The sequence below is a fragment of the Leuresthes tenuis genome, unplaced genomic scaffold, assembly GCF_036924035.1.
Source record: "Leuresthes tenuis unplaced genomic scaffold, fLeuTen1.0.hap1 SCAF_23, whole genome shotgun sequence".
Taxonomy (NCBI): Eukaryota; Metazoa; Chordata; class Actinopteri; order Atheriniformes; family Atherinopsidae; genus Leuresthes; species Leuresthes tenuis.
The window spans coordinates 9,578,199-9,714,822 of NW_027325377.1; the positions used below are offsets into that span (position 1 = coordinate 9,578,199).

The window sequence follows — 136,624 nt, forward strand, 5'->3', positions numbered from 1 at the left end:
CTGGCATCATGACGTTGCCCCCACTTCCTCCTCTCAACTGCAGGCCGGTTGTGGTAGATAGCCACCCTTCCTGAGTATGTTTACACCTCTTAATTTATTTTGTATACATATGTATTGTATATGTTATACCTTTATATTGCACCTTTCTATATAATTTAATTGTCAGTATTATTGTTGATAGTAATTTATTTGGTAAAAATCCTATCAAAGTAAAGTTTTACTTATGCTTGCTGTAGACGCTTTTATTCCGAAAGTGTCTGTCCCGGAAGTCCTTGACATAGCTAGCTGCAGATAGCACTTGTTTGGGATTCAACAGCCTAGAATTAAGTCTCAAATGACATAATTTACATTGCACCGTGCTTGACAGCTTCACGTTACTATTGGTTCCAGTCTCCGGCTCCAGTCTCATCCTTTTTTGCTTTTGACAGTTGTTCTTTGCGCCCAGTGTTTCGTGTCTTTCGTGTGTTGACTGGGAGGATGGTTTTGTCAACATCACAACAAGTCGCCCTGGCTTTTACGGGCGTACTTTTCACGTTTGTCGTCCTGCCGAGGTTGTTCGGCGTTGGCGGTGGGGCTGCGGTGAAGGAAACTAAATTCGACCAACGTTACAACAGGAGAGGTAGGACATATCTCTGTCATGTGTTATCACATAATGGTACCCGAGCGCCTGTTCTGTGCGTGGCCCCAAGCAATGTGTCATTTACCTCGAACTCATAGCCCCGTGTTACATTAACTATCACGAGGAATACGTGGTTGGTTTACCAAATAAAAAAATCCTTAAGGAGAACAACACAATCCAATTGCGGTCAGGATGGGCAAGATTGATATTTAATGCCCATTTTTAAAGGCACAGGCCAATCTAAAACGCGAGCATCACGGTACAGTTAAGATTCAGCATGATCAGAATCTAAGTTTAGGCTAATTGTATGAGGGTGATCTTTGCTGGTTCGGAATAACTACTTTGACGATTCAATCTCTTGTGTTTTACAATAAAAGGTCCATGTGGTCCTTTTGCATGCACAGTTTGGTTGAAAACATCTTTGCCATGAATATTATTGGAGTTGGGGTCTTTTCTTACTGCAAGAGACTTCTAATTCTGAGGAATTTATGCATATCTCTTCTGAGGACTATCCATAAGTCGTTGGTGATGTTTAGGTAAGGGGACAATGAGGGCTACACCATATGCATCATAGATTTGGGATCTGTTTAGGATCATTATCCTGTACAAAATACAACAAATATCATCTCAAGGCAACTCAAAGATACATTCAATCTCAAGCCATTTGCAATCCTATTCATTGTAAGCCAATCATAATCCAATAGAAAGTTGTATTTATTTTGGAATTTCTCTTTTAGGCAACTGCATATTTGAGAGGTCCCTGTCAGGCTCACATAAGCTTCTGAGCCGAAGTTTCTTGGCACACTTTACGCCTGTTAATACCAATCTATAGTGTTTTGAACACAGCCCATTTCCTGCTGAACATGTGTGGCTCTTTATAGTTTCAGTTTATGATCCTCTAATGGCTACTTCCAGCCTGCTAATACACTTAGCAAAGCTTGTGTCATGACACCAACCCATTAAGTTTAGTGGATCTTTAGTGCATCTTTCCTGTTATCATCACAAATCCTCCTGAGCTTTGCAGATTGTAAATGGGTAGCGATGGTGTTGTGTGTGGTGTTATGTCTCCTATCCTCTTTAGCCTATTTCATGATGTTGTAGGTCCAGGCCCGGGCGCAGCAAAAGGTCAGCCCATCAATGTGAACGCCCCCGGCTCGCATCAGACCCCTGAGAACATCCAGCAGATGAAGAAACGCATGGAACAGGAGCTGAAGAGTGACAAATACAAATCCAACAGCAACAAGGGCTATGTGTTCACCCTGATGCCTCTGTACGCCATCGGAGTGGGAGTGTTTGCAGCTTATAAGTTTTTGAAGGTTACCACATATACATGCAACATCAAGCTACTCGAACAAAATCTAGGTCTGACACTCTGCAAAAAAAAAAAAAATGTGTTGGTTTTATTTCTTTAATTTTGCAGATCAAGTCTTCAGATGACAAGGCACAAAAGGACAAATTTGCAAAAGGGGCCAAGAAATCTGCGGAGGCAGGTGTGTGTCAGATGCTTTGAGGCATGTATTTGCGTGTCTGGCATTTGCTGACAACTGTGAGTAATTCATATGTCGGCAATATATTGGTGTGTTTGCTTTTGTGCAGAGAACCAGTTAAACGAGTTAGAACAAAGGCTGGCACAGACAGAAAGGATGCTCAACTCCATCCTCACCCAGCTGGACCCACTTACTAATTGGTTAGTTGTTGACTCAAGTCAGTTTGCATGCAATGTGTTCCCCAGTCACCACAACTCCTATTCATACTTTGTGTGCACAGTTTTGGGTCTGAAACATGATCCTCAGCCGACTGTTTCTCTACAAACAGACACAATGTCACCGTCACGCTATTCTGATGCTTTGTTCCTGGTTCCTACTCTCGAAGGAAGGTTCGGTGGGTGCAGGGAGAGACGCTCAACAATTCTTTTTTACTCGGAAATGAGAAGGAACAGTGTAACATTTTGTTAATGCATTTATGAATTTTCTTGTTTTTTTTTCCTGTCCTTGTCTCTGCAGTGTAAAGTCAGTGGCCCAGGAGCAAAAGAACGAGATCATGTCCCAGCTCCAGACCATCCGGTACCTGATGAAGAAGAGAGGAATGGACTGTCCGCCCCTGAACGTCAATGGTGGGTTGATGGGACAGTCTGTTACTGTGGTCAGCTGATCCTGTTTGCTTCTCAAACTGGACTTTGGGACGCAGATTGTTACATGTCAGCTATCAAGTTGAACATGGGTTATCCAGGTCATCGCAGACCTTGAGTGCTGAAATTTGTATCACAGGCTGGAAAATAAGATGCTAATTCAGTCGGTCTTGATGCTACAGTCGTAGCTACATGTTTTGTCGGAATGAACCACAGTTTTTGACTTAAGCTCGAGCTGCTTTGACATGTTCCTCTGAATCTGTTTTGCATTTAATTTGACACATCTGAATATGGTTGAAGTCAGGTTTGCAAATCAATCGGGATACAAATTTACAGCTGTGTGCATTTCGGTGTGATAACCAGAGGCTGTTTGATTAAAACCACGTTGACGCAGAAACAACCACAGGAAAAAAGTGGGATATGTATGAAGAGAAAGAAAGCCTGAAATGTCAAACAAAAGGGAATATACTTATACAATAAAAAACTTGAGTAAAACAACTTCCATTCCAGGCTGTTATCATTAGAATTAAAACGTAATTTCCTGTCTTTCAGAGGCTTCATGTGAGCGTAACCTGGATGACCTCATTGAGTCCCTTGGCGCTAGTGACACTTTGGCAGCAGCGGACAAGCAGCCCTCTTCAGAGACGGCGAACGCAGCTGAAACAGTTTATGAAAGGCTTTCAGATGACGACGATGACGCTGCAACAGAAGGTGAAAAAATGAAGGAGCTCCGACCAGAAGAATCCGATGGGGAAGCCGCAGTAGAAGGAGAGGATGTAGAGGCAGATGACGAAGAAGAAGGGTTGGAGCATCCTGAGCTCATGGCGTCTTTAGAAGACTTGTGTAAGACAAACATTGAGGAAATTGGTGCAGAGGAGCCTGCAACCAGCCTCAGGCGGCGCAACAGGCCTGAATGACCTCACCGCAAGACTTCCTCACTGTACAGAAATGTGACAGATTATTATTATTTATTTTTTGAAAGGCTTCCATTCCATAAAGCGGTCTGCATATTCATTAAAAACATGTAATGCATTCATTGGGACAAGAAAGTCATCAAACAGGAAATACAATGGCTCTATTTTTGTGTTCCAGTCACAAAGACCAGCATGAGATGCACTAGGTCAGTGATGGCGATGGCAAAGTCCTTCACACAATTTTGCTAAGTCTACTGTGTAGAGAAAGGTTGTTGAAGTGGACGCCATTTAAATTTGACAGAAAGTCAGGTTTGTGGAAACGTGCAAACAGGTGACAGTGAAAATAACTAAACCAGTAAGACGATGCTCCACCTAAAGCCACCGCTAAATCACATCGGTGCACTCTACATACGAGGCCAAGACTTTACAATGACAGAGAAACCCAGTTGGTACCCTCGAGTAAGCACTTGGCGACAGTAGGGAGGAAAAACTCCCTTTTAACAGGAGGAAACCTCCAGCAGAACCAGAAACAGTTTTGATGTCGTTGACAAGAATACAGTTTTCTCTGATTGTCACGACAAAGTCCATCAATCCTACAACTTACTTAAAAGAAGATAATAATCTAACCATAGTCACTGTTTACAGCTAAAATCCTTCATGGGAATATGTATAGATTTATAAATATAATATAGCTTACATTTTGTTGTTACTTGGTGTTTTAGGCACACTGCCATACTGCAAAACTGGTTCTAAAGACACTGATATTTCTGTCAGTAGTTACTCCTCACTGGTCAGAATAGCCAGTCTTGTGCTGAACACAGACTGCAGAAAGAATCATTGTTTCGACATTTGAACACCAGCCCCCTTGTCTTCCGTATTGTCAAGTATCTTTTGCACATACAGAAAAAACAAAAGCAAAACGATCTGAGGTGGACAAACCAAATGGATGCTCCAAGTTGATCTAAATCCCAGTCGAGCGCCACTCGCTGAAAGTCTTTGTGTGGACATGAAAAATAGAGCCAACTCACTCCTCAGCTGTGGGGTCATTTCAAAACACTAACGTCCATCTTTAAAACTTTTACTGATTTTCTTGTCATTAGTTTCACTTTGCACCTGCTTGAATGCCGACTGCCGAGGCTCTAATGATCACAACACGATTTCTGCGACAGGACATAAGCTTGAGTAAACTGGGCTGCTACTGCATTTAAGGCCTGCACCATCATGTGCTTCCACCCACAGTTTGCTTTTGGAGTAGCAAGAATCCATCTGGCGTCAGGAAGGATTAGTCAGAGAAAATTGCCTCGATAGTTTCTTTAACTCTTACTATAACTCGATGCTGCTAGATGGTATTTAGACTGCAGAATATAATCATATGAAGGTGTGAGCTTGAGCTTGTGGCATGTTGTTTGTACATTAAAACATACATGTGCATGTTTTTCATTTTGTGTGTATGTGACTGCATGAAAATGACAATCATTCAACCCACCAGAAATGCACAATCTCACCTCTTATAATTTGTCCATTTAGACTGGTTTGTTAGATACTAACACTTACCGCTTCACCTTGTGTGCAGTTTAATCATTTTTGTCAAATGACGATTGTGTGAGGTCACTGTGAGGAGGCTTAAGGGTTCCACATTATCTGTGCTTGGATGACACTCATCAAACTACTGTGAATATATATATATATATACCACTGAATTTCCTAATGCATACAGTTGGAGGTACTGATTCAACAAGAATAAATATATTATTATATATTATTATAATATAAGAATATATTATAAATATATATTCAGTTACACTATGATTGCTACCTGAATAACAATAATTGTCGTCTGAAATAGCTGATTAAATAAAAAGTGCTGAAATATTGAGAAAATCACAGTAATTATAATATAAGCCCTTGTAACATAGAATTGATCCTGTAGTAATGTTGCATCAAAGCATTAATCCTTGTTACTGTGTTTTCCTCAAGTAATTAGCTTATTTGGGGTGAAAGGCTAGTTGTGTAGATGCATCATGATGTTTGTGTTGGCCTTACGTCGTCTCTTTCACCGTCCCCGAGTTGTGACACGTCACATTAACTTGGGAAACCACGAGTCTTTGCCTTATTTTGTTTAATCAATATTTTGTATCTCTTGTGTTTCTACGTGCATTGTTAACACATCTGTATCAAATGTGTGCTTCCCGTGGGAGCTGAGCAAATAAACTTGGCTTGCCTTAGTAGAAAATAAAACGAAAAAAAAATAAAAACGCTGATCTCTGTTACTTTTGACAATTTTTTAAAATTCGATTTGGATTTATTAAACCGATCAAATGCGTGGGATAATTTCTTAAAGATTGAGAAGAACTGTTTAAGCATTCAGTGATGATGAGTTTATTTAGTTATTGTAATTCGGTTATTGCTAAAAGGTTAAGTGATTGTTGTGTTAAATTGATATAGGAAGTTGAAACTAGGAGCAGTTCCCAGTAAGTTCATTTAAAAATTCTCCACTCATTCTATTAGGGATAGTGAAGGACCGGAAGCAGGCTAGCACCCGCTTCTTCTTCAGCCATGCCTTTGTGAAATATGCAACATAGAAATTTGTGTCGTATTGTTGAAAAATGCATGACCTCCATAGAAAATTGCCTTCTTGAAGGCAGCACATGTTGCTCTTAAGCCTCATTGAACTTCTCTGCATTTCGTTTTGCCGTAAATGAGCCTTGCCAAAAGCACTGATACAATCCCATACCATCACAGAGACTGACTTTTGGACTTTCGAATTTTGGACTTGCCAATATAAATCTGGATGGTCCTTTCTGTCTTTGGTCCAGAGCAGATTCCATCCATTTCTTTTCAAAAAACAATCTGGAATACTGATTGGTTTGCCCACATTACACTACATTGTTATGGTTTGTCCCAGATGGGAAGTTGATACAGCCTCTGGACAAGGCTAACACCTTCTTTCTCTAAATTTCTTGACTCTTTGTCGGTGATATGCTCTTTAGAGGTAGAATTACTCGAATCCTTCCCAATCTTTCTTTGACGAAAGTTGTTTGTTTTTAAATCTTCTGCCCATCTTTACAAATTCATAGAATTCCTCCCGTCCTTTTTTGGAGAGAAGAAGGAAAAATGCATGTATGAAATTAAGTTAATGAGTGGAAACATGAAATAGCCCATGTCTATACTGTCTGCAATAAATTAAAAGTCAAAGTAAATGTAAGAATCACTGGTTTCCAAACTGCTTCCAAGATGTATAAATTCTGTGCTTTTTGCGGTAATTTGTAAAATTTCTTTGATATATCATGAGGCCCAACAATGGAAACACGAGTTCCATTCAAATACATTCCAGTTGGCTTCATGGGCATCTTCAGCAGAATGTTATGGCCCATTCAGCTGTGAGGCCACCATTTCTCCATCCATCCATCCATCCATCCATCCATCCATCCATCCATCCATCCATCCATCCATCCATCCATCCATCCATCCAGTTTCTATACCTGGTCTGGAGCCTCTCCCACCTGCCTCATAGGGCAAGAGGCAAGAGGCAAGAGGCAAGGTACAACCTGGACAGGTGGCCAGTCAATCACAGGGCCACATAGAAACTAAACAGACACACAACCATCCACGCTCACACTCTCACTCACACATCTTCCAATAAAAGGTTTATTCAAAGTTGTATAATCCATTTATTATAACATACATTATTGTGTTATTATCTCTTCAGTCACCATGCTCCATTTCAAAGCTATGAAAACTTGTTCTTCACTATAAAGTCCGCTTGTAAAGTATTAAAGATGGAGGAAATGTCAATGACCATCTACAACCTGCAGATGGCGTTAAAGGTACACAGCAACAATAAGGAAACAAAACACAAAAAGTCAACTGACAACTGGCAGGCTAAGGCCTATCTCTGCAGGATACATCAGATTAATTAAGACTCAGTTTTCATTTACCTAATGTGGAAAATGGATCAAAAATAGATTAATTTAGGCATAGTGAAATGGAAAATGATAAAGAGTGAGCAACAAAGATCAAACTCTGATATAAGCTCCCTTTCATTTCAATCCTTGGGTACTACTGGAGACTTCTTTGACGCATCCTGGTGAAATAAACCTTCTCTTCTAATCATAGCTTATAATTAAACATATGGAGTTCATTAATGACTTCCTCTCATGTAGCACAGGAAAAAGATGCAGCGCAAATTAGCTTGGTTCTTTCAATTAGGAAAGCAACATTTAATCAGCTCACTTGTCTTCCATTGGGATTTCTGTCTAATTCCAACCAAAGGCCTGTGGTTAGTAGAATAATTATTCTTATTCTGTTCATCATAGTTATGAATTGATCTAAAGTCTTCACAACACAGCTTCCATAAGCTGCGGATTAGCTAATTCCCTGCACAGTTTAGTTCAGTGCCACACTGGTCTTCCAATCACACCATGAAATATTGTCAGTAGTGTTACAGCATTTACATTGTGTTTCTAAGTGTGAGGTGCATACTATTTCAAACTAGTTTCTCTACGAAACTCAATGAAAACAGTATATAAATTCAAATGTTTCGGGAATAAATCTTGTTTATTTGGAAGAGTTATCCAACATTTTTATTTGGGTGTTTAGTAAAAACTACTATTCGTATTTATTAAACCTTTTCTGTTTTATTCATAACTATGAGGTTAGGCTATATAACAGAAACACATCACCACAGTTACACAGCACCAAAAAGTGAGGCACTGTTTTTGATGAGACGTTCAACTATTTTTCTTAATGCATTTACAACCTTAATTTTAAAAGTTGCAATGCTAAGTCAAATGAAATTTTTAAAAACGTGTCTTAAACTTATTATTTATTTATTCACAATAGAACATAGAAACATAAAATGTAGAAACTTAGATTATCTTATTACATGAAAAATATGAGCTCATCTTGAATTTAATGGCAGCAACATGTCTCAAAAGTTGGGACAGGGTCAAGTTTACAACTGTGTAGAATCCTGTCTTTTAACAATCTAAACATCTGGGAATTGAGAAAACCAGGATTCTTGCAGCTCACCAGTCCGAGGTTTTCTTTATTGTATTTGGCATTTCATGATACACCAGCTATTTTCAAATGGACAAAGGTCTGGACTGCAGGCATGTCAGTCTAGCACCCGAACTCTTCTACAATCAAGCCATACCGTTGTAATAAATGCAGTATGTGGTGTAGCACCATTTTGTTGAAATATATAAAGCCTGTGTTTAAGACAGACAGTGAAGACAAATGGTTTATTTATTATAAAGAAACAAAGTTGCTACTGAGACAGGAATAATAAATTGCAAACAAAACTCAAGCAGAACAAAGGAAGAATGAACTGACTACTTACTGACCAACAGAGAAACCACAAGGAGGTTGGCAACAACAGCAACATACGACAACAATGATCTGGCAAATGACAGGGGTGACCAGAGAGCTATAGATATTGAGAGGGTAGGTGAGTTGAGTGTTGACAGGTGAGTGATTATTAGGAGACAGATGTGAAAGAGACCAAAGGGATAAGACCAAGGCAACTGAGGACATCTAGGGGTAAAGACAAGAAACAAGAACTGAAAACTAAAACAGAATACAAGTAACAAAGCTCAAACAAAATACCAACCAAGAACACAGAAGACTAACCAAGGCACCACAAAAAATTAAACCAGAGCAAAGACCAAGAAACCAAAAGAAAGAAAACCAAAAACACAAAAACAATGGACCAAGACACTTCCCTATGAAAGACATTTGGTCGGGAGCATATGTTGCTAATTCGTGTTTTTAATTAAATGCTGATTAAGGGTGTAAAGACAAAGGGCATTCAATATTGATTTTCCGCCATGTCCTTCGCGTGTCTCCAGATTCTTGGATTATGATGACGAAATGTGCTGTATATGATGGAAAATGTAAAGTCTTCCCCGATTTATGTTGAGGAATATAATTCTGAAATCACTCCACAATGTAGTTTTTTGCAGATTTCTAAACTGAAACTCTGCCTCTCTTAAGTGCTCTCTACATGCCCAACCATGTTACTGACCTGTTGCAAATTAAGCTAATTAATAGCTACATATTCATCCAGCTGCTTCCTTTTAGTACTGTTTGCTTTCATCAGCCTTTTCTTGCCCCCATGCCAACTTTTTTTAGACTTGTTTCTACCATAATCCAGATGAGCAAATGTTTTTCATGAATTAGTAAAATATTGAATTTTCAGCGTTTGATATTTTGTGTTCTTTTGTGAATGAAAATTGTATTTATAAGAGTGTTTTTATTTGCATTTTACAAAGCATCCCAGCTGTGGAGATAATGATGCATACATGAAATGATATGAACATTACACACGTTTATTTTCATGTAATTTTCTTTTCTGTTGGTTAAAATTGTCTTCAGTCTTTCTCAATAGGAGTTGATTAGTACTTCTCACAGCAGCAGAAATAAGATCTCAACTTCAGCAATTCAGTTTTTCCCATTATTTGAAGGGACATTTGAAATAACAGAGTTTTCATTTTGGATTTCAAACAAGGAAGTCTTTTTGGTCACTGCATGTCTTCAAAGTCAGCAGGATTGTTTTGTCAGTGCTTTGGGAGGGAGGGAGAGGTATTGTGCCTCATCAGATATAAAGACAGCGGAGCTGTACTGAAAGTTCAGACTGAAAGGGCAGAGAACTCTCCCTGTCTGTCTGACAAGACCGCTGCCTTTGTACTCCAGTGAAAGAAATACATTTCAAAAGCATCTATCATCATTCAATTGATTTCTCTGAAACTCAGACTGTGGTGATGGCATTTACTTTATGTTGAACTATGGAACATTGTTCAGTTCTTACATTCTTTCCTTTTGTTCTGTTGCCTCAGTGATTTTCATTCTTTTTTTTTTTTTTACATCAGTTCCAGCTTGATTAAATGACTTACATCTTTGAGCGTCACTTTTCCTATTCAGTATGAGTTAGATTAAGACAGAGGCACTGACCTTTGCTTTCCTTGAAAGTATGCACACCAGTAGTTATGTGCAAGTATTCTTGTACATTTGAATGATGTTCTTGGGTACCAGCCAAGGCTGTGTGTCTGGCCTCTACCTCCCTCTGGGACGGATCTTGGGAAAAATGGACTGGGAGAGAACCTTGGCCTTCCAATAGACTTTTTTTTTTCTTCTTTGCCCGCCAGTTCCCGATAAAGATCAGCAATCTGGCTGCTCTATTTTTAGTGAAGATACTTAAGGGATGGTGAAGGTTGGGGGATGTGGTGGGGTGTAGAGACTCCAGCTCTGGATGTTTGTAGGCAAGGACTGTCTTGATACACTATATTTCTCATCACCCCAAATTAAGAAATTAGAAGCTCTGCATCGCTTTAAATTGAAATGGTAAGCAGCACATCATGGAAAATTCTAATGTTATCACAGTTCATGTTCCCTGTGACCTAATTAGGCCTCTGTTGGTGATCAGTAGGGACTACAGTGGTATTGTCAGGCCTATAAAAACTGAAGTTTTTTCCAAGGATTTGGCTTTAACTGAACACTTTTAAATATCATTAGTTATTTTACAGTTGGCTGCTCTTTGTCTACTTGATATACAGTTGAGATCAAATGAGTGCATCCTCCTTGCTGTATCATATAAACAGAGGTAATGACAACAACAAAATCAAGTGATGATTTGGGAATGTACTCTTTGTCACATAAGTTTAATTCAATTTCTTGTGAGTAGATTTTGGTGTTTTAGAAAATAAAGCTGTAAAATTTCAACTCAGTCAAACCGTGTCATGTCAGCATGGGACTTGTTACTTACACTACTCACTACATCCAATTCAAGTCAGCATTTAGTTCAAGTCAACTGAATTAAACATTGTTGTATTTATATTTTTTATGGTCAGATGGTTTTTATAAAGTAAAGCTTTATCATGTAGCTTAAAGAAAAGCTTTATCATGTAGGTCTGAAAAATGTGCGGGTTTCTGCAGCTTGATGTCCGAAAAAATCTGTTGTTTTACACATGAATGCTGGAGATGTTCAGGAGGACAATGCATTGTCTCCCCCATTGATATTCCAGAGACTTTTGTGTTCTCACATGCCTCCACTCTGAAAGTTTCTCTCACTGACAACTTAAGTTGGTGATTTAACTATTGACTTTACAACTTTAATACTTTATCTAAAGATAATACATTGAAGCTGTGCAATACAATGAACTTATGCATTTTAATAGCAGAATTAAAACATTTGGCTGTAATTTTCCAACAGACATCTGTTGTCACTTGATTCTATATTGTAAACATCCATATCCTCGCAACAACTTTAAACACTTTAAGATCCTGTTTAATCTCTCCTCTTTAAATGATATCTGAAGAAATATTTCAACTGTTCATTTGACTTTGTAGGGCAACATTCTGACAATATGGCACCCCATACTAAATACCTGTTGAAAAATAGGTTTCACACTTTCCACTTCTTCACCCTACCCCACCTTTATTATGTTTTTTGTTTTTTTTTACTTGAGCTTTTTATCCCTTTCTCTCATCTTACAAATTTCCCTTTTTCAAAGTTCTTTTATCTCCATGTCAGAGACGGTTTAAAAAACCTATGAAGCTTCAGTCAGACTCTATGGTTTCAGTCTGGGAAGAGAAACTAGTTAGCTGGTAGCATTCAATCACAAGTGTGGAAAGTGCAACATGTCAAGCAGATTAAGTAGCATAATTGCAGTCAAGTTTGTAGTTCTAATATGGTTTGAGTTTTCTTCTGGCAGTAAAACACCAGCAGATTGTGAAGAACAAATACAAGAGCAAGCTTGCAACACGTACGGTGATATACTAAAAGAAAAAAAAAAGTTAATTGTGGCATAGTTTTTTTCATTAATTAGATTTGATCATATATATATATCAATTAATGTATTGGTTGTCAAAAGAAATTCATTGAATAAGTTAAAACAAAAGAAAATAATTAAGATATTTTATCATGTGGAACAAGGCAGATTAATTTTTGAATGTGATTTTTACAAATACATAAACCTGATTACTGCTCATTTGAATGTCTTTAGCTTTATTGGTCATTTTGCATCACTGTCATTTTTATGCAATTAACTCATGTTTAACTGACAAATGGACATCACATAGACTTTAAAGTATGTTTTATGTGAAAACTCTTAAATCCTTGTGGATGGAAATTTGTTATGTCATTAGAATTTAGAAAATTCCCAAAGCCATGTGGCGAAAAGTAGCAACGATAATGACACCAGCACTTTACTGAAAAGTTCAAATATTTGCAACTTAAAATCTGGCAGCAGCTTTAGATAAGTAGAGCACTCTGAAAAAGCATCTGTGGGCAGATGTTTTCTGTCAGCAGCCGCTAGAGTTCTTTACTCAGACAACTTGCCTAATTTGTAAGCGGCCCACCAGGAATTAGTCACTCCTACATATTTAAGCACTGGGTGACAGTGGAGAGGAAGAACTCCTTATGAACAGAGGGTGACTTCCAGCAGAACTAGACTCAAGAAGAGAGGCCATCTACCTGACCAGATTTGACAGACACAAACATAAAAACGATAGGCCAAGTATCTGTGCTATGGGAAAGAGAGGAAAAAACACGGGTTAATAATGCCAGTAATGGCATATTCAGTAAAATAACAAAGAGGAAGTAGAGCAGAGTAAAGTGCTCCGTGTAACATTTTCCCAGAAGTCTAGGCCTATAGCAGGATAACTAAAGGGATGACTCAGGTTATTCTGAACCAAAATTTTAAGTCTAATGCTAAAGATGGGGGATTATCAGCCTCCTGAACCCAAACTTGAAGCTAGTTTCACAGGAAAGGGGCCAAAACTGAATGCATTGTCTCCAATTTTACTTTTATACACTAAAGGAACTACAAGTAATGCTGGAGTCTGAGAACAAAGTACTCTGTTGGGAATATATGGTACAATGAGATCTTTAAGATACAATGAAGTCTGTCATTAAGGGCTTCCCATTAGGCACTAAATGTGAGCCCAACACATTCATACTCAGGTGGTCGCTAGGCAGGGCCCCCTCCTGGAGGCCGTTCTGCTTTGTTTGGGCTGCCCACACTGTGGGCTCTTCCCATCTGGGCCCTACACCAGAGGAACCACATGGGCCCTGTATTTTTCACGCTGGTAGTGGGACTCACAGTTGTTGCCTGTTTGCGCTCCACAAGAGCCCAAATAGGGTCATTATGTAGGGAGAGGATTTTGAAATGCTATTCTAGATGTTACCATGAGCTAAATACAGAGAAAATCTAATTGAAGAAATAGATCCCTTGCTATCCTACCACATGATACACGTGTATTTATATCCACTCTGATTTATTATAGAATTCCTGTATCTCACAAGCTGATCATTAACAAATGCGATCAGAGCAGAGACCACATCAATCAATAAGGCCAGTTCCTTATTGATTCATCGCATTTTTTTAATGTCAAAGATAGTCCTGAAACAGTTGCATTGAAAAAATATGCTAATGGTTAATTTGACATTTATATATTATTGCTTGTCTGTAAAAATGTAAATGAGATAAGCTAAAACAGGCATCAGGTGTACAATAATGTAACTTAGGTGTTCCCTTAGGTTAAACAATTAACTTATGTGCTGATGTGCAATCCAAACTGTGTCAATGCTGAGATTCAGCTTATCTGCCCACCACTCTCTGATCCTCATACAAATCTCCATAGAGTGCAACTGACAAGAAAGCAAATATGTCAGAAGTTGTGCACATACCTCCACAGAAGAAGGAGTCTGGCGTATCTGACGAAGGTCTGAGTCCATACTTGGATTTTCAGTTTCTTGTTGAATGCTGCTAAAGTGAGCGAAAGTCCTTCCTGCTGTAATTATCTTTAATCACAGGGGTTCGACACATTCATTTAACCTCCACTTAAAATCACTGTGGGAATACAGCTGTCGCTATAAATGGAACACTCCTGAGTGTCTGCCAGTTGAAACTGTTAATACATGGAACAAATCCATTACTGTATTGAGATTGTGATTAATTTCCTTCCACCTGTTAAGACCCTGTTCATTTAGTTTAAAATGATGCCAAGCAATTTTGTCACTTGACTGAACATAAAATGATCATCAAAAAAATCATGCAATTTTGTATCTTTAAACTCAGACTTTAAAAGAAGGAAGATTTTCAGCACATTTAATAAAGACAAGCAATGAAAAATTAGGTCACTCAGAGGTTGCAGATTTACAAACTGGCCTTGCATCAGGGAATAATGATGCATGTAATTATGAGAAAAATCAACTGCTGGGGCTCCTTGTTGATTGAGCAGAGCTAGACTCCCTAAAGATGTCCCTCTTCTGTCCTCTTTCACTGTGGTGACTGTCAGATGAAGGTCCTTCTGGTTGACAGTTACTTCCTCGCTCTTAACAGCAAATAATGCTAGCTGACGACTCTTGAATGAGTATCAGTGCTAGCTTGGAGTCACAATGCTTAGCTGTCTCATAGTTGTACATTACCTGAATATTATAAGTTTTAATTGATGAATGATAAAAATGGTGAATACGTTCAACTGAAAGAGAGGAGGGGACAGAGTTCACATAGAAAAGAAACAGACAAACAAAGATTTCCAACAAGCATATGTGATTTTAGGAAGCATAAAGGGTGAATTGTTTTGCAGTCAAAGAAACAAAGCACTCTAACACGAACAAGAGTCTGGACTGAAACAGAGTTGACAATATGAAAATACTGATCATGAAACCACATCAAAGTCTGCCACACACCCATCCATACAGCGTGTATGTGCCACGCTGACAGCTACAACAGCATGCCAATCAAACTTTTGTAATATAGCCATTTTGTGCTGCACTGTAATAGGCAGCAGTGAATGTCAGTCAGCCTACTGACAACAATACCCAACATCACTGGAAAAATCAAGACAACCGAATGAGGAACTGTTATTTTTCAAGCTGTTGAATAGGAAGAGGTCTGCTGAATTTAAGAGGGCCATAACCTCTCTCCAGGCTAAATGTGGTTAAAAGAAAGGCTTCGTAATTATTGTATGTCTGAGAATTTCTTAAGCATAGAATTGCAGACAAATGACACAATGTTCCATAAATTCTATTCTAGTGAGGTAAAGTCTTGAGAATGATATCTGCTCCATTGTGGAAATGCTCATAATAGTCATATTCCCTTCCTTTCCCACTTGTAGGGGTGGTAATATACAAGATGCCTTAATGAATCCTATTTTAGTGAATAAACAAACGACTTGTGTGGTTGTATTGATTGGAGTACTTGTTAGAACTAAAGATAATTGGGTGTTCAACTGACATCAGAATGAAATGATAGCGCAGCACTTGTGTCTTGAACAAGAGATAGAGCAGACTCTACGTCTTTTGGGAGCTTAGGTTATTCAGTGTCTGGACCAAGATGTTGCATAACTTCAATAAGTCAGTGAGTGCAATATGCTTTACAGCCACCTGCTGAGGCAGCAGCATCAGACCCAGTGACCCAAAGAATCTTAACAAACTGATAAAGAAGGCTGGCTCTGTGGACTGCTCTGGAGTCCCTTGAGATGATTGTGAATAGAAGAATGCTGCATAAGCTGCACAACATAATGGAAAACACTGCCCATCCTCAGTGCAACATGGTGATAAAATGACAGTGTCAGATGCTTCCTTAGCTTCGCTGCAACAAAAACAGGTACAAGAGGACATTCCTGCCTACAGCAATTAATTGAATGACTCTCTATAATAACTATTTGTCTATTTATCCTTCCAATCATTCATTGTACTACATCAGATTCATTTCTGACCTTATTCAACTTTGCAATTCAGGCACAGACCATGTTTAGTTGACGTTCAGAGAAGACTTTTTAAATCTAGAAGTTTGAGTCAGACAGGGTCAAACCTGCTGCTACTATCCAACTACTGTTGTCAGAGGCAAAGCACACTCTCTAATGTCACTTATTGGGGTGTGGCTGGAGGTCACACTGGTTACAACATCTGCAGGACAATGCTGCATCATCTCCTCTGACTCAGGAGCTGAGGTAAGGAAAAGGTTGCAAAATCCACAGGGAATTAAATCACAAAGTCTTGACTTAACAGAAAATGGATCATTTCTTAACCTTTTCCAGCATAAACTAAACATTGACTCAGCATCTCCCAAATCAGCTTGGACTGAGGTGTTGAAGTCCTACAATGTGTACATTTTTTGTGAATATGCTGCCCCTGAACATTATCCATAGAGAATCAATATAGTATGTATTATAGTTGAAAAGACATCACATGTGAAGTAGGACAGCAGTTGGTCAGCTTATATGCATATCATCTACAAATTTATCTATAACAGTAGCTAGAAACATATAGTCGTGATAGAGTAGTCTATAGTTTCATTTATGAGTGTAAATAATGCAACACAAGAATCTAACCTTAACAAAAAGAGATTATTCCTGCATTATTGCTACTTTATTAAAGTATCAGGCAAATACAGGCACACGTAACCACTTTGTGTTAGGAATAATGATTTCTCGTTCAGGGTCACTTCGGCAGCGATGCCAGAATGTGATATAGAAGATTAATATAACCAAAAAAAACAAAAATAAACTTAGGCTATGTTTGTAGAAGAAATTGCGCAAAAAAATGCTTGAAGGTTACAAAGCAGTGATGTTCTCTCATCCTGTGACAATGCGGGGGAAACTTACTTTTGTTTGAAACATCTTACAAACAGGAATAGTTTAATGTCATCATCCTGTAATAATCACAACACTCAGGTCCACTTCAAGAAAAAAAAAAAGAAAAACCTGTTGAAGGTTTGAGTGGTCTGTTACAGCTTTTCATCTTTTACTCTACTGATTAAAACGAAACAAGTCCCTCTCTCGGGGTGGAAATTTCCTATTTACGTTATTTTGCTGAAGCAAAACCAAAATCAAATTCCCTGAAGCTGGCCTTTGATTTTTCGCAGCAAACAACGAGACAACTGCGTGGAGTTTTGCTAAAGAAGATGTAAGTGATGGGTTACTTTTCTGTTTCACTGCAATGATAAAGGCATTACTTTTAGAGAGGATTCTTAAGAAATGCGTTACACATTTTTAAGTAACGTGTCCGACGCTGACGAGCGGTCGTGCGTCTTGGAGAGGGCAGGGACGCGGGAGACGCGCAAGCAGCAGCTCAGTCTGTTTGGTGCCACCAGTTGAGATCATTCAACACTCCACGGCAGCACCGACCGTCGGAGCGGAGTGTGGAATACAAATTGACGACCTTAATCTCTCTGGAATTTTCCCAAACAAGTATGGGCATCATTCTCGGCCCTCAAAACAGCCACGGAAGCGACGAATGAATGCGAGCGGAGATGCTGCGCACCACGACCAAAATCGTGGAGCCTTTTTGAAAAGGACTGTGGGTGTGTGCGCGTCGGGCTCGCCGTTACCTCAGGACTGCACTCACCAACTTCCCCCGCTTTCCATCAAGTCATGTCTGATACAGAGCGATGGGCAAGTTTGACGATAACGAGAGGATAATCCTCAACGTCGGGGGCACCAGGCACGAAACCTACAAAACCACCCTGAAGACCCTTCCGGGGACGCGACTGGCCCTGCTCGCCTCAGACTCGGACATAGACTCCGTGCTGGATCAGCTGCAACAAGTCCCCGGCTTCATCGAGTACAACGCGCGGACAAACGAGTACTTCTTCGACCGCCACCCGGGTGTCTTCGCCTACGTACTCAACTACTATCGTACCGGGAAGCTCCACTGCCCGGCGGATGTGTGCGGACCGCTCTTCGAGGAAGAGCTTTCCTTCTGGGGCATCGATGAGACGGACGTGGAGCCCTGCTGTTGGATGACATATCGGCAGCACCGGGACGCGGAGGAGGCTCTGGACGTGTTTGAACTCAACGTGGACAATGGGGATGAGGACGACGAGATAGGAAAAAGGCTCGGCATTGAGGATGTGGCTGCCGACGGGAATGTCAGCATGTGGAGGAAGTGGCAGCCGGTGATCTGGAATCTATTCGAAGATCCCTACTCCTCCAGGGCAGCGCGGGTAAGGGCGCACCGCTGCATCTGGGGCTCTTCAATACTTAAAACACACTAACCCCCACTTGTTACCTCACTTTTATTCACAGAAACACATAACAGCTCACATTAAAACAATTCCTAGAAGTTTCCTTAAAGTTTCTGTCCAGTCTATTACTATAGTTTTAATAGTAAAGACGGTTATATTGTGGTCTTGTTTCATTCAACAACTTCATTTTCTGATTTTGGAGCCTGATTTCAGAACAGATTTCATCAACTCACTTCAAAATGAGCAGATTTTGCACCGATAAAAAAAAAACAAGATCCAACACTGCCAGGATATAAGGGGTATTTATAGAGGACTATGGAATGTGTGTCAAACACATAAAGCCTGCATGATGTTGATCAATTGAGCATATATTTTTTATATCTCTGTCACTTATGGCTCTCGAGAAATTCTGTCCGGAGGGTCACAGCTCAATGAAATGTCATGTCAGCAGCGACACTGTTGTAAAAACCCATTTAGATTTCAGCGTTTCATACTCAGCATCCCATTTAGATGTAGAATGATAACAAAATAAATGTGTGGGACTTTTCTAAAACAAGAACAGTACCTCATGCTGGGAATAGAGGAGGTGTAAACTTACAGGCTACAGTTGGCATCTTTGTCTTTCCCTTTTTTTCATTTTTTTTTCATTTTTAACCACTGAGCTGGTTTGAGTGCAGTTCAACAAAGAATGCATGCTTAGATTTAACAATCTAGTCGGCAAGTAGGTATTGTCTATATATTTGATTAAAGATGCAAGAATATAAAACCACACAGACACAAGTTATTCTATCATTCCATACCGTTGCAGCATTAATCATTACATGAACAACAGTTTCGGAATAGTTCACACTTTCCTACCCCTACCATCAGTGATGAACAGGGGCTCTGCTAAGCTCGCCTGGGCTGCAGGTGAATTTTGGGTAATGGACAGCAAGTCATTCCTTATTGGCACACAGGAGTCATTGACTGCCAGCAAAGACGTCATCTTGTTTAAATGGAAATGAAAGCGAAAAAAAAAGAGAAGAAAATACACAAAAGCATTCATGATGTCACATGCAACATGTCAGCTTTGACTGATGGTTGAGGCTTTTCATTCAACACAGTCAGACAGGATAAAACCTGCTGCTGCTGTCTAATCTCTGCTGTCAGAGGCAAACACCTGCTGTGACATCACTGTGCAGGGTGTGACTGGAGGTCACATTGCCTAAGAGTTTCAACCCCTGCAGGACAATGCTGTAGCAGCTGTTTCGATTCATGGTTATGTGTGAATTTCTACATTAAAGGCTCAGAAAAGCAGTGTATCAGTTACAAATTTCAACTCAAATATCTGGTGGCTTTTGTAGAACTTTGCATTCGATTGATTCAGTTGCATGTTTTCCTAGATCAGTTTTAACATTTCCCGACTCCAGACAAATTAATTCATATGCAAAATTGTCTATTCATTAGAAGTTAAATAAAATTTTCTGCGTAGTCTTGCACTTTTAACCGTCTGTATCTTATAGCCACTGGTTGTTTAGTCATGATATATATGTATATATATTCGAAAAATTTAATTATATCCATGTCCCTCAAAACATGGAGGATTTTTCTATATTGCCCCAAAGGTTTGTCTTCTTTTTACAGCAGTCTTCTTGTTTTGCAATGAACTCAGCCAGAGCCAGTGTTGCCAGAGCTTATGACAGAAGCAAGCAACCTGATCCATGAAATCAAGCCCAGTGCAAACAACAGTGTTCTTACAAAACAAGCCCAAAATCGCTCACAGAACATAGGGTTTAAAATATCTACATAATGCGAAAACTTCAACATACTCTATATTGCTTTATTAGATTATTGCTTATGCTGAATATGACCTCATACCTGCAGTAAAAAGCAAACAGAAGTATCAGAGATGTATGGGTATTAGAGATGTATGGGTTGGGGCTGAAGGGCTAGCAGCTGCTCAAACTAGGAAAAGGTAAAGAGAAACCCTCCAAACATCATAAACTTGTAGTGGTTAATCTGAATGCTATATCGTAGATTTTTCATGCAATTCACATTAGCATACAATGGTTGTTGTCTTTGGCACTATATTCTTTTCAATGAAAATACTTCCATATTGCGCCAGTACTGCGCAGCCACTGCACAAGCAGTGACTGACTGATGGCTGTGCACGAGTGACGCAACACAGGCGCTCTTCTGCTGTGGAAATATAGTGCAAATGTAGATGTGTCTAGGACATAAATCAAATGGCGTAAAACTCTACCTAAATCTATCTAAGTTGTTTTAAAGGGTGACATGTAGCTCTCCTCCTGTCCCTGCTTTGAGTAGCTACTAGCTTGGTTAGCTCATCAGCCCCCAGCTTGATTTTCCAAACTGAGAGCACTCTGACCATTGACTCCTGCAGATATGCAATTATTACTAAGAAGTTCTTCACTTTGAGAACTTCACTTAGGAAAAAGGTATATATTAGTATTAAATATATAAACTTGTAGCTCATTTATCTGTTTAATTTTCATGAATAATTAAACTACTTTGTGGAGATTGTTTATATGCTACTGCAGAGGCTGTTGAATGGATCCACAAACAACTCTGGATACATACACAGAACTTCAAAATGTTTTTTGCCATGTGCAATCAAATGGTCACATTTTGCTTTTTTTGCTTTATTTTAATATTAGACTATTATGTAGAACACCTGCTACACTTGCATGAATTATTCATGCATTTATCACAGTGCACCTCTGTCACAACACCACACATAGATTAGGGTTATTGTCATGCATATTCTCTTTGTTTGTCCTGCATTAGTTTTATATTCATTGATTGAAATCTCCCGTGCCAATATTTTTAGCTCTCCTAATTGTAATGAATACTAGACCTTTCTTCAAATATTGAGTAGCTAAAAACAGAGCAGCAGAGTCAGCTTTGGTTTCATGCACTGTGATTACATCATTCCTCCTCCTCACTGTCTACAGGTGGTGGAATGAAAAGGACTATGAGGTTGATGTTTAAACAAAGAAAGCAGTGTTGTAGGTTTACATAACACCTCACCAGATAAGGGGAGATGCACAGACATACATTATTAAATATATACTTTTTATCCTTTGAGGATGGGAATTTTTCATGTTAATCAATGTGACAAGCCCTGGCTACTTAATGTGTATTTGTCTCACAGTTCAAACTCATAATTTTCGTGACCCCCAGTTTCTTAGATTGGACTGTGACTTCAATCGGAAATCAATATGTGTTTCCTTTCTTGCCCAATTCCAGAGTCTGATTCCCAGCTACATTTTTGATCAAATTGGAGGTGTTTGGCTGTGTGGGTTTTTTTCCACTCCCTCCTCAAACTTTTGTTAACGTCAAAAGGAATACTATAATATGAAATATATGATAAACGAAATATGTAACATTTTAGCAATTACGAGAGTGTAAGACTTGAACTTGATTTTACACCTAGATATCAATCCCAAACCCATTGAAAAAAATTAAGTAACATTACATAACAGGCATGTGAATGACTAAGTCAGAATTCTGTCATTCTGCTGCTCTTTCTCCTCATCTATGAGACCTCATTGGTACTTTCTTGGAAGTGTTTCTTGGCAACTACTCTAATGACAGACAAACTAGTAGGGATGTAACAGGCGTACATATTGAGTTGGTTTCAGCAATCCTTTATGGGCAGTAAGGAGTTGATGCAGCTGAATGCTTGTTTACGACATGTGTATGTTTTCTGTCAATAGAGAATCACATTCCCTGATTTGTACAAGAGAAATGCTTTGTGTTTGAGTTGGGCAAAAAGACTGAAGGCAGAGTGTTTGTTTGTCTGAAAGAATACCCCCAGGGCACTAATCTGCTCCCTGACAAGGTGTTTTGGGAGGGCAATGCGAAATTAACCGCCATGGAAAGTGATGGTGTGTCTTCAGCCAGTTCCCCCTTCAACCCAACACCACAGAGACTGCTGCAATAACACTTAAATGCTGTTTAACAGCTGAAGAAATATTTATCATGAAGCTGTGGTAGTGAATAAAAAGGTGGATTTAGCGTTATATGACAGTTATCATTGTGTTTTCAGTAAGCATTAAAAAAAGGCCTGAATCTCTGGCCCTGTTCAGACCTGGTGGTAATGGGTTCTGGGTGATTAGATCACAAGTGGATAAGTTTTAGTTTTTAACTTTTGTTTGTTCGCAACTGGTAATAATTTATGCTCTCGGTTCATCTTTAGGCAACACCTCTGATCGTATCTGATTTTCCTGTTCTGTTCTTAAATCAGCGCATGCATAGTTTCCATCTTTAAAATGCAAATACACTGTTATTTTTACCCCGCAGAAGGCAGCAATTTTCCATTCTGCCAGAGGGAAGAAGAAGAAAACACTTTCTGTGCACATGTAGTCGTTAGAGATAAGGAAATGAAAGCAAAACAGATTTGTTCAATACTTTGTTGTGTTTCCAATTAAATCAATTGTGATGGCTAATGGTGATGATATTGTACATGTTCATATAGAAGGGACAAGATTTAGTCCTTATTTATTGCAAAAAACGGATGTAATTTCTATATTTGTTTTATAAGACACTAACACTGTCACGATAATTGGCCTAAATGTATATCCTAAAGCCAAAGAAGTCATCACTTTTAGGTATTCACTTGAACTTCAATGCAAAAGATGAAATAGGTGGATTCAGACAGGTGATATTTCAGTTCATGGTTGCCTAATCCACTAGGCAGAGTGGAATGCGTCAGTTACCCAGATCATAACACGACCTCAGTCCTCTGTGTCATTGTCTCATTTGTTTAAGGGATCATATCACAGTCAATTTGACAATTTTTCTTTTACAATGGTGTCATTAACAACATGACAAGTGATGTCAGAGAACACCTCAGAGTTGGATGAGCTGTATTTAGCCTTTCATGAGTTTGTCTCTCCAGGTAAGCTGAAATCCCCAAAGTGTAATGTTTTTTTTTCTCAACCAATTCGTTCACAAGTGTTCATGTGCCAGCAGTCAGCAGTAGCAGGCGTGTTTCTCCTGGCTCCCCACGCTGTTTCTATTGTTGTAGCCATCCTGTTCTCTCCTCTCGTTCTAAGTGCTGCCTCTTTAATTTTAAGCGTGGATGTCAGTATGTTCACTGGTCTGTGTGAAAAAAGTGAGAATTTCAGAGTGACCGTTTATAAAAAGGTAAAACCAACATGTATGGTTACTTTCTTTTTCTGTCTATGTGTATATAAATACATATATATATATGTTATTCTACATTTTAATCTGTTTGTTTGTCCCTCTCATATCTCTGTAGTTGGCCATTGCTGGATTGGGATGGTAACAAAAAAAAGAAACAAAAGAAAATACCCACCTTTTTCATTTCTCATGTCTGCACTCTGAAGCAGAGGTTGAACTGATGCCTGACATTGTAGCCCCCCACCCTCCCACTTCTCAACATACATACACAATTCACCCTCACCCACCCACACCTCCTCCCTACCCCACACATGATCCCATGATCCCATCTGAGACTGCAGCTTGCTTTATGCCACTTAAGAGGTGAAAAACTCAAACCGTCTGGGTGCTGCCTGCCGCATGCCTGAAGATACCAAATCCAGGCCGCACGCTCAGCCTGCCTGTTGTCATAGCAACATCATCACTCATCACCACGGCCTGTTTTCATTGAGATCTGGCCAGTCTGGAAAACTGATTTCAGAAACCTGCTCGACCGCGAACCCTTATTGCTTAGTAACCTCTTGTGTGCTAGCTTGTTAGTTCTGAGGCAGTGATGCAAAAAAAAAGGGTGTTGAAGTGTCACTAACACAACTGATCCATGCGTGCATGTCTCTTTAACTGCTTACTTATTGCTGTCAGAAGGTTTACATGGTTATTGTGCTTTAGCATTTTCACTTTTTGACCCTGTCTACCTCAAGCTACAGGTGTACCAGCTTAGAGTGCCGCATCAAAAAGCCCACTTAAGTGTTTTGTGCAGCATTTTAGGAGGACAGGAAACGTGGCTGATCTGCTGCAAACAGACGGCAAGGCCTTGCTGAGTAAATAAAGTCTGATGTGTAAACAGTAGCAAACCTGACACTGAGTAGGAGAGCAGGGCAAATGGCTGCCCGAGCGTGGGCGTTGACAGCACACTGCTGGGCTTGTTTGTAACCACCGCCAGTCACGTTAATTTGACATGCCAATCATCATCTTCTGCTGCTTTGATTGACCATAATAACTCAGAGTACTGCAACTGAGGTTAGTATGAGTAAGACATTAACAGAACCGAAGATGTAAATGTGAAAGGTATAATGTGAGATGTCTGCTTCTTTACACATTTGATGGTGTATTGGTTGCTAAGCGCTAATGACTGTAGTGCTCACGCTCTGCAGTTTGTGCTTATTAACTCCCTGTGTGGTATCTGTGACACCTTAAGTGACAGTGTACTGTTTTGTGCATGGATAGTTTTGTAACTGACTACTAAAAAATCTGCAATCTACAAAAAAATCTACAAATCTACAGTCTCACCTGCACATGTATGAATAGATGGATTCTGATTAATTCTGACTGGCAAGCTGAAGCGAAGAGCTACTTAGAATGGGCCCACTGAGGAGCAAAGTTTTTACCATCTAAAACAACTTTTCCATTTGACAGTTATTTATTTTGTCACTGATTTTTTTTCTAGCAAAGAACATTCGTGTGCCAACATGTGCTACAAAAGACTTGGAGAGTTTAAGTGCAGAGTGATTTTGGTTGAAATGAGCCTTAAAAGATGGATATTGGTAACATCAGCCAGCTCTATCTATCTAATAAAAAGGAAAGTTTTAAGCCTAATCTTAGAAATAGAGTTTCTGCCTCCCAGAACCCCAACTGAGAGATGGTCCCAAAGGAGAGGAGTCAGATGAATGAAGGCGCTTCATCCCTTTCTACCTTTAGTAGGTGTAGGAACTTAGTAAATGTGCACCCTGAGAAATGAGGCAGTCCAAGAGAATTGTCCTGGTAAAAAAATAACAAAACTTCCTTAGCTTCATTACAGTAATAATGAAGGCCTAGCTACTGCCCTTCATTTAAAGGGGAACTCCGGTATTTTTATACCTAGACCTTATTTCTGGCATGAAATACTTTTATCTACTCACCAAGAACAGTTTGGCGAAAGTCGGCGTCCTTCGGAAGCTATTTAGATAACTCGCGATCGGCATATATCCATATAACGGAGTGAACAGGGCAGGGACGATGCAGCCTCTAAATAAGGCACTATCTGTCTTTATTTCACCAATACTTTAAGACGAATGAATGAACAAACGCGTACTATAGCTCTGTTAGCTCATAGGTGCTGTTATGCGGCTTCTTGCAGCTATTAGGAGAGCTAACGGAGGGATTTCTACACAGGCACTCTACTGGGACGACTTCATCCACTTAGAGCACAGTTTATTTACTCCTTTCTCTGTAACAGTCGGCTAACTTCACACGGAGTTTGCTACTGCTAGTTTTGTGCAACATGGAAGGATATATATAAAATTTTGACGATGTGAACGACGACTTTGAGTAAGATTGGATGTTCTTACTGGAGTGAATGAGCTATGCTGCAGCCATGTGTCGATGAAGTGGTCCTGGTAGAGGTGTGTGTAGAATTCCCTCCGTTAGCTCTCCTATAGCTGCAAGTAGTCACATAACAGTAGCTTTTTTTTTCTTCGTGTTTGGGGTCAAAACAGTAGTTTTAAAAGAAGAAAATTAAACTTATATCATGAGGTGAAGTCTAACTTAATTGGCGCCATTTTTCTTCATAGAAAAATATAGCTGAGTATCATTTGTATAGCAATGGAAAGGGCAGTGATTCCTGATAATACTGCCTAAGGAAAGCATGTACTGTAGAAACTGAAAAATGTTGGCTCGAGGACAGAACCTTCTGGAACCCTATGGCTATTGGACTCCAGCAAAGTTGTGCGGCATGTTTGTATGTCCCCTCTGTGCTGATGTCCGACCACCTGTCATAACTTTCCTCAGCCACATAGGGGCAGTATTAAAAAGATATGAGTCAACTTGAAATGTAGCATTCTCTTGTGTCCTTGCTGTTGTTGGTTTTTTTTTTGCCCTGGGATTCAGTTTTATCTGCAGTCTCAAATATTTGTCTGTTTTTCGCATTTATAGCTTTTCTAGGTGAGTTCGATGAGGTCTTTTCCTTTCTGTTTCATTCAACCTTTCAACCGTATAAGTATAGTCATCGCCAAGAGCAATGCACTGTTTTGGAGGTATCCAGCCAAACAGTCTGTCTTGGTTAAATGTCCACAATCCCTAATTCTTTTTGAGGTAAGCGCAATGTTGATGGATATGTACATGTTACCATGAATCCTGCTTAACTCAATGTAAATCTGATAGATATGACATATTAGCTCAGTGCATTCATTTTAAATCCAGTGGCGAGTTCCAGTCTTTAGGACGATGCTCTTAGATATTAGTTAGGTTATAGAATCTATTTTTATATGTGCCTTAATGGGTTAGAGCATACAGTCTAAGAAATGTAACTTTAGCTTTAAGGAAGCAGCCATTTAAAAGAAGAATATCTCTATATAGTTTTATAGGCTAGTTTTCACAAAATTCAACTTAAGTATTGCTAGCTTGTTTCCACATCTGATTTACTTGTGTTTATCATAAGTTAAGTTAAGACTTTATTGTCATGTAGATACATGAAATACACAAAATTACTACTCCACATTACTCCAAGGTAGCTTCAGCACTTGGCTGTGTTGGTATCAGGGTTGCAGATTATAGATTACATAAATGCAAACTCATATACAGGACTCAGGATTTTAAGATAAAACACAACATTGAAATCCTAACAGCACAGTCAGTACTTGATGTTAAAAAAAAAAAAAAAAAAACAGGAACCTATTGAAATCCAAAAGACAAGGTCAAACAAACAAACAAACACAGAGCATAGCAAAAATTCATGAACCGTGGTTTTCAGGCCTTACAAAAATGACTTATTGTGCTAAGTCCTCTGCTAGAAACATTTTCTGAAAATTGGAAAAAATGCAGTAATACGGCTACCATGTTCGAATTGGTTAAACAAATGATTTAAGCTGATATGTATGCACACAAGTACAACAATGTAGTTGCCATCCTCCACCACCTAAAATTATATGGTGCAGAAACGTGTCACTGTGCATACAAAAGAAGAGACATTGAAAGGGCTGTTGGATAGTTAATGCAGGAGACTTGTTTAGCATGCATAATTGGACCCCTTACCTCACAGTTCAGCTGCTCGCTCTAAACAGCATCCCATCAGGCCTTGATCTTTCCATCTGGGTGTTGTTTTTTTTATGTATTGCACACAAAGTTGTACTTTTTCAACAGAGATGACACACATGCCCACTCTCTCTCTCTCATGTGAATAGATATTTAAATTATTGCACAGCAGCTTGAAGTGCCAGATTTGGCATACATGATGACAGTGTCACTCCGAGGCTCTAAAACAGGTCTCCACGACTGATTTCCTTCCCTCTGTGAGATCTTCGTAATATCTCTAGAATAGTCAAAACAATAACAGTGGGTGTTTTATCATATTTGCTTGGCTTCATTTATATAATATAATATCATTTCTCAAATGTTTATTTGGTCTTCAGTTTGCCTTTTGTCTGTCAACTATAAATAGGGATTTGTTTGCTTTTTTCTGAGCTGATGAAAGAATACCTTGGAAAAATATGAAGCATTGTGGGTAATAATTGCTATGGAGATTTCTTTGCCCATAATGAAATAGCTGCCATGAAGAAAAACAGTTTGTCTCTGCTGTCTGAAAGTTTTTTTTCCCCTTGGACTGAATTTTGACAGCAGCTAGCATGATATGCATTTGATCTTAAAAGAAGCATCTTGCAGCATGAAACAAAAATGCATGTTTGACCTTCCTGGCCATTAACTGTCTTCCTATAACAGTGAATTTGGGCTTCCCTTGGGTGTAAGCTTGAAAAATAGATAAATGAATGAATTACGCCACATCTGTTAGTCTTCTAATCATTTTAAAACGCTATGTGTTGTGTTCATGTAGTAGAGGGGATAAAGTAGAATTAGCAAGCCTTGTTCTTTGATTGGGTGTTGTATTTCTAGCTTGGCAACAACTGAGCTGATGACACAATTTTGGTGTCAGCAGGTAAGACAGGTGAGATCCCTCTGTAGACAACACAAATGGAAGCTCACAGCTAATAAATCAATGTCCGATCCAGATCCTCTCCTTCACAGTCCAGGATTAAACCATCTGTTGTTAACAAGCACTTGCAGTCCCAGCTCCTTTGCTCTTACACCTCTGTCTGTAGTCTCTGTCAGTCTGTACAGTCTGACAGTCATATAGAAGAGCATCGGAGTCTTGAATATGTGACTGCTGCCAGTGAAACACATAATGGTTTGACTTTGCTATTTCTTGATCCTTGTTTTGCTCCTGCCCAACTTCTGTAGAATTGGAGTCTTATTGCCGACTTTGGTTGGGTTTTCTACAGTTCGATCAGCTGCTCCCATGTGAAAACTGAAACAGTTTTTCATCATGTCAGATGTTAAAAAGTGCACAACACAAATTCATTCCAGCAGCACAGCATCCAAATATCATAGTAAAAGAGAAAAACTCAATAGAAAATCACAAAACTTTTCTTTTCTTTTCTTTTCTACCATGTATAAACATTATTATTCACCACAACTAAAGTGGACATGATAAGACCTAAAATGTTGATTTCCTATACAATGGTATTGCTCTGGAATGTTTTGAAGATGCTGTAGTTGTCCATAATGCCATATTCTGTCAGAAAGCAACTGAAGAGTGCTCTTAAAAGCTGAACAGACCACTTTCAAGCGACAGTAAGTATTGAAGTGACTCTTTGCCACTGCTTGCATAACCTCATATTTGGTAAGATGGTACCTACCGTATAGAGCCTTCCAGACTTCACAAGCAAACATCTGGGCACATTTTCAGAGATGATGTTTATGCTCAACAACATCTTTTTTATATGCCAACCGTCACATTTACAGCAGAGGATGGTGAACAGGCTCTACTCATCATTGTCTGCTAAAAAAAAGAGGTTTCTTGATAATCTTGGCATAAACTGTGCTTCAAGGGTCCAGGCTGAAAACTAAAAATATCTCAAGAGTGAGGAGATGACAGGGTGTGATGTGTGCAAAAAGAGATGTTATCTCATTGCAATATTGCAGGCTGACCTTCTTTGACAGCTTTGTTTGTCACTGGAGCAGTTAGATATGTTGTTTATATCTGTTCCTACAAAGTGATGGTAATGAAGTGGATGGCACTTATACTTGGTTACTTTGTATGATGCTAATTGGATGCCTGGTTACTGGGCTGGGTCAACCTCTGTCTTTCAGCCCACTGATCATTTAATCTAGTTCAAAGACAAGAGGCTATTTAAGAGGATCCACTGTGTAATGCAGTCACATCCGAGCAGGCAGAACTCAATTAGAGTACATGTGGAGCTAAGGTCAGTGCTCATGTGACTATTTCGTATACTTTCTATTTTTCTATAGAAATGCCAGAAATTAAAAATGAAAACGTATTGGCTGACCAAAAATGGTGCTATTGGTCAGTTGTACGTGACTAATACTTCTGATGCTGCTCATTTCCTGCATTTGAACGTTTTCTCCAAGTCTGGTGTTGTTTAACATTTTTCTTGTTGTGTAAGACCAAAGATGATGTGAAACAAGTGTTATGTGTACAATTAGTGTAATATATTGTACATCTTATTCATACCTGACATTGTTCAGCAGCTGTAGTTCAGGAGGAAGAGCATCTGCCAGTTCGAAGGTCAGTGGTTTGATCCCCGGCTTTCATGGACCGCAGGTTGAAGTGTCCTTGGGTAAGAAACCGAACCAGAAGACACCATACCTCCAGCTCCCTTCGATGCATCCATCACTGTGTGAATGTGTGAGGAAAACTGTAAAGACTAAGAAGTGCTGGGCGAGTGTGTGGGTGTGTGAATGTGGCTTGTAGTGACCTAGTGTGGTCAAGTAGACTAGAAAAGTGCCATATAAATGCAGTCCATTTGCCACTGGCCTCCATTATTCTCCAAAATCACATCAGTGAGCAAAACTGTTGCACCGGGTGATATGTTATTTCAATAACATGGGCACATACACACAGTTATGTGTATTTTGATTCATTCCCACATTCAGCATTCCTCTGGCAGAAATAGTACATTATCCATGTGGATTAATTTGCCGCTGAAAATAGCTCCAAAAAATAAACAGTTTCCCCCTGTTTGTGTCACAAATACAGAATCCAACTGTTCCTAATTACCAAGGTTTTGTTTTTTCTAAACTAACTTTTTTCAACCAATGGCTTTATATTCTGTTTTTGTATTTCAGTGAACTATCGCGAGCTTGATATCCCTTTAGCTAGAGTACAACATCAACGGCACATTTGATGAATCTTCTATTGGTTGGAATAGGGTGCAGCTGTTAGTCTTGCTGCTGTCTCCGAATATAAAAACAGATCGCTATTTGAACGGACCTGTTGGAACACTTCTCATGTCTCTGGGTTTGGATGTTGATTTCATTGAAATGCTGCCTGGTATCAAAAATGAATTCATACTAATGTTATTGGAACAAAACCCATAGCAAATTGACAACAGTGTTATTGAATGTACCAACAATTAAATGTTTTTACCTCATCTTGTAATCACTGACTGGTGTCTTCTACTGAACGTCACAAAAAAGACACAACATGAAATATTCAAAGCTCTCCAAGACCAGGCACAAGAGCCACTGCTTCTTTTCGGTTGAACTATAACTGTGCAAACTGCTAATGTAACTTGGCATTGTTGTCCGGGGTCTTTCTGGCTGTTGATGATGATATATGATAATGCAGCGTCTGCCAGCCTGATATCGACCACAATCAGTAACAGAAGCCTCCCAGGAGGTTTTTTTCCTCAGGAAAAAAAAGTTAGTTACACAAAGGGTTCGGTGAACTGTTTCTGCCCTCAGGAATAAGAACACATGGTCAAGCATAGGGTTAAGCTCTGGAAAATGTTTGTTTTAAAAGCTTCATTGAGGAAGAAACCTGTATTTTCTGAGATACACTTATTGAATTAGATGAAATACAGCCAATAAAAAAAGTGCAAATGTAACACCTTGGAAGTGTAATTAGGTTTTAAATCCTAGTGTGACTTACAGTGCTGTTTGAACTTTCAGGTTCCAATGAACCTGTAACAAACATTCTGAAGTAACATTTGTTCATCAGATTAAAGTAAATGACAATCCTGAGTAGACATCTTGCTCTGATAAATTAATATTCTCATCCTCTAAGAATATCTTCACCCAATTTTAGGTAGTTACTTGAATTATGTAAACTCTATTGAGGCTTTTTTGTATGTGAATCAAATGGTGACATATATGCAACCCACACTGAAATTAAAATGTACATATGCTACTGAGCATTGAAGCAAGTGGAACAAATGCATCCCCAATATTCAGTTAGGGGAAGCAAAGCTATAGTTTTCTCCTCATGCTATTAATCTCTTTAAAGGATAACCATCACACACTATCTGCACAAATTAGATTAAAATTTAAAGCTTGTAAATTAATGTTCATTAATGACTCTAGGGTTTGTAGATGTAAATCAAGCTTTGTCACCTCATGAAATATATCTGCCTGAGAAATTGAAGTATCTGCATGTATATATCAAAATGTGTATACATGAAAAACAAAAGAACTGTGTGACATCTCACAAATTAATTCATCTCACAAGGTGTCAAAGCTCAATTTACAACTACAATCTCCGGAAATATTTGTTAACAAAAATTTACAAGAAAATCTCACTGACTTGATCCCATAGAACAGTCCAAGGAGTCATTACATTCTGACAGCCTGTAACAGTGATAATTTTATTATTTCCAAGAACATGTGATGCAACACACACACACATAAAAAAGTGTTTGCTGTCAGTCATCATTCTACACAGGAGTCTGTTTATGAAATATAAAAGATAAGTATAATTTTAATAATTGTTTTAAAAAGGAACCCTGGAAAAGATTAGGTTGACCTATTTAGCCCGATTGCCCCTTGCAGACTTAAAACTAGTTACAAATATGCATTACTCTGAAATGAACTGCTCAACCGATTTGTTTGTCTGATGCTAGCTCACAGGTTGGACAGCTTTCAGCTGTCAGGATGGCACATTCATGACTAAACTGAATCAGAGAGTACTTTCCCTGACATATTGATTCTGGGACTCATGCAATTAACCTTTTTGACATGTTCTTACATCAAACATTTATTTTCTCAAGGAGTAAAAAAATCTAAGATCTTTAGAGATAATGTTAGAATGAGTGAAGGGGAAACTGACAGTACACATACATGAGAAGAGTAGGATTAAGTAGGACAAAGTATTTATGCTTCTGAGATCACAGGGATGATTTGTGTGTTTCACTCTGAAATAATACCCTCAGACTTGGGCATTGACATATACAGTATAGGTTCAAAGTATAGTCATGCTGACTCGACCTTCCTGTAGAATCTTTGAGTAAAATAAACAGAAGCAGTTGAAATTAGATAGTTCTGGTAAGACAACTTATCATTCCAAGCTATTGGTGTTGAAATTGTCTTGACCCTTTTCCAATTTGGTTGGACATTAGTTTAACAGGAACATGATAGTTCAGCTTAGTTCTGTGCCATTAGAGTAGGTTCTGCCACTCTAAATCTGCAGTATGAGAACCTACAATCAACTTTTTTAATGCAAAATTATTTTTTAGACATAAAAAATTATGGCAAATTTACTTAATGTGTTGCTTTGGAAGTTATTTATATTTAAAAGACCTAAATGTTCAATAGTTCCCTCATAAGTAAAAAAATATTTTCTTTAGAAGACAATCACAAATATGCACATTGTAACAACAAATTCCAATCTTTAAATGTTTCGGCTCCAGTGTAAATAAAACCTTGTAAATCTTCTCTCAGCTGCTTCAGTTTAGATTTTAATATCAACAGTTGGTCAAATGTCCATGTGCGATGTGAAAGTGTCACTCATAGTAAGGCACTTTGTCACAGCTCTTCAGTTCTTCCTCACTTTTCAAGCATGCGTCTTGGCTTGATCTTGTTATTCTCATTTTCACAACAGGTTGCAGCAACAAAATGCCCCAAGCCATCTGCCCAGCTGAATAAAGACCAGCTAATGAACACGATGGACAATTTACTAACTAAATGATAAGGCAGATGATTTCACTTTTAAATTGGAGGAGACCAAAACTGAGCTAAATCAAGAGTGAAAGTTGAACACTGATTACTGCAAGCTGATCTTATGGCAGAATATAAAACTTGTGCTTTATTCCATAGAAATACACATAGTAATTTTACAATAAAGGCTTAAATTAGCTACATTTCTCTACTGTGATACAGCTCCTTTCTCACTATGAATGACATTTTCACTCTCTCACTGTCGCTTTGTGACGAATTGGACACTTGTGATACAATCATGTCTACAGTTGCCACTGTTGACTAGGACAAAAATGCTATATTTCGATAAAGGCGGGGTTGGTAGGTGGTGTTAAACTCATGACCTTTAAATTACTGTTTGCTGATTCAAGCAGTCTTTTTTTTGTACTTCCACAGTTACTTACTTTTCTACTTCATTCCCACCCACTAATGGTTACTGTTAGGAGTTAAAAGTACACGATAAGGGTTAGAAGTAATGTACATGCTTAATATGAGGTGTTCTAAATATTTGACTGAAGGTAGGCTGAATATACAGATCAGTACTTACTGGGTGCAGTTCCCATCACGTGACATGACACTATCTGACACAAAACAACTGTCCACTAAAATGTCATCTCAGCATTTTTAAGCCTTCCTGTGGTGCCATGTCTGTAAGCAACTGAAATAATTTTCCCATTGCAACAACAACCTTGGCTAGTGTAAGGGTTTTCTAAATGTTATTTCACCCTGCCTCAAACCTTGCTGTGGGGAAATAATGAAATTTTCCACCTGAGGATTACAGACTGATGAAGGATGAAGAACAAATTCAATACATAACACGACTCTTTCTCCCGGGAAACTCTTAGGAAAACTCTAGTTAAATTCAAGTTTTTCAAAGTTTTGTCTAAAGATTTTATTATGAATGCAGAGAAAGACTTTTTCTTCACTCCCAGAATCATATTGGATGACTAAGAATGGTGTGGAAACAATTAATTTCTTGTTGTATTGAGTCAGCTTTCTGAAGCCAAAGCAAGCTGACTCCAACACCAATATGGAGTGCAGAAGCCTTTGTCTGCGTTGCCTTCTATAATTCATTGATACAGACCTGACAGAACCAGTCCTATTAGTAATTTTCTGCTGGATTCAGGCCTCTGGAGACCCAGAGTAGCCCTCCACTCCTGCAATCCTCTCCTCTTCACCAGGCTCACAGACAGAGGATGTTCACGCCTGAGTATGTTTGCTCTTCAGTAACAACCACGAGGGGCTTGCCAGTACAAAGATAGAGTCCCGTCTCTGAAGGAAGAGGTTAAAGTGCGTCCGCCTGAAGAGATCTCTCTCCTCTCGCTGTGTGCTCGTAACAACTTTCAAAGCTGTTTAAGGCAGACACTTTAAACATTTACCTCACGCTCTTATCCAAGCTGTTTGATGGAAAAATTCCACTGAACATGATTTGCATTGATTACATTCCCCCCGCATGCTTTTCATACTAGATTTGATATCTACTAGATTTCTTCTGCATCGAAGAATAACCTGTAGAAATCCAGCCACATTTTAAAGGGTTGGTGGGGACAACTGTATTTTTAGAAGAAGTGCTCCATGTTTTCCACACACAAAAAAAAGATTTTTGGAAATAAAAAGGTTGGAATCAAGAATGATTTATTCATGACAATTCTTTAAAGCAATGTCACTTATTAATGTTTATGTTGTTTATGCATTTGGCAGATGCTTTTATCCAAACTTACTTAACTTATTCTTTATCTTAGCAACTTACACTAATATCATACATATGTAGGCAGGTGGTGTAAGGACCCCTACTGGAGATAGTACCTTTTCGTGCTGGGATCAAGGTGGGATTTGAAGCACATGTTTACAAAGGAAATGTGATGTCTAAATGTAATGCGTTGTGTTGTTATTTCTTGCAAAAAACTCTTATTTTCTTTTTTTCATGCCTGACCCCTGTGACACCACAGTGACAAAGAAAACACACCATAACAGGACTTTTTCTAGGTTTTACTTATTAGAAGCCACTTCCACACAGTATTGCAGCCTGAGTGTTATCTTCTATCATAACCTCGCACTGCATAGTTAATTTGTTTAGTTTTTTTTTTTTACTGTTCACCTTTGTATTCTCTGTGACTAAAATAACCCAAATCACCAGCTACGCAGAGGCTTAAATGTGATTAAAAATGACCTCTTTTCCTCTCCAGGTACCATGTTACTGGAGTGTGTTGAGCTGAAGTCCTCAGAATATTTAATTAAAAATAATTTATTCAACAATCTGATGAGCAGCACTATGCTGCAATAGAAAATAATGTTGACTCGTAATGTCATCAGACATGACACTGTACTAAAATGGTGAAGAGTTGTTGTGCAATCAACTGTACCAACAAATTCAGAAAGAAGTTTGGGTTTTCTACTGAGAATAGTGCCTAATGGATTTCTGCCATTACAGTGACAACTGGAATCCAAGCCTGGAAACATGGATTTGCAGTGAATGCTTTGTGTCCAGTATTCATGATCAGAATCCAGTTTGTAATGCACAATATTATTACAAAGCATAGACCTGATGAGCTATTAAGCAACTCTCATTTATAATTCTTAAAACTGCTTCTTTTTTCTTTTGGGGAAAAAACAACCCATGTTTTGGTCTGCGTTTCGGAGAAGGTTAGATGTTTGCTTGTTGAGACCACCTCAGAGGAACAGTAATAGCTATATTCTGCAAGCTTTAATGTTTAAAGCCAAATATGCTATGTGTTTTGATTGATAGTTCAATTATAGTTTAGATCTGCCTTTGTAATCCTGATACCCTGAGTTACAAGTCAAATGTATTGCCAATGTTATAAATTGAAGGTTAACTGGAAAAAAAGGAGATTAGAGACAACAGTAAAGTGGCATAAAGTGTGTCCCCCTAACAACTGCCACGAGTCACAACTTGGGCGCCATACAATAATTTCGTCCATGCTTCCAGTTTTCAATACAGACGTTTGAATAAAATAGAATGAAATGTATTACAAACCTGAACCTCCGTATTCAACCCAGAATAGTGATGTGGATCTTCACCACCTTAATTTCACTGACAAATCCCTATTTGAAGTATCACCAAGCATCCAGACTTTTAGGCTTTCTGCCTTTGCTTTGAAAATTTTTACGGTCCATGTTCCAATGATTCTTAGGGATGTCTCATATACCCCAATCGAGCACAACGGCCTTTGATTTAAGATGATATTAATTTGTAATACACCACATTCCAAGACTGGTGGCGGCAGCCACATTGAATGTTTTTCTTCTCAGGGGCCATCAATACAAGCAATCTTGGCGCCTCTAGATAAAACGGTGACACAGGTGCATATCCTCAATTATTATTACTACATGGGTATTGGTCAGGGTTGGATATAAGAATGATCTAAGGCTTCGTGTGTAAAAACAACTTCTGTTTATCTGTTTATGCACGGATATGACTCATTTTAATCTCTAAAATGAAAATCTTCCATAATATCAACCTTTTCCTGGTAAGACTCTCAGTGGGTGTTAAGTAAAGTCATTCATTTAAAATTATGTGTGGGAGAGATGCGTAGACTGAATGACTTTTGAGTGGACCTCAGTCTTAGTGTAACAATTTCCGTCTTAAATGGCCTGAAGAAGGGGGGCTTTCTCTTGCGTGTGTATCAGAGTACAAAGCTGATTCACTCCCACAACAGCAATCTTGTCCTTAACTCACAAACCTTTAGTGTTATTGGGATCAAGGAGGGATGTGAGTATTACTCCAGGCCCCTTCTCTAAATGACTTGGAATTAATCGGTTTAATGATACTCTCTGAAAGTCAGTATGACTGTGTCTCAGCCGGTGACATCGAACCATGTTCCTGAAGAAATCAACGCTGCTGCAGGCCTCTTTACTGAACCACTCCATCTGTACCGGTTGAAGGTTTTCTAATCAGCAAAACACATTCAAGAATAGAAAATGTTTTATGACACACAAGACAGATTTACCCTGGCTGGTCTCTGTTGCAATCAGTTATCAGAGTTTTTTTGGGGTTTTTTTGCTGCTTGAGCTAAGGCTTCCTTTTATGGTCACATAGACCAAGTGCAACCCAATCTTCACTTTCCTTAGAAGTTTAAAGTGGTCAGATTAAAAATAGTTTAGATGTGTTTTGGAGAAAATCATACAGCTGATAACCCAGGTCCCATTACCATTATTGATCCATCATTGATTGATTGATTTTTCTTTATACATTATGGAAATCATAGCAAAGCTGTCCATAACACCTCATAGACCACCTGTAGTAGATTTCAAGGACAACTGCTTCCCTCTCAGGCTTTGCTGTGTAGACGGAGGATACCGTTCTGTCTGAGTCCTTCTCTGAGCAGATGCATGCCACTGTGTACCAGTCGATAAAGCCTCCTGGCATGTGACATTTCTTAAATTATCACTGCTGCTTGATGTCTAAATGGGAGTGTTGTAAGCCAGCATGTCTGTCTGCTAAATGACCTAGCTTTGATATTGAATTCATTGCAGCTTGAGTGGCAATTCCACCTCGCACAGCAGTAGGAAAGATTTTCTTGTCGTAAATCCCAGCTCACTACAACTCTATAACAATCTGTACACAAGGTGTTAAGGCCTAACATACAAGGGGGAAACGCAATAAACATAGAGGGCCCACACTGATAATATGACTGGATTTATTCTTGTTGTAAAATAATCTGAACCAGTGAATTGGATATTCCAGCAGGTTAGCATTGATCCAAGTTGACTTGCACAAGACCAATTTGATCCTTATTTTTATTGAATGCATTGCTACACTTTGCATGTTGCAGTTTGATATTATTTTGCATCAGATTCTAACTAGAAAGGAAATAGCCAATACTTTTAAACTTCACTTACTTAGTTTCTGTCTGTTTCTGCTCATATTAAAAAGATATATGCCAGTTTCAAATCCAGAGGCAGCATACCAGGATAACAAACATTTTTTTTCTCACAAATAGATAAGTAAAAGTGTTTCCATGAAGGGAAAAAAAAGAGGGAGGAAATGTTTCTCTGAGCACACAGTAAGCTAAAACAGGGACTAAAACAGTCCCTGTTCACACCAGTCATTAACATACAGTGCATCCGGAAGGTATTCACAACGCTTCACTTTTTTCACAATATCCTATGTTACAGCCTTATTTACAAATAGATTAAATTTATCTTTTACCTCAAAAGTCTACACATAATACCCCATAATGAGAAAGAGAAACGAGTTTGTTTGAAACTTTTGAAAAACAAACCAACCATATTGTTAGCTCTTAGGTCCTGTGATTTAATTTCATTAAATTCTATTCCGTTTATTCATATAGTGATGGTAAATGGACTGTGCTTGTATAGCGCTTTTCTAGACTAACTGACCACTCAAAGCGCTTCTAACACTACATGCCATTCACCCATTCACACACACTCATGCAGCACGTCTTAAGTCTATACGTCTATACATAACTACGCACTTTCTAACTATTCATTGATATACATTGATGGATACATCGGTAGGCAACGTGGGGTCCTCCTGAGCTACAGCCGCCCCAAATGACCGTGCCAAATGACAACATTGTCACCTCAAGACACTTTAAAGAAGTGCTTGCTGTTCTAACTCTCTGTTCCTGTCGTGGTCTGTAGACTTAGCCGACCTGCAATTGATACACAGACAGAGTGTTATTTTGTGTTTTTTTTTCCTCTTACACTCTTAAATACAAGTATATTGGTGTACTGAGGGTACAGGATGTACATAGATCTAATAATTACAAACAGAGACATGGTTTTGTGAGGATTCTCAGTCAATTATTTAAAGTCAATATTAATGACCATTTAAAAGAATATTAATTTTGTATGTGTGAAACTCTTTGTTTTATATGAAGCAGCAGAATAATCAAAAAGGAAAAGATATGCATAATAAATGTTATCATAAAACTATCATATCATAAAACTATCATAAAACTATCATAAAAGAGTCTTTGTGGTATTCCTACTTATTTTAACAAGCACAAAACCAGAATTGTAACTGATCTTATTAATATATATAATAAGAATTCTTCTGATATCTGAGGTTTGTCTTAGAAACAACAATAAGTTTTGACTTGCATGCAGATGTCCCTGCTCTCTAAGCTGATATTCTCCTGTTGCCTTGGTGATTCACGAGCCAGAGCTACTGTCTTTACCTGCAACATATTTCACGAACCAAGTCAACTCAGAGCGGGGTTTGTTTTTCTACAGCTCCACTCTAAAATAGCTTCTTGCTTATTTTACGAGCACTGGAAAGGAGACAAGAATAAGTGAGGAGAGGATAGCAGGAGGAACAAACAACACAGATAAAGAAAAAAATCCAAAGTCACAGTGTGTCTTGAGCTTTATCTGAATGACCTTGCATATCACGTTCGTCCAACAGACCTGGCTCTGATTTTGATGATAACAGTTTGGCTTGGGGAGAATGGCACTTTGAGCTTTTCTTAACAAAAAGGCAGAACTCCTGCTAGACATTAACATTATATGGATTGAAAACTTGACATGTGTCTATTGTCTACTTCTCATTAGTGAACACTATATTTTTAATCTTCTGAATGCTATTTTGTTTTTCACACAAAGCATTAACTGTACACCATTAGCCATTAAGGATATCTGTTCTTTTACAACATTGAGCTGCTGACAGGATTCATTATGCTGTTAGGCTTGCCTCCCATTCTGAAAATTTGAAGTAAAATAAGCGAGACCAATCAGCTTTAAATGTGGTAGCTAGGTTCAGCAGTTTTTGTTTTTATCCACACAGTTTCTTTCACACAGTTTAATACAGCACTTCTTGCTCTATTCAACTCGGAAAGTTGCAAGTTAGCCAAACTTGCTAACTTTACCACTGATTTCTAATTGACATTTTTCTTCCGACAATATATATACAACGATATTAAGGCACTTGCTGAGTCATTGGAACTCCTACAGACTTGGTACATTAGCATAGCTTTCTGTCTTTCATGGGTGTGAGTTTAGTGTTTGGAAACCCTTAAACCTCATCACTTTTGACAGATTTTCACAGCTCTGACCAGGTCAAATCTGGCTAGCGCTTAAGAATTGGATACTTAGCTCTGCAGCTCAAAAATAAACTTAACTTTTGAACTTATGGGGAGGGTTGTGTTCCATTTCGTCGTTGATGTATACTAACATGTTGAGATTCTATTCTATAAAGGTAATACACAAGCTGAGAGTTGGCCTTTATTCGCTCATTAATTTGCTGAAAGAATTAGCATTGTGTCATTTATAAGCAATATCCTCCGCATGTTCTTTATTCCAGTGTGTTGGCTCTACATGCTAAATATCTGCCATCAGTGAATTATCATTCTACTATTTATGCAGCAAGGCTTTATAAGAGTAAAAACCATCAGAAGCTGCGTGAGATCTACAGGTTTTGTACGCTGCTGTGTCAGATTTAAATGCCGTGGTGGGTTCGCTCGCGCTCACAACCCAGCTTGTAAATATAACCCTCTCCGCTGTAGCACCCTCGTATTCCTTTCCCTTCTCAAACACGAGCAATTATGCTATTCATTCTCTGCCAGGCTCTACTTCGAACCATGACTCTCTTCCCATTAGATTGAGAAATCTTAGCATAAGAGAGAGGAGAAGGAGTTCTATCTTCATCTTCTGTCATTCATGATCAGTATGATGCCACAGCACATGAAATGTTTTCACAGCACATGTTTTCACATTTCTGCTCTAGTGTAGCTTAGGTACTCTGGTCTCAAACTTAACACGTTTTTGATGTGTCGCATTTGTGTAGGAAAAGGTTTAATTTAATGATCCACAACTGTCTGAGCTCATTAGGAAGGGAACACAACATTTCAGAGGTATGCACTTCAGCACACCTTACATTAATCAGGTAATAAAAAATAAGATTAATTGATTCTACATCATTGACCTTGTTTTATAAAGATCAGCCTGACAACATAAGTGTGTTTACGAGTTCAGTCATAGCTTCCTTCCTGCGAAGTGTCTCTGCTCTCCCTTTTGATCTCTTGCTCCCTGTCTATGAGCTGGGACAGCAGGAGGGCCGTGACACTGGAGGAGCCCTGCCTTGACGCCATCTGTGTTGCTCTGGCTCTCCGTACTCACCATCACATGATAACAGTAACGTCACTGCACTGCCCGCGGCAACTGACATGCAGACTCACATTCACAGAGCACACTGTATAAGTTGCATTAATGAGGCAGGTGGTAGTCAAGCCTGCATTCTGCATTACTGAGTAAAGTTACAGTAGATTTTTGTCTGACATTGTGGTACATTACACAAAATGTTCCTTTAAAATTACATCAGAAGTAACTGTTTTAGTCTTGTTGGTGACATCGGATAGATCAGCAAAGGCTGTCATTGTAATTTTTTGGATTATTCCCCTAAATTAAAGCTGTCAGACTAACTCCTGTAGTCCCGATTGGTTTGTGGTCTGATAGGCTCTCAGAGCAGCTAAAACTAAACCAGATCCAGCAGCTCAGAGAGGATGCACTGACCATGTACAACAGTGCTGCGTCCAATTATGATAATCACGATAATCTGTCAAAATTTGGCCTTGTCCAGAGTGGAACCTTTTTTTCTAACTACAATAATGGATTTCTCGCTCTCTGCACTGATCATCTGATCATCAGACAATCAGCTCTTTGGCCTCTATCCAGTTTCCAACTGTGACAAACTGCAGACATGTAAACATTACTCTCCTTGAACTCATAAACTCTGGCATTTTGGAAGTGTTGCTGTATTCTTGCCTTGTTCACTAACAAACTGCACTGAATTGATGAATCCTGACAGTGTTTGGCAAACCTAACAAAAGGGGTTCCAGAACTGCCTTTTTTAAACTTGTATATAACCCAGTTTAGCTCAGCTCCTTGTGTAAGCCTTAGCTCCACAGTTTTCTCGGTGCAAATTGTCACAGAACACACCAAAGCTTTTTGACAGTTGTTCTCTGTGGAGCTGCTATAGGTTGTGACATGTAAAGTTACTCAAGAGAAAGTGGCAAGATGAAGATGCTCCGAGCAATCTTAACACCCAACAACCCACACACTCAGCCAACATAGATCTGCGGCCAAAATGTACAAGTGTTTGCCAAACAACAGTTTTAAACATCGTATCTCAGTATGACAACTCTCTGGCATTTGTTATTTTCATTGTTTATACTTCACAAATTAATCAAATTTGGTCTCTAACTACTCTGTTACTTATATAATTTTACATCTGTCCATTAAACAATTTGAAGTGTTTGTAGTTGCTTTGTTTTTGCCATAAATTAAATCCAATCTGCAACACTTTACCTATCAAATTAGTTTTTGATATAATTAAATGTTCATTTCAGTTCTCTGAGCCATTGAGGCAATGTAAAGTTCAGTCAATTATGAATTTAGAAAAATGCAGAATAAATTACGCAGTTAGTGGCATAGTATGAGTACATTTATATCTCTGTTAGTTCCCAGGCTCCCATTTTAAATATTCAGATTATTCAGATTATTTGAGACCTGAAGACTTTGAAAAGATTCCTCTAAATACAGTAATTAAATTTGTCAGCTAGTACACCTTCTCCCTAAGGCTGGCAGTTTCCATTCATCCCAAATCAACAGCTTTCTTATCATTATACACTTTAGTGGCAGTTACTTGCACAGGGCTAAAAATTTAAATTTAGAATTCAGTAGGGGTTCATTTACCTACCTTCATTCATGTTTAGAGATCAAGCCCTGAATATGTAATTTTTTCCCCCTCCTTTAGTGATGTCATTAAGTCATTAAGCAGTAAAAACTTTCCTCACTTTCCCTTAAGGGCATGATGACCTTTTGGTGATATGATGGACTTATGTGTGTCTATGGTAACAGATGGTATGTGTGCATGGATGGGGGGGTATATAGTCATAGAAACTATTCTGGAATGTGAAAGGTAATAGAAAAGAAGCACAGGAGGACAGAGGAAGCTTCAAGTACACGCTTCCAAGCTTTCACTTGAAGCTTCCTCTGTCCTGATTTGCTTGATGACATATATCTTTTTTTCTCGTTTGGGGCTATTTTTCCATTTAACCTTCCATGATTGTGAGTCGCTAAGTTTCTGTCATTGACACCTGCTAAATGTTTTCCCTTTGGGGGACACCATTGTCAGCAAAATAGGAAAAACAAAGAAACTGGACTCGTTGGGGTACCATTTTGTATGTTTTCAGCCAATGTGAAATGTTGGCATGACAGGGTCTATTCTTAAGCTTGATGTTTTTCTTACTCTGACCAAGTAGTTTTTGTGCTTTGATAAGATAATAATAATAATTATTATTATTATAATAATAATAATAATACTAATACTACTACTACTACTACTAATAATAATAATAATAATTAATAATAATAATAATCAAAAGAAGCAGTGATGGAGAGCATGAATAGAAAAATAACAGTTGTATGTGCAAGTTAAAGTTAAACCCATATCTCTAAAACAAAAGTCCCACTTTCGCAGCCTTTGTCACCCATTAAGAAGCCAGCGTTTGGTCCCAGCATTAAATATTGCCATAGCTTTTGTGTTATGGTACCAAGGACAAAGGAGAGCATTCACTGGGTGGAGAATTTGGTCTTTTTTTTTGCTCTTTAGTTTCCCCTACAGTTGTGAGATGTAACACCACTGTCATACAAACAAATCTCCATATGAACCCTGCACATGTACAGCCATACACATGAATTTGTTGTCATTTAGAAGGGACCACAAAGACGCCATCAAAATTTGAATGCATCTGGAGCAAACGTTCAAAAAGTCATGTTTCCTTAACTAATTTCATTAGCAGAATACACCTGTAAATGTTAAGATGAAGGTGTCAAGTTATTATGTGTTTTTGTTCCAGTGTGCAGTCATTGAATCAAGAGTCTTTTTGCCATGATATCATCTGTGGCGTTACATGCCTTATCTCAAAAGAAAATGATGATGTTATCTTCATAGTGGCTGTCTTCCTGTTTTTGACACAGAGAAAAGAGGTGAAATAGTAGGTTGAATAAGTGGTAAATTTGTGCGTACCTCACCACAATAAATTAATCCACAGAACATTTGAAATCATCTTATTTCACCATGAAAAGACATGAGGTAACTTTTTACCTGAAACTAAATGGAGTGGAAACTGAGGAGGAGTGCTCAGAGTTTAATTGATATCAATAATACATTTAGGACTAACATCGTTTGCAATATTGGTCTCCACTTTTGTTGTTGATGCAAGATGTTCCTTTAATGTCTGCTGTACAAGTGCCTGTTTACTCAATGCTGAGATCAAAGCTAACTGAAGCACATGGTTGTTGTTAATCGACATCTTTTTCTCTTTGTCCCTCTTGATGTTCCTGATACCAACATTGACCATGTGCCAGAACATGCCTCTCTCCCCTTAATGCCTCCTCATACTTTTCTCCCTTGGCTGTGCTAGTCTGTGCTAATGTGTATTTAGTGTCCCTGAACACAGGCGATGGTGTCAGAAGGGACTTGTAAAACTGTCATGTTGGGAATGGAAGTTCCCTGGCCCACGGAAGAGCGATTAGAGCCCCGGCAAAGGTCATGTTTTATGGGCCCTTCTTTTAACCCTTCCAAGCAGAGGTGATTATGCAGGAGGGCACATATCCAGTGGCCTGATGTCCTGCCACAGTGCCTTTTGTTGCCTCCCAATTTGACACTATAATTATAGTCACAAAGCCTTTAACTACTATGTGACACTTGTGGCTGTGATACATATAGTGGCCTAAAAAGTCTTCAAATTTGTAGAAGACATTTATTGACATGACTAACCTGCTGTTATCTGATATGGATGGAAAAAGGACTTGATGTCAGTGTGTCATTGCTGCCTGGAATGTTGGACGGCAAACAGAGATTGTGTTTCAGATCTCAGCAGGAAATTTGAAGCATCGTTTTTGTTTTACTTTCTTAAAAAGATTTTTTTGAAAAGGTCACTTTTTGTCAGTGTTCATAGATTTTCACATCTTAACCTTTATCAACTTTATATTTGAACTCACAGTCATATGTTTTAGTCAATGCATGTGTCTCTGACCTTCAACACTCACTTCCTGTTAAATTGTGTCCATCCATTTTCTGGAAAATGGAATTACTTGTAGTCCCTTGATATGCACATTTTCAAATTTATTTGGATATCCTAAGGTATCCTTTTTTTCAAGCAGCCAATATTTCACTCTGAAACCAAAGACTGAGAACAATCTCAGAGGTCAATCCAGTTCGATTTTATATTTCAAGGAGGGTAGAATGAAGAAGTTTGAAGTTTAAGCCTTGAAAGGATAGTTTACAAGATCACAGCCAAAAGGACTGTGCTCTGATCCAAACTACATCTGAGCTACTGTGTACTTGTGCCAATTACAAAACAACACAAACACTTTCCTGACTCCAATTTCATTCCTGAAATCCTCACCTGTCATCAGCTTCTAAATCTGCCCTCTGGCCTTTCCATTTAATTCAGGGTCATTTTGTGTTAAATCCCATACTGGCAGCATTTAGCCTGTGTTTGTGCTGCAGACCAATTGTTGCATAGGTCAAACCAACAATGGTTTAAAATTAAAGTGACCTTGGGTAATCAATGAGTGATTTACTGAGCTGTAGGAACAGAGAAAAACATTAAATGAACTAGCTACGTCTGACTCCTAATGCTTGACAAGAGTAGAAAAGACTGATTAAGCAAAACAGAGACTGGAGGGCTTTGTTTAAATCTGTGAAACGGTAGATCTAATGTTTACATGCTTTGAATGGCAGTATAATTTGCAAATTTTGACTTAGTTTGTGGACACCTTTATGTTTATTTAACACAGGCCTGCTGGGAGAAGAACAATAGGCAGAAGGTTACAATTACATCATGTTTGCAGTTTCTGGGGAAGTGAATGGTCACAAAGGGAAAGCCTTTGGCCTAACAAGGTAACCTGTCAGTGGAATATATTTTCATTTGGGACGGGCAGCTGTCACCACATAATGGTAGAATAATGTCCACTACTATGACAAGACAGATGGATTAATGTCAAATTGGGGAGACTGGATGCATTCCAAACATTCAGAGATGTCCTCCCTTGTGTTTGTGTGGGCATTAGTCTCTGTTCTGGGATGCCAAAAGGAAATTCTGATGACTTCAGACAACATACTGGGTGCATTCCTTGATGAGCCAAGAAGACCGTCTAACGTTCCTGCATCTTTCTTTGTGATTTTTTTTGGGTTGTTCATGTGGTTAGACATGCTAATGTGTCAACATCGGACACTCCAAGACACCCTAAATGCCTTTTGTTTGAGTCCTCAGTTGTCAGAGCTGTTTTTGGCAGCAAGATGATGACTGCTCAATATTTGACATTGTGTTTTCATAATGTCATGGTTGAACAGTGATATGTAAGGTAGAAAATTAAAGCAAGACTTACATTAATTACATCTTTTGCCTTGAGGTTGGTTAGAGAACAGGCTTCTCTTGGCAGATGTCACTCCAGACTGGGAGAAACATTGCACTCTAATACTGTGTCGTCCTCTTTGAGTTCTATTTCAGTGAATTAACTCCATTCTACAGCTCACCTGTCAGCATGTATTCTCAGCCCAGGTAAAAGTGAAAGGAGCAGAGCAGGGAGACTTCCCTGTAGAAGATGGAGGGGAGGTCAGTCAGGAGCTGAGAACAGACACACAGGGGACCTGCTCAGGCCCGGGCAAATCTCCTGGTGTTCTCTTTTACGTTCCGAGTCTCACTGACTTTGGCCTATATTCACAACCTTTCTCAAAAAGCAGGTATTCTTAGATGGAGGCTATATTTAGAATGTCATTCTTTTAAATTGGTGGATGAATTTAGCCCAATTTTCCCGTTGGTTTGCTTGCAGTTTGAACTTCCCCTTTGTTATCAAATCGGGCTTAGTGCTCATTCATAAACCGATCCTTTTCTCCCACATTGTCATTCACTCTCTCAGCTGGAAACAGACAGTGTGTAATGGTCTTAGAGAGTAAATGTGAGAAGTGAATCCTCAGTGCCAAAAATCTCAACACATGATGACCTAATCTCTGAGTCACCACAAATGTTGATCATTTTCTGTAATGACACATTTAAAATCCTCAGAAGCCTCAGTGCAGTTTGGACAATTCTTCCCACAAGCATCTGTAAGCACATTATCTTTGAATGTTGTACATAGTTCAAAACCCATCTTACCCTGTAAAGTTGTGCTAAACTATTTTTAGCAGAGGTATACATGTACTTCTCTTCTGTCTGTCCTTGCGTCTCAGTACTCTCACCCTGTGTTCTTTACCTCCTGTATAATCCCCACTGAAATCCCCTCACCATGAGACACGCATCTCTGGTAAGACGAGATGTGTGGCCGTATTCGTCCAAGTCTGCCTGGCATTGATCTTCCTGGCAGAGCCTGTTCTTTAGTCTCCTTTTGAGGAGAAGCTTTTGCACACTTAACGAGACAGTGTGGCTCTGCTTACCTAGTTGGCCACACAGATGCAGAAAACACCCAAGATCCCCATGAGAATACCTCTTTGGCTTTATTTTGTAGCTACTCACAGCATGAGTTTTGGATGTATATGCAGAAATCTTTTATTTTATTATTTTTTTCAGGTTATTCTTGTGCAGCAAAGCTGTTATGTTCACGTGACTTCTCAGTTTTCCCACCATCACACCCCTTGAGGTGTGCTGTTGTTTGAATCTGGCTATTTTTAGAACATTAAAGCATTGAGTAAAAGTGTGAAATGGCAACCACAGGATGTCAGAGGCTGGTCATTTTTCATCAGAATGAAGTTAGTGTGCTTGAAAGATGGAATTAGCTTTGTTTGGCCAAGTCATCTCAAGCCAATCTACTGGAACCAGAGGGGCCAGTAATTTGCAGGCCAGAATTAGGAGTCAGGCTTTCCATCTCTTCCAGGGTCTCCTTCAACTTTCCCAGTCACACATCACCCTTAGGCACTCTCTGCCAAACACAAAGACATAAATATCCTCTACCATAAGAGGATGTCTTTCCCAGATGTTTAATCGTGCCTGTGAACCTTGCACTAAAGTGTATATAAAGTGTCTTCAGTCCCTGTGGTGTATAATAAGCCTCCGGCAAAACATGTTCTCTTTTTTGTCCCACAGTTTGAATGTATTCCCCCAGCTTAGTTTTCAAAGTGTTTATTTGAATTTAAAAGAAATAGGTTGAATAATAGGAAATATTCACCAATATTAAAAACAAAGCAAACAACAAAAAATAATCTGTTATCTCTTGTGTTGTTGAGATAGTCATTCATTTTAAGAGTATGCTATCAAAGCTGAATTCTGAGGCCACTGTGCATTTATCTTAAAGGTATTGTTTGACATTTTGAGTAATTGGCTTATATTTCACCTTCTGAAGCTGCAGTCACAGGACTTATATCTTAGCTTTGAATGCATTAAGAATGAGGAAGCAATTTGTCTACCCAAGAATGAATGCCTTATTTCTAATAAGTTATCTGCTAACCTCTTAACAAATCAGACTGCAAGTTGCCCTTCTTTAAAATGTCATAGCAAAGCCAAACAAACCGTATTCTCTTTCCAACTATAAATTGAACAGACACACATGAAATAGGTCGCTCTTTGCAAACAACCAGATAAGTATCCATCTTTCCCTTTCAGATATTGTCGCTTTAATGATTGCAAATCAAAAATTCCATCATTCAGTGTGCACTGATGGAAATTAGACACAGGAAAACCACAATACGCAGCAACTGACATTAAAAGTACAAATTAAATTGTAATGAGGAGTAATTTATCTCTGAAGCAGCAGCTACCTGCTCAAACTGCCCTCTAAGGGGCAGATCAAGATTTTGGTCTTGCTCACTGCAGGCCTTTTATTGATTTTTAACTCACTGGCCCTGATTCATGCCAACGTGCTTATCCTCCTCTGTGTATATTGTTACCCAGTTAAGAAAGAACGATAGTATAAGTGCCTCACATATACAGTAATCCATAAATTATAGTCAAAGGAAGTTACATACTTATAGATGCAACTTTTTTGGTGAAGCTGTTTTGTTTTAACCAACTCTTTGGCCCCTTGATTTGAAATCTTCTGCTGCCCAGCAGTCTTTTGGAGTATTTTTTCCTTATCTTTTTACAAGTAACACTGAAATTTTCTGATTCACTTTAAATGGCACTGAGTAACGGATTTACATAGATTTTTATATTTCTGTCTGATTGCTTGACAAAGATACCCGTAGATGACTACAGATGGAACACACTGATGCCTGACCAAGTCCTACTCCAAATTTACAAACTTGACAAACTAAACAGCAAAGAAATGTTATTTTTCTAAATATATACCCAGTTCAGAGACCCCAAAAAGAGCCTTGGTGACCAAAAAATCCCAATCATATGATTATTAAGTTACTGAGTAATAAAGTTTGAAAATTAGGTTTAAATATTTAATCATTGCTGTTTTTTATTTAAATTTTTTTTGTCAAGCCAGTTAACACTGACCTATGAGTCATTCAAGCTTGAAAAACAACCAACTAAAGCAACTACACTAATGGGTGAACCAGTGCTGTGTTTCTGCACCAACAAGGTGATTCCCAAAGAGCTGTTTGCTAAAAAACTTGGCATATTTCCGCATAGTGTGCAGTGTGTCCTTAAAATGATTTAAGGAAACTGGACAAGTGAAAGACAAAATAAGTTGCAGGCCTAAAAAACAATCTATAGCAGATTAACAGTATCTGAAGGGGAGGTTTTTAAGAAACAGGAAAAAAATCCAACAAAGACCTGATGCAAGACTTGGGAGATGCATCTGGACCCTCAGTTGATCCATCCACCGTTGGTTGCGGCTTCAACAGAAATGGCCATCATGGAGGGTCGCTCCCATTCTTAAGGAAGGGAACAGGGAGAAAAGGCTGAGGTTTGCCAGATGGCAGAAGAACTGGACTGAAAATTAGTGACAACAGGTTTTATGAATCCTCCCCAGAGCCCGAGACTTCAGCCCCAGAGACCTCAGCATTATCGAAGTTTGGAATCATATTGACAGAGAACGGAACAAAACGCAGCCAACATTCAAATATGAGCTGTGTACTTCAAGAAGCCTGGAGAACTATACCTATAGACTGCTTAAAGAAATGACAAGAAAACATATCTAAGAGGGTTCAGGCTGTACCATATATTGACTTTCAGCATGTTGCAATAAATCGCTGCACCTATTTTCCATATTCCTGGTGATATAAGAGATGAGAAGTGGCTCAAGACTTTTGCACAGTGCTGTATATCCAACTTTTACAACTGGCTGAGTCTATAAAAGGACATGTATATTGGTTTCAACGATTAATATATAGTACAGTGGAAATTGACGAAGAACTGAATGAAAGCTTTGAAGCTGCTGAGTGAGACATGAAGGTTTCTGAATATATTTGCATGCACACCACCCACATCTCCTCTCACAAGACTGAAATACAGTTCTCATTAACACTTGAGTATATCATTGTATTACATTTAAATGTTAGTGACGGGTAGTAACAGTTTACATATAGGATGTATGTAACTATGGTCAAGGACCAGAGTTTTTCCACAAGCGATTCAGCCCTGCTGCAGGTAAAACGCGAAAGGGCAGCACAATATTGTCACTCACAGTTGACTCCATGTTAGTTGATCCTCTGTTTTTTTCAGAGGCCCTCTTCAGTTCCCCTCAGGGGTTAAAAAATTGCTGTAAGTGGAAGAAAACCAAGGGGAGGTGAAGGTGAGTGGGAATGATTTGTGAAGTGTTTTTAACTCCAGGTGCAATGAAGCATAGCGTCCACTGCACTCCCGACACCGTCATTGGTCACCATTTAAACATGAAGAAGCCCACTGGCCCCTGGCCATTCATCATGTTAAGAGGTGATCTAGAGTTGGGTGCAAAATCACCTTCCACAACCCACAAAAAATATAGAATCACCTCTCGCGGAGGCTTTTATGACTGATCTTTTTTTTGTAAGTGGGATAAAAAAGAAAAGCAACTTAAGAAATTACAGAAAATTATTTAATTTTACATATGAACATTCGAGCTAAATAAAACATCACTAAAACTATCAAATTAGATTGATATAATAGGGCACTTCTTTCAGATCAAGTAGAGAAAGTTGCACTTCCTCTGACTCTATGGACTTCAGGAACAATAATAATAATAAAAACAACATTATTTAACTTTTTGTAAATACTAGATTTTTTTATTAACTCTGCAACAGTATAATTTCCATTCAACCTAACTGTCAGTGCCAGTGTCAGTGAGTGAACTACTTTAATGCTGTACATACTGTAGTCAGTTGGCTCTCAAGTCCATAAATCTCATGTAATGTCTATTTGAGTAGCTTTCCTCATTGAAAACCTTTATCTTGACTTTGCTGTATAGTGCAGGTGGAACTGTTCCTGTGGGGCACAGTCTGCTCATACCATGGCTCCGAGACCATGGCTCTGGAAACTTCAACAGCCCGTGACACCCAGGTTCTCTAAAGCCGAACATCTATGTGGGTCATTATCTGTGAAGGCTGCCACTGATTTAGTGATTCTTTTCCCTCTCTCCGAGTTGGAGCACAAAGCTGACAGAACCTCATTAAATTCTTGACTAATTAGTCGCTGTCTGTGAGGCTGCAGATGTTTGGTCAGGCCAAAAAGAGCTAATGTGATTTCTTTGATTAGTTATATTACCGCAAGAACAAATTTTTACGGTGCTGATTTTACGTGTATGTTTTACCTAATTCGTGTTTTCCTTCAAGTTCAAAAAGCCAAGGTGAGTCCAGATGTCTTCTTTCAAATGTTTTTATCACTCACTGCTGAGCTCTGTCTTCCTCTGGTATATCACCCAAAACATCGCATTGTGTTACTATACTATACTATAATTTTGTGTAGGCTATTATGTTTCAACACTGGATTGATGCAAAATCGCTCATGTCCACACTGAGATGCATCTCAGAATCGAGGAATTTCCACACCAGTGGAAAACTGTTAGCCAGTAACTTTCCTTGGTTTGGGTTAGAAATCAAAACTACTGGGTAAGTGTAGAAAACGGTCATGGCTAGGAATGAAATGGATTATTTTTACACCGTGACCCCAAACTTCCCTTTTATGGACAACGTATTTACAATTCACATGCAATTGCTCTTATGACCACTAGATGTTGGATTTTCTACGGACATAATTATAAGCCATAGCAGAGAATCCTGTGTTACTAATATTACTACCAGAAATACTACAAAGTATTATTAAATTATTACTGTACTAACCCTATTATTCTACTAGTCAGTATCACATTTAGTACATCAGAGCTGCAAAAGTAGGTCTGATGTGGCCTTTTGAGTCCTTATGTGAGAACAACCTGTTTGTCTTGTTCTTTAAAGTCAGAGCAGTACACTGATTCTTGTATTTTGGTGAATGCATTACATTAGACACCTGTTATGACAAATGTTTATAAAATTAAGTGAAGCATATCATTGATGTGCTATGTCTGTCTTTACCTTCACTTAATACAAAGTTTTTCCTCTAATATTAAGGATCTATAGTAGAGACAAGTAACGCCTCTTGAGTTGTGTCTTTCTTCCTCGGCCTTGCATTTGCTTTTAATGACAACTCCCCCCAACCACACACACACACACACACACACACACACATAGAGAGAGTTATATGCTCGTACACTCACTGACTCACTGGCCATGGATGGCAGTGACCTTGAGGCGGTGGAGAATTTGGAAATCGCAAACCTGTAAGAGAGTCAAGGGTGGGATGGATGTCGAGGTCTCAAGCCTCATTTAGAAGTTGGAGCTGTGAGTAAGGGGAAATGTGGGCTTTTATTACAGAAGTTGATACCCAGACTCACTGGAGAGAGGCAGACAGACAGAAAGAGAGAGGAAGATTCATGGCAGACAGACAAAGACCAAAAAAGGGCTACTGGATCCCAGATGGGAGGTCGGGTAATGTGAGACTGTACAAGATTCTCGTGCTATTCTGAATTTCTTTCACATTTACTTTTCCTGTCTTCCTCTATGCCACTACTTTTTCTCATTGACTTTACATATATATACACAGCAGAGAAATAGTCATATACTATCATTCATCGTGTATGTGACGTATGCCACTCACTCTTTGAGCTGCTTATTCACAAACAGCATGTGAACCCACACAAACACACGGCACAAATGCTGACATGCACGCCTGCAACCTCCATCTCTGCATGATATCTTAAAAGACCACATATTTTCCCTCCCTCTGGCAGTTCATTTCATGTTAACATGACATCAATCTGCAGGGCTGCCCTCTCACTCAACAGCACTACTTATCTCAATCACTTTTAGGGAAAACAAATGTTTATATCTGTCCTGCCTCGCTGCTTAGATCATCTCCACTGTGTTGTGTTTGAGGATACCTACACACTGAAAGCAGGCTGTTGATGTGTTGACAAGTGCTGTATCTGCCCTGCTAAAGTGAAGCTTGTACTCTCAAGAAGGGCTGACACAATAGTAGAATCTCAAATATCCAGGAAAATACTGGATACTCGTCACCATTTTTGATACCACAGGGAGTAAAGTTGAAAATTAAATGGCATTAAATGCTTTTCCCTTACAGCACTGGTGCTCTGAATTGAAAATAGACAGTTTTTCGGACCACCACTTCAATAAATCTATTAGTGAATGTTATGCACTGTTATGTCTCATTTCTAGATTTTTTTGGTCAGGTCGGCAAATTCTGGAAAGGCTGGGCCAAACAGATATGTATTCATGAAATACACAGCGATGCTTTCTTTGCAGTATCAATACAATATAACCAGCAGGGAATTTCATGCTAATATTGATATTACAATTGATTCCACTTAAAATCAATGAACACTGAGGACTACATGCTTGTCTCCTTTGAAATATGAGCCAAAGGTTCTAAGGACTGAGTGAAATAAGAGTGAGAATAGGCAATTTACTGAATATGCACAGGTAAATTATAACCAGTGCAGTTTTAATTGTCCCCACTCTTGGTGGTTATGATGACTATGATACAGACTCTTTCCTCTTTCTTCACTCACACAAAACACATGCGCGCACACATATACGTTTTTTATTGATGCATCAATAAAAAAAAAAAATGCTGAGATAGTTTTATGCAGATAACTTAAGCTCATTAATACGTAGGATAAAAAGTGTTCATTGTAGCATTCTCACTATTAAATTAATCCTTTGGCAGAAGGAAAAATTAAATTAATCTTAATCAGTCATACAGTGCTACTTCATTACATGGAAATTACATAAAGAAGCCTTCAAGAACGACTTGTTAAATTAATATTAAGTATTAAAAAAGATGTAAGCCATATGTGCTGCAATCTAAAGGAAAAAAATTGTATGTGTACCTTGTTGATGTGTTCATACCTGTCCTCCGCCAAAATACTTCCCCATAGGTTCATGCAGGCCTATAATTAAGTTTGTTGAATTTGTGACCTCCAGTGGTCCTGAGAGATATGGCATGTAAACTGTGAAAATGAAATCGACGAGCTTGGCAGTCACATTGTGAAAAGACTGTAATTTAACTGAGAACATGATGATTTCTAATTCTTTTTTTTTTTTTTTTTTTTGATTTTTAATAGATTATTAGTAATTAGATGATTTCTAATTCTAACCAACTAATGTTATCGTTTAAACCAAACCAGGATGTTACAGAAGATTTTTAGTAAAGTGTTGTTGGGTTATTTAAAAAGAAAGTAATTCGGAGGTAAAAAAAGCTGTTGCCATTTGTCGGTCGTGAACTTTAGTCATGAATTACCATGTCAACCAAATCCCCTCTTACCTCGTCATGAAAATTTTTTGGCTACCTAAAATAAAGAATGACATCTATCGAGCATCTGCTGTGATGTAAAAAGCTCATATGAGTTGTATTTTCCTCCATTTACTTGTGAGGGTGGTATTTCGCAGGGCTCCAATATGGCTCATGTTTAAGGGTATGAATAAACAACCTATATGATCATGTCAGCTGGAGGACTTGTGGTGTGTACCCATCAATGTTGACTGGATTCAGAGCTGATGCAGTGACTATTGCAGAATAATTTAATAAAAGATTGAATGCTGTTACAGTTTTTTAACAGCATTTTTTAACTGTGATTTTACTTACTTTGGTACCCTGTACTCCCATGACCACCTTAGCAGATTCCGGTTAAACCTGGGACAACAAAGCTCAAAACACCTTTTTCTTCAGCTTGGTGGCTTGCCCCACTGCCGGTGTCCACCAGTGGGTCCTCTTGTACCTCGGTTGTTGCCATGACAGGCACTGACAACAGCTTCTGAAAGGCACATCCCCAATGAAGGCTCTGAATATGGCCTATCGCCCATTCACAGAGCACGTCCCCAACCTCCCTTTGCATATAGTAAAAACTCTCCCAGAGGCGTGTTGAAGATGTCTTGGACAGGGACCTCTACCATACTTTCCCAGTTCACTCACTACTCCTTTGAGTTTAGCAGGACAGTCCATCAGTCTTCACTGCCACTGGATCCAACTTACTACCAGGTGGTGATCAGTTAACAACTCTGCTACTCTCTTTTTGTACAAGGCATACATCACAGGTCTGATGATACTGTTATAAAATAGATCATCAACCTTTGACCTAAGATGGCTGGTAACCAAGTACAACTATAAACGACCTTATACTCAAATAGTGTTGTTTATTAAGGTTTATTGACTTGCATAGAAATCCAATAACAAAACACCACTTCGGTCCAGATCAGTGATGCGATAACAACCCAATAACAACCGTCCAGGTCACACTGCCATTGCTTACATGGGCACTGATGTCTCACAGGATTACAATGGAAACTCCAAGTAGCACCCTGTCCAGGACACTAAGCAGAGACTTTAATTAGGGCAGGAATTCTGAACTGCGGTTTGGTGCAAACAAACAAACCATAGCCAGGACCTTCCTTCCTGCAACTTGCAGCTGCAGAGAGGCAACCCTCTCACTTACTCTCTCCACGACACCAGCTGGAGACTCCAAGAAGACCAGGTAATCTGAACAGCTGTGTGGTGCATAAGCCTCAGAATCCTCCCAGAGGTGCAGGAAAGGATTTCTGGGCCTGACCTGTTGTCTCCGCAGCCCGACCTTGGATAAGCGGAAGAAATGGATGTATGGATGGATTTATTTTTTTCCAGTATTTTAGGTTAGATGCTAAAGATTTGAGTTTATGATGGGGTAGTGAAGTAGTCTTTGTTTTGATTACTGCTCTAGGGCCTCTTCAGTCATCTATGTGCTATTTATCTCAGCAGCTTCTTAAGTGTTTCTGTGAATCCCTGCAGGCCAATTGGCTCTAACTTGATCTGAAATACCAGATAGTTTCACCCATAATGCTTAGCGTTGATAGTCACTCTCTGAGGGCTGCTCTTTTGTGTTTCAGAAAAAGCAGCATACTGCCTGGGTAGGTGTGTGTTTGGGAAGAGAAGGGGTGAGTAGGGGTAACAGTAGATAACATGTCTACTTGTGTGTATTAAGTTGTGATTTCGTGTGTGTCTGTCTTCAAATGCATGCCAGACTGTCTGCATGTTACAGTGCAAACACACTGAATGCTGGCTGCTCCCAAATGTCACTTTCTGCTGTGCAGGTTGCCTGGCAGCATGTTGAGGTTGGGTGAGCACACTGATTTGATGAGGAGCCACATTGTTGTGAAATTGATGCAGATTTGCTTACTCTGTATTCAGATGATCATAATTCAATCCCCTCTTATGTAAGCTTATAATTGAAAATAATAAATCCCATTATTGTAACTGCTGCAGTCTGGGAACTGTATCTGTAGGCTGTTTGGCATAATTTTATCATGAAAAGAATTATCATCTCTCACTAATGAATTGAGGATAGTCCTGTTTAGGTTTTTCTCTTTTTTTCAAGATTTGGGTTTTTGTTTGGTTTTTGTTTGTCTTTCATACACATCATTTCATATTGTGTTAAGGTTATAAAACAGTGACTTTATAGGACAGCAATATGCAATAAAGCAATAATCTTCTTTAGAAAAAGACGGTAACTGTACACTTGTAAATAAAGCCACCAAGCCCCACCCCTACCAGAGCAGCCGAAGCAACAGAGCCCAACTCAATCAGATGCTAATTTTTGGTATTTTGGTAAAGTCGGGACTTTTCCCAGGACAAGCCGGGACCCTGTTTATTAGAAGGTTTTAGAATTTCTGTACTTTTAGGTGACAGAAGGAGAAATGCGGCCCAGTCAAAACACTGCACTCGAAAAGATCTTTAAATAAACTAATCATACCTTGTGTGCCACAGACTGCTCCCGAACACGAGGGGGCAAATAATACCTCTAAAACACTGAAGTTGGCTTTATTAGATGTAAGGTCTTTAGCTGGGACATTCTTGATTAAGGATTTTATCACTGAGCACACCCTGGATTTTATGTTTTTACCTGAAACTTGGTTAGACCAAAATAACAGTACTGCTGTTCTCATTGAGTCGACCCCTGCTGGTTACAGTTTTATCAGTGAGGCCAGAGTGAGCAGGAGAGGAGGAGGGGTCGCGGTCTTATTCAATGAATCATTTCAATGTAAGCAGTTATGTCCTGGAAGTTTTCAGTCCTTTGAATATATGGCTATACAGCTGAAGGCCTCTCCCAGAGTCCTGTTTCTGAATGTTTACAGGCCCCCAAATACTGTGCAGATTTTTCTGATGACCTCAGTGAACTGCTTTCTATGATCTGTGTTGATTTTGACTGTAGAATTATTGTTGGTGATTTTAACATCCATATGGACAACCCTCAGGACACAGGGACTAAAGACCTGAGTAACACTCTTTGGGCTGACTCAGCATATAACAGAGGCCACGCACAATTGGGGGCACACTAGACTTACTGATCTCTAAGGGGTCTGAGCATTTCAAAGATTACTATGTCTGATGTGGGCCTGTCTGTCTGACCATTCCTGTGTTTTCTTTGAGAGTATGATTTCAGTGCACACAAATGTCTCAACAGCAGTGATCTCAAAACGGTGTGTAACTGAAAACAGTAGCGAGATCTTTAACCAGGTTTTCTCTTTAACACCTGCCCAGTCCGGGGGTTCAATCAGTGAGCTTGTCAGTAGCTTCAATGCTAACATTTTAAATGTTATGGATACTATTGCTCCCATTAAGGTGAGGGTTATCTCTGGAAGGAAGAAGTCTCCATGGCGAAATTCCACACAGGTGAAAAATGGGAAAAGAGAGTGTCGGAAAAAAAATCTCCAGGTTCATTATGACATCTATAAAGAGAAACTTCACTCTTATAGTTTACAACTGAGGAATGCAAGGAAGTCCTACTTCTCTGACATCATCGCGAAAAACAGTCATAATGCTCGGGCCTTATTTGCTACAGTTGACAGGCTAACAAATGACTTTGCCAAATTCTTCACAGACAAAGTCGAAAATATTACACAACCAGTCGGTACATCAGCAGCAGGTTAAGCATATGGACTGTCTCCACCGGAAGCCGGTTTAAACACCATGACACTGTTTCAACCCATTAACAGTAAAGACCTGGAGGACATCTTATGTCAGCTGAACTCCTCTTGCTGTTTAGACATCCTGCCAACAGGTTTTTTCAATGGGGTCTCAAAGATTTTGAAGTCAGACCTGTTACTGATCGTAAACTTGTTCTTAATGTCAGGTGAGTTTCCAGAGCCACTAAAAACAGCTGTAATTAAACCTCTGCTGAAAAAGAATGATCTTGAGAAGACACAAATGAACAACTACAGGCCCTCAGAAAATCTCAAAAATCCCATTTTTAAGTAAGATCATTGAAAAAGCGGTTTTTCAACAGCTTAATTACTTTTTAACACAAAATAACTGCTATGATACCTTCCGGTCAGGTTTTAGACAGCACCACAGCACTAGGACCAAAGTGTTTCATGACATATGTCTGAATACAGACGGTGGAAAAATGCCAGCTTAGTTTAACTGGATCTCAGTGGTGCTTTTGATACAGTTGACCACAATATATTACTCAAACGACTGGAGAACTGGGCGGGTCTTTCTGGAACTGTACTAAACTGGTTCAAATAATACTTAGAGAACAGGAAGTACTATGTGTCAATAGGTAACTTTACATCTGAGCAGACAAGAATCACATGTGGAGTTCCCCAAGGTTCCATCCTAGGGCCTCTTCTGTTTAACGTCTACATGCTCCCACTGGCACAGATTATAAAAAACAACAAAATAAGCTACCATAGCTATGCAGATGACACACAGATATATATTACAATGTCACCAGGAGACCAAGGCCCTGTACAGGCCCTTGGTAAATGCATTGAGGAGAGTAATGACTGTATGTGCCACAACTTTCTCAAGCTAAACAAAAACAAAACTGAGGTAATTGTCTTTGGAGCCAAAGAGAAACAATTTCAGGTCAACACAGAGATCTGATGTCTCAGCAGGACCTGGAAAAACTAGTCCATGCATCTTTAGTAGGCTTGATTATTGTAATAGCATCTTTACAGGTCTACCTAAAAAGTCAGTTGGACAACTGCAGCTCATTCAGCACTCAGCTGCTCAAGTCCTTACTAAGATCAAAAAAGTGGACCACATCAGTCCAGCTCTGAGGTCTTTACACTGGCTGCCTGTCCATCAGAGGATAGACACATGTCTGGAACAAACAGTGTATTTAAGTCCAGGTTGAAGACACATCTATTTTCAGCTGCATTTGAATAAAGCTCAAGATAAGCTTGGGTTTCAAAACGTAATGATATTTTACATTTTTATTCAATCTTGTCTTTATTGCTCTGATTTAATCTATTATTCTTATGTCTTTCTTTTTTTTGCTTAAATGTTAAATCATGCTTTCTATCTCTACTGTTTTAATGTCTCTGTAAAGCACTTTGAATCACCTTGTTGTTGAATTATGCTATACAAATTGTCTTGCCTTGCCTAAATTACATTAGAATTAGATAGTTCTTAGTGAAGTATGAGTTCAATTTTGACTAATAACCAACATTACATGCACTAATATAAGGCAGCAGCCCTATCATAAACAATAATTGATTTACAAAACTCCATTGATAGAATGATTGAGGTTTCATATAGATTACCTGTTTTTAAACCCAACAAATCCATAAATCTCAACCCACCACATTTCAAGGACTGAACAGCTGTTGCCTTGATGGTTGGAAATTTAAATGAAATAATGTTTAAACACAAAGGTATCTATGGCACTGTATCTTTTTCGGACAGTACCACAGCAAAGCTGATTGAAGGTCAGATATTTGAGTCAAGTTCCTGACCTGGCACATACACACGATGTGCACTTTTATCAGTTGTTCAACATCATTGTTCTCTTATAATGAAAGTCAAAACGTCAGAGCTGCTGCAAGTTAAACTACTCAGCTGGCTCTTGTTCACAGTTTCTCTAGAAGTTAGTGGGATAGTAATGGGAGCTGCTTCATGAATCATTAAATACATTTTTTTCCTCAATAGAGTACGATTTGGCTAAATGGATGTGGACACTAAGAGCTTTTCCATCTTTATTATTTAACAAGAAGTGGTTGGAAGATTGATAGCTGGGATTGTAGCATGTGAGCCACAGCCAGCATTTCACATTCATTATCGCCAGTCTTTGTCTTTCTCAACCTTCCTCCCCCTTCTTTCATGATTTCTGTTTTGTTGTTCTTCTTTACTCTTTCATTCTTCATACCTCCTTTTTTTGCAACAGTACCGATTCCCTCCCACACTCACTCTCAATTTATAGCTTTTTCTGTCTCTTTCTCCCTGGGGATTTTTCACTTATCAGGTGTCTGACAGAGAAGTAATTATAGGACTAATGGTATGATTTATCCCAGAGAACTCCGAGAAGCTACCATGGCACATAGGCATAAGTTAGTTGTAATATTCAAAATTCAGATATTAAAAAGAAGATAGATAAATAGGTAAATTCTAAAGCTTCGTTATTGAACATTTTATAAGAAGGATTGTGTCATAATAGTTGTCCTATAGGAAAGCTCTCGTTGGCTGTTAACATTCAAACAAATTGTTATGGCACATCTGTCTTAGTTTTGAAATATTTTTGTGACTCTAAAGGAAATCTGACTTTGCAATACGATAATTAACGTGCATATCATATATTTTCCCTACCGCTGCACGTATTGGGACATGATGTCAATGACACTTCACACCCACTGTTTGATTAAAAAAAGAAATAAGAAATAAAACTGAAGCATGTCACGCCATTTCTAATTAAATCTGTGATCGATTATCGAACATGTTCGCGTAGCCTAAATTACAGCACAGACATTTAACATCAACTTAGAGTATGGTTGTTTGTCCAATGATGCTGTCTTTCAAATGGACTGCAGCGGAATACTTATTCTTAATGGGACACTCTTCAATCACTATTTCTGACAAAGGAAGAAAAATATGTGAATGCGAGGAGTTTTGTTTGGACTCTGAGAGAGTCAAAAGAGAAGAAAACAAATATAAAATACACTAAACTGCTACTGCAAAATAGACTACACTTAAAGCACATCTATTTTGAAAGCAGCTTCCAGATAAAAGTTGTCCAAAAGTACTTTTACAGACAGTAGGATAACTGTTATGTTTTGATCCCCAATTACCCAAGTTCATCTTTCAAAGTGTTCATGGCAAAATACTCAATCCCACATTGCCCCAAATACATTTGTCACTAGTAAGTCAATTAGTGTTATGTAGTGTAATGTTAAATGTGTATATACTAAAGTAATATCATGCTGTTATAGCATATTACATGGCATATATCAGCTTTCTGACAAATTTCACAAAATTTGCAGCTTTAGATATTCTAACCACAAAAATAGAAAAATATAGAAATAAATGGACTTAGATAATACATTTTAGGGTCAACAACAAAGTCTTTAACTGAGGAGCATACACACACAGCATTGATGGGAACTACTGAAGATGGGAATAAATGGCTGTGGTTTCTGCACCAGTAAATGCAAATTTATGTCTCAAATCAAGTTGAAATTTTCTATACTGACGTAAAGCAGAGCACCATCTTACCCTTACCTCTAGGCAGCTATTTTTTTGTTTAAAATTGTTGAATTTGGTGTGCGTTGTAACTCAAGGGATGATATGACTTATTGGCAGAAATGTGAAAATGACTAAACATACGAGTAAAGATACAACTTTGCAGAAGTTTGATCTATCTTAATGTGATTCTGTATGTACAAATACATCACATATTGTATCATTACAAACCTCTGATTCTCATAATATATTATCCATACATATGCTATGAAAAATTAAAGCACTAAAGGAAAATCTAAAGGAAAGTTATTTCAGTCGCTTGTACCTATAATCTCTTTTTTTCCTTGATGACCCAAATCTCATGAGTTTTGCCTTTCAGCTTTGCCTTTCAGTTCAGCTCCCTCTTCATCACAACAGCCCAAAGCAACGTCCATATTAAGGCTGACAAAGCTTGCTCCAACTTTCCAACACTCAACTCCCCCACTTGAAGCAAGGACCCATATCCAACTGGTTGAGCCATGGCCTCAGACTTGGAGGGGCTGATTCTCATCCTAGAAGATCCTGGCTTGAAGAAGTCAACAGGACAACATCATCAACAAAGAGCAGAGATGCAACCCTGCGGCTTCCAAACCAGACATTCGTCTCTCCCTGACTATGCCTTTGAGATCATGAACACCACTAACAGGATTGGTGACAAGGGGCAGCCATAGCTGAGTCCAACATGCACCGTAAAGAGGCTGGACTTTGCTTTGCTTACCGAATAGCCTGCAAAAGCAACTCTGACACTCATTACCATTACTTTCTAATGTCTAACCTTTACCATTCGATAGGGAGAAGGATGTAGAAAAGGGAAATAACTGTGGAAAACGTGTAGCATAGGTTTCAGTCTCTTCAGAGAGCATCTCCTATCCTAGCACTTACCTTGTACTTACCTACCCCCCTCTATCTTTGCACTTTATCTTTCTGCACTTCCTTCTATGCCTGCACCCTATCTCTACTCTGTCACCTCTGACAGAGTCGGACTAGTGGGTTCCTTCTATGTAGTTTATTGTTAGCTTTTTATATAGCTTGTTATATCTTCATTTGTAAGTCGCTTTGGATAAAAGCGTCTGCTAAATACATAAACATAAACAGTCTCGGCTGCATTCCACAGAATTTGGGGGCCAATGCCTCCATACACCCATTAGTACCTCCTCGTAAAAATTTTTGGCAAAATTACCAGTATTGGATGTTTACATCAACACATAGTGAGATGTCGAACCTGGACAGCATAACATGGTGCAAGATGCTGAATGTACATGTTATGAACTTGCAAGACCTTGAGAGTCGACATTGTCATATAGTGGCACAGAAGCTGCGTCTCTATATTCTAAAGAAAACAAAGCCTTTCTTTACTCCTTGTGGTGTGAGATCGGGTTCGTAATATCAGGACCAATTAGTTTATGTGGGATTAAAAAAACTAATTCCTCTTTTATTATGATTATTAGCTGTATTTTTTTAACAGTGTTTTGTAGGTTGGGGAATAAACCAATCAACTCGCACTCAAACATTAGAAGTTTTTCAGGAAAGTATATTCCCAAGGGCATCGATATAGAAATTCAAGGCCATAGCAACACTTTATTGCCAGTCTGTATTACTGGGTCAACAGTCAATCCTATGGGGATATATCACTGGCTGGACAGCTCTATATGGCAAGCCATTGTACCCATTTACAGTTTGCCTGTGGCTGTCTATCTCACAGAGTATAATAGCAATTTATGACCTGCGATTTCAAATGGCCTGATGTAGGCGAGGAGGATCTACACACAAGCCAGCTGTGCCTGCAATTAGACTTGAGCAGAGGACTCCCTGCTGTTCAGTTGGGGACAGATACCTAGAGAAGCTAGATGAGAACTGATGTCATGCTGAGTGGTTTCACCAGACTGCTTTATAGAAGACGCTTTTTAGGGAGATTTTTATTTTCGCTTTTTTGGAGCAGACATAAATCCACACACAGACATGGCAGCTGTGTGGAATCAATGAGCTATTTTAAAGAATCTCAGATAGCAAGGGTATGAACTAATTTGCCAATGGAATTATTTCTAGCGATGACATCTGTTCTAGTCTATCTGAATACTTTTTTCTCTGAGACTGGAAGCATTGATATCAGACTTGATAATAGGTGGTTACCATTAATTACATGAATTCATTTATTGGCTAAATAAGTAACTTAAATAATTGATCTCACTAACAGGCAGGTACAAAAATAATGTATTCTTTCAGATAAAAAATTCCTGTGAATGTAACTGATCCCAGTATTAACATGGCAGTGTGGTGAATTAAATAAATCAGAAAAACTTAATGGAAATATTTGAGTAATAATAAAAAAAAAAATCCAGGGCGCCAGGGAGCTTAACTGCTTTAGAAACGGGCACTATGTATGAGGGCTAAAGGTCCTTAATGCAGATGGCCCACATAGAAAAAAAGCTCTGTTAACAAACTGGCCCAGTTTTAACGTTACTGAATAGTTCAAGTTTAATCACAAGGATACAGCTGAATTTTTCATCACAGAATAGTTACAAAAATACATGTGTGTGCTGTCAATGTAGTCGTTCTCGAAAGAAAGAATGCCAACATCAAACAGAATCAGTGTTTGTTCAGTCTTCTGCTTGCAGTCTGAATTAATGTTCAGACTGCTAATGTTTTGCTAATGTGTTAATGTTTTGTTGATGCTTCCTCCAAATTTAGACCTTGACTGATATTTCACATACTGTTGCTGAGAATGTATATAATCAGGACCACAGTGATTACAGAAGTCTTGAATAATAGAATTTTTACAAAACCAACAGAAAATAGACAAGAAGCTTCCACAGGTCCACCATAAAGGCAGTGCCAGTGGACTGCAGTGGTTGATTTCTATTTTGTCTGACTTTTATTTTGGCATAAACTGTCATGTCACTGTGTATTCAGTGTCTAAATGTCTAAACGTTTGCTGCTCTAAGTACTTTGGATGGCATAATGAGAGCAGGGAGCCTCAGGTACGAGTTTCTGAATGTTGGCTTGAGATCGTCATTTTGTCAAAACACATCAGCACTCAGCTTAGGGCCAATCAATACAGGCTTTGTCTCATCTGGCCTTGTCTTTTGTCACAGAATTCTGTCTCAGCCACCACTTACACGTTCCTCATTGCCATAGCAACAGTGGCTTTCTCTTCCTCGTCTCTCAGTGAACACCACGGCCGTGAAGATGTTGAATAATGCTGATCTGCTATGGGAATGAATAAGGCCAACGCAGTGTGATGAGTTTGTCTAGCAGGATGAGAGATTCACTGTTCAACATAATTAATTTCAGTTCATCAGACTTAATTTATGATTTACAGTAGATGCCTCAAGCCTTTTGTTATGAAATGGATGACACATCTGCCGTTTCAATGTTTGAATTCTCATGAAGCAGAAGTTCACATGAATTTCTTTATAATATTTCGGGATTGTTTTGAAAAAAGTTATGATAGCAGTCTCGAACCATGTGTCTCATCCTGTGAAAACATGCTTCATAATTTATGCTTGTCAGAAGAAACAGGTGCTGAAGAGGACCGTGTAATTATTTTGAAATAACTGGAAAAGACATGCAACTGGATCTTTGTCCATGCATCTGAACTGTGCTCAGAATCACTTCAAGTGTGAATTTCCACTGATCCATGGTAAATGATCAAACCCAGTGTGAGATCAAGAGAATGGAAATTAATGGGAGCAGTTGGATGATGCATGTCAGTTTCCTCCCTTCAAGGGGCCGATCAGCTGCCAAACAGAAAAAACTCATCAAGCCAGTCTTGTTGCACTGATGCAACATGGTTACAGATGTGCATTGGAGGCACAGGATTACCAAGGAAGGCATACGTTCACAAGCATTTAGGGAAGGAGAAAGGGAGTTATAGAGAAGTGTTTAAAAGAAGATAGAGCAAGGAAGTGTAGAGGACAAAAGCTGAAAAACAAACTACAGATTAACGCTGTGAGGGAATTGTGGTCAGATTCAGGAGATGGAGATCAGACTGGTTGATGTAATTGGTAAATGGACTGAATTTACAAAGCGCTTTTCTAATCGAGTTGACCACTCAAAGCGTTATTACACTACAAGTCACATTCACCCATTCACACGCACTCACTCATACAGCACTTCTTTGTCTATACAGTCTTACAGGCAACACAGTGCTTTTTTTTTTTGTCATACACATTCACACATCAATGGACAGAATGTGGGGCTCAGTGTATTGCTCAAGGACACTTTAACATGCGGTATGGGGATATCCAGTGATTGAACCACCAATTTACCGAGAAGCAGATGATCACTCTTTCTCCTGAAATAAAGCCATCCCAAATTCTGGACAGAGGCTATAAACTAAACCTGCTTTTCAATATGTTCAGAACAAGACTTCACATCCGACCCATCAATCATGGATAGGCCTCCATTACATTTCCCTCCACATCAGGACACATTGACATCTTCTCTGCCTCTGCCTCCAACCTCCATCCTCCTTGAAATGTTCTTTGGCAAGACATTGAACCCAAAATTGTATGAGAGCGCTTGTGTTGATGGGTTAATATAAATTTGTCAATGTGCTGTCAACTAGACTAAAAAAGTACTAAATAAATGCAGTCTATTTATCTCAACGACTACAGACCTGTACAGACCAGACTATCAAATATCAACCAGGCTGCTGGAATCTGAGTGATATCAGACTATGACTTCAGTTTTGATGTTCTAGTCAATCAAGCTGTTTAACGTTGCGTCTTCCATTTAAAATCAGGTAATTTCTTAACTCTACTGACTTACAAAAAATGATGTTGTTTTCATCTGCTCTTGCTTTGACTACTTTATTCCCCATGGTATCAGTCAATGCTCCATCCACTGTCCCTGTTTAGTTGAAAACACTGCAGGTAAGGCAGGACTACAGTCCCAGGCACATCGCTCATGTGCTTGTCTCCCACACTAGCTTCCTGTTGAATTTTATACTGATTTTAAAATCTTATCACTTTCAAAAATGAGGCTTTTCCCCCAAATGCATCTCAGACTGATTTCCCGGTATGCACCCTACACACTGCTAACAGTTATTTTCTTTTTCCATTCTTTTTGCTATGTAAAAGCATTTGGCAATGTCATATATTTTTATACATTGAAATATATATATATATATATATATATATATATATATATATATATATATATATATATATGTCGCAGTTACCTTTTTGCCATTATATCTTTATATCTTTTTATATTTATATATTTATATCTTGTTTATATCTTGTCTCTGTGTGATTGCAATAACGTATATTTTTGTTTTGTAGCAAGAGGAATGTTTACATGAATATCAATATCAATATCATCTTGAATTTCACTGCTTTTAACAACTGTTATCTCATCATCCATGTTCCCTGAAAATGGCCAGTGTTGCTGCATCTTTAAAACAAAAAATCTAGATTATTTTACAAAAACCTAACAACAAACACAACCAGGTGAAGACAATCTGTTTTGTACTAAAACAAATTAATAGTAAGTAATGCAAGTAGTGATGGAATTTATTGCATGAATCAGGAATTATTTACAAGATCAGTAGAGTTGGTGAGAACTATGATTCTTGTCTTTTGTTTATTTCTTAATTTTGGGTTAATGTATGAGTTTCATATTTCCTGTAGAGTAAAAGTTTATTCCTTTGAGCTTAATTTCACCTAAATTCATGGCATTCATAAAGAAACTGCTTTCCCACTGCAGAGCCATCAGATTTGACCTTGTGAGACATCACACCCTATGGTTTATTTATCACAGCTTCGTGAACAATATACTCTCCCCCACTGACTTAAAAGACAGCAAACTGGGATAATTTTTATCTGTAGTTTAGTTTGGATTTAGAATTCTAGTAGTGTGGTGCAACCTATATTGTGTTCAGGGGAAATAACTCATCCCAGCTATTTGTGTGTGTTGGACCTATTATCGTCTATGTGTCCGTGTGTGTGAGTACTTTTGTGTGGCCTCGGTCCCACAGTAGGAGTATGTGTAGCAGTTTGACAAGGATTGTTTCTTTGCTTTATTCCTGCTCTCTATATAATTGCCTGTTTGTTTATTTCAAATGACAATAATGTATTGATGTATTCAGGCTTTCAAACACAACAGAAGGAAGCCCAGATATAGTCACATTATGTTTTTAGAGTGTTGTATAAAGACAAACACAATCTGTGTTTTAGCAAGCTTTAATACTTTACTGTGGTACTCTGTGTGCTGTTTTCCAGAAACTAGTGGTGTTAAATGACAGATACTCAAAGATCTTTGAAAATATTAGATATCACAGGGTTTGTGGCCATAAGAATGTTTGCTTGCCTTAATCTATTAAGATTCTTGTGGTAAAACTGGTTCTTAGGTTACCAGTTTTTGCATAGAAAGGTTTATAAGCACTCTGTGGCTTTCAGGTTTGCTCGTGTGATATAAATTTCACTCGTGTGACCGAAATTTTGTCATTCTCACTGCCAACCATGTGAAGCCCAACAATCTGCAACTGAGTGCATCTCCATTCATGAAAAAAAAAAAACGGAGACGGAGCAGAAGAATCATATGTGACACTTGTTTGGAGAATAGACTTTGCAGAACATTTACCATCATTCACACCTTCACAGAGTACAGTTGACATGCCAATGCGTTGGAATGAATAGGACCATGATTGGGACTTTGTAGACACAATTGCACAGACCATGTGCCTGGCTTTAGCCAAGTCTACAGCCAGAAGAGAAGCTGAAGTCAAGCTTCAAATAAACGGACATGAGTTAATAATAATTCAGTTTATACATCAGTTGATACCTTACATCAGTTGATATAAGTTCAAGTCTAAAGCTGATAAAGTTAAGTTTCAAGTTAAGTCCCAAAATAGATGCAACAACTCCCAAATTGGTCATATTGAGATTTAATGTCTAATTAATTAATCTTTAGTCAGTTCCCGCTAAGGCAAGGTCAAGACTGATGTCGGTCCAAACAAGTGAGCCTTGTTCAAGTCAGGTCTCACTGGCCAACTGAGGCTATTGGTCAAGCTATTTGAAACAAAGCCATCTCAATCAGTTAAACGTGTCAATTCAGTCAAGACAAGATCTATTCTTTAATCAGCTAAGGAAAGTCAAGTCTTAAGTCAAAGTAAGATCAAATTTTTAGGTCTTAATGCCATGGCAATATTAGGCTAAAAAATATAAATGTGATTTGTCTCAAAAATGTCTCAAATTTGTTTAAACAATTCTGATAGAAGTGAGGTCAACTAAAGGTGTCAACAAAGAAAATCAAGTCTTAAGTCAATGAATACAAATTTATAATAAAGTCTCAAATTACTTGCAAAATGTCAAGTTTCTTGAAAAACAGATGTATTATGAGATGTATTATGCCCTTTTTTAAGAAGTTAACACAATTTCACAAGGTCTAATTAAAATGTATTAACCCCCCTCCTGGGCTTGTTCTTGAGAACGACAACAGCTTCTCCTTACTATCGCAGCTATTGAATGGGCAGCGGGGGAGGACAAAAGTTTGCAAACAAAAAAAGTGACAATCTCTGACAGAACCAAGCAACTACATCAGTTTGTGGCATTCAGTTTGTGGTGTTCTGAAAAATATTTCATCCACACCGCTGCGGGTTGTCCGAATTAAAAAACAAAACTGTGAACTACAAAGCATTAGGTTTTGTAGTTTGAAGGATTTGTATTTTAAGATGTACTTGTTGTTTTCCCATAAGACATTTGTTATAATCTGTCAGTGCAACTTTTGTTTTACTTTTACACGCTGAAGTAGTAAGGGATGCAATTTTATGCAAAGAACAATGCCTCTGGAACCTATGCAAGTCTGCTTCTCTGACAGAAGCAGAAAGAGAGTCAGACAAACTAGATAAATCTCAAATAATGAAACCAATCTGTTTCACAAAATTTCACCAAGAACTACCTCACTTACCTCACCTCTGCCTTCCTTCACCTTGTCCCACAAAACAGTCCTGTTGTCAAGCTGGGATTCATCAGCCCAAGACACAACCAGACCCCGAGCACCATGTGCCACACTGAATCAAACACATAGAGAGACACTGAAATATCAAGGCTGTTAAGTCAGATGAGGTTACTTGTCTTCCATTCGAGCCTTGTCTCTCTCATCCTCCCCTATGTCAGGACTTTGAGACCAACCTTTGAAATGTGATTAATGTTACATTTAGTCTCTGAGGATTTGGAAGTAAGATTTTAATGTAATGGAATCAGAGGATTAAATCTTGTGCTGGGAATACGGGCAGTTAGTGTGGTTACTAGGGAATAGGAGTATGTTATGATATTTTTTGGACAATTGGGATCAGTTATAATTTGTGTGTAAGGAATATTCTTGTTGGGGACTGGGGTTGTGGTAGGGACATGGAATGAGTTGCAATTGTGATGTTCAGCCAAGAAAGGATGAAAGAGGTGTATACACAAACATCATATTTTGTTACAGTTCAAAGCTAAATGTCTAATATTTCAAGGAATTTAAACGTATTTACAGTACCAGGCAAAAGTTTGGACACACTTTTTCCATACATTTTGAATGAGTGGATGTGGTAGAATAGGTAGATTAGGATTGTTCAAGTTGTTGTAAGTATTTTTTTCAAATAAGATCTGACTTTTGTAAAACAATCAGATAATTTTCCAGTATTCCTAAACAAATATATAGTTATCTCTTATTGGCTGTTAAAATAAATTTAGACACTTACTTATTAATGTATTTATCTCTAACCTGCTCTTTTCTCTTTATTTTCCTATTTTAATGGGTTTGGCACATATTTACACAACTTTACAGTCTGAGCAAAAATAATAAAGAAAGAAAAATGTGTTATTAACCACTTAGTTTAATGGGAATGATTAAAACAATTGCCAATCATTTGAAATGAGGTTTTAAAATCTTAAGAAGATGAAGAGGGTTCTGATTTGGTGCTATATAAATTAAATTAAATTAGGATAATGACAGCTTTCAGAGCAATACAAATTACCTACGTAATAATGGTGCAAAGAGCTGAGTTTGTTTTAATGTGGTCACCTTCCAGCTCTGGATTTAGGTACCAGCACTGTTAAACTGTGCATCTTGCAGTCTCACGGTGGGCATGGCCTGCCAAAGATGCAGCCTACTTGTTTTCATCTTTGATATGATGCAGCAGTGTATCCATTGATCTCATCTATCTCTGGTGAAGGTTTGTAAAACTGCAAGGTAAAAAAAATGAATGAATGAATGAATTTTATTTTCGAACATGTATAAAATGAGGCTTGTGTTGGCAATGGCCCTCAGCTTTCTATCACAGTGGTTTTAATCCACTAACTATGGTCAGAGCACACACATAGGTACACACATAGGGACTAACTACAGTATGTAGGGCTTTACATGTCTCTCATTTTCCCATTCACATGGTCATACAACTGATTCAACTATTGCTGATACTTTGTCATGTGGGCCGTGCCCAAAGACACATTGACACATGGACAAACTGGGGATTGAACCATTAATGCACTGATGAAAGATGTCTGCTCTTTCTGCTGAAGCACTGGTGCCCGAATGAAATCCCGACTAGACAACATATGTTAAAAATAAAAGTGGGACTGTTTATATTCTCAATTCATTGCAACATAATTCTCAGTTTTTATAAGCAATCATTTTCTTTTTTTGAAACTAAGGATTTTCTTGGCACTTTTCTTTGGCAGTTGCTTGACAGGAAATAAGGGGACAGAGAGAGAGGGGTGTCAAGGAGTTTCAGTGTCTGTACAAAGGGCGCCTGCTTGATCAATTGAACTGCTCGGTGCCCCAAGCAATTATTTTGGAATATGCATGTTTTGTTGCCATATATACCTCTGAATGGGCTTTACTCAGACCTCAGTTTATGCAGTGATTTTGGTCACAAAACATTTATTGTATCCGAAATGTTACTTTTAAACAAAATTTTCTTTATGCGTGAAAAATGTGATGCAAGTCTGCAGCGTTCATTGATCCAAGGTTTGTGTTGATGTGTGACAGCTGTATCTATAAAAGTAATACGAGAGCTTTTTCAGCAGGAAACCAAGCTGAAGCTAACTTTCCTTACATAGCACATAGACAAAGGTATTTAAATTTTGTACAAGATGTAGAAGGAAAAGTATAAATCTTTTCAGTTTTTTTTTTCGTTATCTATAATTTCATCACTGGTGGTTTTGGGTTTGACTTTACTTCTATTACAGTACATTCTGCCAGTTAAGACCTCTACACAACAAACCACCAAAAACAGACCTGTATCCTGGTGATGCACTATGTATGCACTCGGTCTGAACCCCTGAACTCATCCGTACTGTCGCTGCTAATATTTATGTACCTATGCTGTCGACGCGCTCACAAAAACATTGGCTTTCATGAGTCAATGATTTGTCTGAGCCATTGGCAAAGTGCTGAAATATTGATGGGCAGATGAACAGATAAAAGAGAGGAGCACTGAGAAGAGAGGCGTGCTGGTTATATTTAGTATCCCAGTCTCCCTGGGATCTTCAAGAGAATATTTTTGTCTGACTGAGGAGGTTGAAAACAGCTTTTGTTGTAGGTTTTTGAGTGATGTTACGATAAGCTCGCATGCTGTCTGCCCACTGTCTATCTTAATTTCTGTCCTTTTTTTTTTTTCTTACCAGGCTTTTTTTGGAGCCACTTTGACAGGAACAACAACCAAAGAAATATTTCATTCAAAGACAATTGTGGTGACTGTTTTTTCACAGTTTCTCTCAAATAATAGTGGAAATGTAAATGCAATACTGCTGCCAAGAACATTCTTAGGATGTGCAGAAGCATTCTAACATGACTGCTCCCAAATCCACATGTCAATATATTCTCTAAATCAATAGAGCAAGAGCTGTAACTCAGTCCTTTCGGATATGTCTCTGGATATAACCATATTTTTGCAAGAGAAGTCCAAAATGTGAAAAGCTTGTCTAATTTAATGAAAAAGTACATAAATTGTACATAAACCTCACTGTTGAACGTATATGAATAACATAAACTAAATTACTGCAACGAGACAAGTTCCTGTTAAATAGTGAACGTCACTGGCACCAATACATCCACTATCATGCCACCCAGAAATCATGGCTTGAAACATTATCATCATTACCTACTAAAAATGAGCTTGCTTTTGATAATATGGATTTCCATCTACTGGATTTAAGCCAAATATCTCCATAGGGTAAGGAGGATGCTGTAGTATCACAATACTAGTGATAGTATCACAATACTGCAGCATACAGAGATGGGTGAGATAGATCAAGGAATGGTCAATGTCAAAATAGCAGAAGCCAAAACTTACAGATCAAAACTCAAAAACCTTAAAAGATCTATTTTCTTAATCCTGCTGTCTTGGATGTTGGTGAGCCTAGAGGACAGTTTGTGGGGTAGTCTGGGCACTCTTCAGTGACAGCTTGCCCTTCATTTCACTGTGTCTAACGAAGACACAGAATGAATTATAAATGAATGGAAAAAGATGGACAGTTTTGAGAGTGGGACAGTTGAAGAGTGAAGAGAAGTCTTTCAGACTGTTATATTTTTACTGACTGAGAAAAGTAGTTTGAATGTAGCAATTTTCCTGAGTCTCCGCTGGTAAATTGTTTCAGCTTGAACATTGTGGACTTAATATGCTCTCTGCAAGAACCTTCTGCACAGGTACAATTTTGTCTTGTTTATAATCATGACCATATCTGCTAAAAGCCTAACAAAAAGTATCATCCATCAGTTGATGGATGATATTTTTTGGTTTGACTTCTGACTTCCCCAGTACATGTGTTGAAGTGTCATTTGACAAGATGCTGAACCCCTACATTGTGTTCACCATTTTTTCAGTGTGTCTGATAAGGAAACTGTATGATTTTGTGGCTTTTGAGTGGTCAACAAGACTACGAGAGCATTGAGGCACCAGATAGCTCAACTGGCTGAGCAGACACCCCATGAACAGACACAGCCTGTGGCATTTTGCTGCAGGTCATTCCGCTCATTCTCTGAACTCTTTCCTGTCAAGCTACTTTCAAATGAAAGCTATTAGAGCACAAAAACAATCCTTAAAAAGAAAGAAAATATATAAAAAGCGTTGTCTGATGTTTGTGTGAATCAATGAATGTGAAGCACATTGTGAAGTGCTTTATTGAGCCTAGATGAGGTTAAAATGCACCATGCAAGTGTGGACCATTTACCCCTGTATTCCACCAGGCTTCAAAGCTTTTCATAAGTGGTTTGTTGCTCTGTTTCACTAAAGATGCATGCTTTGTCTGTGTTTGATGGAAGTCAATTATCCTTCATTCTTAATTGTTTAGCCAGATTAAGCATTTAGGGAGCAGTTTTCAATATATAGGAAGTCTTGCAGAGTTTAGCACACACTCTGGGCCCAACATCAAGACTGACTAATGTCTCAAATTAAGTTAACATTACAGTCTGACAAAATCTAAGTTTGCAAAGCACTTTCCTGTAATATGTCATATGTGCTTTACAGTAATTTAGAAACACTGTCATCCTGCAAGTGGTCATTTAAGTTCAAATGCTCTCACAAAAAGGCAAACTAATTCCTTAAAATGTTACATTTCACCTTGTCCACTGATTAAAATCAGAAAATGGAGTAATCAGACTTTTTTATGACCCTTTGAATCTGCTTAAATGAGTCAACAAAGTCTGTTCCGATGCGTATTCGTCTACTCCATCGATGACTTCACTGACTTAAAGTGACAATGAATTATTCAAATAAGCATGCCTGGAAAATTTTGATAGGCTATTTTTAGCCCCAGCATGTGGTTGTTTGCCAAAAGCTATGGGTTTAGAAGGGTTCCCCGGGTGTGCTGGCTGTCATGTCACAGCAAGCTACATAATGAGGAAAGGGAGAGAAAATATGTGTGTGTGTTGCGTGTGTACGCGAGCAGAGGAGACAGTGACAGAGAGAACAAGGGGAACAGCACATCATTCTGTCATTTGAAAACACGTCTGTGTTTTTAGTTAGTTAGTAGTCAGTTATCTGCTGTCATTGCTGCCTGCTCACATCTGTCCTCTGTCAATAATTAATCCTCAATCAACACCAACAAGATTTTATTGAAACCCATCTTTTAGTTGAGTGAGTGACAGTAAAGCCTACTCTTGTTTTTTCCATTTGTCTGTGCTAAACACCACAAAAACAACAACAAAAATAAACATCTTATTTTAACATGTTCAGAGAACGGGAGGGGTGTGAGTATGAAAGAGGGGAAACCCTTTTCCCTGCCAATAAGAGACTGCTCATTTCCCCTCCTGCTGTCTCCATTGCCTTCCATTTTTCTTCCCTCTGTCTTTCTCTTCACACTTGCAATTCACCATCTTCAACTGCCAAACAAAAGAGGAATAGGTGCTGTTACCATGGTGGCAGATGATGAAGGGGGAAAAAAGCACAGCTCTGTCAAGCAAACCTATCCTTTTGCTTGGGGACCTCATTCTAATGTAGGACAATTCATTAGCAGTCTCTTGCTCTTCCCTGTCTCTGATAGTCCCTAAGATTCATCGTTGTTCTCTCAGGAAAAATCCTGGGTTCATGTTGTCTGCAGTGAGATAGATAGATAGATAGATAGATAGATAGATAGATAGATAGATAGATAGATAGATAGATAGATAGATAGATAGATAGATAGATAGATAGATAGATAGATAGATAGATAGATAGATAGATAGATAGATAGATAGATAGATAGATAGATAGATAGATAGATAGATAGATAGATAGATAGATAGATAGATATTTATGATATCCGGTTTCACGTTGTTCCAATCCAACATGTCTTTTTCTTGTATATTTGGGAAAAACTGATGTCAGTGTTGAGGAAGAAATGTGCCTTCTAATGTTGAACTCAAAGTCATGCATACACACCAGTGTTTCCCACGTGTAGACCATCCAAGTATATTTGGTAGCATATTCAAAGATTGATCTCTCTGGTTTTACTATTCAAAATTGATCATTACGTTCTACATTGTCGTACAACACTGTTTTGACTCAACATCTGTCTCACACACAAACAAACACATCCATAACAGACACATCTGGGAGCCCCTGCACTCACTCTGAATAAAAATGTTATCCTGAGTGGGAGGAAGGATTGTTGGCTTTTTCCCCACAGGGGTATTGTTGCAGATAAGCCCTTGACCTTGGGGTTCTGGTGGGGACAAAGAATGGATGCTACAATCTCAATGTGATAAGAAAAGAGGGCATAAAAATTTGTTTATGAAAGTGCTCAGTACAGTGCTCAGAATCAGGTTTAATCTATATCCAAACACTTGCCAAATCACCTGGTGGGATCACAGGTTGTCAAAATTCATAAACTGTCAACTGAGGAATCAATTAATCTTTTGTTTTTAAGCCCAAGTTCATTGGGTTACTCGGCAGCAAGAAAAGAGTGAAGTATGGAGAAAGGGAACAGTGCATTAAAAGAGAAGCTCCTGTCATTATAAAGGTGATGAGTGTCGCTCTCTGGTGTGTAGTCTGTACCCTGGGACGTACAGGTGTGATGATAAGGAGGGGGTTCACTTTGATGAGACACAACACCATTGAGTGACAGACATAGAGCAACAGAAAGACAGATATCTCTGCTGCGGGCTCTCACACAGCTCAGTGTCTTTGTGAAAGGAAGACAGAAACAGATAAGGCAGTTCTTATGAGAGCATCCATATCTCTGCATGTACATCTAGTTATGGGCAACACGTACCTCCAGAAACAGGAACATTATGACCTCACAAAGCTGTTCTGGCCCACATGTTTGCTGTTTGGTGCTGGATAGGAGGGTTACATGTGGTCACATGAATACTGCCCAACAGAAAAGAACAAACTGATTATAAGTTGCAGTGTCATCATTACCAACTATAGACAATAATACCTTTTGGAAACATTATCAATTTCTCATAAGACTGGACTCAAATATAACTGGTGAGATGACTAACTTTAACTATAACTGCAGGACACTGCAGAGGGGGGTATTTAGAACAGGTTGTTGCTGTGCAACCCTCTGTTATTTGCAAGGTTCCTCCTATAGCTCCTACAGTAATCTCTTTGACGTTACACATACTTTAATGAAGAACTTCATTTTGAAAAACTTAGATTAGTGACATGAATTGCTATTACAACAAACTGAATACCTTCACCTCCACCTATGGTGGGCCACAATAAACATAAAAGGCCTACTCTAGAGCCGGTTACTTGTTTGTACTTCCTGGGGCACTTTACTAATATGGTGTGTGGTGACCCCAGGCCTTCTTGGTCATAACGCCTTGTTTCCACGTACATGTCTGTTCATATGCAAAACAACCAAAAGTCCTTTCATTCTTCTGAGAGTCTCCATTATCACCAATAGACGTGTGAAACCTTTCTTTCACTCCAGTATTTGCCTCGAGTACGCTAAGAGGCAAACAGGCTGCTACTAGCTTTTCAGTCAAACTGATTACTAGGTTTTGAACACAATTAAGTGAAACTCCACAGTCATATTGTCAACACTGGTATGGGAGGCTGTGTAACAAATGTAGTGCATGCATAGTGGTTCAAATGCTTTAAACAAAAAATTACTACCAGGCTGACTCTTTTGATTTACCTCTCCCCTTGAATAATAGGTGTCATTCTGTGACGCCAATTTCATGTAGATATTACATAAAACTGGACTGGGGAAAAAAAAGGCAATTTCCATACATTAAAATACATGGGGGTAGTCTCCTGATACTGCTGCCTAATATTACGGACTGGGCAGACACATATATGGAAACAAGGTGCGGATGCTTGTTCTACGGCAAAGAAAACACTATTCTTATTCTTCTAACAATAAATATTACAATACATTTCAGTCAATAGGTCATGGTAAATGTTTCACACTAGAAATTTAATAAATCATTAATCAATGCTTTATGGACATAAACTGATACAGCTAAAGAGTCACATTTTTCTTGCTGGTTATGAATAGCATATTAATGTTGTCTTTCTTGTTTTCGAAGAATGAAAGACAAACAAATATATGTCTACAATTGTAAAGCTTAATAATTCACAGACACATCAAATCCAGGCTTGTTTAATTTGAATTATGCTTCTAATGTTTAAGGATTGCAGCGGCTACAGTTTGGTGTTATTATTGGAGGATAAATTAGGTGCAGAAAAAAACAACAGACTTGTCGAGCTGGATAAGAAACACCAAACATGGCACCCAAAGAAATTTGTAGGTAGTTAAGGAAATTGTAAAGTAGCTGTCACAGGATAGACCTGTTCTCTCAAAGGTATTTATTTACTGTCTTTGCATACTTATTAGTTATGGCAGCATCATGGTTACCAGCAAGCTTTATGTTTTTACACAAGGGAAAGGCACTGAATCCAAATTGAAATTGTAACAAGGTTAATCATGCAGAAGCAGAAGGTAAAGCACAAGCTTATAACCCCCAAACCCCACAGGTTTAATTATGTCAGTGTATGTTTGTGTGTGTGTGCAATTGTTTGAGATCCTCTTAGAGTGGGTTAGGACCTCCGGGGTCCCCTTAGCATGACGATGTCACAGCAGTTTTCAAAGAGGGGATAGAACCAGCATGGTGCTGTATGGTGATTTCAAGCCAGAATCAGACCTCTAACTTCAACTCATGGTGTCAAACAGATGGTGGCATTCCCATGAGGTGGGAGCAGCAAGTGCTCTGATTGGCCGAGCCAGCAGGGCCATTTCTGAAACAGAACCTGTTTGGGCTGTTTGGTTGTGTACGTGTGTATGTGTGTATGTGTGTGTATGTGTGCGTGTGTGTCTGTGTGTGTGGTGGGTGGGTTTGCCAAGTTTGCCATCCATCGTGTTGCTGTGTGAGATATGCGGAAAATTGTGTGACCTGTGAGATTTGATCTTTTTTTAGCTCCCCAATTTAGTGCAGAACAAACAGAATAAAACACAAAACAGATCAAATTCTATCAAAGTTAATTATAAAGAATGTCTCCAACAGGTCACAAATGAATGAAAAATATGCCCGGTAGATGATTCTGATATACTTTGCCTTTTGCCTAATGGCAGGTCACCTTAAATTGGATTGAGTGGGTACAAAAAATGGATGGATGGATGGATGGATGGATGGATGGATGGATGGATGGATGGATGGATGGATGGATGGATGGATGGATGGATGGATGGATGGATGGATGGATGGATGGATGGATGGATGGATGGATTAATTCATTGCAAAGTATTGGAGCTGTACATGTCAAGTTGGTATCGAAGAACATTTTATATTCCCATAAGAAAACAATGTCCATTAAAATGTATCTGTGGTGATTGTGACGTTTTGTTGCCTTCGTTTAAGTATGTTTGTACCTGGGTGCTGGCTGGTTTTCTTTTGTCACTCAAACATGGGCTGGATGGCTGGGAGGAGCGCTTTCACCATCCCCACCTGTGTCCCATTATCAATCTGGCACCTGTTAAAGCCTGCTCCCTCCTGGCTTGCGGTGTCGGATTATTGCCTCACAACGGACAAACACGCATGACTACTGGATACACCTGTCGGAGATCGGTACCCAGCCCAGCCTGCCACCGAGCCCACCCGCAGCCTGTATCTGAGACTCACTACACGAGTACACACGAGATCTTCGGAACACTGGAACCACTCATCTCCCGAGCCTTGCACGGAGTCACCAGGACACGGAGCCTCCTTCCACCTCACCTAATAAATCCCTTTTTGACTTCTACCTTCTGTCTCCTGTTCGCTTTTGGATCCAGTCCTCCCCAGCACCTAACAGAATAATCCGACCAAGAAATCCACAGGAAGCCCTCAGCACACAGGGCGCTCTGATCGGTAAACATGATCAGCTGCTGAGTGGAGTTATGGGAACTTTACAATCGCTTTCCCAGAGCGTGCAGCAGGTAGCCGCTCAAGTTTTTCAGCTGTCGGCGGCCAGCTCCGCTCCGCCTCGCCCAGTTACCAACCCACTTGTCACCTTACCCCCGGCTCCTGTAAAGGAAGCCATGGTTCCCACCCCAGAGCCCTACGCTGGTGAACCTGGTTCATGCAGTAGATTTTTGTTAAATTGCACTTTAGTTTTTGACCTTCAGCCCTCTAGTTACTCCACTGATAAAGCTAAAATAGCGTTTTGTGTTAATTTATTAAGAGGTAAAGCCGCCCAGTGGGCCACTGCGTTGTGGAATAGCCACTCGGCAGTTTTGAGTTCTTTTTCAGTGTTTTCGACTGAGCTTCGTAAAGTTTTTGATCACCCCGTTAAAGGGCAAGCGGCCATGAACCAGCTATTTTCGTTAAGACAAGGGTCTGGATCAGTGGCCAGCTTTTCCGTTGAGTTTCGCATTTTGGCTGCAGAGTGTGGATGGGATGAGCCCGCACTTATGGCCTTGTTTGCCAGAAATTTGTCCGAAGAATTAAAGGATGAACTGGCCTCCCGAGATGACTCAACCTCTCTCGAGCAATTGATTGCTTTAGCTATTAGGCTAGACAACCGTCTCCAGGAACGGAGGAGGGAACGAGCCAATCGGACCCGTAGCCCAGCCCAATCAGCGGGTCCCGGTTCTCGCGCCCCTGGTCCCGCATCTTGGAGTCCCGTCAGGCTTTCCGCCCCCCCCCCTCCTCCCTCTGAGGAACCTATGCAGCTGGGCCGAGCCCGCCTATCTCCCTCAGAACGCCAGCGACGAATGCAACAGCGACTCTGCCTGTACTGTGGACTCGCGGGCCATTACGCTGCTACTTGCCGGGCCCCGCCTAAAGGATCCGGCTCTCCAGTGACGGAGAGCCCTCTGGTGAGCAACAGCACCTCATCTCGCTCTCTTGCCCGGATATCGCTACCTGCTACGCTGAGGAGCAACATCCAGTCCTACCCCCTACATGTTTTCATAGACTCGGGATCTGACAACAATTTCATTGATGAGAACTATGTCACACAAACCAACATCCCTCTCGAGCTTTTAGAAACCCCCAAGTCTGGATGGTCGGCTCATCGCCAAGGTTACCCATTGCACTGTTCCCCTCACACTCACTATTTCTGGCAACCACAGTGAGATCATACAGCTGCATGTGATACCTTCCCCTCTGTCGCCAGCTGTCCTTGGTCTACCCTGGCTAAAACTGCATAATCCCCTTCTCGACTGGAAAACTGCCACGCTCTCTGCCCCCCCCCCCCCCCCCCCCCCCTTATGACTGCACCATCGACCTGTTTCCTGGAGCCCCTCTCCCAACTAGTAAGCTGTTCAATGTGTCTCGCCCGGAGAAAGTGGCCATGGAAACGTACATCAACGAGTGTCTGGCTTCTGGTCTGATTCGACCCTCCTCATCCCCTCTGGGGACGGGCTTCTTTTTTGTCGAGAAAAAGGATGCATCTTTACGCCCCTGCATTGATTACCGGGGTCTCAATCAGATTATAGTTAAGAATAAGACTCCCCTGCCACTCATCGATCCCTCATTCGAGCCGTTATGCCATGCTCAAGTCTTTTCCAAGCTGGACCCCCGGAACGCCTATCACCTCATCAGGATTCGAGAAGGAGATGAATGGAAGACCGCGTTCAACACACCCCTGGGACAGTTTGAATACTTGGTCATGCCCTTTGGACTCTCTAATGCCCCCGCCGTTTTCCAGACCCTCATGAACGACCTCTTCCGGGATATGCTGAACCATTTCGTTTTCATCTACTTAGATGACATCCTTATCTTCTCTCGGTCTCTCCAGGAACACCGTCAGCATGTGAGGTTAGTTCTCCAGCGTCTGCTTCAAAATAAACTGTATGTCAAACCAGAGAAATGCGAGTTCCACGCCCCCTCCGTCAGCTTTCTTGGTTACATCATCGCTCAAGGCCAGCTGGAGCCTGACCCTATCAAAATAAGAGCTGTCGCCGACTGGCCTCCTCCCGAGAACCGCAAGGAGCTACAACGCTTCCTGGGTTTCGCCAACTTCTACCGCCGCTTCATAAGGGATTACAGTAAAGTAGCCGCCGCACTTACCCGTCTGACCTCCACCAAGATCACCTTCCAGTGGACCCCTTAGTCCGACAGCACCTTCTCCAAACTTAAGTCTCTGTTCACGAGTGCCCCCATCCTTAAGCATCCAGACCCTTCCCTCCAGTTTGTGGAGGAGGTTGACGCCTCTGATGCAGGAGTGGGAGCGGTGCTGTCACAGAGAGATCCCTCCACCCAGAAACTGCATCCTTGTGCTTTCTTCTCCCGTCGTCTCAGCCCGGCCGAGAGTAACTACGACGTGGGAAACCGTGAGTTGCTGGCGGTGGTTCTGGCTCTTCAGGAGTGGAGGCACTGGCTCGAGGGCTGCAAACAAGCATTTCTCATATGGACCGACCATATGAGAAATGCGCTGTTCCTCAGCAGGTTCAATTATACGCTGTCTTATCATCCCGGCAGTCGTAATGGAAAACCGGACTCGCTCTCCCGCATTTATTCACGCTCAAGTCCCCAAGATTTGGATCCTATTATTCCCTCGACCTGTGTGGTGGGGGCGGCATCGTGGGAGATTGAGTCGGTGGTGAATGAAGCTCAGAGGGACGTTCCAGATCCTGGTGGTGGTCCTCCTAATCGTTTGTTCGTTCCCCCTGCAGTCCGATCACAAGTTCTTCAGTGGGGACATTCGTCCAAGCTGACGTGTCATCCAGGAAGCCAACGTACCTTAGTCTTTCACCACCATCGCTTCTGGTGGCCGGGGATGGCCAGGGATATTCGTGAGTTCGTGGCTGTATGTTCTGTCAGTGCCAGAAGCAAAGCTTCCCATCGGCCTCCGGCTGGTCTGCTGCGTCCTCTACCCATCCCCAGCCGCCCTTAGTCACATATTGCCATGGATTTCGTCACCGGGTTATCCCCATCAGAAGGTAACACAGTTATACTCACCATCATTGATCGTTTCTCCAAAGCCCCTCCCCAAATTACCTTCTGCCTTGGAGACCGCAGATCTTCTGTCAAAGCATGTGTTTAAGCTCCACAGGATTCCCATTGATATTGTGTCTGATCGCAGACCCCAGTTTGCCTCCCGAGTGTGGAGCGCTTTCTGTAAAGCGGTGGGCGCAGCAGCCAGTCTCTCCTCGGGCTATCATCCCCAGACAAACGGCCAGACAGAACGGGCCAATCAGGACCTGGAAGCAGCACTACGCTGTGTGGCCGCTCATCACCCGGTATCCTGTAGCTCTTTCCTGCCCTGGATTGAGTATGCACACAACTCCCTCTCATGCTCCGCCACAGGTATGTCCCCATTCATGGCTTGTTACGGCTTTCAACCCCCGTTGTTCCCAGCCCAAGAGGAGGAGGTGGCAGTTCCTTCCGTGGAGGAGCATCTCCGGAGGATTCGGGAGGTTTGGAGGAACGTGAAGGCAGCACTCACTCGCTCCGCTGAGAACAACAAGCGGCTAGCAGACCTGCATCGCTCTCCGGCCCCTGAGTATGAGGTCGGGCAAAAAGTGTGGCTCTCCTCCTGCGATCTTCCACTCCAGACGGAGTCTGCTGGCTCCCCGTTATGTGGGGCCCTTCACAATTTCCCGTATAATAAACCCTTCCTCTGTCCGTCTTATCCTCCCGGACTCTATGAAGATTCATCGCACATTCCATGTTTCCCTCCTCAAGCCTGTTTCCACCAGTGACCTCAGCCCTCCGGTCGTATCTGAGACTCACTACACGAGTACACACGAGATCTTCGGAACACTGGAACCACTCATCTCCCGAGCCTTGCACGGAGTCACCAGGACACGGAGCCTCCTTCCACCTCACCTAATAAATCCCTGTTTGACTTCTACCTTCTGTCTCCTGTTCGCTTTTGGATACAGTCCTCCCCAGCACCTAACAGTATCACAAAAAAAATAAAATTTACAGAATACCCTGTAATATGCAAGGAAATAAAGAATATGTGAAGATACAGGTCAGTCACATTAGATATGTAACTGAGAGTTGACAGACTTGTAACCAGAAGACAACCAGCTTTTATTTTCCATTAGAGTTCTGTGACTCCCTTGTTGGCTTATCACTCACTGAAGTTACATAGCTTCAGTGTCAGCATCCTGGCCCACCGGCTCTGGTAGCTTGAAGCCAAATAGCAGATGTAATCCGGCAGGGGACGGAAATTGTCTGATGTGGAATTTTCCTCGTGTCTCTTCCCCCGGTTGTGGACTGGCTGAGTTCCAGTGGGTGACAGAGACGTCTGGTGAAAAATGATGTGATTAAGAGGAAGCCTCTTTTTTTAGCTTCAGGACTGACACAGATCACATCCCATCAGTGTTTGGGGTGGTGATGAGACTGCTGACTGAATCTGTTAACTTGTAATAAATCACTCTGACTGAGCAGAACATTTAAGAGATACACAAACCCTATGGACAAGGAATTTATCCATCATTTGTATCTAGTTGTTCTGCTTTATGTTTTGCAGTTACTCTAAAAGACATGCCAAGAGCTGTACTTTCTTCCTGAAGTTTTTCTCAATTTCCAGTAAAAAGAATGAATGGGATTTGAATGCTTTCACTGAAACAATGGATAGAATGATGATGGAGACTTTCAACTCTTCCTGAGGGTGATATGAAAATGATATGACTGATAGAAAAACATCAAACAATGAAACAATGTTTACACAGAATGTTCACTGTCAATCATCCAGCCAATTATTTATAATTAATGAAAAATACCAAAAGCATAAGGTATCTTGTAAGGGAACAAGAAAAGATGCTTTCATTCACACTTGAAGCAGTGGAGTATAGTGCTAGTTGCCCTTGGAAACTGAAATGTTCATCCCTGTCTGCTGGGATGAGCAGTTCCTGCTGTTGTTGTTGCAAAAGTGAGATTACTGTTGCAACAACTCAACATCAGTATCATAAAACTAACTTGACTCACAACGACGTAATCCAGCTCATATTGCCTTTCAGTGCAAGTGTGGAATACTATGTACAATTGATGGAAATCATCTCTTTTTTTCTATCACGATACTGAAGTAAACGATTTTATGCTATGAAAACATGTAATACTACATAAACCAAAGAACAAAGTCACTCCCCATCTCTGTATGTAGTAATCTGAGCTTCTTTATTTTATTCTGCTGAGATGTTTATGCTGTGACAGCCTGTCCGGCCACACATTCATGTAATCACAAGTTCAGACTTACGTCATTTGCTAGCACAGAAGGTATGTAGCACTATAAGTAAGTAACTGATGTATCAAGAAGCGTTTACAGCTTTTACATATTGGTCTAACCAAGTCTAACCATGTTAATTCTTGTCCTTACCAATTATTTTTTACTTCTAACCATAGTGTGAGCGCAAAGCAGAAAAGGAAGATTTTGCGAGTAGGAGTAGAGTAGAAAGGTGCCAAAAAAAAATGGGGAAAATGTGCAGAACTAGTCTCAAACAGGTGATCTCTTGCATGATGGTAGAAAAAAACGTAACACACTGTTGTGCTGACAAATTTAAATTGAAGGTGCATCAGTGTAGGAAACTGAATAAAGAAGATTTGCCATTGAATAATTGTTGAGCCTTCACTCTAAAACTGCAACACATTGGGCTGTAGACCAACTTAGCTAATTTACACTGCCATAAAATAAGGTAGGCAATTATAGATACACTGGTAAGAAACACTTTGTATCATAGATGGCCTTATATTTTGTTTCTTGGGTCAGTTCAAGATAACCAATTTTACTGTTGATTGTGGATAGAAAAGATTTGTAGAATATGTTGTCCCCTCATTCCTGTCCTCTCAACTCCAGCTCTTGAAAAAAATCCAACATCAGTGTACACAATCCCTTCTCCCTCACTTTCTTCCCTATCTCTCTCATTTTCGTGTGTGAACCAAAAAAAAAACCCAGTTTTCAGTAATTAGTTATGATTGTTTGTGATGAAAACCTGTGTGGCTCTGCATGGCACTCATTGTGAGGCACATGTGAAAATCAAAGGTTTGGACTGTGAAAGAGCCACCTGAGTTATTGTGAGCTATCCTCACTGGGACATTCTTATGCTGTATGCTTAAAAGTAATGAAAAGATGGCATGGAAATGGCACTGATCCTCAGGCTAAATTACATCTGCTTTGTTCAGAGCTGGACTGTCTGGGCTACATCTGCTCCACGCTGGCTTCAAAGAGTAATTTTAGAGAAGTACGGGACTTATTTAGCATGTAGAGCTGGATATCAGGATGTTGAGAAGTATTTGCCTTTTGCAATGACATGGTTGGTTAGGGCCTTTGCATTTTTAATGTCTATCATAAATGATCTTCTGGATGGATATGTGTGTGTGTGTGTGTGTGTCAACAGAGCATTCACTATTTTAGTGTCTTGTGTGCATCATGTACGTTTTGTGTCTGTCTTTTGTATGCGACATGGTTCAGCTGTTACAGGCAGGTGTCCATCAGGAGATTGTATTTTCTTGCTCGACAGAAGTGAATGCAACTAAATTATAGCTCAGCACCAGGTAGCAGTTGCCATTAGCATCCAAACAGCCAAAGGAAACAACTCTGGTAGTCCTGCAGTGTCAGCCAATGTCAAGATAAGAAGACAGAGATAAAGACACAGAGAGATGTATGTTTATCGAAAGAAAAGACACTCAGATAAGTAAACAAGGCTGTCACTCATATGACTTACATTTCCTAAATGTGATATTTTGTTTTGCAAGTCATCAAGTTTTATGTGATTTTTTTTAGGTAGTTCCATATCAGAAGCTTTTGAACAAGACAGTATCAGATTTTCATTTTACGATTATTCTGGCCAAAAGAATCACGGTGTTATCGTGTTATTTTTTTTAAATAAAAAAATAAATACTTGAAATTTCCTTTCTTTAAGTGTCATTGCACATTCTGTCCTGTACTTCAGCAAATTAATTGCACTCACTATGAGTGTGAAGATGTTTAGACTTAGACTTAATGTTACAGCACACTGAAAGAACCTAGAGTAGAAAGAACCTCAGAATTTATGGAGACTGAAATGGTAAATGGACTGTACTTGTATAGCGCTTTTCTAGTCTGACCACTCAAAGTGCTTCTAACACTACATGCATTCACACACACTCATACAGCATGTCTTAGTCTGTGCATAACTACGAGCTTCCTATCCATTTATGCACCGATGGATGCATCAGTCGGCGTCGTCGGGTTCAGTGTCTTGCTCAAGGACACTTCGACATGTGGCCCAGGGAAGCCAGAGTTGAACCATTGACCTTCCGATTGGCTGCTCTTTCTCCTGAGCTACAGCCGCCCTGCTTTCCCCGAAAAAGGGAGGTAGTTGTACTAAACTAAATTACTAAACAAAACATCCACAACGATCAGTGTACAACACAATACAATCAATACAATGTCTGAAAACACTCAATTACAATTTATTACTTGGTGGATGACCAAGTAATAAAAATATTTTGTGATGGCCACTATCATCTTCGTAATTCACAGGCAGTTACTGTAAAAACAGCATGAGGTCACATATTCTACAATTGTAATTATAGGCTGTTTTGGCCTGCACCATGGGGACGTATTTGAGTGAATGACAGCCTCAGTAGCAACCAGGAAGTAACTGTAACTAATTAATTCAATACCTGTGATGTGAATAGAATGCTAGAATAAATATGCTACTTTGCAAAACATGAGTTCCTAACATTAAACTAAAACAGTAGGATTTCACTGAGGAAGAGTTACATGTGGTGCTAATTAATTCATAGACTAAGGCTCTCTCAGGCATTATGTTTATTGGAAGTACTGCTGATAGCAGGAAGTGTGGTTTCGGTCCAACTATGAAATGCTTACTTTTGTTTTATCTGTATATCTTAACAAAAGAAAAAAGAAAAGGTTTCACATACAGTGCACTACTATTAATACTGAGCAGTGTTTATGTGTGGGTTGCACTAAGACATGCCAATGCAGGAATAATGTCTTGTTTGCTTAAGCATTCAACTTAGATCTGTGTAGAGAAGGAAAATAGGTCAATAGACCCTTGGTGCCCTGCCACTGTGATGCTTAAATCCTCTGCATACACTACATGTTCCCTACTAGTGAGTGCAACAAGTTCAGAAGGTCATTATATATAAAAGGGCATGCTAATTTCAAGTTTTAAAATGATCATACGGTAAATTTATGTTCTAATAAATTAAAAGTGTGAGATCCATTAGTTGCTACAGACAAAGTAGTGCGATGTTCTTTAAACTCAAGGTATCATTATGTGTCATGCTGTGCCTTTGAAACAGTCAAAGTGAAACAAGATTAGAACTCACACAATTATAGTGCAATAAAGAGGCATGTAGTATATATAAAGAGGAGCAGCAGAGGGAATGCACGCACATGGTTCAGGCTCAGGGTGACCCAAATAGTGACAGTGATATTTTAAGAGCGTGTGAGTCATGCGATCCAAAAACAAGGCAAAGTGTGAAACAACTTCTTCAGAGCTCAGTAGGCAGAGCGCACTAGTGGATGGATAGTGGGAGGAAAGTGGAGAAGGAGCATAGTAGGCTGTGTGTAAAAGTCTGCTCAATTAACGGCAGGAGAAAAACTCTGTTCGCAAAGTCAGCCTGAGCTTCTTCCAGGGCAGCTGAGCATCTGGATGTGAGCTCTTTGTCTGACAGGAGACCAAATTACATTTGCAGTAAAAATAAAAAATGAGTAAGCATAGAGACTTTACTTCAGTAACTAATGAATTACCCTGTTTCTCTGGGGGAACAGACCTTATTTATGATTAGTACAATATATATGAAATAAATGTATTCTGCATCCTGTACTTAAAAATGTTCATGTTATTTGTTAGTGTTGCTGAGCTGACTGTCATGCATGTCTCTTGTTTTCCCTTGCGGACAATGACATTTTTTACAAACTGAATATTCCTTGACGTCATCTTGTCTCTTCTCTGTTACCTTGCCTGAAACTGGTGATAATACAGCTTTTTCACTATGGCAGTTAAAAAAAAGTGAATATAGGGGTAACTAAAAGCACTCCAGAGGACCATTTAGGTGCTCCAGTCCCTGCCTGAGTTTGCCCTTCGGTAACACTTCCCAGACACAAGGGGGGCAAGTGAGAATGATGGCTTTAATCTGCAGCCAATTTAACATTATGATGCGTTTGTAATGTGTTATAGTGAGACTCACATGGTCACAGATCATGTTGGGCACAAGGGAAAAGTTCCAATGATTAAAAGTGTTGAAAGTAGGTCTATGAAAGCATTTTTACTTCTGTCTTATACAAATTCTCTTCTTAAAGGTTGACTAAAAAAATCTTTTCACAGTGAATCAGTTATGATAAACCAATTACAACAGACTATTTTTGCCATCTCACAGTACTCATTAAGGCGCTTCAGTGATGGGAATTTTACGTTTTCAGGGAAAACTTTCCCATCCTTTCACAGATGAGGGAAACAATACATCTTAAGTTAATATTATTCATTCCAAGTATTTATTCTTATTACTTTGCATCCATTATTAGGTGTTTTAGTTTATTAACATTTAAAAAAAACTATCTATTAGTGCTATTTAGATCAGTTAGACATTTATTTAAGCAATCGCACAAAACACGACTGGCAGTTAAGATTTTTTTCTTTCTATTATTCTTTGTTATGTTGTGTTTTCTTGTTTAGCTTAACTAATGCCCTACTTGTGTTTCTGCCAACTCACTGATATGCCAACAGCAGAATCTATTCAGAAAGTCAATTGAACTCAATCTCTTTAAGAGCAAATTATTTGATTGGTCTGTAGTTATCATGCACACAGTGAATCAGTGTATTGGTTCTCTAAATAAGCTAAAATGTTGGGATGTATTGACAGTAATATTTTCTTTTCTCTTTTCCTCTCCTGCAGTTTATTGCTTTTGCATCATTGTTCTTCATTCTGGTCTCCATCACCACCTTCTGCTTGGAGACTCATGAGGCTTTCAACAAAATCATCAACAAAACGGATACGCGGAATAGCAGCGGGCCTGACTCTGGTCCACAGTATGAGATTGAAACTGACCCTGCGCTCACGTACGTGGAGGGAGTTTGCGTCTTCTGGTTCACCATTGAGTTCCTAGTACGTGTGACCTTCTGCCCAGTCAAGCTGGAGTTTGTTAAGAGTGTTCTCAACATCATCGACTTTGTGGCTATCCTGCCTTTCTACTTGGAAGTAGGGCTAAGTGGCCTTTCTTCAAAGGCTGCCAAGGATGTTCTGGGTTTCCTCAGGGTAGTGCGCTTTGTTCGTATTTTACGTATCTTCAAGCTGACACGTCATTTCGTGGGGCTTAGGGTGCTAGGGCACACATTGCGGGCCAGCACCAATGAATTCCTGCTGCTCATCATCTTCCTGGCATTGGGAGTGCTAATTTTTGCCACCATGATATATTATGCTGAACGAATCGGTGCCAAGCCCAATGACCCCACTGCTAGCCTTCACACCAAGTTCAAAAATATCCCCATAGGCTTTTGGTGGGCAGTGGTAACCATGACTACACTGGGCTATGGTGACATGTATCCAGAGACCTGGTCAGGCATGGTGGTGGGCGCATTATGCGCTTTAGCTGGTGTACTAACGATAGCCATGCCTGTGCCAGTTATTGTAAATAACTTTGGGATGTACTACTCTCTGGCCATGGCCAAGCAGAAGCTGCCCAAGAAGAGGAAGAAACACATCCCTCAGGTAGTGCAGGGAGGTTCACCATCCTACTGCAAAGCTGATCTCAACACCACCTGCAACAGCACTCAAGGTGACCTGTGCCACGTCAAAGGAGGCAGGGTGCTAGAGCGCAACCGTTCAGGTAAGATCATGTGGAAGAGAAAATAATGAATAACTCTCACTTTAGCTGTTAATAAATTCAGTGACAACAAGGAGAATCCATAAGGGGCCTTATCTCAAGTAGAAAGTGGTAAACAATTAGGTGAGTTTCCTAATTAGGTGAGACTAGCAATTGTTTCACCTTGTGACCCATATGCACCAGAGCAGGACTTTCACAGCATTTATGTCTTCCGGACTGCCTATCTGGTTGCCACAGCGATAGAGGAAGCAATAGAAAAGACAGTGAGACAAAGAGGTGGCTGTAAGAAATGGCTCAGGCTGATAAGAATTCAGTCCTTATGTCCAAGTCTTTCACCCAGAGGGGATTGTTCATTTGTTGTTCAAACCGTCGGTGGCTGTTTTTCCTCCAGGCTCATGTCAATAATTTAGTGTAAATTAGTGTTGACTTTCTTAAATTCTAGAGTAGAAATTCCTGAGGGTAGGTGTGCACTTTCCTCTCTTCATAGTATACTAGTTTATTAGGTCTTAGAACCTTGCATTTGATAGGCATAGAATGATTTATGGCTTGACTGGATGTACAAGCAGAATCAATCTTGCTTATTATGCTTATCAATATTCCTGTGCAATTTCTTTAGAGGTCATTTAAGATACTCAAGTGCAATTTTACTTGACTGTGCAGTTTTCTTTAGATCAATGCATCCATCAAGTTTCAATTGCAAAGGATTAATGTGGTTTTACCAAGACTTCAATTGTAGGTATACCACTACTACAATGAAATGTCTAAATACGTCTGGACAACTGTTGAATATTTTGTTGACTTTTGCTCTTGCATTATCGCAAAAGTTTTAACAATTAGATTGTGCTTTTGTTCAATCTAAGCAACTTTCTTCGTGATCAAATTGTAGCATCATAGCCAACATCACCTAATTAACTAATACAGAGGGGCATGGGTATTGTTAAACAATTAGCTATATACTACACTGATTATTTTCATGCTTTTCATTCATCCTTTTTTTATGGTTGACATTTTGCTCATCCACTCTCTAAACAGGAGTTATCCAGTTGTACTGTAGTTTAGCAGCCAAAGAATAACAAAGAGTAGCCTGCTTAGTTTGATTTGTTTGTAGGGTAGATGTCTCACACTTTAAATCTGGATAGCCACCATGGCAGATGACAGTCACTACTTATCACTACTACTTCTTACCTTTTCTCAGTCAATTCCGGGGCAAGATCATAAGGAAAAGAACAAAAGGGATTCTTCAATCTTACTACCAGTATCTAGTGACACTTTTTTCTAGTGATCTTATTTCACTTTGAACAAGACCTCTTTTGTCATAATGAAGCAATAAAAAACACATAAAATAGCTGTTCTAAAGGAAACAATGAATCTTTGTTATCCACACTCACTACACACCATCTGACCTTTGACCTCCACCACGCTGCATGATGGTGTGTGACATTTGGTGCAGACTTTTTATGTGGGGTGTCTTTGATGTCTGTCGTGACTCCAATTCCTCTGTCACCCCAAGCTCTCCTGTTTTCTCACCCACAGCTGCGACTGTACATCACTATACATATATGGTTCTGTAAGAGAGCCTAAATTAAGACTTAAGCTTTTGATAAAATTTTTGCACATAGACATTTGTTGTTGGAGGAGACCCCGGGGGAGACCCAGGACACGTTGGAGAGACTATGTCTCTCGGCTGGCCTGGGAACGCCTCGGGGTCCCCCCGGAAGAGCTGGAGGAAGTGGCCAGAGACAGGGACGTCTGGGTTTCTCTGCTCAAGCTGCTGCCCCTGCGACCCGACCCCCGGATAAGCAGCAGATGATGGATGGATGGATGGACATTTGTTGTTGTTACACAGTGTAGCTTTTAAAGTTGTGCCATGAAACGTTATCTTTGCAATATTAAAAGTTATCTTTGCAACTTTTAATATCCACTGAAGGTGGATTCATGAATCCTTCCCAGAGCCCAGACCTCAATATTATTGAAGCAGTGCTGGATCATCTTGACAGAGAATGGTACAAAAGGCAGCCAACATCCAAAGAAGAGCTTTGGAGTGTCCTTCAAGAAGCACTGGTGAACTATTCCTGAAGACTACTCATAGAAATTTCACACTAAGCTTTTCTAAAAGGGTTTAGACCATATTGAAGAATAAAGGTGTTCATACCAAATATTGACTTTCAAGCTTGTTAGAATTCTATAAACTCAGTTTTTGCCTTATGTACTGCATTTCTACAAATGTTTGGATGTTTCAATAAACCATTTCCCGTATTTCCTGTTTTATAGACAATAAACTATAAAAAGATGAAGGGTGGCTCAAGATTTTTGCAGTGCCATTTAGTAAATTTAGTGCTGTGTGAGTTGAATTTACAGAGCATCCAACTAGACAAGGTCTAGATTTTCTTCCCCCAAAGAACCCAAGTACTAAGTAATTGTTGAAAAGTCTTCGAATAAAAAGATGGAAAAGACCAGACGCTGTTCCGGCTCTTTCAGTATGGCAATAACTACAGTAGGAGCTGCTTCATTGTTGCGAATCACAATATGACTCTGGTTCCATTTGTTTTGGATTGATATACCTGTGCTCTGACTACAAATGTATATATACTTACATAGCCATTAATCATAATCACAACTTGACTGTACTAAGAAATCGAATGTTACTGTGAAGTTCATTTTGGAAATGTTCCTCTAAAGAAGACCTACATTTTTATCGCTGGAGAAAAAGTAATTTCAGTTGCTTGGCAACTGGCAAAAAGAAAAAAAGAAAGAATCTATGTGTCTGTTAAGCACTTGAAAATATTGATGCCACCATTTTAATGTCATGACTGTTAAATTATAAGCCAGGTGTAAATTGGTCCATGTCAGAAGATCACAAATTGCCTGAATCATAGAGACAGAAAATAAAATGTATTTCTTGTAGACTGGTAGGAATGTTGCATATTTTTATATATTTTTTCTTTACTCACAGTTCTATCTGCAGACTGCAGCGGGGGCAGTGACCTTACCATGTCTCCAGAAGAGAGGATCCCCATGAGAAGATCCAGCACCCGGGAGCAGGACCGCCGGAGTGGGGGGACATGTTTCCTCCTTGCTGCTAGTGACTACACCTGCCCGGCAGATGGAGGGATACGAAAAACAGGTAATTTCTGATTTCATATTTAATTCAGTTGAACATAGACTAAATAAACTATGGGATACCAAAAATATTATCTGTATTAACGTCATGATTAGTGCTACATTAAAAAGTATATTTGTTTTAAATGCATTATTAATGTTTATACTGAATTGATTGATTAGAAATCACCTACAAGTTAGGGTGAGATTTCTTTTCTTTTTCCATGACCACTAGCTATTTTCTTAATATATGTTTTAGCAGTTAATATTTTAGAAGATAGAAAAGATAAAATGGAAACAACAATGGCCTTCAAGACACAGACATCAAATGGGGTCCTTATTAGTTGAACCATGTCCTTAGTGACAGGTACAACCACATCCCTGGAAGGGGGAAGGCTGTTTGTTCAGGCCTAGTCAGCTCAGGTAACGTAACCTGTACATCTGCTGTTGTGACTCTCAGCAATTACATACGTCACAATGTTTTTTGGCAATTCTGAGGGGCCTGTGCATACATGCAGTTGACTCTTTGACAATTTATTCATGTTTTCTTGTTGCTTGGAAACACTTGAATACATTTCTGACCGCGTCTCGCACTTTTTTGGCTGTTGCCACATTCATTGCTCATGTGCAGCTCCAACATAAGTTCCCAGTATCATCTGTCTCTAAGATGATGAGGCAGACACAGAGATTTTTATACCAGAGGAATAGAAAAAGGTTCAAAGGATCAATTTTGAGCTTGTCAACTCATAAGCATTTGATTTCTTTGTGTGTAAAAATGTACCAAAATTCCAATGTCTCAGAACTCTGATATGCCAGATATACTTTTATTCAGTTTATTATCAGTGATAATATGAAACTGTAATAGTTTCATAGAGTAAAAAGCAAAGCAAAACAGAAAACAAAAATCTGTCATATTATTGACCCTTTCCAAAGTCCCTTCCCGTCTAGTTACTGTTGCTATGCAGGTCAAATCCTTATTAGTTTGCTCTGATAATGCTGGCAGATGGCAAATTGTGACAAATACAAGGAGCAATAAAAGAGAAATAAAGGAGCATCATTATCCCTGTATTGTAACATTCTGATGTTTACTAAAGAAAATACACAATATAATAAAATCTCAACCTGTTATTTTTAAAACTGTGTGATGATTATGCAACAAAAAGGTTTTAATGAAGAATCAAAGAGTTAGGTTAGACAGAAAAGTTACAGTTGCTGAAATGAAGCAGCAGCAGAGACCAATTCTGCCACGTACACGTCATGCAGGCGGAAAGTTAATTACAGAAAAGAGTTAGTTTCTTAGCACCTTGAGACGATTCTTACAATTTAGGAGCTGCCGATCACTCACTGATTACTGATACAAACTGTTTTCATTACTTAAGGGGATATTTAGTTTTTTTAAGTAGGATTTTGTCAAGTACTCGTAAGTGTCTTGTCTGCAGTAGACAGCAGCCAAAGCTGTAGAGTACAGGGGAAATCTGACAGACGAGCTGAGAGAACAGCTATTCAGAACGAGCTACGAGAAATGTGAATTTTTCTAAAATTTTATCTAAAACAACTCAAACCTCAAAAATTTCATAGCCACATCACTTTAGCATCAGACAGTTGTCCGATGGTTTTAACCACAGAACGTCCATGTTGCAACACAGTTCACAGTAACCAAATCTGTGTAACTGTATGATGCCATATAAAAACCTGAAACAACGTATTTGCCCTAACGGCATTCGACTTGTTTTAGATGGCAAATAATTCACTCTTCTGGTGGTCCCATTCTGAGTAGTGCTTGAGTTTAAATGTTGCCTTTTAAGTATATTCTTTATGTAGTCTCTCTATATTCTTACAAAAGAAACAAACTATATTAATAGCCAACAGGAATCATGAAAATATATCCCTTAGGCATGATTACTTTAAGAATAATGTATTAATTAGGGATGTGCTTGATTAGTTGGAACGGCGCACAGTTTATTATTTTTTTTAATTGACAAATTTTTGTTTTGGGAAAGTTATGTTTTTCTATGCAGAGACGCAAAACTAATGTTTACAGTGTCGTTTCTGCCGAGGTTTGCAACTATAGCAGAAGCAACAGACTTCAGCAGCAGATGTCAGCAACATCGGTTTCCCGATGACCAATAGTAAAAGGAGAAAAAGGAAATCAGGGTATCATTTGTTCTTTCCATTTTCAATTGCCAAACAAAAATCAAATAATAAAAAATTGACTGGTTATTTTGTTTTTTTTATCATAACATCAAAAATGAAAAGATACCTGGTTTTTCATATTTCACTTTTACGCTCAGATCAAAAATACGAAATGGAAAAACGGGCACCAGGACAGAATTTGATTTTAATATTTAATTGGTCAGGTTTACGTGACCCTGAAGTTTTTTAAGGCTGCTCAGCCTGGGAGGCTGCACAAGCTCCTCAACAACAACCAATCAAATTGTGACCTACAGCACAATCAATCAGCTCATTCAGCTTCATCGAGCGCGATATAGATATATATCTATATATATACTGAATTGTAATTCAAAGTGTATTAGCGACAAATTAGGACCTTTAAAAGTTACCTTTAAAAACAAACATGAAGCATCAATGTTTGCTTTCTTATAAAGTAATGTTTAAAAAAATTTGACTATCCAAAACATACCGTTTATGTATAGATGTAAGACTCTATTAGTGATAAATACATGTTAATATTGTTTGCTAATGATATGCGCTAAGTTATGTTTTGTCTGAAGGTTACGAATTGGCTAAATAACCACGCTAACAGCTAATAGTAGGGCATGAAAATGATTGGCCTGCCATGCACACAAATAGTTTCTAAGCTATGGCTGGAAAAACGTTGCATTAAGAGAAGACTTTATTAAATATTCACTTCCATATACTTTATTACTGTGAATTTCAGTTCATAAAACAATGAAGAAGTCAACTTACCAAAAGATTTAAGTTCAATGTGGCTTATGGTTGCCCCATTACATAATAAAATGTATGGAATGATAAATTTGTCAGGTTTGTTCCCATGATGTGCCCTCAGTCTTGCAGTAGTGCATGGGTAAAATGATCAAACTGTGTAGTCATAATGTGCAGTCCACTTTACCAGAAATCCTTGTTGCATTTCTACGTGAAAAAACATTTCAAAGACCGAAAAGAACGATATCAAACGAACATTTCAGACAGCAGAAATAAGGTCATACTGCAGTTGATTTGATAAATGAGAACATCGTATCTCTTCAACATACTTTCATTTACAATCTCTTGCTGACATAAAGTGGAAGCATTAATCTGAATTGACTAATTGACCTCTAAAATAAGTTAACTTCCTCTCCCTGAAAGTATCAAACACAAGGCTCTAAGTGTTATTGCTCATATTGCTACTGCACACACCTGAGAGCAGGTGAATCACTGTTACCATACCCTTAGACTATAGATTGATTTTCTCAAAATGATTTTAGCTCCCATTTTACACAAATGTTGATGAATACAATAAATAATTTAGGGTTGCTGGTGGACCCTTATTTGGAAATTCTTATATTACCTGGTGATTGTTTTTAAGGTGGGTGAAATAGTAAAGCAGGTTAAACTACAATTGGTGGAAATCTTCTGAATGGGCACATGATTGCTGTGTCTCTCAGAGCAGGACGTCTAGCCTGTCCTCTTTTTTGTAGCATAGGTGTCTTTGTTTCTGCCACCTCGGCCAGCGGCTGTGTCTGCATTCGCCTCCACTCTACGGTTAATGCATAAAACATCCACTTTAGTCTGTGCTACCTATTGGCACAGACCCAGGATATCCCTTGTTGGGCTTGCTTGGCTGGTTTTGAAATGGCCCCAGTTTAAAATACCCTCTCAGTGAAACAAATGGTAGTGTGTGCAGTACGATAATGAGACAACGTTTCCATTAGCTGCTCCTCATCAGTGTTTTATGCCAGCTTGATTGGCATGCTCCATTAAGGATCTGGTTGGTTTGGCTTGCTTGTTTACTTTGCACTGATTGCAAATTTGCCAGCATACATAATTGAACTGAGACATTTAAAATGAATCTAAGCATCATGAGCATGTGCAACTTAGATTTATATGCAAAATAGACTCTACAATATCTGATACATTTCTTATAGAAACGTATTCTTGATTATTTGTAAGATTCATGTCCTGTTTAATTTATATTCCATAGTATGAAAAAGCTATTTATATGAGATAAGCTAAATGTATTAGCAATCGTTTCATAATTGGTCAAAGCAACATTTAGGTACGATAGAAATTTCAAACAGTTCAAAATAGAAATGGAAGGGATTTCATTGTATTAATCCCTTCTGAACTATTTATTTCATCATGTTGGAATATCAACACTTTAGCTATCCATCTTCTCTAGCTAGCGAGAGACTATCATAAATCTATCATAAATTTTCCAGCACAAAATGATTTAAAAGTAAAGAAGATTGACCTAGGAGTGCAAAGCAATTGTCAAGTAAATATGATCATGTCGGTATGAATAAAATGTGCCATAAACCACTCCATGGCACGTTTCCACACTTAAGATCTATCAAATTGAAAGTGAGATTTCTGCATCAACATCAGAGTAAACATCAGAGTGGGTCCCTACCAAGTAGGTCCCTACTAAGTCAACGCATGCTGGCACTGTAATGGTGAATCTGTGGATGCTAAAACAGCAGGCACAAGCAAGAACAACAACAGCATACAAGACAAATACATGAATATCGAATCCAATTTGGAAAGGTCAAAGGTAATTACAGCACTTACTGTCCAATTTATTGCAAAAGATTTATGCATGACTGCACAGTGGTGTTGAGAATGATAGCTTTGGTGACATGATACAGCACATACATTTGAGCTGTGGTAAAATATATCAACAATACAGTATTTTGCCTCAAAATGAGCCAGATTTTTATATCAAAGTAAAGAACGGTGTGTAAAACAGTACTATCAAATGTGTAATTTGCAAAGTCGCCGATAATTATGAAATTGCAAATTTACTTAGATGACGTTTTATTGTCACTGTGGTGGTCCCGTATCTTCACTTTCCAGTGTACACGGTATATTTGTTAAGTCAGAATAACTGCAGTATAATACCTATTCATCCAATTAAGTTATTTATCTTTCCAAAGCAACTCCATTTCTAAAATCTGAGCTCAGTCTGCCCTACTGCCACTGTTAGGATATCTGTTGTGCATGCACTCACAGTACAGTATGTTATTGTTGCTCTGTTTCACTCCTGTCTCCTGTCTTGTCTTGGTTCAATCGGCTGGCTTGGACTCGGATCGTTGCCTGCCTGCGTGCCTGCCTGCCTGCCTGTGTATGTTCATGTCCTGTACCTGCACAACCACCTCCACCACCACCTTTTGTGGCCCCCTCATCTGAAGGCTATGAGAAATCTCGGAGCTTAAACAACATAGCGGGCATGACTGGCATGGCTGGTAACACCTTGAGGTTGTCTCCTGTGACCTCGCCCTTTGGATCACCCTGTCCGCTGCGCCGCTCTCGCTCCCCTATTCCCTCCATCCTGTGAGATGTGCATCCCGTTGCCTTTTTGGCCCAAAACCTACATCCTCCCTTAACAGACCACCTCTCTTTGTCATCATGTCTGAACTCGACTCTAGATATTGTGATTTGTGGATAAGTACTTAAAACTGTAGCTGGGACCAATATTAATAGTCAGGGCAATTTGAGCAAGCTCTCATTTTCCCCTTCTCCTTGAAGTTACATGTGCTTAGTAAACATCCCTAAGTAAATTGTCTGTTCTCCTGTGTAACTTGGAATTCCCTTTGGCTTGGTGTTGTTGTACTTTGAGACTTGCAATAAAACAACTCTGACTGATGGCTTCAAAAGTAGCAGCCATAGCAGCCATGACATTTAATACATATTAATAATCAGGGATATTAGATGTTGCTATATTTAGATACCTTGAAAAAGTTGTGCTTCCAAATATAGAAAAAGAGATGTCACTTAATTTTATCCACACACAACTGTGACTTTGATTTTGGTTTGCTGTCATTTTTGGGTTAGGAGGAGGGATGGGTGCAAGGCTGAGGAATTAATCTTTCAGAATTTAGATTCAGCTCACACACATAGTCTGTCTCTCTTCACCGGCTGTTGCCTGCTCATGTTTGTGCATGGATCATCGTGTAGCCATTATCAGCAAACAATTGAGGCAGACAGTAAGAAAAGCTTGGAAACTAATCATTAATTCAATGTTATTATGCTGGGCGGGCAGGGGGTGTTATCAACTTGTATCTTGTTTAATTTTTTGCTTTTGGCTTCACCAACAATCTACCAAGGAGACTAAACACACAGAATGCCAGCCGGTTGTTCGTTTCTCTCTGCATGTGTGTGTACTTCTGCTCAGTTGCTGACATCCATTTATGTTTAACTTTTCCTTTGATGGAGTACCACTGTTGTGTTTCTGGTTTACTCACAGATAACTGCAAAGAGGTTGTCTTTACTGGTTTCACACAAGCAGAGAGCAGCGTTCTATCTTAATGGTCTGGGGGAAGGCACCACCATGGCAGAAAGGTAACCACCTGAAGGGGTGTGAGGGTCAGATTGCAGTGTGGAAAACTTCTTGGTCAATAATTATGGTTTGTGTTTTTGTTTATCTGTACGAAAATGGATGTTATTCATTAATCATTCCCAAGAGATACCTTGTCTCTGTTCAGAGGCATGTAAAACTCTGTATTCTTTAGGCACCAATAAAGATGTCACATGTAGTTGTAAGCAATTGAGACCATAATCAAGAGACATTTAGCATAATTTTCATCAGGAATTATGAAAATCTGCACCAATCTGCAGATTTTTTATAGCAAAAAATCTCATCAGCTATCACAAACGGCTATTAGATTTTCTCAAATCCCCAAAGACTAGTCTGAATTTCCTGAGAATAGCTTGCAGGATTTCATATTAACTTTGACATCAAACTGAAAACAGCAATTTGGCTTTACTGAAAGGGTGCATTTTGTATTGTTAATTGGACTGTTTTGCAATGACAGGTGTAAAATTGTCTCTGCACACTAACAGGTGTGGGACAGCAGACAACAATGCAGCAATGTGCCCCACCCATCCCTACAGTGTGTCTATACCCGTAAGCACAAGGTTGCTTAGCAACTGGCTCACAGCTAGAGTCATCTTACACACATCTCAGCAAAAAGTCAAACAATTTAAAAGAACTGCTCTCACAAACATTTCTCTCTGTCTGTACACCTAATTATTTATTCACTCACAGCCCATCATCCCAACTTAAACCACTGAAATGTACAACAAAGCTTTCAGAACTCTGGAAGTAGACATATAGAGCACCATGGATTTGTACTGTTTTCATGTTTGTGCATAAACTGTATTTAACACAAAAAGTCTGAGCACGGTAAAGTCTTCTGAAATGATGCAGATAGATGATGTGCTTCTGATACTCTGTGATGTGATTATTTAGACAAATCATTTCCTGTTTAAATGACAGTGGGATGAGAATGTCATCAGTAATGAGGACCTATTGCAGAGGACCACATCTGGAGCCATAAGGCCACTCCTACTGGACAATATGGACGAGGACTCGCAGAAGCTCTTCAGTGACAGCTATTCAGTAAAAGGCTCAGCCAGCAGGGAAATTACTTAACGCTGAAAAAAAAAAAAAAAAAAAGAATTCTGGGAGGACTTTGATAAGCCTCCAAATTTACCTGATTTCAAATTTTTCTTCTTCTGTTTTGGAAATCTGGAGAGAAACAAGGAGAAAACAATGAACGTGTCTTTAAAAAATACTATCTAAGCTATAGATAGTTACTGCTCCTGTAAATATGAGAACACAGCACATCTGGGTCAGGTGGCTCGGCCCACGTGTCTGTCTTTTAATGGCGAGCCGGTTAACCAGGTTGGTGGTTGCCAAGTTGCACCATGACACTCAACATCAATCACTTTTCTTGCTGTGGTATCCCCCCTCGCAATAAGTGTATTAAGATGTATCTGTTGAGGCACTTTGTGTTCTAAAAATGGGGTGTATTAATTTGAAATTCTACTTAAAAGTATATACAGTATAGAAAGACAAATGTGCGAAGTTGAATAAATGTGATATTCTGGTCTTCTCTGCTTTTGTTTTAATTGGTAATTTCAATAGGTTAATTGCTCAGCTGTGTGTAAATGTAGTGTTAGAAGCGCTTTGAGTGGTCAGTTTGACTAGAAAAGCGCTATAAAAGTACAAGTCCATTTACCATTTACCATTTAAATGTGTGTGTGTGTGTGTCTGGTTTGTGTGTGTGTGTGTATATCCTAAAACTCCAGGTTGAGATCTGCAGTTTGAAAGAACAGGTCAGGGAAGACCAGCGAGTGGACCTGATGCTGACTCTTCCAAATTAGTTTTAGCACAAACGTGAATGAGACAGAGCTCCCCTGTCAGTGCAGATGCCGTTGTAGAAGTCCCCTCGTCCTGTGTATTTAACATGCAACTACCCTGCGTCAGTGCTGCAGATGTTTGTCTCTTCAAAAACCAAATTATTCTTACCAGAATATTCCTCAAAACTCCTGGTGGCTAAAGAAAAATCAAATAAAAAAAATAACTGCACGACTTGATTCTTCCAAACGATTCCCCTTTTCGGGGTGGAGCAAAAGTGTAGCAGAAATTTAGTTATAAAGTGGGACTTCTAGAATGGCTACATCTGCACAGTAGCAATCCCATGTACCCAAACAATCAGATCGGATTTGCAATAAGCACCCGACAACAAAAAGTGCCGATCCACACTGTGATTTCAGCAGCCCAGTTAAACTAGAAGGCAGGAGGAAAAGCAAAGGGGGAAAATGCAGCTGACAATGCTAAAGGGCAGGACTGACAAGTGGCACAACTTATGTGGCATGTTGGTAGCAACCTGCACAGTTATAGGCTAGCTGTTCAAGTGTCTATACCCATAATCCTCCTTGTGTAGTAAACACGCTGCTTTACTCTTTGAAATGTCAAAGGGGTATCATTTGTGTATTTCTAGGATGATGTTGTAACTTTAAAACAAAAAGGTGTTTATTTTTTTTAAATCCAGAACATGTATTTTTGTGTCTTACTGTTGGGTGCGTTGCTCTTACCTGTTAAAGTCATGGTGGTCTGATGCTGTGTTTCTCCATCGTGTCCTCAAACTGTCAAGCTTTTGATCCAGTTTTTATGTTTTGTATGTTTTACTGTGAGGAAAATACTAGTTGAAGTCTGTATTCGTGGAGCCTTTTGTTGGCATTCTAAAGTGCATGCTGAGAAAAAAAAAAACATGTCAAACTGTACAAAAAACAATGACATACTGTATATCACACTGTGTATAGAGTAAAGGTAAATGCTATGTGAGAGATTCACATAAACTATTTATCTTTTAACTGCTGGTGTTCTTTGATTCATTTGACCTGTTTTTTCTTTCTCACAATATTGTTGGGTATGCTATAAAACAGCTCCAAATTGAGCCTATCTAATTTCTAAAAGTTTGCTTGGTGGCTTTATACAATACCAAACCTTCTCACTATCCTCATACAGCACATGCCTTACCAGGCTGCACCTGATATTTTTATTATTATTGTTTGTTTTGTTTTTTATCCCTGGGTGTGTGTTCTTTTTATAATCTTGTTTTGCCCACAGGAAGAAAAAAAAAGACACCCTGAGCCATGAATAATTTTTAAATTCTATAAGAGAAGTATATCTTTATAGGTAAGTTGGTCTTATTACCATAGCAACAGATGCTAACCAGATGCTGGAAGACATCAGTGACATCAGTGTGACATCAATATTTTTCACGAGTGGATTGAAGAAAAAGATTTTACTCATACTTATACAAGAATTATGTATCTGAATATATAATGTATATATCACTAAGGACAAAAATACAGACTATTGATTTTACCTGACATTGTTATTTGGTCAAACGACCAGCACCTCAATTAAAAGGGGAGGTGATTGTTGTCGACACACTGTCATTTATTTTAATAAGACAGGTGTGTTTTAACCAAACATCAAGCCTAGTGCAGCTGGAAATGTCATTTCCCGGTGAGAGTGAAAGGCAAACAAGGCAGCTGGTGCCTAAAAACAGAAGCTGCATTTGTCTGCTGATTTCTCCCACAGGTTCACGCTGAGGTAATGGCACCGGCGGCACTGTCCTCTCCCACATCATGCGTTTGCTGTTCTTTCTTCAGCTCACGTCCAGCAATTGGCAGCAATTGGCACCAACCGGCGTACTGCCTCTGTGAGACATCCCAACTATCTTTACTCCCGTTGTCACGGAAACAGCCGCAGACGTGCCAAAAAGATGTAAACAGCCAGAGTTGGAAGTGTGTTTTCAGAACAAGACTCCTTCCTCCACTCTGCCAACCTCCACCCCCTGCCTGGGGATGAGGAATGGTGTTCGGGGCCAGCTGCTTAAAATACCAAAATACCAAATTCGTGATATGAATATTGTATCCCAAGCTGTTTGAAACTGGTTGAAAAGCAAAGACACACACTTCCCCCAGACCAGACTAAAGGGTACAGTTCATTTATCTTGTTATGCATTCGCACTTTACATTCTCAGCTCAGGCAATAACTGTTGAATGCTGAATGATGGCACCGATTGTCGATTGTTTAATGTCTGTTTGTTAAGTTATCTGCACTTTAAAGGCTAAGCTTTTAATTTTGCTGTGCTGCTGTACAATGACAATAAATTCTGACTCTGAAGGTAGAGAGATAACAAAACAGGTATTTATTGTCAAAAGATTTGAAGTTGCAATCAAGTACACAGTAACGGGGAGACGCTGCTGTTACTGTGTACTTGGGTCAGATGCTAAAACCTGCAGAGCCAACGTTTATTTAAGTGTATGAACACAATATGGACTTGTTGCTTTGGACAAAAGCTTTAACTACAAGAGTGAATATAATAAAAGGGTCATACTTTGCTGCCCTTTTATTATATTCACTCTCATTAAATTTTTCGTGTTAGTTTTTAAAAAAATCAGGCTAATTTTGTTTGATTCATTTTCACCAGTGTTCCATGACAGTTTTCATTTTCACCGCATGCATAATCTGTAAAAAAATCATTCAGAAAGCTTTGTTAATGTTCTGAAGTTTCATTAGCGAACAAACTGATGACTCTAGCCAAAGGGCTTAAAAATGCAGGTAAATCTCTAACACTTACAACCACTGGCATAATAACATTTTCTATTTTCTTTGCTGTTATAAGCAGTTGTACTGCATCTTATTTTGGTACTGTATTTACCTTAAATATTTACCTTAAACAACTATAAAATGGAATGAAACCATTTCCATTCCATATTTTAGCTGTATATATAATGTAACTTCAAGTCAAACACCTCACAGCCTGCAGTCTACATAAAAAATGTTATGGTAGGTTATGTTATTGCATACAAATGTGCTTCATACAACTCTATGTGATACAAAACAGCTTTTATCCATTGAAAATTGATCTTTGTAGAGTATAGCGAGTAGTTCAGGTTAAAACAAAACAGAGATTTCTTAAAGAGACTAAACGTTCATGTTTGACTGCTATGATTAAAAAACAGCTTGCAGGTCCAAACAACTTATTATTTCTGTGGCAATAGTCAATTTAATGATACAATAACTAAGTTTTGAAATACGAATACAGTTTTTGGGGTAATTCACCGCCCTTTGCAGACATGCAGTTTAGAGACTGTTAGGGCTGCCCAGTGTGTACTGACGGATAATTCAAAACACAGTTGTGTGAAATACCTGCTTTCCATTCTTAAAATTCTTCTTATAGAATTCTTCCTAAAAAAAATTGTCTTAAAATGAAGTAAATACGACCTCAGATTATCAACAGCACATAGTATTTTACAGTGTGACATCATTCGTACAACAAAAACTAAGCCAAAATTCAGAAGCACTGTGTGAAAAACTAAATAAACCTATTAGAATTAAGTAGGTAAGTAGCAGGTAATCAAATGCACTTGACTTGCTGATCATCAGCAAGTGTGAGCACCTCTAACAGCTGAGATGTTGGCAGTTTGCCAATCTGGACCATTCAGGTGAATTTTAACACAACACCAAGAAGGAAAGACATCAGCAATGATCTTAGAGAAGCAACTGTTGCCTGTCCATTTGAGAAGGCTTTTGGGCTTATTTCCAGTTGCCAATCGTCCCAGCAAGTTCACCCCAAGGTCAACTGCAAAGAACCCAAGAGCTACATCTCAGACTCTCATTTAGGTATGTTAAATGATCAATTTCATGACTTCTGCCATGTCTTTTAGACAGATGAGGACAAATTGCAGATGTTTGACCTTAATGCACAGCCACAGGATTTGGGCACAGCACTTTAGTCAGTCATAAACCTACCTATATAGAAAAGTATTTTAGAGTCAAATGTGAGGCCATCTGCTGAAGCTTGAAATTGGCTCAAGGGCAACAACGTTGTTGTATTGCAATGTGGGATCATTGCCCTTGACCCAGTAAATACTCAGGTGCATACTCAAAAAGCCACAAGAACGCTCTAAAGTACTCACACACTGACATAGAGCCCCTTATTGATAGACACAGGGGCAGTGTGTAGTGGAGTGCGCTAAATGCAAGGACTGTAAATATAAACTTCCGCTCGGAGAGAAAACAGAGAAAAAATTTTAAAAAATAGATGAACAGCAGATATGAAATGTGAGAAATTGAAAACTGTGACGATAATCCAGCTGTGGGATGAAATGAGTCCAAACATTTGCTGCACAGGAAACTGGCAGCAAATGCCAGCTGCATTTTTGAATTTCCTCACTTTACTTCAGCATGTGGGATACTTCTTTTTTTGCGTTAGCAAGAGGTATAGGCACGGGCTTGCAAATGTTCTCTTTAACTATATTAAAAATGTTTAGTATTATTTGTATAGCATGTTGAAAAACTGATCTGTGGTCACACGAATTGAATCTGTCTCTCTTCTTCTTTTTTTTTTCAAATCATGGACACCACATAAATCTACAACAGAATGGCTGAAAAGAAAAGAATCATGGTGTTGCAATGGTTAAGTCAGAGTCCAGACCTGCACAATTCAATTAACTGCAGCAAGATTGTCAAGAAGAATGGAACAAAATTCTTCCATGAGAGATGTGAGAGACTGATAAAATCATACAAAAAACAATTAATCAAAGTCATTGTTGCTAAGGTTGGTTCTACAAGCTATTGGATCATGGGGTGTACTTAGTTATTCACATGCTTTTACTTTTTGGCTTAGCTGTTGTTAAACAAGTAATGTGGTGTATTATGTCAAAATACAAATTTTAAATGTGTCACGAAACAATGAATTGGTGGGTCATCTTCAAGCTACCATTCAACTAAAACTGGGTATTGGATATTATATAAAATGCTAAAGTAGAGAAACAGTTCAAATCAAACTAACACAATTAAAAAACAATTTAAGAGTAGAAACATTGGAAACAGAGTGATGCTCCAGACAGGTGTTTAGATGAAGGGGATGGGTCACCATCAGCACTAGTGATGATCAGCCTGTGTGTGCTTAGACATACTATACAAATTAACACAACATGATGTGCTCTAACGTTGTTGTATTGCAGTGTGGCATTTAGATCCTGATAAGAGCCACGTAATGAGACTGGCATTGTTGATGATGGCGGAGTGAGTCAGACAGCAGAGAGGGGGCTCCGTTTACAGGCTTTGTTTCAGGTGCATACTCAAAAAGCCACAAGAACGCTCTAAAGTACTCACACACTGACATAGAGCCCCTTATTGATAGACACAGGGGCAGTGTGTAGTGGAGTGCGCTAAATGCAAGGACTGTAAATATAAACTTCCGCTCGGAGAGAAAACAGAGAAAAAATTAAAAAAAATAGATGAACAGCAGATATGAAATGTGAGAAATTGAAAACTGTGACGATAATCCAGCTGTGGGATGAAATGAGTCCAAACATTTGCTGCACAGGAAACTGGCAGCAAATGCCAGCTGCATTTTTGAATTTCCTCACTTTACTTCAGCATGTGGGATACTTCTTTTTTTGCGTTAGCAAGAGGTATAGGCACGGGCCCCCCAAAATGGATGGTATATATAGATTTTAGGGCAACAAATGCTTCCATTCAGAATTGTATATTGCTTCATAGTGGAAGTGTGGCCTGTCTGTAGTCTAGAGATATCGCCAATCGAAAGCATTTGGCATATCATGAGTAGCTAGAATTCTATATCAGACAAAAATGGTCTTCTCATTTTCCAGACAGATTATACCACACAATAGTAAACATGGCCCTGTCCCAACTTTTTTGAGATGCGTTGTCACAATCAATATGAGGTAATATTTTTTTCATAGAAGAGTAAAATTTCTCACTTTCAACTTTTGGGGACACTACAGCTTGAAATCATTCATTTGTTGATTAACTTTCTCAACTTCCTCTACAAAGCCTTCATGATCGGTGCAGCTTGACAGGAGTCAATCTGTCTCTTACTCTCACGCATGCAAAGCCAAAAGAGACTCGCTCATGAGAAGTACAACAGCAAGTACAGTGAAGAGTTCTTTGCAGAAAGATGACACAGGGTTAATCCATCCATCAATTTTCTATACCGTCAATCCGTCGGTCGGGTAGTTGGTGGACTGGAGCCTATGACACAGGGTTAATATTAAATTTATTGTCATGTACAGGGAAATACACAAAATTTCTCCTCCGCATTTAACCCATCTAACACACACATGCACATGGTCACACACTCATGAAGACAGATGCCATACACTGGAGCAGTGAGCAGCCATCCACAGCGCCCAGGGAGCATGGGGGTATGGTGCCTGGCTCAAGGGCCCCTAAGCTGTGGCAAGGAGGTGGACTGCCACCCCTCCAGCTGTCAGCTCCCCAATCTTTGAGCAGTGAGAGTGGGAATCAACCGCCCTGAGTCAGCTGAGTGCTAACTCTTCAAGAACCATGAAACAACTGTCATTCTTCTTCCAAAAAATTTACTAACTGAAGATTATTCAGAATCAGAATCGAGTTTATTGCCAAGTTGGTTTGCACTTACAAGGATTTGACTAGGTGTAGTTGGTGCAGACTATATAGATATAAATCAGATAAAGTCTGAATATGCTACGTTAAAGTAGCTTGTAGGTCTGTAAGAAGAGAGGGAGAGAGTCAGTGTCAAGGGTGGCCTTGTTGATAACGCTAGTAGCAGATGGGAAGAAACTGTTCTTGTGGTTTGAGGTTTTGGTCCTGATGGAACGCAACCTCCTGCCAGAGGGGAGTGTCTGAAAGAGCAAAGAGTAGACTTTAACGCAGCGCAGGACCTTTTTCAACTCTTTCTTCTGAAAACAGCAACATCTGAAAGGCAAGAGAGACGTCTCAAAAGGATTGCAGTCACCCAAACACACGGGGCATTTGTGATAACATTAACTTCACATGGCTAAGCATAAGACTGCTAAATCCTACGGTACATGTACTGGGTTGATTTATGTTTATGCTTATGCATTTAGCTTTCATCCAAAGCGACTTATAAATGAAGATATAACAAGATATATAAAAAGCTAACAATAAACTACATAGAAGGAACCCACTAGTCCGACTCTGTCAGAGGTGACAGAGTAGAGATAGAGTGCAGGCATAGAAGGAAGTGCAGAAAGATAAAATGCAGAAATAGAGGGGGTCGGGAAGTACAAGGTAAGTGCTCGGATAGGAGATGCTCTCTGAAGAGCTGGGTTTTCAAGAGTTTCTTGAAGATAGACAGGAACGCACCTGTTCTGGTAGCGCTCGGTAGGTCATTCCACCATCGTGGAACGACACATGAACAGAGTTTTGATTGTCTTAGGCGTGGTGTAGGCACTGCTAGACGACAATCCTGCGACGAACGGAGGGACCGAGTTGTGAGATAAGCCTTTGCAAGAGCAGTCAAGTAGATGGAGCTGTTCCATTAAGCACTTTGTAGGCTAACATAGCCAGTGGAGTTCAATGAACAGAGGGGTGACATGTGCTCTTTTAGGCTGATCGAAGACCAGACGCGCCGCCGTGTTCTGGACCATCTGCAGAGGTTTCACAGCACAGGCTGGGAGACCAGTTAGGAGAGTATTGCAGTGGTCAAGGCGGGAGAAGACCATGGCGTGCATCAGGAACTTGGTGGCATGATGGGTTTGGTATGGTCTGATCATTCTTATGTTTAGTAATGCAAAGCGGCATGAAGGAGCAACCAAGGTAACATGATCTTTGAAAGTTAGTTGGTCATCAATCATGACACCCAAGTTTCTAGCAACCTTTGATGGAGCAAGATATAGGGATTCAGTTTGGATGCAGATGCTGTGGTGTATGGTTGGTTTGGCTGTGAAGAATAGCAGTTCAGTTTTTGGGAGGTTAACTTGGAGGTGATGGGCTTTCATCCATGTTGATATGTCAGAGAGACAGTCTGAAATTCGTGCTGAGACCGTGTGGTCGCCAGGTGGGAATGACAGATAGAGCTGGGTATAATCAGCATAACATTGGTATGAGAAGCCATGTGATCGGATGATCTGTCCCAGTGAGGTGGTGTATATGGCAAAGAGAAGAGGTCCCAGTACTGAACCTTGGGGGACGCCTGTAGCGAGGTGATGCGCTGCAGAAGTGTAACCAAGCCAGGATACTTTGAATGACCGACCAGTGAGGTATGATTCAAACCAGGAGTGTGCTCTCCCTGTGATGCCAATGCTAGAGAGTATGGACAAAAGAATACCGTGGTTGACAGTTTCTATCCTTTTTGTTTCATATTGTGACCACATTTATTATGAGGTTATTTGTTGAGTCAATATTAGTCATGTTAAGACATAGGATCTTCCATACAAACAAACAATTCTCCCGTTAAATAGGAATCTTAAATATAAATCGTGCACAAACAGTTGAATTGGTTCCTTTAACCAAAGGTGGTCGCACAGAGGGATTTAAAGATGCCACTCTTCATTGTGACCTCACCACTTACTTGGTGTCAGATGACATTTTCTTCCTCCTCTCCAACTCACACACACACACGTCTACAAAGACAAACTCCCTACATTAATGATTGTCATTAATAGTTTAACTAAATATCAATAACTGTAAATGGGTGACTTTTTGAAATAAAGGCTATTTTCAGTGGCCTAAAACAATTCAATTCAATTCAATTCAATTTTATTTATATAGCGCCAGATTACAACAATTGTCATCTCAAGGCACTTAAGTAATATAGTCCAATTCAAGCCAATTGGAATTCAATTCATTGTAATCATGATCCAATTAATTCATATAGAGCCAATTAAAAAATTAATATCCTAGCTAAGGAAACCAACAGATTGCACTGAAACTTGTCTTCAGTCCAATCTCCCGTCCTGAGCGTGCCTGTGGCGACTGTGGAAAGGAACGACTCCCTTTTAACAGGAAGAAACCTCTGGCAGAACCAGACTCAGGAAGGGTGGCCATCCGCCTCGACCAGCTGGGGTTTGAGAAGACAGAAAAGAGGGAAAAGGGGGGAAAAACACCATAACGCCATTCAAAGGATATCTGTTGGAACAGGGAAACACAAGTTAATAACCACAATAATGTCACATGTACATAAAATCAATTGTGAAATTAAACAGGGGGAAAAAGAGAGCAAAGTGAGGAAAGGTGTGACAGATTAGGTCCCCCAGCAGTCTAAGCCTATAGCAGCTTAACTATGGGATGTTTCAGGATTACCTGAGCCATCCCTAACTATAAGCTTTATCAAAAAGGAAAGTTTTAAGCCTAATCTTAAAAGTGGAAAGGGTGTCTGCTTCCCGGACATTTACTGGCAGCTTATTCCACAAGAGAGGGGCCTGATAACTGAAGCAAACAGCATTTGCTTGAGCACAAATGGCCCAAAAAAAACAGAGAAATGTATATGAATGATAAAGATTTGAGATTACAACAGAAAAACCAACAGCAATGGTATTTGCAAGACAAAGCACACCATCAAAACTGTCTTCACTCCATTTTTTCAAAATTTGACCATGCTTGCCTTTACAGTCCAAGACATATTTTAATCTATTTTGCAGGTTCGCATATATTCTAAAATGGTAAAGATCTTATTTGGGCTATTTTCTGTGCAGCAGCAATTAATCTTACATATGGAGCACACCAGCTGATACATAAGCTCGTTTCCAAAGCTTTCCACCATTTACACATGGACATATAGCTAATAGCTAATATTTATTGGCCCTGGATATGTCCACACAGTCCCTACACAATTGGAGTGCATGTACCAATTGCATCTTGAAAGATTGCATGATCATGTGCACGCAAATGGGTAGTTAAAAGAAAGTGTGTCTGTGGTGTAATGCTTGCTGAGCAGTTGTTATTGCTGTTAGAGAGGCTTCATTGCTCATTGTCACCTAATATTTCAGCATTTACCTCATTACATCTGTTTCTGAATTGAATTAGATGTACACTGTGTTGGAGTTTCTCCATGATTTTACACAGTTTGTTTTGCAAAATCAGTATATTTGAGTGTAGGTTATGTGGTAGATATTTTTAAAATGTTTAAAATAGAAAACCATGCCAAAAAACACATTTAGTTTATGGTCTGTTGCTGTTTTAGATGATATATCTGTCTTTGCTCATCTGTATTTACTTCACTATCCTTTTTCTTTCAGCATCATAGCACTGCTGAAATGACCACTTAGTTTCAGCGTTAATTTATTCTTCCTAGCTAAACGAAGATCTGGCTCTAATTTGGCCTCTGAGGTTTAAAAGAACCAGGACTGACAATATTGCCCTGACTTTGAATTCAAGTTTCAATTGAAGGTTTTTTTTCTTATCCTGGAACAGAATGGGGGACATTTTCTACAGTAGTGCCCATCACAAAGGAGATTGTGAGAACTTTTAAATGCCCATTTAAAGATAGATCTTGCCAATACAAAATCATTAAAACTTTATTAAGTCCAATCACAAAACGTTCAGGTATGTTGCTGATAATGTAATATAAGATTTAAAGAATTGTTAGCACCGCTGGTATCAGCCCATGATCTCTTAGTTCAAATATATTACATGAAGTGAACAAATGTTATTTTTTATGCATAGGCTTACTTTAAGAACAGGGAAATATCTTCTTATTGGTAATGGGTAAAAATCTCTGAGCTGTTCTCACTTTCAGTTTATGTACCCACTGTCCTGCTGCCATGATGTCTTGTAATTGCCTGTCTAGCCATATAGAGAATATTTTCAAAGCACTGAAAAACAGACTATAATTTCAAACATCAGGTTACCAGAGTCATATGACACACCATTAAAAAGTGAAACATTAAGCCTGCTGAGCTATAAATTTTTGAGGGTTGGAGTATTAAATATTCTACATCAGACATTCCCATTGATCAGCTGAACCATCTTATCCAGCTCAACTGCCTCTATGTCATTACAAACACACCCGTCAGTGTGTTAATGAGCCAGGCGAGCTAAGGTAAGCCTGCGCACACCATTGCATCAGGCCCTGCAAGCTGTACATGCATCAGCAGGTTAAAGATAGTATGCTGAATTTGTGATCTCACAGAGGTTGACAAGCTTTTTCCCCTTCAATATAGTTAAGCTCCTCCACAACAGTCAGCAAACCTGAGGAGTCTTTGAAGCCTTTTAGTGTCAAATATTTTAATGAGAAATTATGTATGGTTTTCATTTCAATTAAACAATTTAATACCAGGCGGGCTTTTTAGCATACTAATATTTTGACAAGGTGAGTCATAAGTATGTAAGTCTCGTCAACACTCACAACTGCATGTTTCATATGAATAAGGATTCATTTTAAGGAATTATGGGGTAACAGATGCATCAGTTGTTTTGTCAGCTGTAGCGCACTAGCAGGGTTAGCCCTCCAGGTTGACAAGTGCTATACTGTAAATTTTGTGTGATATGTTAAAGATTTAGTTAATTAATTCATTACTTAATTCATTACTTGAGGATAGATATATGAGATGAACTACCCGAGAAGGCTGGATGAAAACTTAGTTCCATTACCATTGCAAATCTGTTAATTAAATGTTCAAGTCACACTCCCATGCTGTCCATAAGGGTGAGTAGTTTCAAGGTAGCTGACTATGAAGCGTAACATAAAACAGCAATGCATTTCTTCAGTTTGGGGGTCAATACCTAAAAGGTTACAGTTAGGGTTTCATGGGAGTGATTCTGCAGTGAGGGAATTACTTGCTTACAAAGTCTCTAATTTGTAAAAAAAAGAAAAAAGAAAAAAGAAAAATCAATGTATTGCTCTTTCACACATTATACCATCATTAGTCCAAGTTCGGATCAATCAGACCTAATTTGAAGGTTTAGAAATAGGATTTGTAAGCAATGGTGGGAATATGGAAGGGCTGTGTGAACAAAATCAGCCCTGAATTGACTCCATATTTCTTTTAAGCAAGGAAGACACAATAGGGTTTGTTCCAGGGGATTGTAAAGAAACAGGGAGTTGAAATCATAGGGTGGAGTAATAGTATAAAGAGTAGTGTGCAACTATCAGTTCCAAGTTTACCCAGGTATAATTTGCTTTTTCAAAGTCAAAGTGCTTTTACACTGCATGCCACATTCACCCATTCACTGAAATGGCACATCTTAGTCTATTCAGTTTTTTCTTTATCATACACCTTCATACACCAGTGGATTTATCAGTAAGCAATATGGGATTCAGTGTTTTGCCTAAGGACGCTTTGACCTTGTGGCCCAGGGAAGATGTCAGTCGAATCACTAGTAACTGTTCTTTCTTCTGAGCTACAGATGCCCCCAGGCAGGCTGAGAGTTGCATGTAACCCATCCATTATGGGAGTTTTTGCACATCAACTGCCTAATAGTATTGCCTAAAGTTAGGAAATGCTTGAACACCATTGTTCTTGTGGTGGATTGCTTTTCGAAGTCAAGCTGGTTTATTGCTGCATAGAAATTTGGACACCTGTTCAACTTGCCAAAGAATATTTTGGTTGATAAATGGGAATGAAAGGGATATGTTACAAATAATAAAAAAAATCCAGCTTGGGACAACCATCCTTATTAAGCTCTTGGATCTGACTTACAAGAGGTAGTGGTAAAACCAACCAGCAGCTGAAATCTTTTGCAGTCTTCTCAACCAGTGGTAAAAAGTTTGCAGAGAACATATTGAATATAGATGCCATTATAAGAACGCCTAAATGACTAAATCTGTAATCACACCACTTTAATGGTGCATTGCACAGGCAAATGTACAAGAGCAAAGATTGAACCTTATGAATCATATCATGTGATGCCTTCGAAGTCCTTCACTGACCGATTTGGGCAATGAGGGGTAATACTTTCCTCAGGGTCAAAAACAGCAAATGGATGACATAAAGAAGACAAATGGTGACATGTAAAGATGTGCTCTAAACATTAATTGTTACACAACATGTTTTCAACAGCCTGTGAATTTTTACCAATAAATTCCTATTTATGGACCTTTTTATCATGTTTGAGCTTATTTCAGTCTTTCTAATGAAAAAAAAGACTCACTCAAGTTTACAAAAGTGGACTCAAAATACTTTTCATTTTATTAACACACATTTACCAGTTATAGCTCAATATAAGCAGTTCCACTCCATAAGATATTTAATAATCTCACATAGAGGTCATAAAACTTGCAGCAGTGCATTACACTCCAAAACTTAACCAGCCTCTCCATGTGCCTCTTCACCCAAATTCAACTTCAAATCATGTTGCATTCGCTGTACATGGTTTTTAGGTACAAGCAGGGACGCTGCAAGAATCATATTTTATACATAGAAGAAGGAACAAGTAAATTAAACAGGATTGAGGCAATATTCCTTTGTGCTTGAACGCTGAATAAATTTAATTATTTTAGTATAATCAAGGTCACTCATATCATGTTTCCCTTATTTATGACACTTCATGGTTTCCATGGGTTAGCCCTCCAAAGTGTACATGGAATGGTAGGCAATAATAAGCTGCTATCTGGCTCCTCTAAAGGGACCACACATGAATATTAATCCAACCTTACATTAGTGTATCTCTGTGTGCCAAAGTCAAAGAGCTGTGATGGAGTATGTGATGAAATTTGGTGAAATCAGTAGTTCTTTGCAGCTGTTGTTGAATCTGCAGGTCCAGAAAAATGTGTCTAATTCTTGTCACGATCATGCTTGACTTGTGTTGTTCCTTCGGTTTCTGAGTATTAGGTGGGGCTGGGTAGGTTTCCTGGGAGCACGGGGCGAAGTCTGGATTGCTCCTGTTGTCACACCTGCTTCTCATCTGCCCTCATCAGGACACCTTTTTAGGAGCTGCAGAAGCAACTAGTCTTTGCCAGATTGTCTCAATATCATAGTGGTAATTATGCTGACTCCAGTGTTTTTGTCATTGCAAGTTTTTCAAGTATTTACCTTGCCTTTGTTACCTTGCCTCCCCTCCACCTTGGATCCCCTCTGGAGATAAGTAAGGACAAACCAACCACTTTTGGACTTTACACCAACATGGAAATCCCTCTAACCTTCTCCCTCTTCCAACAGAGTTCCACACCCTCTTGGATTCTGGTCTCTACCCTCCACAAACTCCTCTTGCAAATAAATACTAACTACTCTGATTCCTATCGAGTTCTGTGTCTGCACTAGAGTCTGTTTGGTGGACTTCTAGTCATGATCACCCTGAGCTTCATTTAAATTTGATGGCTTTTCTGACAAATTTTAAAGGGCTGGTAGTTTCTAGATTATTGTTTGTTCCTGGTATGGCAAGTGGCTGGGTTGGCAGTTGGCATTTTTCTGTTCCCTGCTTCCCTCCTGTTAGGTGGGTTGGTGGCAGTGGTTGCGGTCCATGTGTGGTGTGGTGGCCGCTTGGAGGGTCATATTTTTATGGATTGGGCATCGGGGTGGGTGGTTTGCATTGAGTATTTTCTTTATTTTCCTTTTATTGTTTGGGTCATTCGGGTTGCTCTAGGAATTCTTTCATCCATAATACCTGTTATTATTATCTTAACAAATCCCAGGTGACACAACTAACAATAAAGCACAATCTGACATGTTTTTCAAAAGAGCAATATTATTAAGTTTTTAACAGAACAGTGCCATCATGTAATTATAGAAAATGATACACATGTTATCCACATGATGGAGTAACTTGTTTCTCTTTGGTTAATCCAGTTGATGACATCAGTGGCTCCACTTTATCTGGACAAGAAATTTTCAGGTGCTGCCACCAATAAAATGTACTTATGTACAAGGAAGGGGGAGGACTACTGAGACAGTTTGTAATTGTAGACATAATGTTGTTGGAGGCATGAGAGTTTACAGTCCTTGGTGTTTAAAAAAAAAAAAAAAAAAAAAGGACAATTATTTAAAAAAAAATTTAAATTTCTGTCTCCACTGTGAAAAAAAATGCGATACATTTAATCCAAATTAAAGATACCTTCAGATGGCCATTATAAAACTTTAAATGATCAACAAAAATACTGATTTTTAACAATTCGACTTTCTTACAGTTTTGAAGCAGTGTCCAACTGTCATTTCATATCTGAGAGACATAAAGCTTTAAGGATTAGAAAAGGTATGTTTAAAGTAGAATCAAAGGTGTGGGAGCTGTAATTCACAGAATTTGTTTTCACTGCTCTTAATTATCAGTTGGATTATTGCCAGAGGTGGTCTCTGAGATCAATTCAAATGTACTTGATAGTGGTTGGAGCCTTATGCTGGGTTAAAGAACAGCGCTAATGACAACAGAAAAAAACTCCCACAGCTGGCCCTGTTCTCAAAACAGTGAATAATTCAGATGATTGTGATACAATATAACCAAATACTTACCAGAAGTCTGTCTATTTGCCCTTTTTTTTCTATCCAAGTTGTTTTATTTAGGTATTTTTGTTCACCATATTGATCCTCAATGCTGTCTACCTATAAACCACAAATTGAATTTGTAGAGGAAATAGAGTTCATAGAAGTACGAAATAAAGAGAAATACATGTACACATCCTACAATTCAAAGTGTGCTATCATAGTGCCCCCATGTTACTCACTGAGGGCTGATGTTGATATCAAATAAAGCTTACAACCTCCAATCTGTACAAGATACAAGCAGCAACTACACAAACCGTGAGTCACTGTGGCCCTCTGACATACAACTCTGCTTACATCCACATAAAAAACACATTCATACCTGCAGCCTCTAATAACAACATAACCCATTCTCAGAAGTGAAAAATTAAATAAATTCATGAGTAATGGAAATGAGTAATACATAATATCAGTAAAGAATATAGAATAATAATCACAGTCTTCCTTTTAAGGATTACTTGCAATTTTATAAACAAACCAACAAGAACAAACTCATAAGAATAAAGCAGATGTGCGTATGTGTGAGTATGTGTTTGATGAAGGGGATGTGGGGTTATTGATCCTGAGGCGCCAGGAAACCCTGTTCTCCCATTTCCACTGTAATGAAACATAATCACTTTAAGAGTGGCAACTTTGTCTCACAGAAAGCCTTCAGATGGTCTGGGCCTCTTCCAGTTGGCACTCACCCAGGCTTTGTGTGTTTGTGTGCATTTGCACAAAGACCAGGAAGAAAATGAAGCGAGTAATACAATGCTTCAGAGAGAGTATGAAATCATCAGAATCGGAATGTGCAAATGTAACGGGTGTGTGTTTGGGCATAGAGGAAGAGGACTCAATACGCTGCTTTCCTGCATTTATTTTCTGCAGAAGACATCAACACAGATTATTAGTCTTCTGTCTCTTCCTACACCTCTGCTCCCTCAGGAAACCACAATGGGATTGTCAGCAGAGCTTTACAGTTTTGTTTTGTTTTTTACAGAAGAAATGAACAAAACAGAAACAGCAAAATTCATAACCCAAAAAAGAAAAACACATACCTGCAGCAGACATCAACACAGATTATTAGTCTTCTGTCTCTTCCTACACCTCTGCTCCTAAACGTGCACACATACAGCGTTAACACCACCAAGATGTGCAAACTAGCAAAGTAATGCTACATGGGTTACACGGCTGCATGAACAAATCGCGCGAAAACCGTGAAACTAAGAACATCCACAGCACTTATATTAACAGTAAAAAGCATGTAACAGAGAATAATATACACCAAATATTTCAACATAAATGACTAAACTTTCAAAGAAAATAACACAATATTACTGCTGTATTTTCCACACAATTTACCCTCAGGAAACCACAATGGGATTGTGAGGGCAGAGGAGCTACAGAAGCCCAGGAGGAATGAAAAGGGCAAAGTGCAGGAGTAATTAACTCAGGGAAAATGTATAAAATAATGGTGAAAATGAAAATAACTCATAGAGATAAAATTCATGAATACTCAAAATAATCATGAAATTATGAATAAAACTTATAAATACAAATTGGAAATAATAATTAATAAAGTGCATTTCTAACTCTGTTACAGAAAATCTGAGAATTGCAATGAAACACGAGGCAGTCGTAACATGTGCACTTTACAAAGAAATCCTTACTAAGATAACATTACAGAAGAACACTTTTTTCAACTGTACATCAGGCTGAACATATGAATCCTCAAACACAGTAGACAGGAAAAAAGGATCTTAGCACACTGCGTACACAAATGCTGTTGCTTGTGCATTGTTTTTAATAGTTAACTTGCAAATTTAATTTGATTTATTTGCATGTTTAGTAAATTTGTTACATGAGATAAGTGTATACATACAATGTCAGCACAACAGACCAGCCTGTCTCCCCAAAGCCTTGATGTGTACGACAAATAATAGTTTAAAATTATTTCAGAACTATTCAGAGCTTTCTCCAGGGGGAAGTGTCCTCTTGAGAAAGGGAGGATTTGGAAGAAGTGTTACAGCTACTACTTGTAAAGAAAGAAGAAACTTTGACAAATATGCTATGTTTTTAAGCATCACAACACCACAAATCCAGCTGGACATGTTCCAATGATAATCAAATCCAGGATACAGATGTGCATACATATGTTTCCTGTTGTTTTTTGTAGGTGTCCATCTTAAATGACTATAATGGCACTGCATATATAGTCTAAAACGCATGAGCTCTTTGCAAGTTTATTTTTCTAATCAAAACTCAATGTCACGTATCATCTAAACCTAAGCATGTCTATTTATTCTAACCCCAATCGTGTTTTAAGTGCTTACCATCAATGTATGAGAGTAAAATAGTAAATTAAGGAATCGTGTTTTAAGTGGTGTAGAAAAGTGAAACAACTGTTAAAAAATATTGTGTTGGATGGGTTTCTATCCGTCATTCTCCACTCATAAGCACCCAAATGATGTATGTGTGTATTATCGGGTAACAAAACATTGCAGGTAAATAACCTTATCATGCAGTGACATGTGGCAGTTCAACGTCATCACATTGTGGGAGCATGGGCGTAGGTTGAACACTGACATCATAACATAAGTTGTGTCATACATTTACAAAAAGTGAGTGACCACAATTGTCAAGTATAGTTGTGTGTCACTGAAAACTTACACCCCATTTCTGGATAAATGACAGACCAGCACAAAAGGTATCAATAGACACTTTGTCCTACACATGTAGTTGGGGTTTTACCTGATATACACAGAACCTATTTCTCTGCCCTCACTGCTCTTTTGTCCTAATTAAAGGACAGCAAGTTAGTGTCTCTGTTTGTTCGTTATGAAAAGTGAATTCATAGACATGACATTTATTTTCCAGTAAGCCTGTGCTCCGATTAGAGACTCTATTTCCTGCTTAGTTGCAAAGCAAAATTGGGGGCAACATTAGAAACACAGTGAACAGGAGCTCAAAGAGTTTGCGAGCAGCCAGACATCACTCATGTTGCCAAGCAACTCAGACTTTAACAACATCTTGGAAGCTACATCTAATTAGTGTTTAGCCTTTTAAGACGTGAAAAAGAAGATCATGTTGTTAAAATGTGAAAATAGCAAAGATGAGGATAGTTATTCAGGTTTAAAGAGGGAGTTCATCCAAAAAAATTCTGCAAGTGCAGTCATATGTTTTATTGTACCTTTGAGCATTCCACGGTGCATTGTGTCATAGTACAAAGTATGTACTATGCAGTGCTTTTCAACGTACTGTGGCACTTTAATTGGTTTAATTGGTCCTTTGTGGTTTACGATCTCATGATGTTTCAGTGCCTTTTTTTAAGAACTATTTTTGATAAAGTAATAACAAAATAATAGCCTGGTGGTCCGCAATTCTTAAATGAAATACAACGTATGATTTTTTTTTTTTTTAAACGAACTGGCTTTAAGCTCATAACAAATGTGGGGATTTACTTATTATATGCAAAGCCCAGATTAAAAGGACGTTATTTATCAGTCCTGTTCAAATTGTAAAAGTGACTGTTGTTAAAAAAAATACTCTATCCATCCGTTCATAGATTCACAGTTTAATCAAGTAACTTGTTTTCAGTTGCCAGAAGCAGACTAATTCATAAATAGCATTGCAGAGGTACACGTTGAAATATGGGACTTATATTGCTTCTGCTGTCGGCTCTGCCTTGATCTAATTAAGAGCCATTATCTGAGCTTCAATTAAAGTCTAGACTGTTGCTTCCCTGCACACAGATGTGTTCTCACAAATTTGATTGCATTTGTGATATTAACTTGATTTTCCTATGGTAAAGCACCATGTTTTTTTGTTATGTGCAAGCAAGAACTTCCACACAGTCAATGTTTTGTCTTTGTTCTTTCTTTCCTTTTTTTTTTAAACTCACGTCATATATTGTGTCTTTTGGCATTTTCCACTGAGCTTTCTCTCTATGAGCACACATATTTTTTTCCAGGCTGGACTGGATGCGATGCTGTGCAAATTTATGAGGTTTCTGCTGGCATTTTGAACAATTACATTTTTTTATCACTCTAAAACTCTCTCATATCACAGAAGTAAATCTGTGAGAATCGCAAGACATGTACAGGAGGTCAACGAAAAAGGTTATGGCCTTATTCAAGCATTCTGCAAACACAGTTCAGTTTTGTTTTTGTTCTGCCAACTGCTTATCAGTTTGAGACATTAGTCTTTAATGTTTCTTCCAAACCCCAAAAGACACATATTTTCTTCATTGCAAACAAACTTGCAGCAAGAAACTCTAGAACACCAAATAGGGATTGATCTGCCACTGAAAATACTCCTCAATTCCTCAACAGATACTATATCATACACAATATGTCGGTGCATGTAAATGCTTTCAAAGTGATATACTGTGGGAACACATTGAGTTTACATGTGGCCTGTATTCATATCTAACTATCAAATAATTATTAAAAGGAATGATGAATTAAAAAAAGGAAAAGAACAAATCTTTCTTGGCTGCTCAGTTGAGTTTTTGATTCAGTCATTATTGACATAGCACCACTTCACAACAAAACTAATGTCAAGTCACAATTAGCTAAAGTCCAAATAAATACAGTACAAAAGAATATTAAATCAATTTCATTCAGATTAAAATCCAATTCATTCTAATTCAGCTCAACATGGTCCAGTTCAGTATCATAGTATTTAGAAAAATGCCAATTTAGAAAAAGTTGCCTTGTAAAGGAAACCAACAGATCGTATCAACTCTTCATTTTGATTCAATCCCCCTAAAGTCCTGCTAAAATTTTGGAAATATGACATATCCTGCTAGTTCTCAACAGAACGTTTGCTGCCTTATTTTGGATCAGTAGGAGGTGCAGTAGTCCAGTCTTGAAGTAAAAAATGCATGGACTAGTTTTTCTGCCTCACTCTGATAAAGGACGTTCCCAATTTTGGCATTATTGTGAAGTTAAAAAGAAGCAGTGCATCAAACTTGCTTTTTATGTGGAAGGGAGGAACAGGAAGTCCAGAACTTAGAGCAGGCAAATGGGGTGGAGTTAATAAAAGGAGATGGAAGGCTCATTTGGGCCTTTCTTCCTGCACTGACACACCTGGGAGCAGCTGAGCTGAGGCCTTTGTTTGAAGCTGAAGAAAGCTCTACTTTTTAAATGTTTGAAAGCATGATTTTAATATTACTTGATCACTAGAGAATAACCATTTGGCTGTTTATTTGTGGTATGAATTGTTTGTAGGCATTCTGTGTTGGGAGGGGACTGATCTATTGAATGGCATTTATATGAGTTAAAGGACATATCCTGGTCAAAAATAACACCAAGGTTCCTTGCCTAAGTACTGAAAGCCAAGGTGATTCCCTTCAGATTAACAACATAGTTAGATCACTTGTTCCAGAGATTTCGAGTTCTAAAGTCACTAACTCCAGTTTTGTCTGAGTTTTGGAGCAAAGCCAATATTTTCTACTAAGAATCTCACCTGCAAATGATTAGTTAGGAATTAAAAGAACATTGTTAAGGTTAGAATTTATTATATAAAATCAACGTTACAAAATACAATGTACACAGCTACCAAAATCAACAGAACTAGGGCTTATGTGTTTTTATATTCATGCATCAAATTTCCTGTCATGCCATGATAACGTTGCCTTACAGAAAACAATGGGCTACGGAAAAAAATGTGGACAAACGTACATGTTACATATTTACTGGTGAGTCTGTGCTGCCAGTGGACATTGTTCCAGAAATGTTGTGATTTGTCCTGATACATCTTTGCATACCCAAGCCATGCTCCAATGTTGTTTTAACAGAGAAGAGGGGACAGTAAAAATGATTAGTAATGTTGCAAGTGTTTCTAATCAGTTTCCCTCCCTTTATCTGCAGTTGTGAGTTTGAATCCTGTACAGGACAGTGAGTAAGGAGTAGGGATACTGACAAACAGCTAGGCATGGAGCCTTCAACATACACTGATCAGCCACATTAAAACCACTGACCTGCAGAGTAACACTACTCGTCTTGTCACAAGCAATATTATGTTTAGAAAAAGAACACAACAAACTGTTTGAGGTGTTCACCAGACCTCCAAACTTGCTGGATATATATCTGATGGCCTCTTTAATAGGCAAACCCAATTCACAAAACCTCATTCCAACCCCCACTGGGCCTAAATCATCTACAGTACTGCTACTGTCCTAGTACCAGACACTATATGACACCCTCTGATGCTATTTGTCCTTGCCCTGACTCCTTGCCGTATATTTCTGTGTCTCATGAACACAAATACAAATACCAAATTGTCCTGCAAAGCTGCCTGCCTAAGCAACAGCTTATATGTCCTGCAACAATACATGTAAAGGAGAACCACATGCTCAAACATTAACAAGCCCAAGCTGTCCTCATTCATAACTTTGTTGACGTGCTCGTCAGAAGATCTTGGTTGTTAGGCAAAGCATCGCTTTTGAATGTGCAGGATTTTCCAAAATGAAAAATTGTCAGTTGCAGGGAACATTGCCATGGCAAAGTAGAATATGTTGAAATAAATCCCTCTGCAATAAGATTGATTTGATTATTTTAATTGCTTTTGAAATATTTGAATGCCTTACTATGTTTTTCTCAATGTAATGAAATACTTTTTTTAAAAAAAGCTCATTTATATTACAAGGTAATACCGCTATAAAGTGAAGGAAGTCAAACACAAGTCCCATGATTGTGAGCTGTGAATCTATCACCTCCTTGTGTTCAACCCAGCACTATGAAATAATGATTTCCTGTTGCCCTTTAATTTTGTTGTATCCAGTGCATCACTTACTGCTTCAGAAGGGTAATTGGGGATATGCAGCTCTGGAGCTGTTCCTTGTGTCAGAAAGTGACAGTAAAGGTTGAAAACTCGCGCAAACTGACCCTTACCCTTTAGTTGGGCGTCAGAAAATGTTGGACATACCAACTCAGTAGAGAAAATATATTTTTTTCACCTTTATTTTAAGTGTTGACTAGGATATCTGTATTCGGGTTAACTGATACAATCAAGATTATTCATGGCATTATTTTTCATCCAAACTTTAATAGATACAGCTTTTGCACTCCACCTGATATAATGGACACAACTGGCACTGGGGGTAAAACTAATCCTTCCAATTAAAAAAATAAATCTTCTTAATCTTTTCATTTTAAGCCATACATTCAAGACAAGACAGTGTGAACTGTTTTTCTCATTTCGAACAAGCCACTGAAAATCACAGACCAAATGCCAGTAAAAACTCTGAGCTACAGTTATTCTCCCATAACTCTGTCAGTGTTCATATCACCATGTCCATATGTCATCAAACACTTAATCTTATAGAAAATCTATTCAGGAAATAATTACATTGTAATATGCATTGTGTTATGCGTTAACCCAGATTTCTGATATACTTGAGAACACATGAATCAACAACATCACAGCACATAGCAAAATTTCTGACACAGTTTAAAATTCTAAATGGTTTCAGTGTTCTCATTGAAGGATTCCAATCCTGTCGGATTCCAGTCGTTGGTCTGGACAAATCAGTTTCTCATACAAAACAAAGTAATCAATATCTTCACCTTGCTGCTTGAGTACTTTGGTAAGAAACAATTTTGCCAAGTTACTGCACCATTCATCTTTACTTAAGATAAATTAGTTTTTGGATCATTTCTTCTTTTCAGGTGCTAAAACTCTAAGCAGACTTGCAGTGTGAACAAGTGACAGAGGTCAAAGCAGTGGTTTTCAGCATACTAATGTTGTCCTCGAGCAGTAAAGAAACTGCAGTCATCCACCTCCCCATATACCCCAATACCAACAGGTCAATCCCAGTTCTCGTTTAAATGTGTGAACTAAAATGTGGTTATAATTATAAGCTGCATAAGAAGGATCCTTTTCTTGTCCTACATATAGCACAAAGTGACTATGGGATAACATCTCAATCTCGGTTGCTCTGTAGTTTGCTTTAAAGCACATCTATCTCATTTTAATTCCCCTCTATCCACCCCACTTAGTCGTCATGAGCTGTTCGTACAGTGTGGATTCAGCTGCTTTTAGGTGTGATGTCACCAAACAATATTCAGTCTCTTCATATATCAATCTCGATGCTGCAGCTCTCTCCATCAGCAGCAACATTTGGCCCATCACCCATAACATTCGCCTGCTATTAGAGGGACGCTCCATCAGGATTTGTGTCATAGGTGAGTGTGAGGCACTTTGAATGGTTAATGATGCTCAGCAGCTCATTTTGTCCTCTGCTGATAAACCAAGCTGTTAAATAATTTAGGAGATTATGAATTATTGTCTTCGCATCTGACATATGGTACGTAAATATGCTTCTTTCAACCTAGCTTATACTATATAAGTTTTATTATGTATATCTTAATAACAGAAGTGTGGAATGTTCAAATTCAAAATATATAGTGTATGAGCAAGTGATCATTTGATGTAGTTTGCTTCTGCATCTAGGCTGGTCAAAGGCATGCCAAGTTGACTTGTATTCAAATGTTGTTTAAAATCTGGAGTTCTGAACATGTGCCTGAATGCACTGCCATGTGTTTCTTGTTTGTTGATAATATATGAACAAACCCAACCCAATCTTATGGTGTAATGTATTACAGTGCTAAAAGCTGCAGTTTCATAAGAAATACCAAAACATTTTTTACGGTGACTAAATGTTTCACTACTTTCCATTTCTAAATTAAGACATGCAGCTTACATCTCGCTTACCTAGTCATGCAGCTAATGTGCTGCATGGCTAGGTAAGAAGTAAATGTAGGTTTTAGTCCTCGTTTTATCGTCTGAATTAGGACCAGCTTGCACTCCAATGGACAGATCAAGCAAGGTAATTACGTCTATTTGCCCCCTTTTCACCTGCTTTGACATCATAAGGCTTATCAGGTTATTGATCTACATGTAATTAAATGCTGGGGACCCCCAGGATCTGGCTTAACAAAAACAACATCACCTTTCCTGTAATCAGCCATTCACATTCAAGCCGATATTGTGGCTTATATGAAGGTACACTCAGACAGGGTCACCCTGTCAAAACACTTGACTTAGCCTTGAGAAAAAGAAAACTTTCTCTATAATTAATCTAAGTTAATTATAATAATTACTCAGTTTTGCCTGCTGTTTTATCTTAGAGCAAAGTCTTTATGTTTTTTTTTGTTTGCAGGATTATTTCCCTCCATCCGACCTGCACTGTTCTTTCACAGACTTTTCACAATGCTGCTTTTTTAATAATATCAGCCCCTTCTTTGCACAGCCCATTATAGTAATTTTTAGAAAAGCTCAGTGCACCGAGCTTAGTTAGCCCCATAAGACAACACTGCATGTGCAGCTGAAGCAGAATCAAGGTCTTACACCTGGAGTCTTAAACATCTCTCATTTGTCAGCCAGTGATAATCCAATTAATGCCTCTCCTGTTATGTTTTGTTAAGGTTTTGCAAATTCAAAGCTCTTAAATGGATTTGTCACATAAGTTTCTGTTGGCAAACTTGAGGTGTTTAAGACAACATATCGTCTCTGTACCAACTGAACTTGCATGATGACTCAAATATACACAAATACACACACATGTACACAGCCCACTTGTAAAGGGTTAAAACTAAGTTAATTGATTGTAGAGGTTAATGAAAAGATGTTAAAAATACATTGAATTCCTAGAAAATAAATGATAAAAAACAGTATACTGTAAACGGAAAATATGTTGTCATTTAAGTAGTTGTAGAGCTCATTAAGTGTTAAAAATACTGAGTGCATTAAAAAATTTTTATTAAAAAAATGTTTGAAATGGTTTAAAACAAAAAGAAAAAGAAAACAAGACACCCCTATAAATATGTTTTTTATTTCATGTTATTGTATCAGAAATGGGATTTCAGTGCTCATTTCATTGTACTGTTGTTGTTTTTGGTAGTAGCGCAATAGTCTTTCATGTCAATAGGGGCGCCTTACGCCTGAGAAACTCAAAACCCTTAGAATAAATCCTGCAGTCCTGCTGTACAAAGGCCGATATCGCTCTGCCTTTTTGTATTCACATACAGGTGGGGTTAACTTATCTAAATGTACATGTCTGTGTTTCAAAACAAGTTTCAAGAGTATCAACGTTATGTGTGGAAAGTATAGAGAGTTACAACTGAGTAATTTTAATTTTAACTGTTTTAATGTCAGTGTTGGGGTGACGGTTGCTAACTGCTAATGTAGCGAACAGGGTACAATGTAAAATGTAAGCAAGAAAGAAAGGGGTTTGTTTTGTGTTGTTTTGTTGTGGTGATGGACAGAAGCGTCACATTTATGCATGGTTTGTAATAATTACTAATGTGCATTGTTGGTTTATGAGAATAAATCCTGCAGTCCTGCTGTACAAAGGCCGATATCGCTCTGCCTTTTTGTATTCACATACAGCCTACAGACGTGGTGGCAAAGGCCATCGAGACCATCCCTGGCACCCCTAGGTCAGGAGGGCACTCACAAAATCCTTGTAAATTTAGTCATCATAACAGCTATTATAATTTAATACAATATTACACAGCAACTGGAACAAAAAGATGAGAGATAGAATTTAAAAAGACATTGTAAGCTACAAATTTATTTATCCAACCAGCTGAAAATGTTGTCATACTTATTGAATTTAAAGAAAATGGACATGGCCCCTACAATGTCCTCTTGGTTTATCTACCATGATGTAGCCTTGAGATTTATGGAAGCGAATCTTGACCATAATTCAAATTAAAATGCATTTGCAGAAATGCTTTTTCATTTTAAGAATGTGGCTGCATTATTTGACTCATAAATTAAATTAGTAATCAATCATTCTATTTGCATTTTAATTTTATTCTTCAAGAGTGCTCAATCTTTCACTTAATTAAAATGAAAAAGAAATAGACATTTGAGATTTAATTTTCAAAATATGCCCCAGCAAATTATAGAAGCTAATCTTGACCATAATTCCAATTAAAATGCATTTGCAGAAATGCTTTTTCATTTTAAGAATGTGGCTGCATTCTTGGACTCATAAATAAAATTAGTAATCAATTCTTCCATTTGCATTTGCATTTTCTTCTTCAAGACTGCACATTATTGCTTTTTCGTTTTCATGGTCTGCCCACAAAGTACTGCCCATGATTCGAAAACGAAAAAGCATTCTGAGCGGCGCAGCAGAGTGACGTCAGCTCTTCTTCAGCTCCCTGCTGACCGAGCTACCCATCTTGTTCGGTAGGGGGCGGTGTGCAATCTGCATTGCATTACATTGCAAATGTGCCAGGAAATTGATTGACTTGCCGGGTCTTTAGAGCATAACATTGGTATGAGAAGCCATGTGATCGGATGATCTGTCCCAGTGAGGTGGTGTATATGGCAAAGAGAAGAGGTCCCAGTACTGAAACTTGGGGGACCCCTGTGGCGAGGTGGTGCGCTGCAGAAGTGTAACGAAGCCAGGATACTTTGAATGACCGACCAGTGAGGTATGATATATATATATATATCGATGGTTATGGTATAAATTGTTTAATACTTGTGTTCTCTAAGACAAATGTCTACCTTCTATACCACTAAAAGATAGATATTGCCTCTCTTTTAGTTTAAGCAACTAAAAGAACGGCTTCTTTTTTTTCATGAACGGGCAGCGTGTGAGGCCCCACCACAACAGGAGATAACAGGAGAATAGGTAGAACTGTTTGGTTTATATGTGTATGTGCTCTTTGGGCAGATGTTGTTGTTTTTCCATGTTGCTCACTGTATAAGCATTGCATCTTGCTGTGCATTGGTCTGATGGTAAATGACTACAATGAAACTACAGTGTTCAGCCAAATGTAGTATTTTCCAGCACAATAATGTATGTAGTCAGACATGGCACACCCATTCAAAACTACTGACCCCATTAATAGATGGCAATCTCATATCAGTGTAGTCCATACAGGTCATGTTTATTTTAACTTGATATATTCATTCAAAAATAGCATTGTTTTTAGCCGATTCTCAGAAAGTAAGCAATTGCACATATTTCCTGAACTCTTAAAAACAAATTCACCTCCACTTTGCACATGTTCTAGCTGACAAGTGAGCAGCAAAAAATTCCTATTTTTTCCTCTAATTTTTTCCGTTCTTCCTACAGGCCTCTGTCTGCTCAAAGTGCTATGAATTGATTGGTTATGTAATCAGCTGAAGCGGGCGGCACTGAGCCTCAGGCACTGCAGGCCTCCTTGTGTCATTAATATCATTCGATTACCAGTGTCTGAGTATCTCTGGCATCATGCTCACGGTTGAAAGTATCTGAGTGTGAATGGGATGATAATGTAAAGAAGGTAATATCTTGGACTCAAATGTTTAAAAATGTTTAAGAATTCATTTTTGTTGAGTGAGAAAAGTACGGTGAAGCAAAATATATGGATTAGTAAAAATCTCTGACCTCCAAATCATATTACAAAAGCCTCTTCGATGGATCCCTTGGATCTTTGAGGATATTAAAGGGATTGGATCTGCTTTCTGGCGTGCAAACTTCTTGGAATCATACAGTTGGAGCTGGAAGATGTGGGAAAAGAGAGGATAATCTGTACTTCCTTCCTCAGCCAGCCTGCCCTTATTTAAAAACAGCTCCAGGTGTAAAGGTGTGGGGCAGTAAAAGCAGTTAGGTAAAGGAATATTCAGTATCTATAAGGTGAAATCCTCCATGTTAATGTCCTTAATTCCAGTATATACAAAGGCATTCAATTTTGTGAGCTGTTAACTTCCTGTAAGGTTGGTACCACATCCATTATAGCCAATACCAATACTAGATACTAGAATACCAATACTAGAAAGGAAACAAATAAGCAAGACAGAGTTGGTGTTAGGTGGATGAGACAGAAGGCAGCCACTGTTGAATGTGCTAAAAGCTGATATTAGGAAAGTATTACAACAATTAAGTTCAAAGAAGAGATTCCTTATGGTCAGATTTTGGGTAAATACCGCTGAAACGTATGGTCAGTCTGTATGTTGGTGGTCTCTGTTTTCTGATTGACGGTGATGCGATATGATTGACCCAGCATCATGAAGCTGCTGCCCTGACAGAGCAGAGTCTGTCTTTTTTATAGATCAGCATGTGATATGCAATGCAATGATAACGGACAAGGCCACTCAGTTAAAGAGCTGGGACCTTGTTAAATTAAACTATTTTTACAGCAAGTTCTTCGTTTGATGGGAGCGACACAACAGAACTCCCCAAACAACAAATTCCAGTATAGATATATATATATTTATTACAGGTCTTGGTTTCTTTTGAAATATTTACAACATTAACACTCTAACTTACTCAGGATGTAAAACTGGGGCCTGTCAAGCACACTCACACACAGAGAGGTCAGTCCTTCCTGAATCAGCAAGATATATCCAAATATATGAGTTTTCAAAAATATGCGTTTCTACTGTGTAGTCCACCAGCACTGGTAGGCTGCGTCGATCAACTGGTGCTGTCACAACATTTAAGAGCTGTCTCACTGACTACTATGCCCTGAAATTCATTCATTTGTTAAAATTAGCTACCTTAATTAGCATACCCACACAAGAGCTGCATCACTACTGTCCAACTCATATAAGCCACAGAGGAAATACGAGGATCGAAGACGTTTTTGACATGACAGTAAAAGAAGCCTAAATAGTTTGTTTGATATGGCTTGTAGAGAGATTTGTTACTGTGAAGTATCTAAAAACTTACTTACATATTTCTTACTTTCTTATTTCATATTTCTTATTCCCTAATAGGACCATGGGAAGAGAAAAAAATTTGTGTGCTTTTGGGAATCAGAGGATACTTCAGCTTGGACTCAAATCTTAATTATAGCAAGCATCTCTGATAGGATGGGTCCTTAGCTGATCCTGTTTGACCTTATTAAGAATAAATCAAACAAAATAATATTATTCTCAATTTCATCATCTTTGCTCTGCATGACTTCCTTCAAGAATTAGACTGTCTATGTGCTTATTACCTTGTGAAGGGATATCTTAAATTCATTCTGTCAGCTGTCTTCACCTCTGACTCGAGCATCTTCCCAAGCGTCTAAACCTTTTCAGTTGTATTTCTGTTGGGTTAAGTGTCGCATTAAACTGACTGCTGCACTATTAAACGTGTTTGCAAACCTGTAGTTTTTTAGAACTTTATTGACTTACAGTGAACATACTCATTACAACTGTGGACTTCAGCAGGCAATTATGCATACTCACGCATGTTGCGTTGCAACGTGCATGGCGACATGCACGAGTGATACTGAATTAATCTTAAAATATCTATCTTGATATATTCTTAATGTACTGTAGTGACAAAATTAGTGCAAACATGTCGAATGAAATATCCAAGGACAGCACTGAATTATATTTTATGTATATATAAAATATTATACTTCTTTAACATATTTTCGCAAATATATTTACATTAAAAGAAATTAACTCATAAATGTAAACATGTCTGTATACATTTACATTGCCTTTTTTCACAAATTAAAATACAGGCTCATAAGTTATCAACAAAGAATTTAGGCTATAAAAAATGTTAACTTTTTATGCATAATTGTCTGGTACTGGATAGTGTAGTGGTAAGATCACTTCCTTTCATGTGGTGACGGGTTTGAATCCTGACCCCCCTGCATGAAAGGTACTACCTCCAGTAGGGGTCCTTAGGTAACACTTCCTTACGCTACCTGCCTACCTGGGATATGAGTGTAAGTTGCTTTGGATAAAAGCATCTGCCAAATGCATAAACATGGTACAATATGAAAAAGAAACACACAGAATCATAGGCAAATAATTTATGCATGCACTTATGTGTGCTGCAAACAGACATTTAGCTTTTGCTCATAATGGTCTGTAACTATATGACAAAAGAAAAAAGAAGAAGAAGAAAAGTAGTTGAAAGAAGTATTGTGGAGATAGTTAACCTAAGGTAGGAATTAAAGTATCCTAAAGTCATGGTAAAACAAAAATTCCATATATGCCAGAATATACATTACGTGTGTAAGATGTTTAATGTGTGTAATTGTTAACAATAAGGTGAGATGACTGAAAATTTGAACAACCTTTTAGCCGATAAATTCAAACAAATACAATACAAATTTCAGAAAGCAAAGAACCGGTATGCAGAGCATGTTTGCATTCACAGGCCTGGTCAAAATTTGAAATATATAATGTGACAACAGAAAGCTCAGTAAAGAGTTGGTCAGGTGGAATTTAGTAAGAAGATAAAGAGGGTTGATTTAACTGCTTAAAATGTAGAGCACACACCAATCCCCCCACCCCGGGCACACTGCACAGGGAGCATGTCTATCCTTTTCAGCAGAATTCTCAAACAGTCCTAGCTGAAGTATTTAAAGTGGCAGCAAGGCTGCATTACATCCATCAAGCTGTCAGCAAGAGTAAACACAGCAGCTACATATGCAGCTCGTGGGAAGCAGTGTTTTATAGAATGAGGCAGCCAGCAAGTGACTCCTGAGCATGGAGATAACGCTCAGCAGTAGTTACTGTTTGTGAGAAACTAAATTCACCCCTGTTGCCTCCATACAAATTAGGAGAGTAAATAGCAGCCAGGTGCATTGATCATCATCAATTCTATTCAGTTCAATTCAATGATACTTTATTGATCCCTGAAGGGAATTTATACTGCTACAGTATTAAAAAAATGTTATAGCTAGATAACAAAATGAAATGAAAAAAAAAATCAAATCACTTGACAAACTTTAAAGTGTAGCAAAGAGAGAGAGGTATAGCTGAAATCTAAATCTGAACTTTCTGCGTAGACAACATGGACAGAAACCTACAACCGACATCAGAACATGAGAATCATGTTCTTTGATTTCTCCAGCGCCTTCAACACCATCCAGCCCCTCCTGCTGAGAGACAAGCTGATGGAGATGAGGATGGACTCACACCTGGTGAAATGGATTACAGACTACCTCACAGAGAGACCGCAGTACGTCAGACTGAAGGACTGCACGTGGTTAGCATCACCGGAGCACCACAGGGGACTTTGCTCTCTCCTGTCCTCTTCACCTTGTACACATCTGACTTCCAGTACAACTCTGGGCTCTGCCACATGCAGAAATATTCAGATGACACTGTGATAGTTGGCTGTATCAAGGATGGAGGAGAGGGGGAGTACAGGAGCCTGGTTGAGGACTTTGTGGGGTGGTGCAGGTCCAACCACCTACAGCTGAACACCTCCAAGACTAAGGAGATGGAGGTGGACTTCAAAAGAAAGAAACTACAGCTCCAACCTGTGTCCATCGAGGAGGTCGATGTGGAGGTGGTCAGGACATACAAATATCTGAGGCTACAGCTGAATGACAGGTTGGACTGGACAGCAAACATAGACTCTGTACACAGGAAAGGACAGAGCCGTCTATACTTCCTGAGAAGGCTGGGATCCTTCAACATCTGCAAAAAACTGCTGCAGATGTTTTACCAGTCTGGTTTGCTGGGGAGGTAGCAGCAAGAGGAGGGACTCTGCCTGACTGGACAGACTGGTGAGGAGAGCTGGCTCAGTGGTGGGCACAGAGCTGGAACAGTGGCAGAGAGAAGGACCCTGGACAAACTGCTGTCCATACTGGACAACGCCCACCACCCTCTGCACAACACCTTCATCATGCTGAGGAGTGTGTTCAGTGTCTCAATCCTGCTCCACCAACAAACTCAAGAACTCTTTTGTCCCTCTGACCATCAGGCTGTACAACAGCTCTCAGCGATGGTACTTCTGCTACTTCTACGGTCACTTTATATTTTTAAATAGTTTATAGTTGTATAAATCATGTTTATTTCTACAGTTACTTTCTAGTTTTTGAATAGTTTTTGTATAAACGATTAGCATAGGTTAACTTAACACCTATATTTATTTTATATGCAAATGTTTAATTCCTCTGTACATTTTTAATTCCTCTGTATATATTCAAGTTATATACAAATGTTTCATTTCTCTGCTAAAGTTTAATTTTGCTACAAATGTTTAACTTAATTTCCTTAATTTCTCTGTACACATTTGAATTTACATCATCATTTAGTTAGTGTATGTTATGTTACTGCTACTGGATGCTTGAATTGTCTTCGGGATCAATAAAGTATCTATCTATCTAGGAGGTCTCAAGTATCACCTTCCCAGCACCTGCAATGCAGCATTCACACCTTGGATTCAGACAGGTAGACAATTCTAGTGAAGAAGCCTTTCGGATGAGAAGTGAAACTTCTTCAAGATCCAATAAGAAGTCCAGTTGCCCTTATTCAAGCTCTTATGATTACCTGGATGACTGAGAATCTTCATCAACACACAGTTTGCACACTTTAAACAGTTGCAAATCTTTTGTCTATGTCCCAGCAAGTTCATTCCATGACTGTGCAATGCTCAATGAAATTACAAAAAACCCAAGAGCTACATCATAGACTCTATGGGCCTCAGTTGTTAGATGTTGAAGTCCATTACTGTATAGTTAGAAGAAGTCTGAACAAGTAAGGCTTTTAGGGAAAGATCTTCAAGAGAAAGTCTCTTCATTTTTAAAAAGAACATCCACATTCTAAAAAAGAATGGAAGACTGGATTTTTCTATATCACCTCCACCCTCCCCTCCCTCTCCAGTTATTTTTTCCTCTCAGGATTTGAGAAATATAACCATTTTAGACTTTTTTTTTGTAAAATCTGTGCCAATTTGCCAACACAGAAGCCAAAAACCTTAAGTTTTTGCACAGTACAAAACAATATGGCAACACCACAGCATCTCCTGTATTCATGCATGTCTAAAGTGTCGGGAGTTGCTTGGCAACAGGCACAGAGGTGAATCGCAGTGCTAAAATGGTGGCATCTCTAAAGCAGAAAAACAACCTCTTTGTACACAATGACTCCTCTGAGGATTTAAAAAAGAGAAGACAATCATAGACAGACAAAGTAGGGGCTGATTCACTCTGAGTGCAGCTAAAGTTGTTTCGGCTTTTGGGAACCAATACATAAAATCAAATAATACATCTAAAAAGTGACTTGCAACAAACATGATTGTTTTGACTTTTGCTGGGTTTTTTTTCTTTTAGTTGTTGCACAGTAACTGTTTCATACAGCATCTAACTTAGTTGAAAAGAGCACAAGCTTTTGTTTCAGGTTACAGTGACATAGTTAAGCTATGATTACACAGATGAACCTCTGTTTCACTTTCCACTGTCCATTTTTTCTCTCACATTGTTCTATCATGAGCACACTATTCAATGAGTGAATGTTGCCTTGATACATGCATGCTTGCAACCTCTAACATATGAACATCCATACCACCCAAAGTCGTTGGATGTCCTGTGTTGTTTCCATTTTACACTATAAGCTGACTAGAATGGGAATCTGTTGACCTTTTCCAGTGCACATGATGGCCAGTCCAGCTCTGACCATGTGTATGTGTCACTGACATGTTTCTTTTAAATATTCTTAAATATTTTGAGTATTTAGATACCTTTTGTGCTTTACAGCATAAACCACAGGGATGAGTTTCATGGGTGAATTCTGGAAACTCGGCAAAGGG

General features: G+C 39.0%; 2 protein-coding genes across 5 annotated transcripts; both read left to right on the forward strand.

The window, feature by feature from the left end:
- The first annotated feature begins 261 nt into the window (after positions 1-261).
- On the forward strand, positions 262-5,916 carry LOC140283045 (uncharacterized). Its single transcript, XM_072377678.1, has 6 exons — positions 262-619; positions 1,721-1,935; positions 2,040-2,109; positions 2,216-2,306; positions 2,623-2,732; positions 3,300-5,916. Exons 1-6 carry the CDS (start codon positions 478-480, stop codon positions 3,662-3,664), a joined length of 993 nt encoding a protein of 330 aa, XP_072233779.1. The 5' UTR covers positions 262-477; the 3' UTR covers positions 3,665-5,916.
- Positions 5,917-17,618: 11,702 nt separating this feature from the next.
- kcnc2 (potassium voltage-gated channel, Shaw-related subfamily, member 2) lies at positions 17,619-102,121 on the forward strand. 4 transcript variants are annotated; one of them, XM_072377585.1, is made up of 5 exons: positions 17,620-18,612; positions 90,411-91,341; positions 94,292-94,462; positions 100,862-100,956; positions 101,894-102,121. In XM_072377585.1, exons 1-4 carry the CDS (start codon positions 18,058-18,060, stop codon positions 100,921-100,923), a joined length of 1,719 nt encoding a protein of 572 aa, XP_072233686.1. In that variant the 5' UTR covers positions 17,620-18,057; the 3' UTR covers positions 100,924-100,956; positions 101,894-102,121. The 4 variants fall into 4 exon arrangements, with proteins under 4 accessions (XP_072233687.1, XP_072233686.1, XP_072233685.1 ...); XM_072377586.1 differs by lacking the exon at positions 100,862-100,956 and having other exon boundaries at positions 17,619-18,612; XM_072377584.1 differs by having other exon boundaries at positions 100,862-102,121.
- Positions 102,122-136,624: the final 34,503 nt, after the last annotated feature.

What these genes read in the sequence shown, in the direction of transcription:
- LOC140283045 (XM_072377678.1), top strand. Translation starts at nt 478, where the DNA reads ATGGTTTTGTCAACATCACAACAAGTCGCCCTGGCTTTTACGGGCGTA. An exon ending in CCAACGTTACAACAGGAGAG is followed by an intron (nt 620 to 1,720) that starts GTAGGACATATC and finishes ATGATGTTGTAG; the next exon opens with GTCCAGGCCCGGGCGCAGCA. An exon ending in TCCGCCCCTGAACGTCAATG is followed by an intron (nt 2,733 to 3,299) that starts GTGGGTTGATGG and finishes CCTGTCTTTCAG; the next exon opens with AGGCTTCATGTGAGCGTAAC.
- kcnc2 (XM_072377583.1), top strand. Translation starts at nt 18,058, where the DNA reads ATGGGCAAGTTTGACGATAACGAGAGGATAATCCTCAACGTCGGGGGC. An exon ending in ACTCCTCCAGGGCAGCGCGG is followed by an intron (nt 18,613 to 90,410) that starts GTAAGGGCGCAC and finishes CCTCTCCTGCAG; the next exon opens with TTTATTGCTTTTGCATCATT. An exon ending in TGGAGGGATACGAAAAACAG is followed by an intron (nt 94,463 to 99,806) that starts GTAATTTCTGAT and finishes CCTCATCTGAAG; the next exon opens with GCTATGAGAAATCTCGGAGC.